The sequence below is a fragment of the Leucoraja erinacea genome, chromosome 10 (assembly GCF_028641065.1).
Source record: "Leucoraja erinacea ecotype New England chromosome 10, Leri_hhj_1, whole genome shotgun sequence".
Taxonomy (NCBI): domain Eukaryota; kingdom Metazoa; phylum Chordata; class Chondrichthyes; order Rajiformes; family Rajidae; genus Leucoraja; species Leucoraja erinaceus.
This window is the reverse complement of record NC_073386.1, coordinates 1071368-1183800: the sequence shown is the minus strand read 5'-3', so window position 1 is coordinate 1183800 and position 112433 is coordinate 1071368. Positions and strand designations below refer to the sequence as shown.

The 112433-nt window shown below is 48.0% G+C and overlaps 4 protein-coding genes across 5 annotated transcripts in view; 3 read left to right on the top strand and 1 right to left on the bottom strand.

The window, feature by feature from the left end:
* Positions 1–25270, top strand: part of LOC129700700 (sterile alpha motif domain-containing protein 1-like) — a 77152-nt gene extending 51882 nt beyond the window's left edge. The window contains exons 3-7 of the mRNA XM_055641289.1: positions 6702–6796; positions 9363–9444; positions 12622–12715; positions 15045–15153; positions 23844–25270. Of these exons, the coding sequence (XP_055497264.1) occupies positions 6702–6796; positions 9363–9444; positions 12622–12715; positions 15045–15153; positions 23844–23993 (530 nt within the window). The 3' untranslated portion in view covers positions 23994–25270. The remainder of the gene's footprint in view (positions 1–6701; positions 6797–9362; positions 9445–12621; positions 12716–15044; positions 15154–23843) is intronic.
* Positions 25271–28709: 3439 nt separating this feature from the next.
* Positions 28710–54505, bottom strand: uox (urate oxidase). 2 transcript variants are annotated; one of them, XM_055641286.1, is made up of 9 exons: positions 54368–54466; positions 48169–48290; positions 42505–42720; positions 39812–39928; positions 36183–36261; positions 35619–35805; positions 34001–34124; positions 31403–31486; positions 28710–28834 (listed from the first exon to the last, which is right to left on the bottom strand). In XM_055641286.1, exons 2-9 carry the CDS (start codon positions 48199–48201, stop codon positions 28760–28762), a joined length of 915 nt encoding a protein of 304 aa, XP_055497261.1. In that variant the 5' UTR covers positions 48202–48290; positions 54368–54466; the 3' UTR covers positions 28710–28759. The 2 variants fall into 2 exon arrangements, with proteins under 2 accessions (XP_055497261.1, XP_055497260.1); XM_055641285.1 differs by lacking the exon at positions 48169–48290 and having other exon boundaries at positions 54368–54505.
* A 4565-nt stretch (positions 54506–59070) lies between these two features.
* dnase2b (deoxyribonuclease II beta) lies at positions 59071–75910 on the top strand. The gene is made up of 6 exons (XM_055641284.1): positions 59071–59284; positions 61781–61958; positions 63707–63785; positions 71403–71564; positions 73195–73392; positions 74817–75910. The coding sequence occupies exons 1-6, from the start codon at positions 59178–59180 to the stop codon at positions 75152–75154; spliced, it is 1062 nt and encodes a 353-aa protein (XP_055497259.1). The 5' UTR covers positions 59071–59177; the 3' UTR covers positions 75155–75910.
* Positions 75911–78881: 2971 nt separating this feature from the next.
* On the top strand, positions 78882–106020 carry rpf1 (ribosome production factor 1 homolog). Its single transcript, XM_055641282.1, has 9 exons — positions 78882–79106; positions 86357–86413; positions 90024–90104; positions 91809–91904; positions 94643–94796; positions 98841–98923; positions 101966–102147; positions 103252–103378; positions 105368–106020. Exons 1-9 carry the CDS (start codon positions 78897–78899, stop codon positions 105407–105409), a joined length of 1032 nt encoding a protein of 343 aa, XP_055497257.1. The 5' UTR covers positions 78882–78896; the 3' UTR covers positions 105410–106020.
* Positions 106021–112433: the final 6413 nt, after the last annotated feature.

The window sequence follows — 112433 nt, the reverse complement described above, 5'->3', positions numbered from 1 at the left end:
TCGCTTTGACAGTTAAATTCTTTTGTTACTGCCAAGCCCCTAAAATACAAAAAGCAGTCTGTAAGAAGGTTCCTCGCCGCCTAACTCACCCCATGCTTCTCTCCGAGATGCTAGCCTGTCCCGCTGAGTTACTCCAGCTTTTTGTGTCTACTAAAATACTAAAAGGCTAGTTTGTGTCTTGTTTTTAGAACCTTAGGTGCGGAGTAGCCTTGTTCGGTCCTTCGAGTCCTGCACCGCCATCAATATTATCATGGCTGATCATCCACTCATATCCCTACTGCCTTCTCTCCATACCTCTGACACCCCTTGAGGCCACAGGCCAATCTAACTCCCTCTTAAATATAGCCAATGAACTGTCCTCAACTACCTTCTGTGGCTTAGAGTTCCAGATATTTACCACTCTCTGTGTGAAAAATGTTTTTCTCATCTCGGTCCTAAAGGATTTCCCCTTTAACTTTAAACTGTGACCCCTTGTCCTGGACTTCCCGAACATCGGGAACAATCTTCCTGCATCTAGCCTGTCCAACCCCTTAAGAATTTTGTAAGTTTCTATAAGATCCCCTCTCAATCTCCTAAATTCTAGAGAGTATAAACCAAGTCTATCAATGCAGCAGCTTGTCAATGTCAATGGCATGCCTCAGTGTAACTAGCAGCTTGTGTTCTTAAAAACACGATGATGTGTGATTACTATGGGCATTCCCTGTCCGCTATCACTGAAACCCACTATAAAGAGGTTCGTAATGTGCTTCCCCAAATCAGGACGGGGTGCAGTGTGAAGAGGAACCTGTGGGTGGTGGTGTTCTTATACACCTGCTGATCTTGAGGTAGAAGCATAATTGAACTCGAAATGATGGAAATGAAGGTGTGGTTCTGTGTGGTTTAATTCCAGCAGAGGTTTCATCACCTTTTTTTTAAACAACAAAAATAAAAAAAAAGCTTTTCATGTAAGTCTTCAGGGTTTTTTTTTAAATAAAGGCAGATGAAAAGACAGGGGGAATAGAATTCTAAAAAAGGGTCTCAACCCGAAACGCCACCCATTCTTTCTTTCAAGAGATGCTGCCTGTCCCGCGGAGTTACTCCAGCATTTTATGTCTATCTTGGGTTTAAACCAGCATTGGCAGTTCCTTTCTACACATGGAAGTTGTGAGGTTATGTTATATTTAGATGTGATGTTGGTGAGGCTGTATTGTGTTTAGCTGTGGGGCACCGTGTTATAGGAAAGATGTTGTCAAGCTGGAAAGGGTCCAGAGAAGATCCACGAGGATGTTGCCAGGACTAGAGGGTGTGAGCTACAGGGAGAGGTTGAGTAGACTGGGACTGTATTCTTTGGAGCGCAGGAGGATGAGGGGGTATCTTGTAGAGGTGTATAAAATCATGAGAAGAATAGATCGGGTAGACGCACAGTCTCTTGCCCAGAGGGGAATCAGAGACATAGGTTTAAAGTGAAGGGGCAAAGATTTATGGGAATCTGAGGGGGTCACTTTATCACACAAAGATTGTGAGGGATAGAGAGAGTACAGAGGAGATTTACTAGAATGTTGCCTGGGTTTCAACAACTAAGTTACAGAGATAGGTTGAATAAGTTAGGTCTTTATTCTCTGGAGCGCAGAAGGTTAAGGGGGGACCTGATAGAGGTCTTAAAATGATGAGAGGGATAGACAGAGTTGATGTGGACAAGCTTTTCCCTTGAGAATAGGGAAGATTCAAAACAAGAGGACATGACTTCAGAATAAGGGACAGAAGTTTAGGGGTAACATGAGGGGGAACTTCTTTACTCAGAGAGTGGTGGCGGAATGAGCTCCCAGTGGAAGTGGTGGAGGCAGGTTCATTGGTATCATTTAAAAATAAATTGGATAGGCATATGGATGAGAAGGGGAATGGAGGGTTATGGTATGAGTGCAGGCAGGTGGGACTAAGGGAAAAAAAAAAAATTTGTTCGGCATGTACTTGTAGGGCCGAGATGGCCTGTTCCGTGCTGTAATTGTTATATGGTTATATGGACCAAAGGCAGGCAGGTGGGACGAGTGTATTGGGTCATGTTGGCCAGTGTGGGCAAGTTGAGTTAAAGGGCTTGTTTTCACGCTATGACAATGACTATAACTGCAGGTGCTGGAATCTTGCATAGACCACAGAGTGCGGGAATAACTCAGGGGTCAGGCAGCATCTCTGGAGAATATCACAGATGACATTTCACAGAGTGCTGGAGTAACTCAGCGGGTCAGGCAGCATCTCTGGAGAACATGGATGGCGTTTCGGGTTCGGACAGGTCCTGAGCTAAAACGTTGTCTATCCATGTTCTCCAGAAATGCTCCATTTAGTTCAGTTTATTGTCACGTGTACCGAGGTACAGTGAAAAGCTTTTGTTGCGTGCTAACCATCTCGCCAGACCTGCTGAGTTACTCCAGCACTTTGTGCCTGTCTTTGATATAAACCAGCATCTGCAGTTCTTTGTTCTGACAAGATTGAAAAGACTAGGCTTGTATTCACTGGAGTTTAGAAGGATGAGGGGATATTTTATAGAAACTTATAAAAGGACTGGACAAGCTAGATGCAGGAAAAATGTTCCCAATGTTGGGCGAGTCTAGAACCAGGGGCCACAGTCTTAGAATAAAGGGGAGGTCATTTAAGACTGAGGTGAGAAAAAACTTTTTCACCCAGAGAATTGTGGATTTGTGGAATTCCCTGCAACAGGGGGCAGTGGAGGACAAATCACTGGATGAATTTAAGAGAGAGTTAGATAGAACTAGTTAGGGGCTAGTGGAGTCGAGGGATATGGGGAGAAGGCAGGCACGGGTTATTGATGGGGGACGATCAGCCATGATGCCAATGAATGGCGGTGCTGGCTTGAAGGGCTGAATGGCCTCCTCCTGCACCTATCTTCCATGACATCTAATTTTTTTAGATTTAGGTTTATTAGTGTCACGTGTGCTGAGGTGCAGCGATGAGCTTTGTATCGCATGCTCCCTTAACAGATCAGATATACCATACATAAACACAATGGAGACAAACTCAAGTACAGCAGGTAGAGCAAAGGGGGAAGATACATAGTGCAGAAAACATTCTCAGCATTGTAGTGCATCAGTTCCAGAGACAAAGTCCAATGTCTGCAATGGGGTTGAGGTGAATCGGACAGTTCTCTAGCTTATGGAAGGATCGTTCAGAAGCCCGATAATAGAGGGGACGTAGCTGTTCCTGAGTCTGGTGGTGCGCAGTTTCAAGCTTCTGTACCTTCTGCCGGACGGGAGAGGGGTGAGACTTTGATGAGGTTGACGTTTTTTACACAGTGGGTGGTGGGTGCCTGGAACACACTGCCGGAGGGTGGTGGTGGAGGCAGAGATGATAGTAGGGTTTTGGATAGGAACGTGGATGTGCAGGGGATGGAGGAATGTGGATTATGTGGAAGCAGATAAGAGCTGGTCGAGGTATCGTGACGGGCACAGGCATTGTGGGCTGAAGGGCCTGTTCCTGTACTGTACTGCTCTAGGTTTTATGCAAATATTTCCTCAACCCCCCCCCCCCCCCCCCCCCCACACCCTCACACTTCTTTCCACCTGTCGGCTTGAGAGTGGGTGCCTCTTAGTTACCGACGTCTCTGCTAGAGGAAACTGTTCCTTCCTGTTCACCCAGTCCAGGCCTCTCACAATGCCGAGCGCCTCAGCGAACTCTCTCAGTGGCTCAATGCTGCTTTACTGACATGTGTGCCCTGCACGGTGAAATGCTTCTTGCATCGCACGCACACGCACAAACACGCACACGCACAAACACGCACACGCACAAACACGCACACGCACACACACAAATGCGCACACACACACACACACACACACACAAACACACACACACACAAACACGCACACACACAAACACGCACACACACAAACACGCACACACACACAAACACAAACACGCACACACACACAAACACGCACACACACACAAACACGCACACACATAAACACGCACACACATAAACACGCACACACAAACACGCACACACACACACACACACACACAATCACACACACACACGCCGCCATATTTTGGCGCCACTTACAAGAAGTCCAAAGTCGTGGGTCCTCGCGCTCGATGTATATAGCGCCTCTTGCCATAGAGGGAGTACAGAGACGGTTCACCAGACTGATTCCTGGGATGTCAGGACTTTCATATGAAGAAAGACTGGATAGACTCGGCTTGTACTCGCTAGAATTTAGAAGATTGAGGGGGGATCTTATAGAAACTTACAAAATTCTTAAGGGGTTGGACAGGCTAGATGCAGGAAGATTGTTCCCGATGTTGGGGAAGTCCAGAACAAGGGGTCACAGTTTAAGGATAAGGGGGAAGAGATGAGGTCCGAGATGAGAAAAACATTTTTCACACAGAGTGGTGAATCTGTGGAATTCTCTGCCACAGAAGGTAGTTGAGGCCACAGTTCATTGGCTATATTTAAGAGGGAGTTAGATGTGGCTAAGGGGATCAGGGGGGTATGGAGAGAAGGCAGGTACAGGATACTGAGTTGGATGATCAGCCATGATCATATTGAATGGCGGTGCAGGCTCGAAGGGCCGAATGGCCTACTCCTGCACCTAATTTCTATGTTTCTATGTTAAAGGATTGATAAAGGTTCATTAAGGTTCATTCTGTTTCTATGTTTCTGTGTTCTGGAGCGGCTCCCGATCCAGGCGAGCCCCAGGCTGCTGCAGGGCCTCCACCGTCACCCTCGACCAGCTCGGCCCACCAGCCCACGTACCTCTCCTTGCCCGCCCGAACCCCTCTGTGTCCCGGGGGGTAAGGCCTCCTGCAGCCGGCCTTGAAGGCTCTGGAGGCAACACCCCAATCCCCCTCTTCCTTGCTCTCCATCTCCTTTGCTCCGAAGAGTCTTCTCTCCTTCACCTGAACTTGACCTCAGTCCGACAGATTAATAATCTTGTCTCTGTAACAATGAGAAATGGCTTTGAAGCCCTTGGCCTTGAACCTCTGTGTTTAAAACAGTCAGTGAATTAACTTATCCTTGAGAAAATAGGAGCAAGTAGTGTGGATGTCACACAAACTAACCTCCCTTCCATTGACTCCATCTACACCTCACGCTGCCTCGGCAAGGCCTGCAGCACAATCAAGGACCAGTCGCACCCCGACCACTCCCTCTCCTCCCCTCTCCAATCGGGGGGAAAAAAGGTACAGAAGTGTGAAAACACACACCTCCAGATTCAGGGACAGTTTCTTCCCGGCTGTTATCAGGCAACTGAACCATCCCACCACAACCAGAGAGCGGTCCTGAACTACTATCTACCTCATTGGTGACCCTCGGACTATCCTTGATTGGACTTTGCTGACTTTACCTTGCACTAAACACCATTCCCTGATGCGTACACTGTGAATGGCTCGGTTACAATCATGCATTGTCTTTCTACTGAACCTCCCCTTTCCGAAGCCTCCACATCCTTCCCCTCGTGGTTATTCCCGACATGTGTTTGTGATCTCATGGAGTCATGCAGCACGGAAACAGGCCCTTCGGCCCAACCTGCCATGCTGACCAAGATGCCCCATCCACAGCAGCCCCACCTGGCCACCTTTGGCCCATCTCCCACTTGTGTACCTGTCTGAATGTCCATAAATTATAGGAGCAGAGTTAGGCCATTTGGCCCATCAAGTCTACTCTGCCATTCAATCATGGCTGATCTATCTTTCCCTCTCAACCCCATTCACCTGCCTTCTCTGCATAATCCCTGATAACCGTACTATTAAAGAATATATCCATCTCTGCCTTAAAATGATCCATTTCATTTTGCCTCAGCAGCCATCTCCGGCAATTAATTCCACAGATTCACCACCCTCTGACTAAAAAAATTCCTCCTCATCTCCTCTCTAAAGGTACGTCTTTTTTTATTCTGAGGTTGTGCCCTCTGGCCCTAGGGAGAGCCCAGGACCTCTCCACACCCACTCTATCCAGGCCTTTCATTGTTTGGTATGTTTCAATGAGACTCCCCCCTCAATCTTCTAAACTCCAGCAAGTACAGGCCCAGTGCCGACAAACGCTCATCATATATTAACCCACTCATTCCTGGGATCATTCTCGTAGAATGTCTTCTAAACGTCGTTGTATCACATGCCCCAAGTACCTCCTCTGGCAGCTCATTCCATTCGTTAGCGGCGAACTGCGGAGGTGTCAAAGGCCCCGGCCACCACAGGTGAACAAAGGAGGAAGATGCCTGAACTTTATTGCCTTCCATCACAGTGAGGAATGGGGATTCCACTGTGGTGGATGTTTATGTTAAATTTATTGTATGTGTGAATTGTGTTCTATTCACTTAGTGTGGCTGTCTGGTAAAGGGCCAGTCCCACTTTCACGACCTAATTCACCACCTTTTTTACTTGTGGGCATTTTTCATCATGCAAGGAAAAAACGCCCCAACCTACTTGATGCCACGAGTACCTACGACTAGCATCACGACCTGCTACGACCTCACCTCCTACACACTCGTGACGACCATGCTGCGAGTATGAGTCGAGGGCAAACTCGGCAGAGGTCGTGAAAGTGGGACAGGCCGTTGCCTCAAATTTCACTGTACCCTAGTTGGCTAAGTGACCATAAATGCAAGCTTGAACTTGGACAGTGGAGACGTGGACAGCCCGGCTCGGGGTTAAATGTGGAAGTTGTTATTAAATCTCCAAATGTTTAATATCTCTTTCCCCCCCCCCCCCAGATGTGGATCAAGATGCCTCGGAGGTGGAATCGGTGGGCCATTCTTCCATGGACAACATTCCCAAGGTTCCAGACTCCACCCACCCTTCAGAATCGGTAAGGGTGTTACTGAGAGGGTGAATGCTGAAGAAATCAGGTCAATGTTGACCGAATCCCAGGCGGTAGAGTAGTTGCTGCCTTACAGCGCCAGAGACCCGGGTTCGATCCCGACCACGGCCGCTGTCTGCGCGGAGTTTGCAAGCTCCCCCTGTTACCGTATGGGTTTCCTCCCACATTCCAAGGCCGTGCAGATTTGTGGGTTAATTGGCTTCAGTAAAACTGTAAATTGTCCCTGGCGTGGGATAGTGATAGTGAGCGAGGATCATTGGTCGGCACGGACTCGGTGGGGCCGAAGGGCCGTTTCCACCCTGTATTTGAAACTCAGTGCTGTATCTCAAAACTGATTTAACCATATAACCATATAACAATTACAGCACGGAAACAGGCCATCTCGGCCCTACAAGTCCGTGCCAAACAACTTTTTTTTCCCTTAGTCCCTCCTGCCTGCACTCATACCATAACCCTCCATTCCCTTCTCATCCATATGCCTATCCAATTTATTTTTAAATGATACCAACGAACCTGCCTCCACCACTTCCACTGGAAGCTCATTCCACACCGCCACCACTCTCTGAGTAAAGAAGTTCCCCCTCATGTTACCCCTAATCTTCTGTCCCTTAATTCTCAAGTCATGTCCCCTTTATTTGCATCTTCCCTCCTCTCATTGGGAAAAAAGCTTATCCACGTCAACTCTGTCTATCCCTCTCATCATTTTAAAGACCTCTATCAAGTCCCCCCCCTTAACCTTCTGCGCTCCAGAGATTAAAGCCCTAACTTATTCAACCTTTCTCTGTAACTTAGTTGTTGAAACCCAGGCAACATTCTAGTAAATCTCCTCTGTACTCTCTATTTTGTTGACATCCTATAATTGGGCGACCAAAATTGTACACCATACTCCAGATTTGGTCTCACCAATGCCTTGTACAATTTTAACATTACATCCCAGCTCCTGCACTCAATGCTCTGATTTATAAAGGCTAGCATACCAAAAGCTTTCTTTACCACCCTATCTATATGAGATTCCACCTTCAAGGAACTATGCACAGTTATTCCCAGATCCCTCTGTTCAACTGTATTCTTCAATGCCCTACCATTTACCATGTACGTCCTATTTTGATTTGTCCTGCCAAGATGTAGCACCTCACATTTATCAGCATTAAACTCCATCTGCCATCTTTCAGCCCATTTTTCCAGTCCCATAAACAGTGCTGGACTACTGCCCGGGGGTAGTGGTGTGAGGTAGACACCACAGTGGCGTTCAAGAGCCTTTTGGATCGGCACATGGATTATACATAGAGTGAAGTGGGTCACTTGCAGGCAGATAGATATTGGTTGGCATAAAGTGGTGTTGAATAAAATGTTTAAGATTTACGAGGATGTTGCCAGGACTAGAGGGGCTGAGCTACAGGGAGAGGTTGAGTAGGCTGGATCTCTATTCCTTGGAGCGCAGGAGGATGAGGGGTGATCTTATAGAGGTGTACAAATACATGAGAGGAATAGATCGAGCAGATGCACAGAGTCTCTTGTCCAGAGTAGGTGAATCGAGGACCAGAGGTCATGGGTTTAAGGTGAGAGGAGAAAGATTAAATGGGAATCTGGGGGGTAACTTTTCACACAAAATTGTATGGGTGGGTGTATGGATCAATCTGCCAGAGGAGGTAGTTGAGGCTGGGACTATCCCAACGTGTAAGAAACAGACAGGTCCATGGGTAGGACAGGTTTGGAGGGATATGGACCAAACGCAGGCAGGTGGGACTAGTGTAGGTGGGACATGTTGGCCGGTGTGGGCAAGTTGGGCCGAAGGGCCTGTTTCCACACTTTGACAATTGAACCATTTACAGTGTACAGATACATATATAATATTTAGTGCAAGGTAAAGCCAGCAATGTCCGTTCAGAGATAGTCTGGGGGATGATAGTTAAAGCAAGGAATGTTGCTGTTGCAGTAAAAAGATGCTGCTTTGGTATAACCGTCCCGTACAGAGTGGTTCAGCTGCCAGGCACGTTATGTAGAATCTTTCTCTTGTTTGCCAGATCAAACTCTTTGGAGATAGCAAATCATTCCTTAATAGTTTGGTTTCGAAACCAGTGCCCCCATTCTCCGTGGATTGTCACCTTGTCGTGGTGGAGAAGCTTGTGTGTGGACCTGAGATCCTGAGAGCGATGCCGTCTGGAGCTACGCTCCCGGTAGGGCCACCCATGGCGGTAAGGTCGAGGGGGGAGGTCTCTGACAAAGAGCCAATCCAACCAAGACCTCAACGGTGGAACAGGCGGAGGACGATGGCTGACCTTAGTGGAGCTAACGTCACAACGGCTGGGAAGGCGGATGGATGAAGGCTGCGGCAGAAAAGGGTCTCCGGTCGTCTTGGACTCCATGCCACTGGATCCTGAGCCAGATCTGTCAAGGACCGTGGGGTGGCCGTCTGTGCACCAGTCTCCCCACGTTAAACAAAGCCACTCACAGGCGTCCACCACATAGGCAATAGCTCCCATGGTCAGCCATGATCGAAGTGGGCCTAGGTAAAGCCCTCATGCCATTGTTCCCCTTGTCTTCTGTGTTTCAGATGGAGCTCTTGAACTGTGACGCGTACAAGAAGTCTCGTGCCTTGAACGGTCTCGGCCAGGATGTGTCAGCGAGTTCCGCAGGTAGGCCGGGGAGCAGCCTTTGAACGGCGGCGCAGCGGGTGGCGCGGCTGCCTCGCAGTGGCGAAGGCCCGGGTTCGACCCTGACCTCTGGCCCTGTCTGTGTGTGTGTGTGGACTCTGCTCAGTTCTCCCCGTGACCACATGGGATTTCTCCGTCCAGGTGCTCTGGTAACCTGCAAACCTGCGCCTCTTTGGGATGTGGGAGGAAACAAGAGCGCCCGGAGAAAACCCACGCAGGTCACGGCGAGAACGTGTACAAACTGTACAGACAGCACCCGAGGTCAGGATCGAACCCGCGTCTCTGGAGCTGTGAGGCAGCGGCTCTCTCTGAGATACATGTACAATAATTGGACACCATAACAAGTCACTTGGTGCAAGCTGTAATTTTTTAAAAACTATTAATATTAAATATAATTAGGTTTTTTATAATCAGCAAATTATTGTCCCAAGGCTGAATGTTGGCACAGGAGAGATTTATCATCAATTTTTCTTTGTTCTAAGGAGCGGACTTTTCAGTACAGTAGTATGCAGAAATCTCCAGGTTATTTTGGATCTACTCCTCTCACGGTTATATACACCCCTATAAAGTTCACCCCTCATCCTCCAGCATTTCATAAAATAAAGCCCTAGCCTAGTCTAGCTAACCCACAAAACAACCCTCCACAAATTGCTGGAGTAACTCAGCGGGTCAGGCAGCATTCCACGAGAGGAATACATTTGTGGGTGTGTGACACTCATTAGTTCATAAGGGCCATTCGGCCCATCAAGTCTACTCTGCCATTCAATCATGGCTGGTCATTCTGTCCCTCTCAAACCCAATTCTCCTGCCTTCTCCCCGTAACCCCCGGCAACCCCACTGGGGATATGGCACGACGTGACTGGGCTTCACGTTGGGGGAGAGAAAGCGGGGTGCGGTAAGAAGCTGCGATCTCTGCACTTGCCCCGTCTCTCTCCTCTCTCTCTCTCTCTCCCATCCGCCTCTCCCTCTTTCCCTCCTCACCCGCTCGCCCGCCTTGCAGTTTAGTGTAGAGATACAGCGTGGAAACGGGTCCTTTGGCCCACTGAGTCCGCACCGACCAGCGATCCCTGCACGCTAAAACTATCCTTAACACTCTATCCGGGACGGTTTACAATTTTACCGAAGCTGATCGACCCGCAAACCCGCACGTCTTTGGAGAGTGGGAGGGAACCGGAGATCCTGTAGAAAACCCACGCTGGTCACGGGGAGAACGGAAAAACTCCGTACAGACAGCACCCGAATCCGGATCGAACCCGGGTCTCTGGCGCTGCGAGGCAGTGACTATACCGCTGCCGCTTACGCAGTTATCATTATCATTATCATCCTCTTATTGTCATCTTGCAAAGCAACAGTTGTACAGTGCAAAATGAGTAGACGTTTCCCAGGGAACACCGGAGCATCGCACATAAACACTTAAACATTCCACGAATAAATAAAAAACGATTAAAAAAAAAACCAATCCAGTTCCTGATGCATCTTGACACATGTTTTGTGTTTTAATTATCCTGCACTGATGTATTTAACATGTGAGCAGAGTTGTTAGAATGTTTTATTATGTAATTGGATAATATAATTTACAGGCTTAATTCTGAATGCTTTAAATTAATATTTCTTTAATATTTACAGGCGTCTGTACGGTTGGTAATTAAAGGATTCTTTGAGGGAATGAGAGGAGCAAACGGGCTTAAAATATTTCTAAAATCACCAGTGGCAATTCACGATTTTATTTCTAAAATCACGAGTGCACCTATTTTCTATGTTCTAAAATTAGAGGGCAGGTTGGCGCAGCTGTAGAGTTAGAAACATAGAAATTAGGTGCAGGAGTAGGCCATTCGGCCCTTCGAGCCTGCACCGCCATTCAATATGATCATGGCTGATCATCCAACTCAGTATCCCGTACCTGCCTTCTCTCCATACCCCCTGATCCCCTTAGCCACAAGGGCCACATCTAGCTCCCTCTTAAATATAGCCAATGAACTGGCCTCAACTACCCTCTGTGGCAGAGAGTTCCAGAGATTCACCACTCTCTGTGTGAAAAAAGTTCTTCTCATCTCGGTTTTAAAGGATTTCCTCCTTATCCTTAAGCTGTGACCCCTTGTCCTGGACTTCCCTAACATCGGGAACAATCTTCCTGCATCTAGCCTGTCCAACCCCTTAAGAATTTTGTAAGTTTCTATAAGATCCCCTCTCAATCTCCTAAATTCTAGAGAGTATAAACCAAGTCTATCCAGTCTTTCTTCATAAGACAGTCCTGACATCCCAGGAATCAGTCTGGTGAACCGTCTCTGCACTCCCTCTATGGCAATAATGTCCTTCCTCAGATTTGGAGACCAAAACTGTACGCAGTACTCCAGGTGTGGTCTCACCAAGACCCTGTACAACTGCAGTAGAACCTCCCTACTCCTATACTCCTATTACAGGGTCTTGGTGAGACCACACCTGGAGTATTGTGTACAGTTTTGGTCTCCAAATCTGAGGAAGGACGTTATTGCCATAGAGGGAGTGCAGAGAAGGTTCACCAGACTGATTCCTGGGATGTCAGGACTGTCTTATGAAGAAAGACTGGATAGACTTGGTTTATACTCTCTAGAATTTAGGAGATTGAGAGGGGATCTTATAGAAACTTACAAAATTCTTAAGGGGTTGGACAGGCTAGATGCAGGAAGATTGCTCCCGATGTTAGGGAAGTCCAGGACAAGGGGTCACAGCTTAAGGATAAGGGGGAAATCCTTTAAAACCGAGATGAGAAGAACTTTTTTCACACAGAGAGTGGTGAATCTCTGGAACTCTCTGCCGCAGAGGGTAGTCGAGGCCAGTTCATTGGCTATATTTAAGAGGGAGTTAGATGTGGCCCTTGTGGCTAGGGGGATCAGAGGGTATGGAGAGAAGGCAGGTACGGGATACTGAGTTGGATGATCAGCCATGATCATATTGAATGGTGGTGCAGGCTCGAAGGGCCGAATGGCCTACTCCTGCTGCACCTAATTTCTATGTTTCTATGTTTCCTCGTGAATTACTTCAGCATTTTGTGCCTGCCTTCGGTTTAGACCAGCATCTGCAGTTCCTTCCTGCACATCATGTACAGTCTTTCGCTGCACCTCGGTACACGTGACAATAATATGTTGAACTAACCGCTGCAAATTCTTCCCTTCCCCCAAGGTGCGGAGATGCGAGGTGCGTCCTGCCTGCCTACTCCCTCCCCATCACCCGTGGAGATGAAGACTTTTGAGACCGGCACCCTGGGAATGGAGAGGTAGGTGTCCGCTCTCCCCCCTTGTAAGCGCAGGACTCGCAACAGTACAGCACAAGAAAGGGTTACAGATACAGGTGTATCGTCAAGAACCCTTCCATGCATCGAACAGTTTAGCACAGGAACAGGCCCTTCAGCCCACAATGTCTGTGCCGAACATGATGCCAAGACCAACTCTTATCTGCCTGCATGTGATCTGTATCCCTCCATTCCCTGCATATCCACCGATCTAAACGTCTCTGAAACACCACTATCGTATCTGCCTCCACCACCACCCCGGCAGCATGTTCCAGGCACCCACCACCCTCTGTTTAGAAAAGTTGCCCCGCACATCTCCTTTAAAGCTACCCTCTCTGCCCTTAAACCAATGTGCAATAAGGTCAAATGGTCATAAATGATAGGAGTAGAATTAGGCCATTCGGCCCATCAAGTCTACTCCGCCATTCAATCATGGCTGATCTATCTTTCCCTCTTAACCCCATTCTCCTGCCTTCTCCCCACAACCAACCTCTGATGCCCATACTAATCAAGAATCTATCTATCTCTGCCTTAAAAAAAATATCCACTGACTTGGCCTCTGCAGCCTTCTGTGGTAAAGAATTCCACAGATTCACCCCGACTAAAGAATCTTTGACATTTCCATCCTGGGAAAAGGTTCTGACTGTCTACCCTATCTACGTCTCTCAATTTTATAAACTTCTATCAGGTCTTCCCTCAACCACCAATGCACCACAGAAAACAATCTGAGTTTATCCGACCCTTCCTAGTTGCTGTTCCTCTCCCATCCAGGCATCAGTCTGGCAAACCTGTACTGCACCCTCTCCAAATCCCCACATCCTTCATGTAATATGAAGACCACCACTCCACATTATGTGCCTGGTGCAGCCAAACCAATGTGTAAGGCCAGGAACCGTCCCGAGCGCTCTCCACCATAGAAGGCAGGTAGACATGCCCGTTACCCTGGATGGACACCTTCCAGCCAGAGTTTACCTGTGACTTGCCTCTTCCTCTTGTTCACCTGCATTGGTGCAGTGTTGGTCCGCCAAGGCCTGCTGGTTCTCCCACTGTCCAAACACTTCAACTCCCCCTCCCTATTTCCCACTCTGACCGTTCTGTCCTGGGCCTCCACCACTGTCAGAGTGAGGCCACTCGCAAACTGGAGGGACAGCACCTCCGTTTGTGCAGCTTACACCCCAAAGCTGCCTCTCCAATTTTGGGTAACTTCTATAGACACTCCCCACCCTCCCCACGCCCCTTACTCCACTAAAAATCCGTGAAGCAGTTCCTCACTGTCCCGGGACAACAATCAGCTTATCAGCGAACCTCCCTACCTGAGGTCACCTGGACCTGATCTTCTCACCCCCAGTACCTCCACACACACACACACACACACACACACACACACACACACACACACACACACACACACACACACGCACTCACATACACACACGCGCACACACACACACGCGCACACACACGCACTCACATACACACACACGCATACACACATACACACACACGCACTCACATACTCACACACACACACACTCACACACACACACTCACATACTCACACACGCACGCACACACACACACACGCGCACACACGCACTCACATACACACACACGCACTCACATACACACACACGCACTCACATACTCACACACACACACACTCACACACACACACACTCACATACTCACACACGCACACACTCACACACGCGCACACTCACACACACACACACACACACACACACACACACACACACACACACATACTCACACACACACACACACACACACACACACACACTCACATACACACACACACACACACACATACACACACACACACACACACACTCACACACACACACACACACACACACACACACAATCTGAAGAAGGGTCCCGACCAGAGACATCACCTATCCACGTTCTCCAGCGATGCTGCCTGGCCCGCTGAGTTACTCCAGCACTTTGCGTCTATCTTTGGTTCAGTTTAGTTTAGAAATACAGCACGGAAACAGGCCCTTCGTCCGACCGAGTCCGCACCGCCCAGCGATCCCCGCGCACTAACGCTGTCCAACTCACACTGGGGACAAATTACAGTTTTACCGAAGCCAATTAACCTACAAACCTGTACGTCTTTGGAGCACCTGGAGAAAACCCACACGCAGGTCACGGGGAGAAGGTACAAACTCCGTACAGGCAGCACCAGTAGTCGGGGACGGGCGCGGGTCTCTGGCGCTGTGCGGTTTGGTTGGCGGTCAGGCACGTCCCCGGGCTGATTGTTTGGGGGCGATCTCTCTCTCTATGTCGGCAGCTCGGTGGAGAGAGTGCGGCTCGATCCTGTGGAGTGGACAATCCTGGACGTCTTCAATTACTTCAAGAAGGCAGGCTTCGAAGACCAGGCTGCGGCCTTTCAGGAGCAGGTGGGTGCGTGAGGGACACAGGAACAAGTCCGCAGTCGGGCGCGCTCTGCTTGCCGACCCAGAGATCGACAGATTCTTGATTAGTACACCTGTCAGGGAGTATTACTAACTGGAGGACCAGCACCTCGTATTGTGCTTGGGAACCTTACAACAGATTCCTGATTAGTGCGGGTGTCAAGGGTTACGGGGAGAAGGCAGGGGAAGGGGGTTTGGAGGGAGATAGATCAGAATGGCGGAGTAGACTTGATGGGCCGAATGGCCTAATTCTGCTCCTATAACTAATGAACATGAATCTTGGGTCGTAGAGTCATCGAGTGATACAGCATGAAAACAGACCCTTCGGCCCAACTTGCCTACCCCGACCAAGATGCCCCATCTACACTAGTCCCTCCTTCCTGCGTTTGGCCCATATACCACTAAACCAGTCCTAACCATGTACCTGCCCGCATGTCTTTTAATTGCTGTTATAGTACCTGCCTCAACTACCTCCCCTGGCCATTCGTTCCATATGGCACCACACTCTGAGTGAGAAAGTTACCCCTCGGGTTCCTATTAAATCTTTCCCCCCTCATCTTAAACCTATGCCTTCTGGTTCTGGATTCCTCCCCGTCTGGGTAAAAGTTCTTGGTCGAGAAACTCAGCGGGTGAGGCAGCATCTATGGAGCGAAGGAATAGGCGACGTTTCTGGTCGAGACCCTAATTCTTGAGTTGCCCTCCCTCCTTGTCTGAGCATGAAGCAGTAAGGTGGAGATTGACAGATTCCTGATCAGTACGGGTGTCGGGGGGGTTATGGGGAGAAGGCAGGAGAATGGGGCTGAGATGGAAGGATTGAATGGCGGAGTGGTCCTGATGGACCGAATGGCTTAATTCTGCTCGCATGGGTTTATGACGTTCCTTATTAAGGTGGCGCAGCTGGTGGAGGTTCGATCCTGACCTTGGGTGCTGCCCGAATGGAGATTTATAATGGGATCTGAACAACAACATTTCAAACAGGCTGATGGATAGTTTCACTTCTGTTTAGTTTATTGTCACGTGTACCGAGGTACAGAGCTTTTGTTGCATGCTAACCAGTCAGCGGAAAGACAATACATGATTACAATCGATCCATCCCCAGTGTACAGATACATGATAAGGGAATAACGTTTAGTGCAAGGTAAAGCCCGATCAAAGATAGTCCGAGGGTCACCAATGAGGTAGATAGTAGTTCAGCACCGCTCTCTGGTTGTGGTGGGATGGTTCAGTTGCCTGATAACAGCTGGGACGAAACTGTCCCTGAATCTGGAGGTGTGCGTTTGTTTTCACACTTCTGCACTTTTTGCCTGATGGGAGAGGGGAGAAGAGGGAGTGGCCGGGGTGCGACTGGTCCTTGATTGTGCTGCTGGCCTTGCCGAGGCAGCGTGAGGTGTAGATGGAGTCAATGGAAGGGAGGTTGGTTTGTGTGATGGTCTGGGCTGCGTCCACAATTCGCTGCAATTTCTTGCAGTCTTGGACGAAGCCGTTCCCAAACCGAGCTGCGATGTATCCCGATAAAATGCTGCCTACGGCGCATAGTGATGTGGCTTTGGGGATTCCAGTCCTCTTGTGGAATGGATCTCTGGTCATTTTTGTCGTACGGAGATCACAAGGATCACCAGATGTTGCGCTCCGTTTTCTCTTTAAACTCACTGGCATCCCGAGATTCAAAGTTTCATTCACCTAATGTTGCCTGGGGCAGTTCCTTTTTAGACCTGTTTAGTTTAGAGACAGTGGCAAGTTGTCCCGCCAAGTCCCCGTCGACCAGCGAGCTCCCGTTCGCACTAGTTCCATGTTGTTCCACTTTCTCATCCACTCCCAACACACTAGGGGCTATTTACTGAAGCCATCTTCTTCTTGCGTATGGCATGCACAGCCTAAAGTTGAAGGGCAACTTGTTCTATTTGATTGTGCACGCCAGGTTGATTGCATTAGTCGAAACAGGGTCGGCCACGTGAAGGTTGCCATCTCCCCACGCCTTACTGAAGCCAATTAACCTACAAACCCACATGTCTTTGGTATGTGGGAGGAAACCGGAGCACCCGGAGGAAACCCACACGCTCACAGGGACAACGTGCAAACTCCGTACAGACAGCACCATAGTCAGGATTGAACCTCTTACCAGCTGTGCCACTTCGTAAGGAACATTATAAGTCGCATCTACACCATTTGATCATGGCTGATCTATCTTTCCCACTCAACTCCACCCTCCTGCCTTCTCCCCATCAATCCTGACGCCCGTATTAATCAAGAACCTGTCAATCTTTTCCTTAATAATACCCAAAAGTAGACAAAAAAAACTCAGCGGATCAGGCAGCATCTCTGGAGCGAAGGAATGGATGATGTTTTGGGTTGAGATCCTTCTTGTCTTAGCCTCCACATCTATATATCTATCTGTCTCTGCTTTAACAGTATCCACTGAGTTGGCATCCACAGCTGCCTGTGGCAATGAATTCCACAGATTCATCACACTCTGACAAAAGAAATTCCTCCTCATCTCCTTCCAAAATGTATGTCATGTTTATTGCTGGCAAGTTTGGTTTGGTAGCTCTGTTCATGAGCCACCAGGTGGCGGTATGGTTGAAAAGATTCACAAGGGCGTCATAGAACGAACAGTACAGCACAGAAACAGGCCCTTCGGCCCACCACATCTGTGTTGGACACGATGCCAAGACCGATTCCAGTCGCCAGGACTGGAGGACTTCAGTTTCAAGGAGAGTTTGGAAAGGCTAGGGGCGTTTATCCCTGGAGGAAGCGGCATAGATAGGGAAGACAGTCACAGTCTTTTGTGGAATCCAAGATTAGAGGGCACAGGTTTAAGGTGAGAGGGGAAAGATTTAAAGGGGAACTGAGGGACAACATTTTTAAGCAGAGGGTACTGGATACCACACCTGGAGTATTGGTGAGACCACACCTGGAGTATTGTGTACAGTTTTGGTCTCCAAATCTGAGGAAGGACATTATTGCCATAGAGGGAACACAGAGACGGTTCACCAGACTGATTCCTGGGATGTCAGGACTGTCTTATGAAGAAAGAGTGGATAGACTTGGTTTATACTCTATAGAATTTAGGAGATTGAGAGGGGATCTTATAGAAACTTACAAAATTCTTAAGGGGTTGGACAGGCTAGATGCAGGAAGATTGCTCCCGATGTTAGGGAAGTCCAGGACAAGGGGTCACAGCTTAAGGCTAAGGGCGAAATCCTTTAAAACCGAGATGAGAAGAACTTTTTTCACACAGAGAGTGGTGAATCTCTGGAACTCTCTGCCACAGAGGGTAGTTGAGGCCACAGTTCATTGGCTATATTTAAGAGGGAGTTAGATGTGGCCCTTGTGGCTAAGGGGATCAGAGGGTACGGAGAGAAGGCAGGTACGGGATACTGAGTTGGATGATCAGCCATGATCATATTGAATGGCGGTGCAAGCACGAAGGGCCGAATGGCCTACTCCTGCACCTAATTTCTATGTTTCTATACCTGGAACAGCTGCTGGACAGGTGGTACAGGCCGATACAGTTACAAGACTGCCACCTACCTATGTTTACGCAGCAGTATCACTTTACAGAGTTTGCATGTTCTCTCCGTGACCTGGGTGGGTTTTCTCCGGGTGCTCTGGTTTCCTCCCACATACCAAATACCTGGTCGGCGCGGACTCGATGTGCCAAAGACACTGTTTCCATGCAGTGTCTCTACACTAAACTAAACAGAAGTCTTAAAGGAACTGCCCCAGGCAACATTAGGTGAATGAAACTTTGAATCTCGGGATGCCAGTGAGTTTAAAGAGAATACGGAGCGCAACATCTGGTGATCCTCGCGATCTCTGTACGACAAAAGTGACCGGAGATCCATTCCACAAGAGGACTGGAATCCCCAAAGCCACGTAACTATGCGCCGTGGGCAGCCTTTTATCGGGATGCAGCACAGCTCGGTTTGGGAACAGCTCCGTCCAAGACTGCAAGCAATTGCAGCAAATTGTGGACCTAGCCCAGACCATCGCACAAACCAACCTCCCTTCCATTGACTCCATCTACACCTCACGCTGCCTCGGCAAGGCCAGCAGCATCATCAAGGACCAGTCGCACCCCGGCCACTCCCTCTTCTCCCCTCTCCCATCGGGCAAGAGGTATAGAAGTGTGAAAACGCACACCTCCAGATTCAGGGACAGTTTCTTCCCAGCTGTTATCAGGCAACTGAACCATCCTACCACAACCAGAGAGCAGCCCTGAACTACTATCTGCCTCATTGGTGACCCTCGGACTATCTTTGATCGGACAATTGTAAATTGCCCCTAGTGCGTGTAGGATGGAGTTAGTATACTGGGTGATCGCTGGTTGGCATGGACTCGGTGGGCCGAAAGGCCTGTTTCTTTACTGTCTCTCTAAACTAAACACTTAAACTTGTAGACAGGTATATGGGGAGGAAAGGATTAGACAGATAAACCTGTGTTCAGTTTTGGTCACCATGCGATAGGAAGGACGGTGTTAAGCTGGAGTGAGGGCAATTTACAATTAAACCAGGCATATTAACCTACAAACCTGTATGTCTTTGGCGTGTGGGAGGAAACCGGAGATCTCGGAGAAAACCCACGCAGGTCACGGAGAAAACCCACGCAGAGAACGTGCAAACTCCGTACAGACAGCACTCATAGTCAGAATTGAACCCGAGTCTCTGGCACTGTGATACAGCAACTCTACCGCTGCACCACCGTGCCCCGTGTCGGCCTATTCCTTCCATGATGTTGTACATCTCCAGTACATCTCCAGAGAGACAATGATGTTGTACATCTCCAGAAGCAGTTTCACTCTGGTTGACTATGCCTGTATCGGTGGCTTCTGACCGTGTGTGACCTTTGTCTGTCTTCAGGAGGTTAACGCATGACGAGCGTTTGACGGCACTGGGCCTGTGCACTCGCTGGAGTTTAGAAGGATGAGTGGGGACCTCATTGAAACTTACCGAATAGTGAAAGGCCTGGATAGAGTGGATGTGGAGAGGATGTTTCCACTGGTGGGAGAGTCTAGGACCAGAGGTCACAGCCTCAGAATCAATGGACGTTCCTTTTGGAAGGAGATGAGGTGGAATTTCTTTAGTCAAAGGGTTGTGAATCTGTGGAATTCTTTGCCACATAAGGCTGTGGAGGCCAAGTCTGTGGATATTTTTAAGCCAGAGATAGATACAGTGCCTTCCATAATGTTTGGGACAAAGACCCATCATTTATTTATTTGCCTCTGTACTCCACAATTTGAGATTTGTAATAGAAAAAAATCACATGTGGCTAAAGTGCACATTGCCAGATTTTAATAAAGGCCACTTTTATACATTTTGGCTTCACCATGTAGAAATTACAGCTGTGTTTATACATGGACCCCCATTCCAGGGCTCCATAATGTTTGGGACACATGGCTTCACAGGCGTCCGTAATTGCTCAGGTGTGTTTAATTGCTTCCTTAATGCAGGTATAAGAGCTCTCAGCACCTAGTCTTTCCTCCAGTCTTTCCATCGCCTTTGGAAACTTTTATTGCTGTTTATCAACAAAGTTGTGCGAATGAAAGTCAAAGAAGCCATTATGAGACTGAGAAACAAGAATAAAACTGTTAGAGACATCAGCCAAACCTTAGGCTGACCAAAATCAACTGTTTGGAACATCATTAAGAAAGAGAGCACTGGTGAGCTTACTAATCGCAAAGGGACTGGCAGGCCAAGGAAGACCTCCACAGCTGATGACAGAAGAATTCTCTCTATAATAAAGAAAAATCCCCAAATACCTGTCCGACAGACCAGAAACACTCTTCAGGAGTCAGGTGTGGATTTGTCAATGACCAATGTCCGCAGAAGACTTCATGAACGGAAATACAGAGGCTACACACTGCAAGATACAAACCACTGGTTAGCCACAAAAATAGATGTCCAGGTTACAGTGTGCCAAGAAGTACTTAAAAGAGCAACCACAGTTCTGGAACATGGTCTTATGGACAGATGAGACAAAGATTAACTTATATCGGAGTGATGGCAAGAGCATAGTATGGAGGAGAGAAGGAACTGCCCGAGATCCAAAGCATACCACCTCATCTGTGAAACACGGTGGTGGGGGTGTTGTGGTCTGGGTATGTCTGGCTGCTGAAGGTACTGGCTCACTTATCTTCATTGATGATACAACTGCTGCTGGTAGTAGCATAATGAATTCTGAAGTGTATAAACACATCCTATCTGCTCAAGTTCAAGCAAATGCCTCAAAACTCATTGGCCGGTGGTTCATTCTACAGAAAGACAATGATCCCAAACATACTGCTAAAGCAACAAAGGAGTTTTTCAAAGCTTAAAAAATTGTCTATTTTTTTTTCTTTTTTTTTCTTCTTTTTTTTTATATTAGAAGCAATTGTACACGGATAAATCGCTCGGCATCTACAATTAGCAATGTTACAAAATTTTGAGATTTAAAAAATCAAGTCTGCAATTTATCCCATCAGATAAAGCATAACAATAAGTTTAATTTGACACCTAATTCACTTTCATATCTCAAGTAATAAAAAAGTTATGGCCATTTTCATACTCGGAAATTAGCATCTTGTTCCCTATTGATTTTCTATGGACATAACAAAAAAGCTGTGATCATGGACAGTCAAAAGCCCATAACCTTCTTAAAAATTAAGAGAACTGAATGAAATTTTCAGTTATCATAGATTGAACCATTCTGAAACAAATATAAAATAATCTTACTTGGATGACCTGAAATTAAAGCATATAATTAGTTAGTTACCCAATTGTAGCTAATTTCAAACTTCAATTACTAGATCTAAACATCTATCCATTTCTTAATAAATGATTAACATTTTAAATAGCCTAAGTGTCCAAATAATATTCACAAATAATTCACAATAAAACATGATTTTTAAATCTCATTTACATCAATTTATAGGCCAAATGGAAGGAATTTAGTGTCCAATTGCTGTAAATTAAAGTCAATTTTAAGTCGGCTTTCTAGTGGGTTCCTGTGAACGCGCTGGTTTAGAACGTTCACATTGCAGTGGATTTGTGCCCTCAAATGCCCAGAAAAATACTGCGGGATATAAAGAGCCCAAAATGAGCTACTCGCTATAGAAAACTTTATATACAGGGTTCTTAAGAAGCCCCTTTTAATGTAAAAATAAGGTACATACCTTTAATTGTTTGCTTTATAAAACCCTGGGGCTGCGAGAGGTTGTGGGTTGAGAGAGTGATTTTTAAACTACTACTTTTGCGACGGGGTCTTTCCGCGATTTTCCGTTAATGATTTACTAGGCTGAACATTTTCGATTGCAACAGCCTAGTAAAAATCGCGTTTTAAACCCGCCCCCTCTAAACAGCGCCAAAATCACACACACGGCCTGGGGCAGATTCTCAATGACGATTCAGGTAGGTTTTGTAACATACCTACTACAATTATACAATTATTGTACAGCTTCATTTTTTTCAAATTTTATCATAACAAACACACAGTAGACAGAGAACAAAAAACAACAATGAAAGAAACAAAAAAAAATCAAATAAGAACAAAAACAAATAAACCCAAAAACATATCAACAAACAATAAAAACAAACAAACAAACAAACAAAACAAAAAAAAAAGTGGAGGGCAGCCAGAATATCAGTCAGAGTGCAAGATCAAAGTTCGCTCAGTTTAAAGACATAGCACAGCAGCAAAGTAAACACATCAGACAGTTATGCCTCATCAAGCAATATCAAAAATGGTTTCCACACCGTCAAAAAATAATTTTGTGAATTCCCTTTGTTAAAACGAATCTGTTCCATCTTAGCAATAGAAAGCATTTCGTTGAGCCACCTCTTGAAACATGGGGAGAGTGGAGACTTCCAATTCAGTAGTATTATTTTTTTAGCTGCAACCATACCTGCTCTAAGAATCTGCTTCTGGTGGGAAGGAAGGGCCCTTGTATTGTCAGAGTAACCAAAAATAGCCAGATTACAATCGGGCGGAATATTTATTCGACATTGTTTGGAAAGACAGTTAAATATGTCACTCCAGAAATTGTTTAATACTGGACAGTGCCAGAATAAATGTGCTAGTGATCCTTCTGCAGTACCACATCTGCCACACATGGAGGAACCCGATTCATAAATCTTGTTAAGTTTGGTTTTAGAATAATGTAGTCTATGCAAGACTTTAAATTGAATTAATCTGTAGGAAGACACCCAGCAACTGGTGATGTCCATGAATCGCAGACTTCAAGCAGTCATTGCGTGCAAAGGATATGCAACAAAATACTAAACATGACTACTTTCATTTACATGACATTGCTGTGTCCCAAACATTATGGGTGCCCTGAAATGGGGGGGGGACTATGTATAAACACTGCTGTAATTTCTACATGGTGAAACCAAAATGTATAAAAATGGCCTTTATTAAAATCTGACAATGTGCACTTTAACCACATGTGATTTTTTTTTTCCTATTACAAATCTCAAATTGTGTACAGAGGCAAATAAATAAATGATGTGTCTTTGTCCCAAACATTATGGAGGGCACTGTAGGTTCTTGTATGGGGGTCGGGGGTTATGGGGAGAAGGCAGGAGAATGGGGTAAGGAGGGAGAGATAGATCAGCCATGATTGAATGGCGGAGTAGACGTGATGGGCCGAGTGGCCCTAATTCTGCTCCTATCACTTATGACCTTCGATGCATCCGCAGGAAATCGACGGCAAGTCTCTGCTCCTCATGAAACGCAGTGATGTTCTGACGGGACTGTCAATCAAGCTGGGGCCCGCACTCAAGATCTACGAATTCCACGTGAAAACCTTGCAGATGAGTCACTTAAAGGGCAGCTCGCCTGAGTGTTAAACTCCCGCCCAGGAGATGGTGTCTTGGTGTCAAATCCACCCACTGTGTTTCTTCCCCTCCCCTTCCCTGTCCTCCCCTTCCCTGTCCTCCCCTTCCCTGTCCTCGCCATCCCTATCCTCCCCTTCCCTCCCCCTGGTTGCATGTAGGTTGTTGGCGGTCCAGTATTAGGATGCGTGTGGTCGGGGCGTTGTCAGGCTGATGTCCGATATCGAGGGATGCCCTTTCCTTACTGTGACCTGGAACCACTTATTGTGAGCAGTGGTGTATTTTGCCGCCCCTGGTTCACCAAATGTATTTATGTTGTGACCTGAGCTGTAAGAACACAGCAGACCGGTGACCAAGGTGAAGCTACACCAGCCGTAACGTGTTGCCTAAGTATGGGGAGCGTTATTTAAAAAAAGACACTGCTGTGTGTTTGTAAGATAGACACAAAATGCTGGAGTAACTCAGCGGGACAGGCAGCGTCTCTGGAGAGAAGGAATGGGTGACGTTTCGGGTCGAGACCCTTCTCCAGACCGAGAGTCGGGGGGAGAGGGAAACAAGTTATAGACGGTGATGTGGAGAGATATAGAACAAATGAATGAAAGTTGTGCTTAAAAGTAACGGTCAATATGGAAAGGGGCCGTCGTTAGCTGTGGGCTAGGTGGAAATGAGACTCAACACGACGACTTTGAAACCGGTCCATGTACCTGTCCTCGTGTCCTTGAACATGGTGGGAGCATGTAATCGTCTCGGCTAAAGGGAACAGGATGGACTGTTTGAAATCCATGTTCAATGGTTCATAACTTCATGTGGTAGGAGCAGAATTTGGCCATTTGGTCCATGGAGTCAACTCCGCCATTCAGTCATGGTTGATCAATCCCTCGAGACCCCATTCTCTTGCCTTCGCCCCATAACCCCTGACACCCGTACTAATCGAGAACCTATCAACCCCCACCGTAAATATATCTACAGCCTTCTGTGGCAATGAATTCCACAGATTCACCACCCTCCGACTAAAGAAATCCCTTCCTAAAGGAACGTCCTTTAATTCTGAGGCTGTGACCTCTGGTCCTAGACTCTCCCACTAGTGCAAACATCCTCTCCACACATCCACTCTCTCCAGGCCTTTCACTATTTGGTAAGTATCAATGAGGTTCCCCCTCCTCATTCTTCTAATCTCTGCTGAAGGAATATTGTAAACCCCCCTCTCTCCCTCTCTCCCTCTCTCCCTCTCTCCCTCTCTCCCTCTCTCTCCCTCTCTCTCCCTCTCTCCCTCTCTCCCTCTCTCCCTCTCTCCCTCTCCTCCCCCCCTCCCTCTCTCTCCCTCCCTCCCCCTCTCCCCCCCTCTCCCCCTCTCCCCTCTCTCTCTCTCTCCCCTCTCCCTCCCCTCTCCCTCTCTCTCTCTCCCCCTCTCCCTCCTCTCTCCCCCTCTCTCCCTCTCCCTCCCCCTCTCTTTCTCTCGCTCTCTCTCCCCCTCCCTCCCTCTCTCCCCCTCTCCCCCCTCCCTCCCTCCCCCTCCCCCATCCCTCCATCCCCGTCATGCTTGTTCTCTGTATTTATAATTGCACAGCCTGACCATACGTGTTTGTTGCACTTATACGCATATTATTTGAGCTGGGAACGAATGGTCATCGAATTCTTTCCCCCTCTCCCCACCCCACCCCAGTTCCCGTCCCGTTGCTGTCATGTTGTGGGACAGTTGGTTGCAACAGCAAGAGAGACGTGCAGACAGAAAAGCAGTGAAACGCTAACCACTGTGTCTCCCTGTGTGTGTGTGTGTGTGTGTGTGTGTGTGCGCGCATGTTTGTGAGTATGCGCGTGTGTGTTTGTGCGCGCATGTTTGTGAGTGTGCGCGTGTGTGTACATGTGTGTGCGTACGTGTGTACATGTGTGTGCGTGCGTGTGTACATGTGTAAGTGTGCGTGTATGAGAGGAGTGTTAAGTTATGATTATGTTTTTTTTGTGTGTGTGTATATTGCAGACTTTATCAACATATTGTAACCAACCATCTCAAAATTACAGATGTACATTGAAAGTATTTATACTTGTTGCTTAAGAGATGAAATGTTATATTAAGTTTTTTTTTAAATAACAAGTTGCTGGTGAAACATTTTTTGTGTTGCCTGTTCTTTTGCGGAAACAGAGTCGTACAGCACGGACACATGCCCTTCGGCCCAACTCATGAGTTCAAGGATCAGGATTAGGCCATTCGGCCCATAGAAACAGCGACAATAGGTGCAGGAGTAGGCCATTTGGCCCTTCGAGCCAGCACTGCCATTCATTGTGATCATGGCTGATCATCCACAATCAGTACCCCGTTCCTGCCTTCTCTCCACATCCCTTGACTCTGCTAGCCCTAAGCTTTATCTAACTCTCTTTTGAATGCAACCATTGGATTGACCTCCACTGTCTTCTGAAGCAGAGGATTCAACAAATTCATAACTCCCTCCCATCAAGTCAACTCCGCCATTCAATCATGGCTGATCTATTTTTCCCACTCAACCCCATTCTCCTGCCTTCTCCCCGTAACCCCTGACATCCGTACTTATCAAACTTGCCCACTCCGACCAACATGCCCCATCTACGCTAGTCCCACCTGCCTGCGTTTGGCCCATATCCCTCTGAAGCTGTCCTATCCAAGTACCTGCCCAAATGTTGTGATAGTCCCTGCCTCAACGACCTCCTCCGGCAGCTCGTTCCATACACACACCACCCTCTGAATGAATGTCGCTGAGTGAGTGAGCACCCGGCTCCTGACCTCGGGACGCTGTCTGTGTGGAGTTTGCACGTTCCTCCTGTGTCCGGTTTCTTCCCACATCCGAGAGCCCTGCGGGCACGTGGATTAATTGACCCTCTTGTGTAGGGAGTGGATGGGAAAGTGGGATAACATCGAACTGGTGTGAACGGGTGATCGATGGTCAGCACGGACTGTGTCTCTAAACTAAACTCGGGATCTTGAGTGTTCAAACCCCATCCACGTACTCTTCACCATCCCAGTAAAGTCATAGAAGAATACGTCATATGCTGAGAGAATGGAGCAGCTGGGTTTGTACACTCTGGAGTTTAGAAGGATGAGAGGGCATCTTATTGAAACATATAAGATTATTAAGGGTTTGGACACGCTACAGGCAGGAAATATGTTCCCGATGTTGGGGGAGTCCAGAACCAGGGGCCACAGTTTAAGAATAAGGAGTAAGCCATTTAGATCGGGCACAAGGAAACACATTTTCTCACAGAGAGTTGTGAGTCTGTGGAATTCTCTGCCTCAGAGGGCGGTGGAGGCCAGTTCTCTGGATACTTTCAAGAGAGAGCTAGATAGGGCTCTTAAAGATAGCGGAGTCAGGGGATATGGGGTGAAGGCAGGAACGGGGTACTGATTGGGGATGATCAGCCATGATCACATTGAATGGCGGTGCTGGCTCGAACAGCCGAACGGCCTACTCCTGCACCTATTGTTTAAACTGGCCTTTCGGCCCATTTTGCTATGCTGTGCATGTTGGCATTCTGGACGAGTCCCATTTGGCCCACATCCTTCTAAACCCTTCCTGTCCATAAATCTGGCAATGTATTTTAAAATCTGTAATGATATTCACTTCTGCAGCTCATTCCAGATACTGACCACCCTCTTGGGGGGGATAAGACTTTGAGCCTTTGCTTTGTCTGCTCCCTCTTGGACACCACCTTAGTGCCTCACCTGACCCTGGACCTAACGTCAGCCTGATATATTTTACCAAGGACCAAATATTTACGCAAGAATCGAGAGGCAGAGATGCAGACGCCGGTAATCAGAAATACAATTAAGAACTGGGTGGCACATAGAAACATAGAAAATAGGTGCAGGTGGAGGCCATTCGGCCCTTCGAGCCAGCACCGCCATTCATTGTGATCATAGCTGATCGTCCCCAATCAATAACCCGTGCCTGCCTTCTCCCCATTTCCCTTGACTCCACTAGCCCCTGGAGCTCTATCTAACTCTCTCTTAAATCCATCCAGTGATTTGGCCTCCACTGCCCTTTGTGGCAGGGAATTCCATAAATTCACATCTCTCTGGGTGAAAACGTTTTTTCTCACTTCAGTCTTAAATGACCTCCCCTTGATTCTAAGACTGCCCCTGGTTCTGGAACGGGCAAGTTGCACAGTGGTGCAACGGGCAGGTTCTTGTTCATAAGAGGTGGGAGCAGAATTAACCCATCAAGTCTACTCCACCATGGCTGATCTATCTCTCCTGCCTTCTCCCCATAACCCCTGACGCCTGTAACTAATCACAAATCCATCTAAGCCTTAAAAATATCCATTGACTTGGTCTCCACAGCCTTCTGTGGCAAGGAATTCCAATGAGGAGCCGCTGCCTCACAGCGCTTGTCACCGCGGTTCGATCCTGGCCGCGGGCGCTGTTTGTGTGTGGTGTTTGCACGTTTGCCCCGTGACCGCGTGGGTTTTCTCCGGGCGCTCCGGTTTCCTCCCGCTCTCCCAAAGACATACAGGTTTGTAGACTAATTGGCTTGGTATAAATTTGAATTGCCCCTAATATGTGTCGGATAGTGTTGGTGTGCAGGGATCACTGGACTGTGAAGTGGAAAAACCGACCCATTAAACCAGGTGAATTGATATACAACAAACGAGTGAAGCATGAGGGATAACGGTTTAAGGTGAGCACCGAGCCTTCAGTGATCAGACTCTACATCATGATTCATGGTTTCTTCTGTGGGATTCGATCACTTATTTTTGGACGACTTGAATCAGACGTGCTGCGTCAGTGTTTGCCGTCTTCCTGTGAGGAGCTACTACAGCTTGGATACAAGTCTCCTGCGCACCGTTCCTGCGATGTTTCCCGATGGATTGTCCACCGGCAGAAGAACCTAAAGAAGGTAAATGACACTCATTAGTGTTAGAGCCAGCGTTGGCCCGGTGGCGCTGCGGCAGAGAAGAGGGGCAGAGCTAAAGTGGACGGTCACATAGGGTGGTCAAAAAGGCTTTCGGTACATTGGCGGTACATCGGAGTATTGAGTCTAGAAGTTTGGAGGCCATGTTGCAGTGGTATAAGACGTTGGCGATGCATTATTTAGTGTTAATGCATTTCGTTGTCTCTGTACTGTACACTGACAATGACAATTAAAATTGAATCTGAATCTGAATCTGGTATCGTGTTCAGTTCTGGGCACTGTGTTATTGGAAAGATGTCAGGCTGGAGAAAGTACTGAGAAGATCAACAAGGATGTTGCCCGGACTAGCGGGTGTGAGCTTTAGGGAGAGGTTGAGAAGGCTGGGACTCTATTCCTTGGGGCGCAGAAGGATGAGGGGTGAACTTATAGAGGTGTGTAAAATCACTAGAGGAATAGATCGGGTAGACACACAGAGTCTCTTGGCCAGAGTAGGTGAATCGAGGACCAGGGGACAGGTTTAAGGTGAAGGGGAAAAGATTTTAAGAATCTGAGGGAAACGTTTTCACACAAAGGGTGGTGGGTGTATGGAACGAGCTGCCAGAGGAGGTAGTCGAGGCTGGGACTATCTCAATGCTTATAAAACATGTAGTCAAGTCAAGTCAAGTTTATTTGTCACATACACATATGAGACGTGCAGTGAAATGGAAGTGGCAATGCTCGCGGACTTTTGTGCAAAAGACAAACAACCAAACAAACTATAAACACAATCATAACACACATATTCTTTTACATAATAAATAATGGAAGGAAAAACGTTCAGTAGAGTTAGTCCCTGGTGAGATAGGCGTTTACAGACCGAATTGCCTCTGGGAAGAAACTCCTTCTCAACCTCTCCGTTCTCACCGCATGGCAACGGAGGCGTTTGCCTGACCGTAGCAGCTGGAACAGTCCGTTGCAGGGGTGGAAGGGGTCTCTCATGATATTGGGGTACATGGATAGGACAGGTTTGGAGGGATATGGGCCAAGCGCGGGCAGGTGAGACTTGTTTGCTGGCATGAGCAAGTTGGGCCACAGGGCCTATTTCTACACTGTATCACTCTACGACTCTATAACTAGTGGTGGCACGGTGGCACAGATGGTGGTTTTAAAACCCGAGGGTGTAGATTTGTGAGATGGGAAAGATGTGCAGGTGGCGCAGGGGTAGAGTTGCTGCCTCACGGCGCCAGAGACCCGGGTTTAATCCTGGCTACGGGTGCTGTCTGTACGGAGTTTGTATGTTCTCCCTGTGACCGCGTGGGTTTTCTCCTGGTGCTCTGGTTTCCTCCCACACTCCACAGACGTACAGGTTTGCAGGTTAATTGTCTCTAGTGTGGAGGACAGTGCTAGTTAGTGCACAGGGATCGCTAGCCAGCGCCCAGTGGGCTGAAGGGCCTGTTTCCGTGCTGTATCTCTAAAGTCTAAAGTCAAGTCTAAACTTGTCCATTGATTTCAATGAGCAAAACACACAGTGCTGGAGGAACTCAGCGGGTCAGGCAGCATCTGCGGAGAGCATGGGCAGGCGATGTTTCTGGTTGGAAGCCTCTTCAGCCCGACCACAAACATGTTCATAAGCCACCCGTTCCTTCTCTCCAGAGTTGCTGCCTGACCCGCTGAGTTACTCCAGCATTTTGTGTCTATCTTTGGTGTAAACCCACACCTGCAGTTCCTTCCTGCACCAATTCTTGTCTGCTTGCATGTAATCCATATCCTCCATTCCCTGCATTACCCATGTGCCAATCTAAAGGCCTATCCAGCACTTTGTTCTTTTTGTTTGTAAACCAGCATCTGCAGTTCCTTACATCTACAATGTACAAGCCTCCTTGTATCCAGCCTGTTTCTGAACTTTGGCCCTATGTGGAATGAGCTTCCAGTGAAGGTGGTGGAGGCAGGTTTGTTTTTATCATTTAAAAATAAATTGGATAGTTATATGGACGGGAAAGGTATGGAGGGTTATGGTCTGAACACAGGTAGATGGGACTAGGGGAGAATACGTGTTCGGCACGGACTAGAAGGGTCCAGATGGCCTGTTTCCCGTGCTGTAATTGTTTATATGGTTATATGTAAATTCATAAAGAATTAGGTCATTAGGCCTATCAAGTCTACTCCGCCATTCAATCATGGCTGATCTATCTCTCCCTTCTAACCCCCTTCTCCCCATAACCCCTGACACCTGTACTCATCAAGGATCTATCTATCTCTGCCTTAAAAATATCCACTGACTTGGTCTCCACAGCCTTCTGTGGCAATGAATTCCACAGATTCACCACCCTCTGACTAAAATTCCACCTCATCTCCTTCCTAAAAGAACATATTTTAATTGTAAGTTGTCCCTGGTGCATGTAGGATGGTGTTAATGTGCGAAGGGCCATCAAAGGCCTTCTCCTGCACCTATTGTCTATTGTCCATTGTCCTCCCCTGTGTACATCTGACGAGTCATGTGAAATGGTTGTGATTTCTCCGCGACCTCTGTCCTCCGACCTTTCCCACAGGTCATCGAGAACTTACCTCGTTATTCTTTGGGATTCCAAACTTTGACATATCGATGGTGAAGTAGTGCTTATTAGGCATAACAATTTCAATCTCTTCAATCTAAAAATACAAGGTACACGAGAGTCAGTATTACAGCTGGCAACTTATCTTCCTAGATTAAACACACCGCACAGTGGCGCAGCGGTAGAGTCGCTGCCTCACAGCGCCAGAGACCCGGGTTCCATCCCGACTACGGGTGCTGTCTGTACGGAGTTTGCACGTTCTCCCCGTGACCCGCGTGGGTTTTCTCCGGGTGCTCTGGTTTTCGTCCCAGACTCCAGAAAATTGCAGGTTTGTAAGTTAATTGGCTTCGGTAAAGATTGTAAATTGACCCTAGTGTGTGCGTAGGATAGTGCTAGTATACGGGGATTGCTGGTCGGCGTGGGCCGAAGGGCCTGTTTCCATGCTGTATCTCCAAACTAAATTACTATGGTGTTTAAAAAAATTTCCGATACCTAGACTTTGTAAAACTCCCATGGAAAACAGAAGACCTAGAGCTGGAACAAGTCTACGGGACAGGCAGCATAGAAACATAGAAAGATAGAAAATAGGTGCAAGAGGAGGCCATTCAGCCCTTCGAGCCAGCACCGCCCTATCAATAACCCGTGCCTGCCTTCTCCCCATATCCTTTGACTCCACTAGCCCCTAGAGCTCTATCTAACTCTCTCTCTTAAATCCATCCAGTGATTTGGCCTCCACTGCCCTCTGTGGCAGGGAATTCCACAAATTCACACCTCTCTGGGTGAAAACGTTTTTTTCTCACCTCAGTCTTAAATGACCTCCCCTTTATTCTGAGACTGTGGCCCCTGGTTCTGGACTCGCCCAACATTGGGAACATTTTTTCCTGCATCTAGCTTGTCCAGTCCTTTTATAATTTTATATGTTTCTATAAGATGCCCCCTCATCCTTCTAAACTCCAGTGAATACAAGCCTAGTCTTTTCAATCTTTCCTCATATGACAGTCCCACCATATGACAGTCCCAGGGATCAATCTCGTGAACCTACGCTGCAGTGCCTCAATCACAAGGATGTCCTTCCTCAAATTAGGAGACCAAAACTGTACACAATACTCCAGATGTGGTCTCACCAAAGCCCTATACAACTGCAGAAGAACTTCTTTACTCCTATACTGAAATCCTCTTGTTATGAAGGCCAACATTCCATTAGATTTCTTCACTGCCTGCTGTACCTGCACGCCAACTTTCAGTGGCCAGTGTACAAGGACACCCAGGTCTCGCAGCATCTCTGAAGAACGTGGATATACAAGGGTGACATGTTGGGTTAGAACCCTTCTTCAGACTTTCCTGACCAAAACGTCACCTCTCCATGTTTTCCAGAGATGCTGCCTGACCCGCTGAGTTATTCCAGCACGTTGTATCTTTTTTTGTAAGCCAGCATCTGCAGTTCCTTGCATCTCCATTTTTAAAGGTGTTTGTTTTTTCATAATAGCTACATCATGAAGGGTTTCTTTTCCTGGAATGTTTTGGTCTGAAGCAGGGTCTTGCCCAAAGCACCACCTACTCCTTCTCTCCAGAGATGCTGCCTGTCCCACTGAGTTACTCCAGCATGTTGTGTCTTATCTTCGGTGTAAATCAGCATCTACTGTTCCTTCCAACACCTGCTTTTTAAATTATTTTTCTGAATTCTTTTCAAACTTTATTCCAGTTTGGGATTAAATGTAGCCTTAGTCTCACAATCATCGAGACACATTCCATGCTGACCGAGGTGATCCATCTAAATTAGTCCCATTTATAGACAATAGGTGCAGGAGTAGGCCATTCGGCCCTTTGAGCCAGCACCGCCATTCAATGTGATCATGGCTGATCATCCACAATCCTGCCTTCTCCCCATGTCCCCTGACACTGCTGTTTTTAAGAGCCCTATCTAGCTCTCTCTTGAAAGCATCCAGAGAACCTGCCTCCACCGCCCTCTGTGGCAGAGAATTCCACAGACTCACAACTCTGTGTGAAAAAGTGTTTCCTCGTCTCCGTTCTTAATGGTTTACTCCTTATTCTTAAACTGTGGCCCCTTGTTCTGGACTCACCCCAACATCGGGAACATTTTGCCTGCATCTATCCTGTCCAACCCCTTAAGAATTTTATGTTTCTTTATGATTAAATGCATTTCGTTGTCTTAATGCATTTCGTTGTCTCTGTACTGTACACTGACAATGACAATTAAAATTGAATCTGAATCTGAATCTGAATGATCCCCTCCTATCCTAAATTCCAGTGAATACAATCCCAGTCGATCCATTCTTTCCGTAGGATAGTATTGCCACAGAAGGCTGTGGAGGCCGTCGATGGATATTGTTAAGGTGGAGATTGACAGATTCTTGATTGGTACAGTTGTCAGGGGTTATGGGGAGAAGGCAGGAGAATGGGGTTAGCAGGGAGAGATAGATTGGCCATGATTGAACGGTAGGATAGACTCGATGGGCTGAACGGCCTAATTCTACTCCTAGAACCTTTGAAAGTTGAGTGACGGAACGATTGTCGTTGATGGATTGGCCAAGATGGAATTGGCGAACGGTCGACGAGACGTGATTTGTGAGCGCGCGGATGAAGCTCTAACCTCCGGAACGCGGCTCAAACTCAGGCACTCCGCCTCGTACAGGGAGTTCTGCACCGAAGGGGAATAGCTTCCTGAATCGTAGGGACCGGCGAATGTCTCCAGGATAGAATCCTTCACAGCATTCCTAGGAGAAAGGATGAACTCAGTTAAACCTCCGCCACTCGGGCGGTGCAGTGGGTAGATCACAGCGCCAGAGACACGGGTTTGATCCCGACTACGGGTGCTGTCTGTACGAAGTTTGTACGTTCTCCCCGTGACCTGCGTGGGTTTTCCCCGGGTGCTACTGGGAAAACTACAACGTACAGGCTTGTTGGTGAATTGGCTTTGGTAAAATTGTCCTGTGTGCAAGTAGGGGGTCGCTGGTCGGTGCGGAGTTGGTGGGCTGAAGGTCGTAAGGTCATCAGTGATACGAGTCGAATGAGGCCATTTGGCCCATCAAGACTGCTCCAACAGAGGGGCCTTTTTACGTTAGCAGTCCTTCCAGGTGAGACAGAGATTCACATGCACCTCCTCTGACCTAATCTACTGCATCCTGTACATCGGCGAGACCAAGCGCAGACTTGGCGGCCATTTCACCGAGCGCATCCGCTCGATCCGCTGGGCCTCCCGGATGCTGAACCATTTTAACTCCCATTCCCATTCCCACACATCCGACAAACAACCCCTTATTTGAGTTATTCCGTCCATAGAGTCATACAGTGTGGAAACAACCTGCCCACGGCCACCAACATGCCCCATCTACACCAGTCCCACCTGCCTGTGTTTGGTCCATATCCCTCCAAACCTGACCATCCATGTACCTGTCTAAATGTTTCTTAAACATCGTGGTAGTCCGAGCCTCAACTACCTCCTCTGGCGGCTCGTTCCATACACCCACCACCCTCCGTGTGAAAAAGTCACCCCTCAGATTCCCATTATATCATTCCCCCTTCTCCTTAAACCTATGTCCTCTGGTCCTCGATTCCCCTACTCTGGGCAAGAGACTCAGTGCATCTACCCGATCTAGTCCTCTCATGATTTTATACACCTCGATAAGACCACCCCTCATCCTCCTGCGCTCCAAGGAATAGAGTTTTAGCCTGCTCAACCTCTCCCTGTAGCTCACACCCTCTACTCCTAGCAACATCCTTGTGTCATCTCTGCACTCCCTTGCAGATTAACAACAGTGTGGCACGGTGGCGCAGCGGTAGAGTTGCTGCCTTACAGCGCCAGAGACCTGGGTTCGATCCTGACTACGGGTGCTGTCTGTACGGAGATTGTATTTTCTCTCCGGGTGCCCTGGTTTCCTCCCACACTCCAAAGACATACAGGTTTGTAGGTTAATTGGCTTGTGTAAATTGACAGTGTGTGTGTGTAGGGTAGAACTAGTGTACGGGGTGATCGCTGGTCCGTGTGGACTCGGTGAGCTGAAGGGTCTGTTTCCGTGCTGTATCTCTAAAACTAAAACTAAACTATGAATTGTTCCAGCATTGTCCAGATGGACCAAATGGCCTCCTCCTGCCCTGCAAATCTCTATGATGGGCCTGTTTTTCGACGGGGTGGTTGGGGCGGACTGGGTGGGCCGAAGGGCCTGTTTCCGTGCTGTGTCTGTGAAGTGTAGAGTGGAGCAGTGACGTACCAGGCCGCGTCATAGTTGGCCCGCCGTGACGTGGCGTAGCGCCACTTGGCGTAGACCACGGTGGAGAACACCCTGTCCCGCATCTCGGGCAGCGTGGTGAAGCGGTCCCTGCGGAAGCCCTCGAAGCCCGACTGTGTGGTCTTCAGCACTCGCATGTCCCTGATCCCAGAGTGGACGACGGGCGGCTCTGTAAACGGACAGCCGGTTATCGCGGTGGCGCAGCGGTAGAGTTGCTGCCCTTACTGCGCACGCAGCACCGGAGACACGAGTTCGATCATGACTACGGGCGGAGTTTGTACCTTCTCCCCGTGACCTGCGTGGGTTTTCTCCGGGTGCTCCGGTTTCATCCCACGTTCCAAAGACGTGCAGGTTTGTAGGTTAATTGGCTTGGTGTAATTGTAAATTGTCCATAGAGTGTGTGTGTGTGTGTGTGTGTGCGTGTGTGCGTGTGTGGGACAGCGTTGATGTGTGGGGATCGCTGGCCGGCGCGGACACGGTGGGCCGAAGGGCCTGCGCCCTGTATCTCTAAACTAAACTAAAGCCGATGAGTGCGGTTGGCCTTACCATTCTGGATCACCTCCACCTCACAGAAGCGTGTAGCCTCTCCGCTGTGAATGAAGGCATGCACATGCTCCACCCCACCCTACAGGAGATAAGAAGCCCACGTTAATGCGAGGTAAATCAACGGTGTCTTTGTTCCAACCTGTATCGAGGTACAGTGAAAAGCTTTTGCTGCGTGCTAACCAGTCAGCGGAAAGACAATACACGATTGCAATAAAATCCTAACCTGCCCAACCTCTCTCTCTATCTCAGGCCCTCGAGTCTTGGCAACATCTTTGTAAATTCTAATTCTCGGGATGGCAGGACTGTCACACGCTGAGAGATTGGAGCAGCTGGGCTTGTACACTCTGGAGTTTAGAAGGATGAGAGGGAATCTCATTGAAACGTATAAGATTATTAAGGGTTTGGACACGCTGGAGGCAGGAAACATGTTCCCAATGTTGGGGGAGTCCAGAACCAGGGCCCACAGTTTAAGAAAAAGGAGTAAGCCATTTAGAACGGAGACGAGGAAACACTTTTTCACACAGAGTTTTGAGTCTGTGGAATTCTCTGCCTCAGAGGGTGGTGGAGGCAGGTTCTCTGGATGCTTTCAAGAGAGAGCTAGATAGGACTCTTAAAAATAGCGGAGTCAGGGGATATGGGGAGAAGGCAGGAACGGGGTACTGATTGGGGATGATCAGCCATGATCACAGTGAATGGCGGTGCTGGCTCGAAGGGCCGAATGGCCTCCTCCTGCACCTCTACTCTATTGTCTAAATCTTTTCTACACCGTTTCCAGCTTAATAACATGGTTCCTACAACAGGATGACCAAAACTGAACACGATGATATATATGATATGCCATTTATTGTCACTATACATGTACAATGAAATTAAAAGCTGCTCGTACTCAGTGCATACATATAATTTAGTACAAAAAACAAAAAAACAGAAAAACAAAAACAGAAGGGAGACCGGGGGGGGGGGGATAGGTGCACAATTCTGCGGCGCTATATACATATATACAGATGGAAGTCCGGGTGTTGGGCTGTGAAGTCAGTGCATGTGTGAATTTGAATTAAGAGTAGTTATAATGTGATACTTAATAAGAGATACTTTCAATGTGGTCTCACCAATGTTCTTGCAAACTTTCTCAAGTAGGCTCAGAGGGCAGTTTCAGTTTAGTTTATTGTCACGTGTACCAAGGTACAGAGGTTGAGAAGGAGTTTCTTCCCATAGGCAATTCGGACTGTAAACGCCTATCTCACCAGGGACTAACTCTACAGAACGTTTTTCCTTCCATTATTTATTATGTAAAAGAATATGTGTGTTATGATTGTGTTTATAATTTATTTGGTTGTTTTGTTGTTTGTCTTTTGCACAAAAGTCCGCGAGCATTGCCACTTTCATTTCACTGCACATCTCGTATGTGTATGTGACAAATAAACTTGACTTGACTTGACTTGACCTGAAACACTTTTTTTTTTGTTGTGTGCTAACCAGTCAGCGGAAAGACGATACGTGATTACAATCGATCCATTTACAGTGTACAGATACACGATAAGGGATTAACATTTAGTGCAAGGTAAAGCCAGCAAAGTCCAGAGAAATGTTGCTGTAGGAGTAGAGATTTAAGAGCGTGGAGCGATTGCAATATGTGTTTGTAGATTTGCTTCTGTGGTTGGTACGCAAATATTCCCCTGGATTGGGCGCCATCTTGGAAGTAGCCCGGGCAGTTCAGAATGTACAGAACAGCCCACTGATTCCACGTGCAAGAGGCACCATTATGCGCTGGAGTCATGGAGCGATACAGCGTGGAAACGGGCGCTTTGGCCCAACTTGCCCACACCGGCCACCATGTCCCAGCTACGCTAGTCCCACCCGGCCTGGCCTGGCCACATCCTTATAAATGTTCTTTGCACTCTTTCCAGCTTGATTACCGTACAAGCTTCCTACAGCAAGGTGACCAGAAGTGAACACAATACTCCAAATGCGGCCTCAACGCGCCTTGTACAACTGTGAAACTAGGTCGGGGGTACAAATGGGACATGGTTGTGCCCACCTGTGGCAGAATATATTGTGGTGGTGGAGAGGCAGGGCGATAGAGGTGCCACTTCCTAAAAACCTCTGTAACGCCACTATCGTATCAGCCTCTGCCAACACTCATGGTGGTGCGTTCCAGGAACTCACCACTCTCCCCCCCCTTATCTCCTTTACACTTTGCCCCTCTCACCGTAAAGCTATGTCCTCTAGCCTTTGACATTTCCACCCTGGGGGGGGTAATAATTCTGCCTGTCCTCTCCATGCCTCTCGTATTCCTTTTGAATGAAAGGAGTCCGGTGAAATATTTTTTTGTTTAAAAAGTCTACTTCAATGTTTTAAAGTGTTTTTGTCACGTCAAGTCAAGTTTATTTGTCACATACACATACGAGATGTGCAGTGAAATGAAAGTGGCAATGCTCGCGGACTTTTGTGCAAAAGACAAACAACAAAACAACCAAACAAATTATAAACACAATCATAACACACTTATTCTTTTACATAATAAATAATGGAAGGAAAAACGTTCAGTAGAGTTAGTCCCTGGTGAGATAGGCGTTTGCAGTCCGAATTGCCTCTGGGAAGAAACTCCTTCTCAACCTCTCCGTTCTCATCGTTCTTTTGTGTGGGAACGAGTGAGGTGCTGGTTGGTCAAAGGGGTAAACTTGAAGAAGGATGAAGTTAGCGAGGGGAACAGAGTGAGATCGGAGGTAGACTGGTGAAAATAAGGAGAATTGATAGAGGGGGTGGACTTGGGCGGGATAGATGTGAGATGTCAACTCTTCCTGCAAAGTTGTCCCTCGTGTGTAGGATAGTGTTAGTGTGCGGAGAGATCGCTGGTCGGCCCGGACTCTGTTCCGTTTACTTCACTTTAGTGTCACGTGTACTGAGGAGCAGCGAAAAGCTTTTGTTGTGTGCAAACCAGTCAGCGGAAAGACAATACATGATTACAATCGAGCCGTCCACAGTGTACAGATACATGATAAGGGAATAACGTTTAGTGCAAGGTAAAGCCAGCAAAGTCCGATCAAGGATAGTCCGAGGGTCACCAATAAGGTAGACAGTAGTTCAGCACCGCTCTCTGGTGGTGGTAGGATGGTTCAGTTGCCTGATAAGTAAGTAAGCATGTAAGTTTATTGGCCAAGTATTCACATACAAGGAATTTGCCTTGGTGCTCTGCCCACAAGTAACAACATGACATACAGTGACAGTTACGAAGGACTCAGAAAACGCTAAACATTAATAATAATAAAACATTAATGATAAAACACCATTGATCAAGCATGTGAACCAACAAAATACCAGATCAAAGGGAGGTAGGCTACAGATTTTTGGCTGCTGAGTAGGGAAACTACTCGTGGATAAAAGCTGATTTTATGTCTGGCTGTGGCAGCTTTGACAGTCCGGAGTCGCCTTCCAGAGGGAAGTGATTCAAAGAGTTTGCGGCCGGGGTGAGAGGGGTCAGAGATGATCTTGCCCGCTCGCTTCCTGGCCCTTAACAGCTGGGAAGAAACTGGGTCGAAGGGCCTGTTTCCGCGCTGTATCTCTAAGCTAAACCATACTAAAAGTCCGCTCATCATCGGAGCATTGGCACTGTTGCCCCAAGCCCTTACCTTCTGCAGACGTCTCCAGGGGACTTCCTGCACGTAGACCTTGGCCCGCGAGACGTGATTGAAGGACGTCAGGAAATGGTCACAGATATCCAGCGCAAACTCTTCAATGGTACGAACCTGGCAACACAGCACACATCAGTGTACACACGCAGGGGAGGCCCCCCCCCCCCCCCCTTTGTTTCCTAGCGGAGATCAGCGCGGGCTCCGACCTTATTTCTCGAGGCACAGGAGGATGAGCGGGGATGTTATAGAGGTGAATACAATCATGAAGGCAATAGTTTTCAAGGGAGAGTTAGATTTGGCTCTTTGGGCTACCGGAATCAAGGGATGTGGGGGAAAAGCAGGAATGGGGCACGGATTTTAGAGGATCATCCATGATCATATTGAACGAGATCATGACGAGATTGATCCCTGGGATGGCGGGACTGTCATATGAGGAAAGATTGAAAAGACTAGGCTTGTATTCACTGGAGTTTAGAAGGATGAGGGGGGGATCTTATAGAAACATATAAAATTATAAAACGACTGGACAAGCTAGATGCAGGAAAAATGTTCCCAATGTTGGGCGAGTCCAGATCCAGGGGCCACAGTCTTAGAATAAAGGGGAGGTCATTTAAGACTGAGTTGAGAAAAAACTTTTTCACCCAGAGAGTTGTGAATTTTTGGAATTCCCTGCCACAGAGGGCAGTGGAGGCCAAGTCACTGAATGGATTTAAGAGAGAGAGTTGGATAGAGCTCTAGGGTATAGTGGAGTCAAAGGATATGGGGAGAAGGCAGGCACGGGTTATTGATAGGGCGGTGCTGGCTCGAAGGGCTGAATGGCCTCCTCCTGCACCTATTTTCTATCTTTCTATGTTTCTATGCTGCCTGTCCCGTAGACTTGTTCCAGCTCTATGTCTTCTGTTTTCCATGGGAGTTTTACAAAGTCTAGGTATCGGAAATGTTTTAAACACCATAGTAATTTAGTTTGGAGATACGAAGGCAGGCACGGGTTATTGATAGGGGACGATCAGCCATGATCACAATGGATGCCGATGCTGGCTCGAAGGGCAGAATGGCCTCCTGCACCTATTTTCTATGTTTCTATGAATGCTAGCTCGGGGCCGAATGGCCTGCTCCTGCACCTATTTTCTATGTTTCTATGTTTCTATGAATGCTAGCTCGAAGGGCCGAATGGCCTGCTCCTGCACCTATTTTCTATGTTTCTAGATGGGGTAGACGTACAGGGATTAAAGTCCAAAAGTCAAAAGCGTTGTTTTATGGTGGGAGGGGGAAGATTTAATGGAGATGTGTGGGACAATGTTTTTTTTTTTTAACAATGGTCTCTGGGGAATAGCAGGGGTAAATGCACAGCCTTTGACCCCAAGCAGAGGAACCAAGAAGCAAAGGTTTACGGTGATGGGGGAAAGATTTGATAGGAACCTCGGGGTCCTTTTTAAAGAGGATGTTGCCAGGACTCGAGGGTGTGAGATACAGGGAGTGGTTGGGCAGGCTGGGACTCTATTCCTTGGAGCGCAGGAGGATGAGGGGGGGATCTTAAAGAAGTGTTTAAAATGATGAGAGGGATAGATGGGGTAGATGCGCAGAGGCAGAGGAATCACCAACCAGGGGACACAGGTTTAAGGTGAGAGGGGAAAAGATTTAATAGGAACCCGAGGAACAACTTTTTCACACAGTGGGTGGTGGGTGTATGTAACGAGCTGCCAGAGGAGGTAGTTGAAGCAGGTACTATAACAACATTTACAGTAAAAGACATTTTGACAGGTACATGGATAGGACAGGTTTAGAGGGATATGGGCCAAACGCAGGCAGGTGGGACTTGTGTGGGCTGTGTGGGCAAGTTGGGCCAAAGGACCTGTTTCCACACTGTATCACTCTATGACTCTTCCCTGAGGAAAAGATCATGACCATCTAACTATAGAGTCTTGCAGCGTGGAAACAGGCCCTTCAGCCCAACTAGCCAACATGTCCCATCTACACCTGATACACTTGACTGCGTTTGGCCCTAATCCCTAAACCTGTCCTATTCATGTACCTGTCTAACTGTTCCTTGAACGTTGTGATAGTCCCAGCCTCAACCACCTCCTCCGGCAGCTCGTTCCACACACCCACCACCCTTTGTGTGAAAAGGTTACCTCTCAGGTTCTTGTGTGAAAAGGTTACCCCTATTGTCTATTGAATCGCCCCCCCCCCCCCTCACCTTAAACCTATGTCCGCTGGTTTTCGATTGCCCGACTCTGGACAAAAGGTTCCGCATAAACTAGACACAAAATGCTGGAGTAAGTCAGCATGACAGGCAGCATCTCTGGAGAGAAGGTATGGGTGGCGTTTCGGGTCGAGGCCAAGGGCCTCAGAAGGCAGTGAAGGCCAATTCTCTGGATGCTTTCATGAGAGAGTTAGATAGAGTTTTTAAAGATAGTGGAGTCATGGGATATGAGGGAAGGCAGGAACGGGTTACTGAATGTAGATGATCAGCCATGGCGGTGCTGGCTCGAAGGGCCGAATGGCCTTCTCCTGCACCTATTGTCTATTGTCTCGCCACGAAATGTCACCCATTCCTTCTCTCCAGAGAAGCTGCCTGTCCTGCTGAGTTACTCCAGCTTTTTGTGTCTATCTTTGGTTTAAACCAGCCTTTGCAGTTCCTTCCTACACAAGAGACCACAGATGGAGAAGATGTCCTGGGCCATACTCACCCCTCGGAGTTTGGCCAAGGCGTGGACGGTGTTCTTCATGGTGTCGGTGGGGATGATGTCGGAGTTGTCGCCGTGCATGTAGTCCTTCAGTGACTTCAGCGTCAGCTGCACATTGGCCACGATCTCCTTGACGTAATGGCGCTTCCCCTCCCGCCTGATGACCAGCACCTTCACCTCCTCCTTCCCGTATCCCGTGTGGACAAACTCCACATCTCCCTGCACGGGGCGAGAAAACGATGGGTCGGCAAGGTAGCGCAGCGGCAGAGTTGACGCCTCACGGCGCCAGGGACCGCGGGTGCTGCCTGCACGGAGTTTGCACGTTCTCCCCAGAGACCCACGCAGGTCACGGGGAGAACGTGCAAACTCCGTACAGGCAGCACCCGTGGTCTCTTGCGCTGTGAGGCACTAACTCTGCCACGTTTGTGCATCCGCTTTAGTGCATTCACCTTCGTGCTTCCAGTGACCTGCGCCTGTTACTGTACGTTCTCCCCGTGAGTTTTGTCCGGGTGCTCTCGTTTCCACCCACGTGTGGGTTTGTAGGCTAATTGGCTTACAATCAGTAACATTGTAACTTGTCCTCTAATGTGTGTGTGTGTGATAGTGTTAATGTACGGGGATCACTGGTCTTGATGGGCCGAAGGGCCTGTTTCTGCACTGTAGGAACTGAGCTAAACTGTGGGAGAGAAAACCGGAGCATCCGGAGAAATCTCACGGGGAGATGCGTTGACATCTACTGAGGGTTCACTGGCTGGGATCTCACTATCCCCTGTAGACTATTCATCAAGGTTGAAGACAAGGCTCCAGGATGGCATCCCAAAGATCTTTTAGCGATTCAGCGCGGGATCAGGCCCTTTGGCCCACCAAGTCCACGCCGATCAGCGATCTCGAAGCGCTAGTTCTATCCCACACAATTTACAGAAGCCAATTCGCCTACAAAAGCTGCAAGTCTTTGGAATGTGGGAGGAAACCGTGGCACCTGGAGAAAACCCTCGTGGTCACAAGGAGAACGTACAAACACCGTACAGACGGCACCCGTGGTCAGGACCGAACCCGGGTGTCTGGCGTGGTAAGGCAACAATTCTACTGCTTTCTATTTCTCCCTCTCAATCCCATTCTCCTGCCTTCTCTCCATAACCTTGACCAGTTTTATTAATCAAGAATCTGTCCTTCTCTGCTTTAGCAATACCCAACAACTTGGCCTCCACAGCCGTCTGTGGCAATGAATTCCACAGATTCACCACCCTCTGACTAAAGAAATTCCTCCTTATCTCCATTCTGAAGGTACGTCCTTTTTAATTCTGAGGCTGTGACCTCTAGCCCCAGACTCTCCCACTAGTGGAAACATCCTCTCCACATCCACTCTATCTGGGCCTTTCACTGTTGGGTAAGTTTTCAATGAGGTCCCCCCACTCATCAATGGGTAGTTTGTCTCCTGAGATAGAGACGGTGAGATCCAGAAAAGGCATCAGATGGAGCCAAAGGTAATGCGATAGTAGGATGCAAGTTGGTTGCACAGGTGATGGGAGTGGCGAGTTCTGCACGGGTGCAGGAAGCTGCAGCGATGCAGTTGTCAATATAATGAAGGAACCTCTAGGAAAGATATTGTCAAGCTTGCAAAGGGTGCATTAAGAAGATTAATGACGATGTTGCCAGGACTAGAAGGTGTGAGCTATAGGGAGAGGTTGAGCAGGCTTGGACTTTATTCGTTGGAGTACAGGAGGATGAGGGGTGATCCTATAGAGGTGTATAAAATAATGAGTCTTAGTGCCTGGTACAAGAACCAGTAATGTCCAATCAAGGATAGTCCGAGGGTCTCAGGGATTTCTTTGAGGTCCAAAATCCACAAATCTTTCTTCAGGAACAGTGGGGAGTTGCCTGCAAGGCGGGGAAACGGTCAGTAACTCTAGAACTGACCAGTGGCAATGGCAGCTCAGATTGTAGCGGGTAGAACAGGCCCTTCGGCCCACAATGTCCGTGCTGTACATGATGCTCAGTTAAACCAATCTCCTTTGCCTCCATGTCCTCATTGGAGACCCTCGGACTATCCTTGATCGCACTTTGCTGGCTTTACCTTGCACTAAACGTTATTCCCTTATCATGTATCTGTACACTGTGAACGGCTCGATTGTAATCGTGTATTGCCTTTCTGCTGACTGGTTAGCACGCAACAACAGCTTTTCACTGTACCTCGGTACACGTGACAATAAACTAAACTGAACTAAAAAATATCCATGTCCCACCATTCCCCACACATCCTTATGCCTCTCAAAAAGCTTCTGAAACGATACTTTTGGACACGATCAATAGACAATAGACAATAGGTGCAGGAGGAGGCCATTTGGCCCTTCGGGCCAGCACCGCCATTCAATGTGATCATGGCTGATCATCCCCAATCAGTACCACGTTCTTGCCTTCTTCCCATATCCCCTGACTCCGCTATTTTTAAGAGCCCTATCTAGCTCTCTCTTGAAAGCATCCAGAGAACCTGCCTCCACCGCCCTCTGAGGCAGAGAATTCCGCAGACTCACCACTCTCTGTGAGAAAAAGTATTTCCTTGTCTCCGTTCTAACTGGCTTACCCCTTATTCTTAAACTGTGGCCCCTGGTTCTGGACTCCCCCAACATCGGGAACATGTTTCCTGCCTCTAGCGTGTCCAAGCACTTAACAATCCTATATGTTTCAATGAGATGCCCTCTCATCCTTCTAAACTCCAGAGTGTACAAGCCCAGCTGCTCCATTCTCTCAGCATATGACAGTCCCACCATCCCGGGAATTAACCTTGTAAACCTACGCTACACTCCCTCAATAGCAAGAATGTCCTTCCTCAAATTAGGGGACCAAAACTGCACACAATACTCCAGGTGTGGTCTCACTAGGGCCCTGTACAACTGCAGAAGGACCTCTTTGCTCCTATATTCGATTCCTCTTGTTCTGAAGGCCAACATGCCATTCGCTTTCTTCACTGCCTGCTGTACCTGCATGCTTACTTTCATAGACTGATGTACAAGGCCCCCCAGATCCCGTTGTACTTCCCCTTTTCCCAACTTGACGCCATTTAGAGAGTAATCTGCCTTCCTGTTTTTGCTACCAAAGTGGATAACCTCACATTTATCCGCATTAAACGTCATCTGCCAGGCATCTGCCCACTCCCCTAACCTGTCCAAGTCACGCTGCATCCTCATAGCACCCTCCTCACAGTTCACACTGCCACCCAGATCAAACGCTATTCATCCGCGGAGGGAAATAGTTCTGCCGCCAGTCACAACTCACAACAAGGTACACAAACACTTGAAAATAAAAGTGAACACAAAGAAAAAAGGACAAGTGACTGTTGGCGGGCTGCTGTGTGCACAGCGCCTTCACTGGAACCAACAAACACACAAACAAACGTAGATTTATCCCACTGGGCGGGGGATTCTAAACTAGAATCCCCCCCCCCCCACACACGCTCCCCCACACACCACAATCTTATCTGCCTCCACCACCACCCCTGGCAGTGAGTTCCAGGCACCCATAGAGTGATACAGCGTGGAAACAGGCCCTTTTGGCTCTAACTTGCCCACGCCGACCAACATGCCTCATCTACACTAGTCCCACCTGCCCGCGTGTGGCCCATATCCCTCCAAACCTGTCCTATCCGTGCACCTGTCTAATTGTTTCTTAAACGTTGGGATAGTCCCAGCCTCAACTACCTCCTCTGGCAGCTCGTTCCATACACCCACCATCCTTTGCGGTTCCTATTAAATCTTCCCCCCCCCCCCCCCCCCCCCCCCCCGCCTAAAACCAGTGTCCTCTGGTTCTTGATTCCCCTACTGTGGGCAGGAGCTACTCTGTGCGACTACCTGATCTATTCCTCTCATGATTTTGTACAGAATCAGACAGCACCAAAACAGGCCCTTCGGCCCAACTCATCCATACTAACCAATATGGCTCATCCAAGCTAGCCCATTGGTTCATGCTTGGCCCATATCCCTCTAAACCTTTCCTATCCATGTACCTTACTAAGTGTTTTTGAAGTGTTGTTATAGTCCTCGCCTAAACGACATCCTCTGGCAGCTCGGTCCATGTGAAAATGTTCCCCCTCAGGTTCCTGTTATATCTTTCCCCAGATCATGGAAACATGGAAACATGGAAATTAGGTGCAGGAGTAGGCCATTCGGCCCTTCGAGCCTGCACTGCCATTCAATATGATCATGGCTGATCATCCAACTCAGTATCCGTACCTGCCTTCTCTCCATACCCCCTGATCCCCTTAGCCACAAGGGCCACATCTAACTCCCTCTTAAATATAGCTAATGAACTGGCCTCAACTACCCTCTGTGGCAGAGAGTTCCAGAGATTCACCACTCTCTGTGTGAAAAAAGTTCTTCTCATCTCGGTTTTAAAGGATTTAAAGGTTTCAAATTCCCCCTTATCCTTAAGCTGTGACCCCTTGTCCTGGACTTCCCCAACATCGGGAACAATCTTCCTGCATCTAGCCCAATGGTTCCCAACGTGGGGTGTACGCCCCACAGGGGGGCAATTTGATTTTTAAGGGGGGCAATTGAGTGCGACTGAGGAGGTCTGGGTCCAAATTTTCGATTTTTATTTTTTTGGGATTTTCCATCAGGTAAACATATGTAGTTTATGTTTCAGATGTTATTTTGAGTAAATAATTTTTTTGGGGTAAAAAAGGTCTTTATTGTGTAGTTATTACAAAATCACCGCGCCATCGCTCTTCATGCACGTCGCATGAAGCGTGCGAGGTCATGGGAGAACCTTATCACTTTTTAAATGATTAGAATTATATATCACCACATGGGGGGGGCATCAGGGTTTTAGCGGTGATTAGGTGGGGCATGGCCAAAAAAAGGTTGGGAACCACTGATCTAGCCTGTCCAACCCCTTAAGAATATTGTAAGTTTCTATAAGATCCCCTCTCTTAATAGATCTTAAACCTATGTCCTCTGGTTCTTGATTCCCCTACTCTGGGGAAAAAAGGCTCTCCCTATATATTCCCCTCATGATTTTAGACACGTCCGTAAGATCTCATCCTCCTGCGCTCCATGGAACAAAGTCCCAGGCTGCCCAGCCTCGCCCTGTAGCTCAGGCCCTCGCGTCCTGGCAACATATTCGTTAATCTTCTCTGCACATTGTCCAGCTACAACGACATCCTTCCCATAGCAGGGTGACCAAAACTGAGCACAATACTCCGATGAAGGGATCTCGCTCTGAAACGTCACCTATTAATGTTCTCCAGAGTTGCTGCCTGACCCTCTGAGTCACTCCAGCACTTTGTGTCTATCTTCACACTATTCCAAATGTGACTTCACTGACATTTGGTCTTACAGACACTTGGCAAATTTATCTCTTGTCCAGAACGTCTTTTAGTTTCATTTAGAGATACAGCGCGGAACAGACCTTTCGGCCCACCGAGTCCGCGCCGACCAGCGATCACCCCGTACACCAACACTGCCCCACACACACTAGGGACTATTTACAATTATACCAAGCCAGTTAAGCTACAAACATGTGCGTCTTTTAAGAAAATACCAAATTTAATTAAACATGGATAACATTTTACTGCAGTGAATCAAAGATAAATATAGAAAAACTCCGTGCCTGACTATACGCATGCAATGTTTTTTTCAATAATGTTACTCAAACACAATTTTGTTAACAAACCTTTTGATAGGCAGGATGGTATTTGCTGGCCATTTTGCTTGGAGATTGACAATGCCTGTGCCCAGGGGATGTGGTCGCTACTGATCAAGTTCACCTCACTGTGGTCCAGAGTCCCCGTCCCCCTGTGGTTAATAATTACATCTCCAGCTAACACTCATTTTAATTCTGAGGGAGGAGAGGGGGACTTTAGTTGGATTTGATCTTATCTCTGGTCAACATGCTTCATTGGGAAGGGCACTGACTGCAAACGTTGGGACATACAGGTCTTGGAAGAGGTCCAAGTTGGAGTACATAGACGATATCTGGGTAGGGAAGGAACTGCAGATGCTGGTTTACACCAAAGATAGACACAAAATGCTGGAGTAACTCAGCGGGACGGGCAGCTTCTCTGGAGAGAAGGAATGGGTGACATTTCGGGTCGAGAACTTTCTTCAGACTAGACAAATCACTGAAGAAGGCAGGAGAAGGGTTGAGAGGGAAAGATAGATCAGCCACGATAGAATAGCGGATAGACTTGATGGACCGAATCCCCATTCTTCTCCTAGAACCTATGAAGTATGTGCTTGTTTGTCCAGCATTTTCTGTTGCTGTAGCCAATGTGTCTCACTACTACAGCTGGAGACTAGACCTGGGCAAACGCAGAGACAGAGAGCTTGCACCTGTCTCACTGTGCAGCCCGTCTGAGTGGTATGTGAGGAAGGAAACTGAATTAAAAATCCCCAAGCCAAAATTCCCCATGGACACAAATGCACAATATTTGCCTGAAACCTTTCACTTCTTCAAGTTCAAGTTCAAGTGAGTTTATTGTCATGTGTCCCTGTATAGGACAATGAAATTCTTGCTTTGCTTAAGCACACAGAAAATAGTAGGCATTTACTACAAAACAGATAAATGTGTCCGTATACCATGATATAAATATATACTTACATGAATAAATAAACTGGTAAAGTGCAAATAACAGAAAGTGGTTATTGATAATCAGAGTTTTGTCCGAGCCAGGTTTAATAGCCTGATGGCTGTGGGGAAGTAGCTATTCCTGAACCTGGTTGTTGCAGTCTTCAGGCTCCTGTACCTTCTACCTGAAGGTAGCAGGGAGATGAGTGTGTGGCCAGGATGGTGTGGGTCTTTGATGATACTGCCAGCCTTTTTGAGGCAGCGACTGCGATAAATCCCCTTGATGGAAGGAAGGTCAGAGCCGATGATGGACTGGGCAGTGTTTACTACTTTTTATAGTCTTTTCCTCTCCAGGGCGCTCAAATTGCCGAACCAAGCCACGATGCAACCGGTCAGCATGCTCTCTACTGTGCACCTGTAGAAGTTAGAGAGAGTCTTCCTTGACAAACCGACTCTCCGTAATCTTCTCAGGAAGTAGAGGCGCTGATGAGCTTTTTTGATAATTGCGTTAGTGTTCTCAGACCAGGAAAGATCTTCAGAGATGTGCACGCCCAGGAATTTGAAGTTCTTGACCCTTTCAACCATCGACCCGTTGATATAAATGGGGCTGTGGGTCCCCCTCCTACTCCTTCCAAAGTCCACAATCAGTTCCTTGGTTTTGCTGGTGTTGAGGGCCAGGTTATTGCGCTGGCACCATATGGACAGTTGCTCGATCTCTCTTCTGTATTCTGACTCATCCCCATCAGTGATACGCCCCACAATAGTGGTGGCATCAGCGAACTTGATGATGGAGTTCGCACTGTGGTTCGCTACGCAGTCATGGGTATAGAGTGAGTACAGCATGGGGCTGAGCACGCAGCCTTGAGGTGCTCCCGTGCTGATTGTTATCGAGGCTGACACATTTCCACCAATACGAACAGATTGTGGTCTGTGGATGAGGAAGTCGAGGATCCAGTTGCAGAGGGATGCGCAGAGACCCAGTTCTGCGAGTTTGGTAACCAGTTTGGAGGGGATGATTGTGTTAAATGCCGAGCTGTAATCAATGAATAACAGCCTGACATATGAGTTTTTGTTGTCCGAGTGGTCCAGTGAGCTAAGGTGCACAAAGGGTTATGGTTCAGATCTTCTCGCCATTTTTCATCTTCCAAGATTTTAGATATGGTAAGGTCGCTGAAATTATGGGATTTGTAAGAAGAGGCCAGACCTGCTGAGATGTCCAGAGACAGGTACATAAAACAGTCCAGCACAGGAACAGTCTGAAGAAGGGTTCCAACCTGAAACATCACTTGTTTCTTCATCTGCTGAGTCCCAGGATCTATAAGGCCATTCGGGCCATCAAGTCTACTCCATCATTCAATCATGGCTGATCTATCTCTCCCTCCCAACCCCGTTCTCCTGCCTTCTGCCCACAAACCACGACACCCGCACTGCTCAAGAAGACTCCAGTAACTCAAGAGGAGTTACTCCAGCACGTTGTGTCTATCTTCAGTGTAAAAAGAGCCCTAGTGAGACCACACCTGGAGTACTGTGTGCAGTTTTGGTCCCCTAATTTGAGGAAGGACATTCTTGCTATTGAGGGAGTGCAGCGTAGGTTTACAAGGTTAATTCCCGGGATGGCGGGACTGTCATATGCTGAGAGAATTGAGCAGCTGGGCTTGTACACCCTGGAGTTTAGAAATGAGAGGGCATCTTATTGAAACATATAAGATTGCTAAGGGCTTGGACACACTAGAGGCAGGAAACATGTTCCCGATGTTGGGGGAGTCCAGAACCAGGGGCCACAGTTTAAGAATAAGGGGTAAGCCATTTAGAACGGAGACGAGGAAACACTTTTTCTCACAGAGAGTGGTGAGTCTGTGGGATTCTATGCCTCAGGGGGCAGTGGAGGCAGGTTCTCTGGATGCGTTCAAGAGATAGCTAGATAGGGCTTTAAAAATAGCAGAGTCAGGGGATATGGGGAGAAGGCAGGAACGGGGTACTGATTGGGGATGATCAGCCATGATCACATTGAATGGCAGTGCTGGTTCAAAGGGCCAAATGGCCTACTCCTGCACCTATTGTCTATTGTGTATTGTCTAAACCAGCATCTACAGTTCCTTGCTACACATTTTGTCTGCTCCACTGTGAAAGTATGTCTACAAACTGACGAGGGTTCTGCGACACCCTCTCCCGCTGCCCCCCCTCTGATTCCTCCCGCTCTCCGACTCCACCACTACATTTTAAAACAAGTCTGAAGAGGGTGTTCGGACTCCAAATGTCACCTATTCCTTTTCTCCAGCGATGCTGCCTGACCCGCTGAGTTACTCCAGCACTTTGTGTCTACCTTCAGCACAGGAAGCCTGGGTACATGAGCAGACATTAGGTGCAGCGGCAGAGCTGCTGTATTGCAGCTCTTGCAGCGCCAGAGAGTCGGGTTCGATCCCGACTACGGGTGCTGTTTGTGCAGAGTTTTACCTTCTCCCAGTTCATTAATCATATGTTATCTCATATGATCTTTGGTCCCCTCCCACACTCCAAAGACGTACAGGTTTGTAGGTACATTGGTGTGGTAAAAGTGTGAATTGTCCCAAGTGTGTGTAGGATAGTGCTTGTGAGCGGGATCGCTGGTCAGTGTGGACTTGGTGGGCCAAAGGTCCTGTTTCCGTAGTGTATTATTTCAAAACCCTCTAAACTCGGAGCCTCAAGCCTAACTACACTAGAATGAAGTAGTTTCATTTATTTTCACTATCACAAGTACCGAGTTACAGTGAAAAGCTTTTTTATTGCAAAGTCTCCAGTCAACAGAAAGATTATTCATGATTACAATTCAGCCGTGAATAGATGCAGGATAAAGGGAATAACATTTAGCACAAGGTAAAGTCTAATCTGTGCAATTTTGGTCTCCAAATTTGAGGAAGGACATTCTTGCTATTGAGGGAGTGCAGCGTAGGTTCACAAGGTTAATTCCCCGGATGGCGGGACTGTCATATATTGATAGATGGAGTGGCTGGGGCTTTTATACTCTGGAATTTAGACGGATGAGAGGGGATCTTATTGAAACATATGATTATTAAGGGATTGGACACGCTAGAGGCAGGAAATACGTTCCCGATGTTGGGGGGAGTCCAGAACCAGGGGCCACAGTTTAAGAATAAGGAGTAGGCTATTTAGAACGGAGATGAGGAAAAACTCTTTCACCCAGAGAGTTGTGAATCTGTGGCTTTCTCTGCCTCAGAAGGCAGTGGAGGCCGGTTCTCTGGATGCTTTCAAGAGATAATTAGATAGAACTCTGAAAGATAGCGGAGTCAGGGAATATGGGGATATGTGGAGAAGGCAGGAACGGGGTACTGATTGTGGATGATCACAGTGAATGGCGGTGCTGGCTCGAAAGGCCGAATGGCCTACTCCTGCACCTATTGTCTGTTGTCTATTAAAGATAGTTTAAAGGTCTCCAATGAAGTGGATGGCAGTTCAGGAATGCTATCTTGCTGGTGTTAGGATGATTCAGTTGCCAGATAACAGCATGGAAGAAACTGTAGACAAACACAAAATGCTGGAGTAACTCAGCAGGATAGGCAGCTTCTCTGGGGAAACGCAATGTGTGACGTTTCGGGCCGAGACCCTTTTTCAGACATTTCATCAGGAAGAAAATATTCCTGATTCTGAAAGTGTGTGTTTACACTCTTCTGTAACTCTCGTGTGAAGGGAGAGGGGAGACCTAATCTGACCTGAATCCAGGGAAAATTTAATACAATTTTATGCACATTTGAAACAAGGTGAATAAATAGTGTTTTGAGGTATTATATGAAATGCAGGGCAGGTGAATGGGGTTAGGAGGGAGAGATAGATCAGTCATGATTGAATGGTGGAGTAGACTCGATGGGCCGAATGGTCTGAGTCTACTCCTATCACATGAAATAACATATATTAATTGGAACAATCTCCCGTTTGGTACCGTTAACACATGCAGGATAATTGGAGATTTACTGCAGATTGTGTGTTTATACCTTTAGAAACATAGAAATTAGGTGCAGGAATTGGCCATTCGGCCCTTCGAGCCTGCAACGCCATTCAATATGATCATGGCTGATCATCCAACTCAGTATCCCGTACCTGCCTTCTCTCCATACCCCCTGATCCCCTTAGCCACAAGGGCCACATCTAACTCCCTCTTAAATATAGCCAATGAACTGGCCTCAACTACCTTCTGTGGCAGAGAATTCCAGAGATTCACCACTCTCTGTGTGAAAAAAGTTCTTCTCATCTCGGTTTTAAAGGATTTTTCCCCCTTATCCTTAAGCTGTGACCCCTTGTCCTGGACTTCCCCAACATTGGGAACAATCTTCCTGCATCTAGCCTGTCCAACCCCTTAAGAATTTTGTAAGTTTCTATAAGATCCCCTCTCAATCTCCTAAATTCTAGAGAGTATAAACCAAGTCTATCCAGTCTTTCTTCATAAGACAGTCCTGACATCCAAGGAATCAGACTGGTGAACCTTCTCTGCACTCCCTCTATGGCAATAATGTCCTTCCTCAGATTTGGAGACCAAAACTGTACGCAATACTCCAGGTGTGGTCTCACCAAGACCCTGTACAACTGCAGTAGAACCTCCCTGCTCAAATCCTTTTGCTATGAAAGCCAACATACCATTCGCTTTCTTTACTGCCTGCTGCACCTGCATGCCTACCTTCAATAACTTGTGTACCATGACACCCAGGTCTTATGAAGAAAGACTGGATAGACTTGGTTTATACTCTCTAGAATTTAGGAGATTGAGAGGGGATCTTATAGAAACCTACAAAATTCTTAAGGGGTTGGACAGGCTAGATGCAGGAAGATTGTTCCCGATGTTGGGGAAGTCCAGGACAAGGGGTCACAGTTTAAGGATGACTGGTTACCACTGTGGGGGAAGGCACAATGTCCAGTCCCCATCCCCAGTTCTCCCGAGGAGGCTGCAGTAGAAAAGGGTCTCCGGTCGTCTTGGACTCCATGCCACTGGATCCTGACCCAGATCTGTCAAGGGGGGTGGCTGTCTGTGCACCAGTCTCCCCACGTTAAACAAAGTCACGCACAGGCGTCCTCCATATAGGGAATAGCACCCTGGAGACACCCGTGGTCAGCCATGATCGAAGGAAGCCTAAGATAAGATCACTCCTCATCCTCCTGCGCTCCAAGGAATGGAGTCCCAGCCTGCTCAACGTCTCCCTGTAGCTCAGGCCCTCTGTTCCTGTCAACATCCTCGTAAATCTTCTCTGCACCCTTTCCAGCTTGACAACTCCTTTCCTATAACACGGTGACCAAAAGTGAAGGCAGTTAGCGTACTTACTAAAGACAGGCACAAAGTGCCGGAGTAACTCAGCGGGTCAGGCAGCATCTCTGGAGAAAAAGGATGGGTGATATTTCAGGTAGGGACTGTCCTTCAGTGAAACTAGAGGGTGGGGACGAGAAGAGATGGAGGCGGAAAAACACCAGAACCAATCAGGGTTAGGAACAAATGACTTCCGGCAGTTCAGTGGTGCCTGGAATGTCCGCTGTTGTCTGCAGGTATGATCTCAAAAACAGGTGGAGGTGTGCGGAACTGGTAAAACCACTCTGGAAGAGTAACGTGGCAAGGAGGGAGGGGAGCGGTGGAGAGCAAAGATCCTATAGCGGAGCAAGATAGATCACTCCTTCTAAATGCAATGGGCTGACGTGTAGTATGCAACGGAACGGAACGGAACGGAATGCGGGGCTTTTTTTCTTCCATTTCCGTAACCCGACCCGACTCGCAATGTAATCAACGTTGCGGGCGAACGGTTTGTGTTAATAAATTAAAATCCTGAAAATGAGAAGATTTTACCAAATAACTTTTATTTATAAAGATTTAAGAGAGAGATAGAGCTCTAGTGGCTAGTGGAGTCACTGGGATATGGGGAGAAGGCAGGCACGGGTTATTGATAGGGGATGATCAGCCATGATCACAATGAATGGCGGTGCTGGCTCGAAGGGCTGAATGGCCTTCTCCTGCACCTATTTTCTATGTTTTGGGAGGATGTTTCCGTAACCGGCTTCCGTCTCTGCACTACGGGATCTTTGGTGCGGAGACGGAAGCCGGTTACGGAAATGGGGCCGAAAATGACCCATGAATCTGCCCATGACCATAGTACGTCTTTTTTGTTGAGTGATCTATCTTGCTCGCTCGCTTTGGTGGAGAGTGTGAGATGACGTTAATTAAAATGAGAGAATTCAATGTTGGGGTGTAAGCTGCCCAAGCGAAATATGAGGTGCTGTTCCTCCAATTTGCGCTGGGCCTCACTCTAACAATGGAGGAGGCCCAGGACAGAAAGGTCAGTGCGGGAATGGGAGGGGGGGTGAGGATTAAAATGATTTGGCAACGTGGAGATCCAGCAGCCCTTGGTGGACCGAGAGCAAGTGTTCAGCGAAACGGTTGCCGAGTCTATGCTTGGTCTCGCTGATGTACAGGAGATCACACCGGGAACACCAGATACAGTAGGTGAGTTTGGAGGAGGTGCTTGTGAACCTCTGCCTCACCGGGGAAGGACTTTTTATAAGATCAAAATAAAATGTATTTAGGGTTTAAAAAATGATGTACTAAACGAGAACTGTGCAAAATTCCCCCGACATTCTCCACGGCCACGCATACATTTGTTGGTGTTATATTTGGCAGTGTTCTCAAAACATAGAAATTAGGTGCAGGAGTAGGCCATTCGGCCCTTCGAGCCTGCACCGCCATTCAATATGATCATGGCTGATCATCCAACTCAGTATCCCGTACCTGCCTTCTCTCCATACCTTCTGATCCCCTTAGCCACAAGGGCCACATCTAACTCCCTCTTAAATATAGCCAATGAACTGGCCTCGACTACCCTCTGTGGCAGAGAGTTCCAGAGATTCACCACACTCTGTGTGAAAAAAGTTCTTCTCATCTCGGTTTTAAAGGATTTCCCCCTTATCCTTAAGCTGTGACCCCTTGTCCTGGACTTCCCCAACATCGGGAACAATCTTCCTGCATCTAGCCTGTCCAACCCCTTAAGAATTTTGTAAGTTTCTATAAGATCCCCTCTCAATCTCCTAAATTCTAGAGAGTATAAACCAAGTCTATCCAGTCTTTCTTCATAAGACAGTCCTGACATCCCAGGAACCATCATTATATTCTGTCTGAAGAACGGTTTCGGCCTGAAACGTTGCCTATTTCCTTCATTCCATAGGTGCTGCCTCACCCGCTGAGTTTCTCCAGCATTTCTGTCACCCTACATTATATCTGCCACCCTTGCCACTCATGTGTCCCCCTGGGGTGATATCCCTTCCCTTGTTTGAGGGGTGTCTCCACCACACCCTTCCCCGCCAAAGTCCAGCAGCGGAAGGACCCTAGACTGTGGCCCACCCCGACAGAGCCTTGGCGTTGGCTGCACCGAGCTTCAGCGCGTCCCTCAGCACGTACTCCTGCAGTCTGGAGCGGGCCAGTCGGCAATATTCCCCGACGGACATCTCGCGCTGCCGGGAGGCCAACACGATCCGGAACGACCAAAGAACGTCTTCCACCGTAAGGATTGTCAAGGTCCCTGGATGCACATAAAGATACATACATATTTTAGTTTAGTTTATTGTCACATGTACTGAGGTACAGTGAAAAGCTTTTCAGTTGCATGCTAACCAGCCAGCGAAACAATACCACACATATAATGGACATTATTTTCTTTTAAAATACGAGTTCATAAGTGATTGGAGCAGAGTTAGGCCAATCGGCCCATCAAGTCTACTCCGCTGTTCAATTATGGCTGATCTACCTCTTCCTCCTAACCCCATTCTCCTGCCTTTTCCTCATAACCCCTGACACCCGCACTAGTCAAGAATCTATTTATCCATTGACTTGGCCTCCACATGGATTTACTATCCTGGCTGACTTACCATTCACAAAACCCTCCCAAGTCACTAAGGCCCCAGTTCACTGCACATCTCCCCCACTGTCTGAGCCCCGGTTTCTTCCCACTCACCAGCGCCTGCCTGCCTCATCCACTGCCTGTAAGCTGCCGTGACTTGAGGGAAATAGTATTGTTATTTTATGCGCATTCAAAGCAAAATGAATAAATTGTATTTTGAGGTATCAGTTGAAAAAACATCCAATAGTCCCATGTGGCACGGTGTCGCAGCGGTAGAGTTGCTGCCTCGCAGCACCAGGGACACGGGTCCGATCCTGACCACGGGTGCTGTCTGTACGGAGTTTGTACGTTCTCCCCGTGACCTGCGTGGGTTTTCTCCAAGATCTCCGCTTTCCTCCCACACTCCAAAGCCGTGCGGGTTTGCAGGTAATTGGCAGCTTGGTGTAATTGTAAATTGTCCCCAGTGTGAGTAGGATAGGATAGGGTTGGTGTTAGGGGATTGCTGGTCGGCACGGACTTGGTCTTTGAAGAAGTTCTCCTCCTCTCTCGGATGTGCGTTCTGCAACACCCTCTCTCGCTGCTCCCCCGCTGTGATTCCTCCCGCTCTCCAGATCTACGACCACGTCTCTATATCACCGTCTGTATCTCTCGTTTCCCTCGCACCTGGAGAAGGCTCTCAACCCGAAACATCGGCCATTCCTTTTCTCCAGAGATGCCGCCTGACCTGCTGAGTTATTCCTGTTTTTTGTGTCTATCTTTGATCTAAGATCACTGAAACATACTGGAGGATGGGAGTTTTACTGTACCTTTAAGACCAAAGAGCACCATGTTGTCTAACTTTGGATGCACTGCTGTTGTTGTCTGGGCAAGGAATACCGTACATGCCTGAATACATGAACTAGTTCACTTGAGGACAGAGTGCTGGAGTAACTCAGCAGGTAAGGCAGCATTTTTGGAGAACATGGATAGGTGACGTTTCGGGTCAAGACCTTACGAATCTGTCAGAAGATTATGACTTTATCTGATCTATCAATATGAATCCATCTGATGAATCTATCCATGTTCTCCAGAGATGCTGCCTGACTCGCTGAGTTACACCAGCATTTTGTGTCCTTTTGAACTGAACTGAAGAGAAAGACTAAACTGAAATTTTGTGTAAACAAGCATCTGTCGTTCCTTGCCTCTACATCTGGTCACCTCATTGCCTTTGTGTATAAAATCAGGAAGAGCTCTGGAAACTTTCAAGAGAGAGCTAGATAGGGCTCTTGAAGATAGCAGTCAGGTCCCCGGTTCGGTCACCCGCTCCTGGCCCCTGCTCTTCCTGCAGTGGGGGAGATGGCGACTGTTGCGGGTTCCGGGCGTACCGGCGTTTAAGCAGCCTGCTCCGATATGGGGAGAAGGCAGGAACGGGGTACTGATTGTGGATAATCAGCCATGATCACATTGAATGGCGGTGCTGGTTTGCTTGGCCTACTCCTACACCTATTGTCTATTGTCTATTGACTAGTGTAGATGGGGCATGTTAGCCGTGGGCAAGTTGGGCCGAAGGGGCTGTTTCCATGCCGTACGACTATAATTCTATGTATGTATTTTTCACACTTTTGTACCACTTGCCCGTTGGGCAAGGGGAGAAGAGGGAGTGACTGGGGTGAGACTGGTCCTTGTCTGGGCATGGGTCACCTACACTGAAGAATGAGTGGCTGAAAGCACTATCTGGGTATCACCTTGTGTGAGAAAGAACTGCAGATGCTGGATAAAATCGAAGGTAGACACAAAATGCTGGAGTAACTCAGCGGGTGAGTCAGCACCTATGGAGAGAAGGGATGGGTGATGTTTTGTGTCGAGACCCTGAATCACACCCATTCCTTCTCTCCATAGATGCTGCCTGTCCCGCTGAGTTACTCCAGCATTATGTGTCTACCCTAGGTATCTCCTTGCTGTACTCAAGAACAAACAGCGGAAGTGGCCAGAAACTCCCCCACAGTCACCATCACAGGCTCAGGTCAGCCGCATCTTAACTATCTGAGTCTTTAGCTGAACCGTGTTATCTGGACAAGATGATCAAGTGTCAAAGGCAGCGGGGGACAATGTGTGGAGGGACCAGTAGCTTCTCACGTGCGATTTGCCACATGTGTCACTTCTGCTTTCTGGAAGTTGATTCAGCAAGATGAACCTGGCTCGTGACACAACCTCCCCCACTGAAGCTGACAGGAGACTGCCAGCAACTCAGCTCTTCACAGCTCAGCAGCTCTTGAAATGAAGACAGGACCACCGTGCAGTCTTCTCCTTCTGATCGTTGCTCTCCTCCACCCCGGCTTGGCTGCCATCTCCTGCAGAAATGAGCTGGGCCAACAGGTGGATTGGTGAGTACGAGAAGTATGGCATTGAAACTTTCCGAATTGTGAAAGGCCTGGAGAGAGTGGATGTGGAGAGGATGTTTCCACCAGTGGGAGAGTCCAGGACCAGAGGGCACAGCCTTGGAATTAAAGGACATACTGATTCTGTTCTATTCTGTTCTGTAGTTTTTTGCACAATCCGCAGGCATTGCCACTTTCATTTCACTGCACATCTTATATGTGTATGTGACAAATAAATTTGACTAGACTTGACGACTTGAGATGAGGAGGAATTTCTTTCGTCAGAGGGTGGTGAATCTGTGGAATTCTTTGCCACAGAAGGCTGTGGAGACCAAGTCAATGGATATTTTTAAGGCAGGGATAGACAGATTCTTGATTAGTACGGGTGTCAGGGGTTGTGGGGAGAAGGCAGGAGAATGGGTTCAGGAGGGATAGATAGATCAGCCATGATTGAATGGTGGAGTAGACTTGATGAGCCGAATGGCCTAATTGTACTCCTATCACTTACGACCTTATGACTACATGGAGTGGTTAACGTTCGGCCCAACTAGTCTATGCTAGCACGGTGGCGCAGCGGTAGAGTTGCTGCCTCACCGCGCCAGAGACCCGGGTGTGATTCTGTCCACTGGTGCTGTCTGTACAGACATTATACCTTCTCCCTGTGACTGCGTGGGTTTTATCCGGGTGCTCCGGTTTCCTCCCACACTCCAAAAAACGTGCAGATTTGTAGGTTAATTGGCCTTGTAAATAGTCCCTAGTGTGTGCAGGGTAGTGTTAGTGTACGGGAACTGGATTGAATTTGGTGGGCAGAAGGACCTGTTTTAGTCGAAAACTAAATCTAAAACAGGCCTTCAAACACAGTACAGGGTACTCATAAATAACATAATAATAAACTAACCATTCAACAATTTATAAAAACTAAAATATTACTGCAAAAAAGCCCAAAGTCCTTAGTGCCACCAAGTTAGTTCATCGGTTTAGTTTTTTAGTATTAGTTTAGAGATACAGCATTCGGCCCATCGAGTCTGCACTGGCCAGCGATCCCCGCACATTAACACTATCCTACACACACTAGGGATAATCTTTTACATTCACACCAAGCCAATTAACTAACAAACCTGCATGTCTTTGGAGTGAGGGGGGAAACTGGAGATCCTGGAGAAAACCCACGCAGGTCACGGGGAGAACGTACAAACTCCGTACAGACAGCACCCGTAGTCGGGATCGAACCCGGGTCTCTGGCGCCGTGAGGCAGCAGCTCTACCGCTGCGCCACCGCGCCGCATTAATAGCTCAAGGGCAAACGCTAACAAAAATGACCACAAACTAATTGACCATAAGCCAACGGGCCTGTTTCCTTCCTGAACGACTCTAAACATGTGGCATTCTCAGGGACTGGCTGGAATTCCTGGCTTGTCTCTGCTCAAGATGGGGAGGGGGTATTCTGGGATACGTCGAGAGCCTGCCTGCTGCCTCCCTATACGGTCTCTTCCCCTCTCTCCGCTGTCAGCAAGCGAGGGGCCCCTCTGCTCTGTGGGAGTCCGTCCATGAGCAAGGCTCCCCCCCCCCCCCCCCTCCTCACAAGGATCAGAAGCCTTTGGCCTAGTGAGTCCACACCATACATTAGTTCTATTCTACACACTAGGAACAAGTTACAATTTTACAGAAGCCAATTAGCCTACAAACTAATGTTAAATTTTAATGTTAAAATTGTACAAGGCATTGGTGAGGCCAATTCTGGAGTATGGTGTACAATTTTGGTCGCATAATTATAGGAAGGACGTCAACAAAATAGAGAGAGTACAGACGAGATTTACTAGAATGTTGCCTGGGTTTCAGCAACTAAGTTACAGAGAAAGGTTGAACAAGTTAGGGCTTTATTCTTTGGAGCGCAAAAGGTTAAGGGGGGACTTGATAGAGGTTTTTAAAATGATGAGAGGGATAGACAGAGTTGACGTGGATAAGCTTTTCCCACTGAGAGTAGGGAAGATTCAAACAAGGGGACATGACTTGAGAATTAAGGGACTGAGGTTTAGGGGTAACATGAGGGGGAACTTCTTTACTCAGAGAGTGGTGGCTGTGTGGAATGAGCTTCCAGTGAAGGTGGTGGAGGCAGGTTCATTTTTATCATTTAAAAATAAATTGGATAATTATATGGACGGGAAGGGAATGGAGGGTTATGGTCTGAGCGCAGGTATATGGGACTAGGGGAGATTACGTGTTCGGCACGGACTAGAAGGGTCGAGATGGCCTGTTTCCGTGCTGTAATTGTTATATGGTTATATGGTTACAAACCTGGACGTCTTTGGAGTGTGGGAGGAAACCAAAGATCCCGGACAAAACCCACGCTGGTCACGGGGAGAACGTACAAACTCCGTACAGACAGCGCCCGTAGTCAGGATGGAACCAGGGTCCCTGGCGCTGTGTGGCGGCAACTCTACCGCTGCACCACCGCGCCGCCCCTGTTTTATGTTCATCTTATCCCCTGTGCTTGTCCTCATAGGTTTGCCGTGTACAAGTTGCCCAGGCACGTGGAACATCGCGCTGGCGGTCTGGGGCTGACGTACATCTACCTGGACCCATCGATGAAGGACTGGCAGAAAGGCAAATACCTGGTCAACGTGACGGAGAGCGCGGTGGGAAGAACCTTACAGCAGCTTTATTCAGCCTACACGTCAAAGGCAAGTGTCTAATGGACTCTGTGGTCAACCTGCATCTATATAATGCCAACATGGCCCTTGCAGTGTTCCATGGTACTGGTTACATGGTAGTGGTTAGTTTAGTTTGCTTAGTTTAGTTTAGCTTATAAATTCATGTTCATATGTTCTAGGAGCAGATTTAGGCCATTCTGCCCATCAAGTCTACTCCACCATCCAATCATGGCTGATTGAAACATATAAGATTATTAAAAAAACCATGTCAAAAAAACCATGTCTGCCTTCCGCAAAGACCGCTCCCTCCGCAACTCCCTTGTCAATTCTTCCCTTCCCTCCCGTACCACCCCCTCCCCGGGCACTTTCCGTTGCAACCGCAAGAAATGCAACACCTGTCCCTTCACCTCCCCCCTCGACTCCATTCAAGGACCCAAGCAATCGTTCCAGGGGTCACAGATTCAGCACTTCAACGCGCCAGAGTGAGCCACAGCGGTCCCCCCGAACAGCACCTCATATTCCGCCTCAGTGCCCGCAACCCGGATGGCATTAAGAATAAGGGGTAGCCCATTTGAGACCAGCGAAAACACTTTTTCGCCACACCTCCGCTCAGAGAGTTCAGCACTTGAGTCCCATTGTGGAATTCTCTTGTCTCCTCCAGAGTGGCAACAGTGGAGGGCTCGGGGGACCTTCGTCTGGACATTACTTTCAATTTTGCTAGCCCTTGCTGTCTCCTCCCCTTCCTTAACCCTCCAGCTGAGCTCCTCCTCCTCCCCTTTTCCTTCCTTCTCCCCCCCCCCACCCCCCATCAGTCTGAAGAAGGGTTTTGGCCCGAAACGGCCTATTTCCTTCGCTCCTGCTTAAAGAGCACCCGCTGAGTTTCTCCAGCATTTGGGGATTATTAAGGGTTTGGACGCTGAAGGCAGGAACGTTCCCGATGTTGGGGGAGTGACCAGGGCCAGATTGAATAAGGGGTCCTATTGAATGGAGTTGTGTCTGTGGAATTCTATGCTTCAGAGGGCGGTGGAGGCCGGTTCTCTGGATACTTTCAAGAGAGAGCTAGATAGGGCTCTTAAAGATAGCGGTCAGGGGATATGGTGAGAAGGCAGGAACGTTGTGGATGATCAGCCATGATCATATAGAATGGCAGTGCTGGCTTGAAGGGCCGAATGGCCTACTCCTGCACCTATTGTCTATTGTCTATTGTCTATCTATCTTTCCCTCTCAACCCCATTTTCCTGCCTTCTCGACATAACCCCTGACACCCGTACTAATCTTTAGTTTGGTTTGGTTTAGTTTAGTAACGTTTAGTTTAGTTTAATTTAGAGATACAGCATGGAAACAGGCCCTTCGGCCCACCGAGTCCACGCTGACCAGCGATCACTTCATACACTAGCACTATCCTACACACTGGGGATAATTTTCAGAAGCCAATTAACCTGCAAACCTGGATGCCTTTGGAGTGTGGGTGGAAATGGGAGCACCCGGGGAAAACGCATAGGGTCACGGGGAGAACGTGCAAACTCCGTACAGACAGCACCCGTGGTCAGGATCGAACCCGGACTCTGGTGCTGTGTGGCAGCATGGCCTATCGCTGTGTCACCGTTCTTGATTCGTACTGATGTCATGGATTATGGGGAGAAAGCAGGAGAATGGGGTTAGGAGGGAGAGATAGATCAGCCATGATCGAATGGCAGAGTAGACTTGATGGGCCGAATGGCCTAAATTCTGCTCCTATCACCTATGACCTTATGACCTTATTGTTCCTTTGTAAACAGGTGAACGACAGTGCGTATTTCATCTACAATGACGCTGCACCCTGGATGCCTTATGACCCAGACCATGGACATACTAAAGGTGGGTCTTCCATACTGTTGCAGCAAGGGTCAGTTCAACAGGACTGGACCTGAATCTGAGGAAGGACATTATTGCCATAGAGGGAGTGCAGAGATGGTTCATCAGACTGATTCCTGGGATGTCAGGACTGTCTTATGAAGAAAGACTGGATAGACTTGGTTTATACTCTCTAGAATTTAGGAGATTGAGAGGGGATCTTATAGAAACTTACAAAATTCTTAAGGGGTTGGACAGGCTAGATGCAGGAAGATTGTTCCCGATGTTGGGGATGTCCAGGACAAGGGGTTACAGCTTAAGGATCAGGTGGAAATCCTTTAAAACCGAGATGAGAAGAACTTTTTTCACACAGAGAGTGGTGAATCTCTGGAACTCTCTGCCACAGAGGGTAGTCGAGGCCAGTTCATTGGCTATATTTAAGCGGGAGTTAGATGTGGCCCTTGTGGCTAAGGGGATCAGAGGGTATGGAGAGAAGGCAGGTACGGGATACTGAGTTGGATGATCAGCCATGATCATATTGAATGGCGGTGCAGGCTCGAAGGGCCGAATGGCCTACTCCTGCACCTAATTTCTATGTTTCTATGTTTCTATGAACGGGAACAAAACACAATCAGCTGCAGTAACTTGGTTGGTCCGGTCGCATCATGATTAGTACGGGTGTCAGGGGTTATGAGGAGAAGTCAGGTGAATGGGGTTAGAAGGGAGAGATAGATCAGCCATGACTGATGGGCCGAATGGCCTAATTCTACTCCTATCACTTATGGCCTAATGACCATCAGAAGGTCAGGCATTAGGCCGACCATCCACCACCCGTTCCCACTAGTTCTATGTTATCCCGCTTTCTCATCCGCTCCCTACACACTAGAGGCAAATTTACCCGGAGCACCCAGAGGAAACCCACGCAGTAACAGTGAGAACGTGCAGACTCCACATAGTCAGCGCATTATGGACTCTAGTGAGGTTGGTGAGGCCACACTTGGAGTTTTGTGTTCAGTTTTGCTCACCCTGCTATAGAAATTCTGCTATTAAGCAGGAAAAAGCGCAGAGATATTTCCAGGACTCATGGGCCTGACCTACCTGGAGAAGTTTGGCAGGCTAGGACTTTATTCCATGGAGAGCAGGAGGATGAGGGGTGATCTTATAGAGGTGTATAAAATCATGAGAGGAATAGAAACATAGAAACATAGAAAATAGGTGCAGGAGTAGGCCATTCGGCCCTTCGAGCCTGCACCGCCATTTAATATGATCACGGCTGATCATTCAACTCAGTATCCTGTACCTGCGTTCTCTCCATACCCCCGATCCCTTTAGCCACAAGGGCCACATCTAACTCCCTCTTAAATATAGCCAATGAACTGGTCTCAACTACTTTCTGTGGCAGAGAGTTCCACAGATTCACCACTCTCTGTGTGAATTTTTTTTTTCTCATCTCGGTCCTAAAAGACTTCCCCCTTATCCTTAAACTGTGACCCCTTGTTCTGGACTTCCCCAACATCGGGAACAATCTTCTTGCATCTAGCCTGTCCAACCCCTCAAGAATTTTGTAAGTTTCTATAAGATCCCATCCTCAATCTTCTAAATTCTAGCGAGTACAAGCCGAGTCTATCCAGTCTTTCTTCATATGAAAGTCCTGCCATCCCAGGAATAGATAGGATGTATGCACAGTCTTTTACCCAGGGTGGGGTGATCAAGAACCAGAGGACATGGGTTTAAGGTGATGGGGGAAAGAAATAATAGGAATCTGAGGTGCAACTTTTTCACAAAGTGGATGGTGTGTAGTTGGAACGGACTGCCAGAGGCGGTAGTTGAGGTGTGTACAATAACAACATTTAAAAGATGTTTGGACAGGTACGTGGATAGGAAAGATTTAGTGAAGATTGGGCCAAACGTGGGCAGGTCGGATTTGTAAGCAGAATTGTATACAGTGGACTGGGAAAATGGGCTGGACTAGTGTAGTAGTTGGTCGACTTGGGCAAGTTGGGCTGAAGGGCCTGTTTCCGTGCTGTATGCATCTATGGAAGGATTAAGGCGGAGGAGATTGGTGCAGGATTTCCGCTCCCTTCTCCGGACAGCATACCTTGGAGTCATGTTTGAATAACCTAATTAATATACAACAGATGAATATTGTTGACCATTGTGAAATGGAATGGTCCACAAGGGTCACGTACATTGTTTGTTCAATAAGCCAAATCCTTCATGGCTTGGCACAACACTGCGTTTACTCAACACACACACGGTTTCTGATCAAATATCATCTTGTGTTTTCTGTCCCAAACGTTTAAACTTTGCTCTTATCCCGTTCTCTCCAAGTTTAGTTTAGTTTAGAGATACAGCCACGCTAACAGGCCCTTCGGCCCACTGGGTCCGCGCCGACCAGCGATCCCCGCACGTTAACGCTATCCCACACCCACAAGGGACAATGTTTACATTTACCAAGCCGATTAACCTACAAACCTTTGGATTGTGGGAGGAAACTGAAGGTCTAGGAGGAAACCCACGCAGAGAACGTACAAACTCCGTACAGACCGCACCCTTAGTCGGGATCGAACCCGGGACTCCGGCGCTACATTTGCTGTAAGGCAGCAACTCTACCGCTGCGCCACCGTGACCGCCCGCGATCGCTGTGTGAACTCGGCTTCCCTCGAACATTATTCAGGGCGGCACCAGTGGCGCAGCAGGTGGAGCTGCTGCCTCGTAGTGCCAGAGACCCGGGTTCCATCCTGACCCCGGTGTGTAGTTTGCACATTCTGCCTTTCACACAGAGGGTTGTGAATCTGTGGAATTCTCTGCCTCAGGGGGCGGTGGAGTCCAATTCTCTGGATGCTTTCAAGGGAGAGCTAGATAGACCTCTTGAAGATAGTGGAGTCAGGGGATATGGGGAGAAACATAGAAACATAGAAACATAGATATTAGGTGCAGGAGTAGGCCATTCAGCCCTTCGAGCCTGCACCGCCATTCAATATGATCATCGCTGATCATCCAACTCAGTATCCCGTACCTGCCTTCTCTCCATACCCCCTGATCCCCTTAGCCACAAGGGCCACATCTAACTCCCTCTTAAATATAGCCAATGAACTGGCCTCAACTACCCTCTGTGGCAGAGAGTTCCAGAGATTCACCACTCTCTGTGTGAAAAAAAGTTATTCTCATCTCTGTTTTAAAGGATTTCCCCCTTATCCTTAAGCTGTGACCCCTTGTCCTGGACTTCCCTAACATCGGGAGCAATCTTCCTGCATCTAGCCTGTCCAACCCCTTAAGAATTTTGTAAGTTTCTATAAGATCCCCTCTCAATCTCCTAAATTCTAGAGAGTATAAACCAAGTCTATCCAGTCTTTCTTCATAAGACAGTCCTGACATCCCAGGAATCAGTCTGGTGAACCTTCTCTGCACTCCCTCTATGGCAATAATATCCTTCCTCAGATTTGGAGACCAGAACTGTACGCAATACTCCAGGTGTGGTCTCACCAAGACCCTGTACAACTGCAGTAGAACCTCCCTGCTCCTATACTCAAATCCTTTTGCTATGAAAGGCAGGAACGGGGGGCACTGATTGTAGAAGATCAGCCATGATCACAATGAATGGCGGTGCTGGCTTGAAGGGCCGAATGGCCTACTCCTGCATCTATTGTCTATTGTCTATTGACCGCATGGATTTATTCCAAGAAAAAAGACGTGCGGTTTTTGTAGGTTAACTCTCTAAGTTGTAAATTGTCTCTAGTGTGTAGGGAGTGGATGAGAAAGTGGGATAACTACTTAAAAGAAACATGGACAGGTACGTGGATAGGACAGGCTTGGAGGTATATGAGCCAAACACAGGCAGGTGGGACTAGTGTAGATGGGGCATCTTGGTCGGTGTGGGCAAGTTGGGTTGGTCTGAAGAAGGGTCTGGACCTGAAACGTCACCCATTCCTTCTCTCCAGAGATGCTGCCTGTCCCGCTGTGTTACTCCCAGCATTTAGTGCCTATCTTGGGCTGGTACGACTGTGACTCTGTGACTCTATAACTAGTGTGAACGGGTGATCAATGGTCGGCGTGGACTCGGTGGGCCGCAGGGCTCCTGAATTTCCTGCTGGATCTCTAAACTAAACGTCAGGTACACAAGGTTTGTGAGCCAAGGTCATGGCTGCCTGCGGGGATTGTGTGGGTTATCTGAGCCAGAACGCTACTGTATCGCTCTTGTTGCTCTGTCACTCGATAATGTAACTACCCGTCATCTGCAACGCAAACCTGCGTCCAATGACCCTCTTACAAAATCAACCCGTTCCCCTTTAACCCAAAGCCGTAATTTTCCATTCATTATCCTTGTCGCTACATCACTGGAGTTACTGAATTGCTGCCAACAGTCTGAGGGTCATAAGGTCATAAGTGATAGGAGCAGAATTAGGCCATTCGGCCCATCAAGTCCACTCCGCCATTCAATAATGGCTGATCTATCTCTCCCTCTCAACCCCATTCTCCTGCCTTCTCCCCATAACCACTGACACCCGTACTAATCAAGAATCTATCTATCTCTGCCTTTAAAATATCCACTTACTTGGCCTCCACAGCCTTCTCTGGCGAAGAATTCCACAGATTCACCACCCTCTGATTAAAGAGATTCCACCTCATCTCCTTCCTAAAGGAACGTCCTTTAATTCTGAGGCTGTGACCTCTGGTCCTAGATTCTGCCACTGGTGGAAACATCCTTTTCACATCCACTCTATCCAGGCCTTTCACTATTCGAGAAGTGGTTTAGTATAATGTAAAAATAAATGATTGAATTTAGGAAGACTTTTGTTAAGGTCCCGCACGGTAAACTGATCTGCAAGGTGGGATCAAGAACAGAGGTAAGAGTGTTTAATAGTAAGATTAAACGAGAACTTACCAGTTTGAAGTTTGATCTTTATTTTATGAGGAGTTACGATGAGGGATTACGTGAAGACGCCGCCAGCACGCATGCGCGGCATACTTCAAAGCAGTGGCGAGCTTGCCCCATCTCCCGGAGCAAGTCTCGCTGGAGCATTTGCTCCATGAGCCTTTCCATTCGGCTCAAACGGCCACCTTTGCCGCTCTCGGCGGTGAGTCTTCCGCATCGGACTCGTCTGAGTATACCGGCCGGTCCGACTTCCGTTTTGCCTTACCTCCAGCCCGCTGCTGTTGTTCAGGCTGCGCTAGTGGCGCTGGGCTCGGCTCGGAAATGCTGTCGGTGACTGTGGACCGCAGCGTGTGCGGTCCAGGTGCTGCTGGTCGCCCCCCACTGATGGAACCCTCCTGTTCCGTTGCAGTCGAACGGGGTGCGACCTTCCTTGCTTGTTTTCCCTTGTTCATGATCCTGTGTGAATAAACCAGGACAAGGGTTCGAAAAGACACAACCTCGGTGTAAGTTTACTCTGCAAGCACTGTAAGGCAGCAACTCTACCGCTGTAAGGCAGCAACTCTACCGCTGCTCCACCGTGCCGTTCGTAGATCTCAGAAGATCATAAATTTCTTAAAGATTAAAATATCCTTTTCACACAGAGGGTGGTGGGTATGTGGAACGAGGAGGTATTGAGGCTGGTTCTATAACACCATTTACAGGGCGGCACGATGGCGCAGCAGTAGAGTTGCTGCCTCACAGCGCCAGAGACCCAGGTTCCTTCCTACGAGGGTTGATTGGATGGAGATTGTACGCTCTCCCCGTGACCGCTAGGGTTTCTCCCACACACCCGGTGTGGGCAAGTTAGGCCAAAGGCCTGTTTCCACACTGTATCACTCTATGATTCCATGACCAAAGACGTACAGGTTTGCAGGTTACATTTGGCTTTGGTAAAATTGTAAACATTGCCCCCCTAGTGTGTGGGATACTGCTAGTGTACGGGGTGGCCGCTAACCTAAAACTAAATTAAGATGGATGGTATTAAGCGAGTGATGGTGCAGACGAGATTCACAAATGTTGTTGCAGGAACTGGAGGGCATATGGGCTATACGAGAGTGGAGTCTTTGGAGAATCGGAGGCTGAGGTGTGGGCTTATAGTGTTCTGTAGAAGCATGAGGGACATGGATAAGGTGGATGTTCACAGTCTTTTAGTTTTAGTTTAGTTGAGAGATACTGCGCGGAAACAGGCCCTTCGGCCCACCGAGTCCGCACTGACCAGCGATCCCCGCGCACTAACACTATCCTACACACACGAGGGACAATTTACATTTATACCAAAACCAATGAACCTACAAACCTGCACGTCTTTGGAGCGTGGGAGGGAAGTGAAGATCTCGGAGAAAACTCACGCAGTTCACGGGTAGAACGTCCAAACGTGGGAAAAAGAAAGGAAGAGGCGGAGAGAGTAGGCTGGGAAGGAGGGAGAAAGCAGGACTACCTGAAATTGGAGAAGTCAATGTTCATACCGCTGGGGTGTAAACTGCCCAAGCGAAATATGAGCCGCTGCTCCTCCAATTTGTGGTGGGACTCACTCTGGCCATGGAGGAGGCCCAGGACAGAAAGGTCAGATTCGGAATGGGAGGGGGAGTTGAAGTGCTGGGCCACCGGGAGATCATGTTGGTTATTGTGAACTGAGCGGAGGTGTTGGGCGAAAAAGGTCATTAATCCGAGGTGGAAGCCCGTGATGTGATCCTATTAGCAACTCCCTCTAGTGGTTGAGTGGCTCAAAATATAAAATCTGCTTCTCACACAGACCTAAACGCTGTGTTCTCTCTGGCTTCACACATTGAACATTGCTATTGTTTATAGAAAGACACAAAGTGCTGGAGTAACTCAGCAGGTCAGGCAGCATCTCTGCAGAACATGGATGGGGTGACATTTCGGGTTAGAAACATAGAAACATCTTTTAACGCTGTGCCATTCGGCCCTTCGAGCCTGGCTTCACATCATGAACAGTTCCCGTATTGTCTTATGGCCAAAGACTTAAATATACAAAACTGGCCTGACTACCCTCTGCGGCAGAGAGTTCAAGAGATTCAGCACTCTCTGTGTGAAAAAAGTTCTTCTCATCTCGGTTTTAAAGGATTTCCCCCTTATCCTTAAGCTGTGACCCCTTGTCCTGGACTTCCCCAACATGGGGAACAATCTTCCTGCATCTAGCCTGTCCCACCCCTTAAGAATTCTGTAGGTTTCTATAAGATCACCTCTCAATCTCCTAAATTCTAGAGAGTATAAACTAAGTTGGGATCCTTCTTCAGACTATACTGAGTATAGAAGTTTAGTTTAGTTTGGTTTAGTTTAGAGGTACAGCATGGAAACAGGCCATTCCGTTCACCGCGTCTGCATGGATCAGCGATCCCCGCACATTAACATGATCCTACATACCAAGCCAATTAACCTACCAACTTGCACGTCTTTTGGAGTGTGGGAGGAAACCAGAGTACTCGGAGAAAACCCACGCAGGTCATGGGGAGAGCGTGCAAACTCCGTACAGACAGCACCCGTAGTCAGGATCACAGCCGGGTCTCTGGCACTGTGAGGCAGCAACTCTAGCGCTGCGCCACCGTGCCACCCTAGTGTATGGGGAACGCCGGTCGGCACAGAATCGGTGGGCCGAAGGGCCTGTTTCTGCTTGGTATCTTTAAACTAAACTAAAGTAGACTCCGGTCTCGAGCTCGGACTGCATCTTTCATCCTAAGCCTCATTGTTGCACTGTCTAATTTCAGGGGTGCTGATGTTTGACAGAGTCCAGGGGTTCTGGCTGATGCACAGTGTTCCTAATTTCCCTCCCGGCGTGGAGCAGGGGTATTCCTGGCCAAACTCCGGACGGAGAAATGGACAGAGCTTCCTGTGTGTTACAATCCCGTACCACCAGGTGGCAGAGATCGGTAAGGAACAATTGTTTCGTTTAATCTGATCAGCGATCCCCGCATATTAGTTCTACACCATCCTACACACACTGGGGACAATTTACATTCATAGCAAGCCAATCAACCTCCAAACCTGTACGTCTTTGGAGTGTGGGAGGAAACCGAAGATCTCGGAGAAAACCCACGCAGGTCACGGGGAGAACGTGCAAACTCCGTACAGGCAGCGCCCGTAGTCAGGATCGAACCCGGGTCTCTGAAACCACTGTAAGGCAGCAACTCTACCACTGTGCCACCATGCTGCCCACGTGTAGGAATACTGGCTTTGACTTGCACAAAACATTATTAGCTTATCCTGTATCTGTACACTGTAAATGACTCGATCAAAATTTCCCCAAGGAATAAAGTCCGAGCCTGCACAACCTTTCCCTATAGCTCAGGCCTTCGAGTCCTGGCAATATCCTCTTCTACACTCGTTCCAGCAAAACAACATCTTTCCTCTAAATGCGGCCTCACCAATGTCTTGTACAACTGTAACAGGATAGACACAAACAGCTGGAGTAACTCAGCGGGACAGGCAGCATCTCTGGAGAGAAGGAATGGGTGACGTTTTGGGTTGCGACCCTTCTTTGGACAGCTGGGAAACTGTCTGAAGAAGGGATTTGACCCATTTCTTCTCTCCAGAGATGCTGCCTGTCCTGTTGAGTTACTCCAGCTTTTTGTGTCTATCTTTGATGTACCTGCAGTATATTGCATCTCTATTTAACTAAGGTTATGTTTAATTCTTGTCTTGCCTTTTATCTGTGAACAACGCTCCCTCTCCATGACCAGCCTAATAGACGTCACCATCTATCCTTGTGGGCACTCGTCAATAAGCACCAAGACCTGGCATGGCTGGCGGTGAGGGGAGCCCTCCCAGTCAGATCCTTCCTGCACCGTCGGAACCTCACTACCAGCGCACGTTGCCCTTGGGACGGCTGCTATGGAGAGGAGGGTGTGGGCAAAGAGAGTCTGGAGAAGTTTGCAAGGGTCCTCATCAGGGAAGCTTTCAGATACGGACATCGAATGCTGCTGGGAGGTCATCAACTCATTAAAAGGCATTCTTTGGTCGGTCCGAGCTTTGTGGACCTCCCAGCAGAGCGAGATGTTGTTGACTGGCCCGCTGCAGACTACAGGAGTACGTGCTGAGGGAGGCTCTGTGGGGGAGGACCACAGTCTAGGGTGCTTCTGCTGCTGGACATTGTGGGGCTATGTCCCTGTTTGAGGGGTGTCTCCACAATGCCCCTCAAACAAGGGAAGGGAGATCGCCCCAGGGGGCCACATGAGTGGCAAGGGTAACATTGTGTAAATACTGCATAGTGATGCATTGAATGTATGCATAGTCTCTGAGAATGTCGGAAGAGTATCTTGCACAGTACCTGTTTTATATCGGAATGAACTGTAAATGCTGGTTTAAACCGGTTAGACACAAAATGCTGGAGGAATGGTCTGAAGAAGGGTCTCGACCCGAAACGTCACCCATTCCTTCTCTCCAGAGATGCTGCCTGTCCTGATGGGTTACTCCAGCATTTTGTGTCTATCACCTGTCCTGTATATATTTTTTTTACTCTGAATAAAGTTTATTTAGATATTTATAAATCTATCCTTGTAGGCGACCAGTTGTCGTACTCCAACCCACAGGTCTACAATTGGACTCTTCCTCACCTCTTCCTGCCCGAGCTCTCTCACCTGCAGATTGTGGCTAAAGGTGGTAGCCTTGCTCGGATACCGTGGATACGGCGAGCCAAACTAATGACCACGGGGGGAGTCTCGTTCCAGAGTTTTGCAAAGTACAAGCTCCTCGGAGACGGTAAGTTCAATGGCTCGATGCTGCTTTACTAACACGTGTGCCCTGCACGGTGAAATGCTTCTTGCATCACTCACACACACACACGCACGAGTCGCCATATATTGCCGCCATTTACACAAAGTCCAAAGTCCAGCACTCGATGTACTGGAGCAGCTCCAGATCCAGGCGAGCCCCAGGCTGCTGCGGGGCCTCTTCCGTCACCCTCGACCGGCTCGACCCACCGACCCACGTCCCTCTCCTCGCCCGCCCGCCCGACCCTCTCTGTGAGTGGAGGCATTGAAAAGAGTGCAGAGGAAGTCGCGCTGCCTCGGCAAGGCCAGCAGCATAATGGACCTGTTGCACCCCGGTCACTCCCTCCTCTCCCCTCTCCCATCATGCAAAAGGTACAGAAGTGTGAAAACGCACAGCTCCAGATTCAGGGACAGTTTCTTCCCAGCTGTTATCAGGCAACTGAATCATCCTAACACTAACTAAAGATATGTGCCGACCTACCATCTATCTCATTGGTGACCTTCGGACTATCTTTAACCCGACATTACCTTGCACTGAACGTTATTTCCTTTATCCCGTATCAGTACATTGTGGACGGCTCGATTATAATCATGTATTGTCTTTCCGCGGGCTGGTTAGCACACAACAAAAGCTTTTCACCTCGGTGACAATAATTTCCGAGGTTTCCGTGCGGTTCCCGGAGGTTGCAGGTGGTTGCCGGAGGTTGCAGGTAGTGGAAGCAGGTAGGGAGACTGACAAAAACCTCCGGGAACCGCACGGAAACCTTGGGTAGGGCGCAAAGTCTCCAGAGGTTTCCGTTCAGGTTTCCTAAGTGGGACAGGGGCAATAGGTAAAACTAAAGAGTATGGCTGTTCGCATTCCACAGGATGACATAGTGGAAACCCGACATAGATTATGGAACGGGTCAGCTATAGCAAAACTAGACATGGATCAAATCAGTAATCCTTGGAAGACGTGGAAAAGCTTTTCCCACTGAGAGTAGGGAAGATTCAAACAAGGGGACATGACATGAGAATTAAGGGACTGAAGTTTAGGGGTAACATGAGGGGGAACTTCTTTACTCAGAGAGTGGTAGCAGTGTGGAATGAGCTTCCAGTGAAGGTGGTGGAGGCAGGTTCGTTTATATCATTTAAAAATAAATTGGATAGTTATATGGATGGGAAGGGAATGGAGGGTTATGGTCTGAGCGCAGGTATATGGGACTAGGGGAGATTATGTGTTCGGCACGGACTAGAAGGGTCGAGATGGCCTGTTTCCGTGCTGTAATTGTTATATGGTTATTATATGGTAATAGTGATTGATCTACACAAAGTGCCTGTTTTCACACTGTGTCTCTAAACTAAACTATTATTGTTAATAATTGAATACATTTATTTTTGAAAATAAATAAACAATGCTGGTTTTTCCTTCAGACATCTATGCGGCCTGGGTTGCCCAGAGCCTGGGTACGGATTTGCTGGTGCAGTCCTGGAGGAGAGGGAAGCATGTGCTGCCGTCTAACTGCTCCCTGCCCAAACACGTTTACAATGTGGATATGCTCGAGCTGCCGGGACCTGCCCTCTTCAACACCAGGCAGGACCACTCCAAGTGGTGCGTGTCCCCGCGGCCTGCCCGTGGCTGGTTCTGCATCGCCGATCTCAACCGCACACCCTGGCAGATGTGGAGGAGTGGCGGCCTGCTCTGCACCCAGAACCCCTCGCTCTACAGAGCTTTCCGCAAGCTGGTGTCCCACTACAAGAATTGTTCCTAAGTCACAGAGTGAAAAACCCCGAGTTATAGAATCGTAGAGTCTAAACGTTATCTCTTGTCTGGACCCGAAACGTTCCTTCTCTCCAGAGATGCTGCCTGTCCCCGCTGAGTTACTCCAGCATTTTGTTTCTATCTTCGGTTTAAACCAGCATCTGCAGTTCCTTCCTACACATTCCCCTATCATGCATCTGTTCTCTGTAAATGGCTCGAATGTGATCATGTGTAGTCTTGCCGCTGAATGGTTAGCACACAACAAAAGCTTTTTGCTGTACCTCGGTACACGTGGCAATAAACTAAACTGAAACATAGAGTCATGCAGCATGGAAACAGGCACTTCAGCAAAATCGGAACAGCTTATTCCCCTATCAAAGACTTGTCCCGCACCGGTCATTCCTTCTTCTCCCCGCTCCCGTCCGGCAGAAGGTACAAAAGCTTGAAAGCGCGCACCGCCAGACTCAGGAATAGCTTCATCCCCTCTGTTATCTGACTTATGAACGGTCCTTCCATAAACCAGGGTACTGTCCGATTCACCTCCACCCCATTGCAGACATTGGACTTTGTCTCTGGAACTGATGTGCTACAATGCTGAGAACTATATCCTGCACTCTGTATCTTCCTCTTTGCTCTACCTGTTGTACTTGAGTTTGACTTCATTTTTGTATCTATGCATGGTATTGTCTGAACTGATGGGATAGCATGCAAACCAAGGCTTTTCACTGCACACATGAAATAATAAATGGAAACTTAGCAATACAAATTGTAATTTATGTCTAACTTGGTTGTATTTAACATTGTTGTATTTGATCTGCAGCTGCCATGTGGCCAAGGATTGTGTTCCCTTTCTGATCTTCTATGTACTCAAGCGGTACGGTGGCGCAGCGGTAGAGCTACTGCCTTCTGGCGCCAGAGACCCGAGTTCGATCCTGACTACAGGTGCCAGTCTGTATGGAGTTTGTACCTTCTCCCCGTGACCTGCGTGGGTTTTCCCTGAGATCTTCGGTTTCCTCCCACACTCCAAAGACGTGCAGATTTGTGGGTTAATTGGCTTGGTATGAATGTAAAATCGTCCCTAGGATATGGATAGTTAAAGCGTGTGGGATAGTGTAAATGTGCGTGGATCGCTGGTCGGTGCGGATTCGGTGAGCCGAAGGGCCCGTTTCCAAGCTGTATCCCTAAACTGAGCTCAACTACTCCATCTGGAAGATGGAATCATGGGATGTGGGGAAAAAGCACGAACGGGGTACTGATTCTGGATGATCAGCCGTTGAATGGCGGTGCTGGCTCGAAGGGCCGAATGGCCTCCTCTTACACCTATTTTCTCTGTTTCTATGTAAGTTCTGTAAGGTTCTACACTATTTAGTCATAGTCGTACAGAATGGAAACAGACCCTGCAGCCCAACTTTCCATGCCGACCACAATGCCCCATCTAGGCTAGTTCCATTTCATAGAGGCCAAAGGTCAAACAGCACGGAAACAGGACCTTCAGCCCAACTCATCCATCCCAACCAAGACGCCCCATCAAGATGCCCCATCTGCCCACATTTGGCCCATATTCATGTCCATTTATTTCATTGCATTTAAGTAGAAACCGCTGACTTGGTCTTCAAAATAAATAAAAGTGATGTATTCTGAGAATTGTTTTGGATTTCTAAGAGGATATTGGACCAGAATTTGCAAACAGCAGTGAGACATCCATTCACTCATGAATTTGCCGTGACCAGAATAAAGGGAAGTCAAATGGAACTGTCGATGCTGGAATCTGGAGCAAAACACAAAGTGCTGGAGGAACAGAGGGTCAGGCAGCATCTGTGGAGGGAATGGTCTCCCCTCTTCGATACACATCCATTTCTCCCACTATCCCTCCTCATCCCCTTCAAGACGTTGGTGAGGCCACACTTGGAGTCTTGTCTTCTAACCCTGCTGTGGGAAGGGTGTTATTAAGCTGGAAAGAGTGCAGAGAGATTCACAAGGGCCTCAGAAATGGGGAGAGGTTGAGCAGGCTAGGACTTTATTCCTTTGAGAGCAAGAGGTTGGGTGATCTTATAAACTCATGAGATGAATAGTCCCTCACTCCTGTCAGACCCAGAAAGCGAGACGATCACGGCTCTCTGAGCTGCGAATAATACTGAACGCATGTCTCCTCATCTTCAGAAATGAATATCCTTCACTTCTGAGGCTATGACCTCTGGTCCTAGACTATCCCACTAATGGAAACATCCTTTCCACATCTAGAAGGAAATGGCAAAATGTCTTTCTCCTGCGTTAATGCGAGGGTCAACATCTCTACCCCTGCAGAAGCAAGAGCCAGCAAACCTAACCCTGGAAAACACTTTCTCTGATGTACCAAAATCGAAGAGAACCAAATAGTGAAAGGTCTGGATAGAATGGACGTGGAGAGGATGTTTCCACTAGTGGGAGAGTCTGAGACCAGAGGTCACAGCCTCGGACTAAATGGACGTTCCTTTAAGAAGGAGATGAGTAATTTCTTCAGTCAGAGGGTGGTGAATCTGTGGAATTCATTGCCACAGAAGGTTGTGAAGGTCAAGTCAATGGATATTTTAAAGGCAGAGATAGATAGATTGTTGATTAGTACGGGTGTCAGGGATTTAGTTTAGTTTAGAGATACAGCGTGGAAACAGGCCATTCAGCCCACAGGGTCCATGCTGACCAGCGATCCTTTCACACTAACACTACCCTGCACACACTCGGGACAATTTACATTTACACCACGCCAATTAACCTACAAACCTGTATGTCTTTGGAATGTGGGAGGTGTTTTTTTTAATACTGGTTTTAAATGTGGATATGTGGGGGGCGGGGGGGGGGGGGGGGAAACTGTTTAAAATCTCTTCCCTGTCCGGGAGACCCGACCTTTTCCCTGTCGGGTCTCCGTTGTCGTTGGGGCCTAGCACCGCGGAGCGGCCTCCAACCTGGACGACCCGGGGGCTCGGGAGACTGCGGAGCTGCGGACTACTCACCATCGTGGGGCTGGCCGGCCTCGGAGCGTGGGGAGCGGTGGTGACTCGCTGCTGCGACTCGACTCCTGGGGCTCGGAGGCTCCAGCAACGCAGCCGCAGGTCCGGTGGACTGGGACATCGGGAGCTCGCGGGTCCGGGTTGAGGAGACTGCTTCCCGGAGCTCCCGCAACTCGACTTCTCCAGCCCGTGTCGCGGGGTTGGAACGACCCGGAGCGGGGCCGTACATCGCCCGGCGCGGCTTCATGGCCGTGGGACAATACAGCGCCCGCCGGGGGCTCCAACATTGTGACTTTTAGACCGGGACCGGGGCCGTAAATCGCCCGGCACGGCCTAAAAATGGCCTTGGAACTTATCATCGCCCGCCTGGGGCTTGGAGATCGGGAGAGAAATGGAGAACAGGGGAGAGAAAAGACTTTGCCTTCCATCACAGTGGGTCCACTGTGATGGATGTTTGTGTGAATTTAATTGTGTGTATGTCTGTAGGAAATTGTCTTTGTTTGTATGGCTGTGGAAACGGAATTTCGTTTGGGCCTCACTGGGGCTCAAATGACAATAAATATTGTATTGTTGCATTGGAAACTAGTGAAGCTTGTGGAGCTGCCGGTCACTCAGACGCCGCCAGGTGGCAGTGCGGAGCGGTGACGTCAGCGCCCGCCCGCCCAGGATGGTGATGGTGGTGGGGGGGAGGAGGGGCTTCTCCCGGAAGCGGAAGTTGGGGCGGCTGGGGGCGGCCATTAGCGGAAGCGGCTGTTGGCGGCGGGCGGCATGGAGGCGATGATCACGATGAACAAGGCCAAGGCCAAGGGGAAGAGGCGGCGGGAGGCGGACGCCGAGCCCGAGGCCCCGCAGCCTGAGCCTGAGCCGCAGCCGGCGGCCCCGGAGCCCCAGTTCCCGCCCAACTTCAACGTGTCCGAGATCAAGAACAAGCAGCGGCGACAACTGATGTATCAGAGGTGGAGGCGGCTCCAGCGCAAGGTCAGGGGGCACTGGGGTCACGGGGCACTGGGGTCAGGGGTCACGGGGCACTGGGGTCAGGGGGCACTGGGGTCAGGGGGGCACTGGGGTCACGGGGGCACTGGGGTCAGGGGGCACTGGGGTCTGGGGTCACGGGGCACTGGGGTCAGGGGGTACTGGGGTCAGGGGGCACTGGGGTCAGGGGGCACTGGGGTCAGGGGGCACTGGGATCAGGGGTACTGGCATCAGAGGGCACTGGGATCTGGCACTGGGGTTAGGGGTCAATTATCAATAGGATCTGGGGTCAGAGGGATCAGGGTTCAAAGGGCTCTGGGGTCAATGGGATCAGTCAAAGCTCAAAGGGCTCTGGGGTCAGTGGGATCAGCGTCAAAGGGCTCGGGTCAATGGGATCAGAGGTCAGTGGGTTCAGGAATCAAAGGGTTTTGCAGTCATCACATCAGGAGTCAAGAGTTCAATGTATTAGGGGACTGGCTGAGGGAGGAGTCTGTGGTCAATGGGATCAGGGGTCAGAGTTTACTGCGTTGGGTCAGGATGGGGGGGGGGGGAGTTCAGGGACCACTAGGGTCCGGGATCAGAATGAACGGAGTGTTGTGGATCAATACGATCAATGGTTAGGACAAGGGAGGTGGGATCTGGAGTGGGGAGCATTGAGATTAGTGTAGGAAGGAACTGCAGATGCTAGTTTACACTGAAGATCGACACAAAATGGCATGAAGAAGGGTCTTGACCTGAAACGTCACCCACTCCTTTTCTCCAGAGATGTTTCCAGTTCCCTCTGAGTTACTCCAGCATTTTTGCGAATATCAACATTGAGATTAGAGTCAGTTTCTGATCTTGTGGAGAGAAATTGCGGAGACACAAGACACTGCCAATGCTAGAATCTTGAGCAACGAAACAGACTGCTGGAGGAGTCATAGTTTGTGGAGAGATATTTACATAGTTTGAGTCTGGAACATTCCTCAGACTGAAACTGGAGGTCCGTGCAGAGGTAATAGATGATAGACAATAGGTGCAGGAGGAGGCCATTTGGTCCTTCGAGCCAGCACCGCCATTCAATGTGATCATGGCTGATCATCCCCAATCAGTACCCCGTTCCTGCCTTCTCCCCATATCCCCTGACTCCACTATCTTTAAGAGCCCTGTCCAGCTCTCTCTTGAAAGCATCCAGAGAACCGGCCTCCACCGCCCTCTGAGGCAGAGAATTCCACAGACTCACCACTCTCTGTGAGAAAAAGTGTCCGTTCTAAATGGCTTACTCCTTGTTCTTAAACTGTGGCCCCTGGTTCTGGACTCCCCCAACATCGGGAATATGTTTCCTGCCTCTAGCGTGTCCAAGCCCTTAACAATCTTATATGTTTCAATGAGATATCCTCTCATCCTAAATTCTAGAGTGTACAAGCCCAGCTGCTCCATTCTCTCAGCATATGACAGTCCCGCCATCCCGGGAATTAACCTTGTAAACCTACGCTGCACTCCCTCAATAGCAAGAATGTCCTTCCTCAAATTAGGGGACCAAAACTGCACACAATACTCCAGGTGTGGTCTCACTAGGGCTCTGTCAACTCTAATTAGCTGTGTGATGTTCAGGAAGGCTGGAGGGTAGCTGGTGTTGTGCCATTTTTTAAGGAAAAGCAGGAAGTACAAGGTCGGGAACTACAGGCTGGTGAGTCTGAAATCAGCAGTGGGAAAGCTACTGAAGGGGGGGGGGGGGGGGTCTGAGAGACGGGATCTAGCAGCAGATGGTTGACAAGAACTAGTTAGAGATAGTCAGCACAGCTTTGTGTGGGATATCACGTCTCCCAAATCTTTTGGAGTAACCAAAGTCTGAAGAAGGGCCTCGACCCGAAACGTCACCCATCCATGTTCTCCAGAGATGCTACAGGACCCGCGGAGTTACTCCAGCACTTTGGGCTCTTTTGTCGAGTAACCAAGGGATTGATAGGAGAGAGTGTGCACCTGGTAGCAGAAGGGAAAGGGGGTTAAAGGGGGGGGGGGGGGGGGGGGGGGGAACATTGGTTCATTTCTCCAGGGAACAAATGGAGTGAAATCTAATTTGTGGCACATTAGATTTAGTTTGGAATCGCAATGGTTGTCTTTGGGATGGGGGGGGGGGGGAGAAGTTGGGCTCAGATCCCAGTTGGCAGGTGGGATGGGTGACGCTCTGGGCTCCGAGGAGGGTTCCCTGGTGGTGCAGGGAAAGTGAGGAGAGTGGTGGAGGATGGCGAGCTGCTGGAGGGAGAAGGGAGGGCGGGGAAAGGCCAGCAGTGTTGGAGCGGGAAGCACAGGAGGGGAAATGTGGAGAGGAGGGGTGCAGTACATGTAGGGGGAGAGCAGTGCATATAGAAGATGGGGGTTGGGGCAAGGGCAGTGTCTGTAGAGGGAGGAAAGGAGTGTCGTGGGAAGGAGAGGGAAGAGGAGTGGATGTAGAGGAGGGGAGTGACTATAGAGTGAATGGAGACGAGGGGAGTATGTAGAGGGATGGGAGGCAAGGGAAGGGGTGTGCAGAGGGGGAGATGAGGGGAGTGTGTAGTGGAAGGGGAGGCGAGGAAAGTGACATCAGAGGAAGAGATGCCAGAAGAGGGAGGCGATGGGGGTATGTGGAGGGAGGGGGAGGCAAGGGGAGTGTTTGGAGGGTGAGGCGAGGGGAGAATGTAGAGGGAGGGGTAAGGGGAGTGACTATAGAGTGAGTGGAGGCAAGGTGGGTATGTAGAGTGAAGGGAGGCGAGGGGCGTGTTGCAGAGGGAGGTGACACCAAGAGCCTGCCTGTGGGTGAGGGCGTAAGGTGGGAAGCATCAGCCGCAAGGGGTGACGGGGAGACTGGGTGCGTGTGTGTTCATGTGGGAGTGAGGGTGCTGCCAGCGAGTGAGAGGCGAGGGGGGACAGATTGCAGGGAGCATGAGTGGGGAGTGGTTGCTGCAGGAGTGGGGGCAGTAACGAGCAGACCACAGGTAAGGGCCCTGGTGCAGAGTCCCTCTCCGGGCTGATGTGTTGATGGCTTTGAATAGTTCAGCTCGTGATTCCCTGCACTCCCGCCAATTTTATTGACGTGCTGAGTCCTCCCATCTGCTTGTCATTTGCCAGCCTGGATTTTAGTGTCAGTTATAATCTATAATTTTACATTAGCAAGGCAGCTGTTTGGATAAAGTCACAATTAAGCAGCTACATCTGACTTTGATTCCTCTGTTTTTATCTGATAGTGGCAGCTGTTGCTATTGACATGAATTGTGAAATCCAAGACCAGCCGAGATCTGCCGTTAGCTCACGTGCTGTGGTGCAGTGTGTGTTATCACTTGCTTCGGCGGTGTAATAGCCCTGTCCCACGGTACGAGTTCATTCCAAGAGCTCTCCCGAGTTTGCCCTGATTCAAACTCGGAGAATTACAGTAATGGCCGCTCGTCGGTACTCGGGGCTCTCGTGGACATTTTTCAACGTTGACAAATCTTCACGAGTCTTCCCGAGCTTACCTGCCGTTAGCGAGTCTTCCCGAGTACCTGTCGTTAGCGTTACGACCCACTAAGAGACGTCCCCGAGCTCCGACGTACCCGCTGCGTTCATTCTCCATGCTTACCATGAGTTTGATTTTTTTTAAACTAAGGAGAGCTCTTGGAATTAACTTGTTCCATGGGACAGGACCATAAGGCAGCTCAGGATTTATCATCCAACTAGCGTGCTATTGCACGTAACCTGAGTTAACCTGAGTTGGTCTAGAACTACTATCACATCCAGAACGATGGTGTCGATGCTGTGGAACAGAGGGGCGACATGGTGGCGCAGCGGGTAGAGCGGCTGCCTCACAGCGCTAGTGACCTGGGTTTTCACCAGGTGCTCCGGTTTCCTCTTGCACTCCAAAGGCGTACAGGTTTGTAGGTTAATTGGTTTCAGTAAAGATTGTAAATTGTCCCTAGTGAGTAGGACAGTTCTAGTGTCTGACGATCGCTGGTCGGCACAGACTTGGTGGGCCGAAGGGCCTGTTTCAATGCTGTATCTCTACACTTAACTAAAAATATCAATTTCCTGTTTTTATCAGTCTCTGTAAACAAAGTTCTCCTGGTTTCCTCACAATGTGTGTTTGAAACCAGCCTGTTATTTAAGGCCATTGGAGTTGGACTCTCACCACATGATTTCCAAAGGTCTCGCAGGGTGACTCTGCAGCCTTCTGGGTCGTAAAGAGGCCTTGCCATTCTTGAAAAGTCAGCGTACTTGCTTCTGTGAATGTTTCTTCCAACGGCATCAGTGTGTTTGCATACTATTTATATAATCTGACAGTGTAATTATACTCCGGGGCAAAGTTCAGGAGAACCGGTTTTAGCGCAGTGCTTGTGAGGCTCTGGAATGCATTTCTGCAACTCACGACTGTGCTTAATAAGTTGTGTTGAGCCTTCCAGACTGGGTTGAATAGGTATTAAAGAAGGGTAAACGGTTTTGGAAATGGATCTGTATGCATGTAAATAGATTTAATTATTGAAATCATATTCTATGTCGCTCTTCCAGGGAGATGCTAACTGCATTTCGTTGTCTCTGTACTGTACACTGACAATGACAATTAAAGTTGAATCTGAATCTGCAGAAGAAATTAAGATTAATGCCCAAACAAAATTAGGCGGCACTGTGGCTCAGCGGTAGAGCTCTTGACTACGGGTGCTGTCTGCGGAATTTGTACGTTCCCTCCGTGACCTGGGATTTCTCTGAGATCTTCGGTTTCCTCCCACACTCCAAAGATGTACAGGGGTGGGAGATTGCAACCTTCACGTGGGTCCGCCCTGTTTCAACGACTGCAATCAACCTGGCGTGCACGATCGAATAAGATCAAATAGAACAAGTTGTCCTACAACGTTAGGCTGTGCACGCCGTACGCAAGAAGAAGAAGATGTACATGTTTGTAGGTTAATTGGCTTGGTGTAAATGTACAATTGTCCCTAGTGTGTGTAGGATAGTGTTGGTGTGCGGGGATCACTGGTCGGTGTGGACACAGTGGGCTGTAGGGTCTGTTTCCGCGCTGTATCTCTAAACTAAACTAAATTAAACAAAAGATAGGTGAACTGTTACAGTGAACAAGAGGCGCAAGGAACTGCAGATGCTAGTTTACAAATAAAAAATTACAACGTGCTGGAGTAACTCAGTGGGTCAGGGAGCATCTCTGGAGAACTCGGAGCCAATTTCCTTGCCGTGAACCCTGCATTTTGGAGTGTGGAAGGATTGCTGTCATTTTAAGCATTTAGTGTTGTTACTTTTACGGGGTGGTTCTGGTTATTTTCAACATGCTATGTTAGTAAAACAGCCTGTGTCGTGTCTTTTGGAACAGATATAAGATTACTTCGAAAGCAATTAAGGTTTTCTGTGTGTCAGGATAGTGGGAAGTACAATGTGACATTCCTGTCAATGCAAAGTATTGATTTCTCTAACTTCAAATAACCCTTGTATCTCCTCTCTCTACGCCCCCCTCCCCTCTCGACATCGTACTCGTTTCACCGAAGATGGACACAAAATGCTGAAGTAACTATGCGGTTCAGGCAGCATCTTTGGATAGAAGGAATGGGTGACGTTTCAGGTCGAGCCGCTTCTTCAGACTGAGCACAGTCTGCTCAGAATTGCTGCCTCACAGCGCCAGAGACCCAGGTTCGATCTTGACCACGGGTGCTGTCTGTATGGAGTTTATACATTCTCCCTGTGACCTGTGTGGGTTCTCTCCAGCTCTGGTTTCCTCCCACACTCCAAGGACGAACAGATTTGTAGGCTAATTGGCTTGATAAAATTGTACAGTAAATTGTCCTTAGTGTGTGTGTGTGTGTGAGCGAGAGTTAGTGAGCGGGGATCGCCGGTCCGCATGGACTCGGTGGGCCGAAGGGTCTGTTTCCGTGCTGTATCTCTAAACTAAAAAAAGCAGGTAGATGTGCTGGCCACTATTTATCCTTCAACCATTGTCGGTGTATTATCTCATCATTATTCCACGGCCATTTGTGGAATCAAACAAGCTGGCTGCTGCAATTCCTGTTCTGTGACCATGGCATTTAGCCTCTTCGCATAAGCTTCAAAGTGGAGCGGTGCTGGAGGACACCAACAACTTTGCTTGACTAGGCCGACCCTGCAATGGCCTTCATGGCCAGCTCAAGAACTACATTTATAACAATTTTCAAACTTGAATCTTGAAAACATCGTGTGTACTGTCTCGGTGTACACTTGGGGCGGCACGATAGAGTTGCTGCCTTACAGCGCTTGCTGCACCGGTGACCCGGGTTCAATCCCGACAGGTGCTATTTGTACGGTCTCCCCATGACCTCGTGGGTTTTCTCCGACTCTCCAAAGATGTACAGGTTTGTAGGTTAATTGGCTTGGTAAATGTTTAAAAAAATAGTCCCTAGTGTGCGTAAGATAATGTTAATATGCTGGGATCACTGGTCGGCGTGGACCCGGTGGGCCGAAGGGCCTGTTTCCGTGCTGTAACTCTGAACATAAACATAAACTTGTACTTAACTAAGATTGTGCTTCTGTGATTGTACTTACTTTTATTGAACTGTTTGCAAATAAAGACTTTCACTCTACCTCGATACATGTACCATAAAGTACCATTGAGTTGAACGTACCGTTGAAAGATGCTTCATTGCTTCTCATGCCTTTTGGGACATAGGCCAGTTCATTGGCCATATTTAAGAGGGAGTTAGATGTGGCCCTTGTGGCTAAGGGGATCAGAGGGTATGGAGAGAAGGCAGGTACGGGATACAGAGTTGGATGATCAGCCATGATCATATTGAATGGCGGTGCAGGCTCGAAGGGCCGAATGGCCTACTCCTGCACCTAATTTCTATGTTTCTATGTTAAAGGATTGATAAAGGTTCATTAAGGTTTAACGTTAATGCAACTCTTTTGGGTTAAAGACATGCTTGCTGACTTGTGCAACCCCATAGATAGACGCAAGATGCTGGAGTAACTCAGCGGGTCAGACAGCATCTCTGGAGAAAAGGAATAGGTGACATTTCGGGTCGATCCCCATAGTTAACCCAAGCTTACATTCAGCATTGTTCCTACTCAACCATTGTAGTACTGGCTTTGCGGTTGATGTTCTCCATGGGCCAGCAAGAGTGCTGACTCTAACTACAGTCCTATCAAGCTGCCTCCAACAATGCCTGTGAGAGATAACTGACTGATGGGGCTCTAGTCGGGCTGGTGACTGGGTGTTGTGGCTCACAGGCGGGTTTTGGCTGGGGAGTGGATGTTGTGCGTCTTCTAACATTGCTTTTGTTTTATCTTTTCAGGAACAACTGGCGTCCAAAAAGAAGCGGCAGAAGGAGAGAGTGGCGCTTGGAGACAAGGTGACTGTCCCAATGGGTGTTTGGAATGCGCGGTGATGCTGGGAGTTTGGGTGCATGAACGGGCCAGGGAGCCTGGAGATTCACGTCCCAGTTAAGCGGGCAGTTGATTAATACGGGTGCACTAATTCATTGCCACAGAAGGCTGTGGAGGGATATTCTTAAGGCAGAGATATATAGATTGTTGATTAGTACGGGTGTCAGGGGTTATGGGGAGAAAGCGGGAGAATGGGGTTAGGAGGGAGAGATAGATCCGCCATGTTTAAGAAAGAACTGCAGATGCTGGAGAAATCGAAGGTAGGCGAAAATGCTGGAGGAACTCAGCGGGTGAGACAGCATCTATGGAGAGAAGGAATAGGCGACGTATCGGGTCTGAAGAAGGGGCTCGACCCGGAACATCGCCTATTCCTTCTCTCCATAGATGCTGCCTCACCCGCTGAGTTTCTCCAGCATTTTTGTCCACGATAGATCCGCCATGATTGAATGGCGGAAGAGACTTGATGGCCCGAATGGCCTAATTCTGCTCCTAGCACACGAATTTATAAATTAATTGTGATGTTCAAATCCACAAAAGTTTTTGATGGATTGTCCCAAGCCTGTCCAGCCTCTCCCTGTAGCTAATGGCCGTTATTCCAGTGCAATATCATCTTCATCAGAGCACAAATCATTACGTGATTCAGGCATGCTGCGTTGTTTTTTTTTAAAAGGTGCAGGATTGAATTAGAAGCATCAAAGTAGAAGTGTAACAACAATTGGTACATTGACAAGACTATTCATTGCCTAAATGATAACAGAATGCCTAAAATGCTGATTGAAGAACTTAATTACTAATTAAATAAAGTGCAATAAGATGGGCATGTTACGGCAGGTAAACATAGAATCTCGGTGCAGGCGTAGCCCATTCGGCCCTTTGAGCCAGCACCGCCATTCAATACGATCATGGCTGATCATCCATAATCAGTATCCTGTTTCTGCTTTCCCCCAAAATTACCCTTGATTCCGTTTGCCCTAAGAGCTAAATTCCACATCTAATTCTCTCTTGAATACATCCCGTGAATTGGCCTCCGCTGCCTTCTGCGGCAGAGAATTCCACAGATTCACAACTCTCTCTGGGTGAAAAAAATTGTCCTCGTCGCAGTCCTAAATGGCCTACCCCTTATTCTTGAAGTGTGACTCCTGGTTCTGGACTCCCACAACATGGGGAACATTTCTCCTGCATCTGGCCTGTCCAGTCCTGTAAGAATTTTACATGTAGCGTTGCTGCTGTTACGTGTGGTCTTGGTGCTCCATGGCTGGTACAAGTGCAGTGTTTGTAGCTTAAGGAGCTCAGAGTTGATGAAGCAGAGGCTGATATATTGTCAGTACTTGGACACCTACCCAGGACGCAGTCACGCCCCTTTGGTTCTGCACAACTGGGCAGTCCTGCACCCTAGGAGGGTGTGACATCGTGTGAGGCAGGTACAGTGGTTCTGGAAGGTAGCATTCAGGCCTCGCTCTTGTCCAGCAGATCCTTTGTGGACAAGAGACTGCAAACTGACATGTAGGCGGCACAGTTATGCAGCGGGTAGAGAACCGCTGCCTCACAGCACCAGAGACTTGGATCCGATACTGACCCCGGATGCCGTCTGTGTGGAGTTTGCACGTTCTTCCTGTGATCACGTGGGTTTCCTCCGGATGCTCCGGTTTCCTCCCACATCCCAATGACGTGCGGGTTTGTAGATGAATTGGCTTTTGTAAATTGCCCCTCGGGTATAGCGGGACAACCCGTGTGAGCGGGCGATTAATGGATGGCGTGGACAGACGCGGTGGGCCGAAAGGCCTGTTTCCATGCTATATCTCTAAACCAAACTGCCTGCAGTGAGCAAGCTTGGGCCAGGGTATAACATTTCAGATGAGTAGGCAGGAAGGAAAAGGTTGGGTTGCTTGCAGAATAGGATGAGATCAGTACAGCAATGGTAAGTTATCTTGGTTTGGGCGGAGGTGCGAAATAGCAAAGGAAAGCAGCACATGTGGGAGTGGTGTGTGTGTGGCCCCTGACAGCAGCTCCAAGAGAGGGTAAGGCAAGAAATAATAGATGTTGGGGCACTCATGACAACATTACAGAATTTGACATTTATTTTAGTTTGCGTAAGAAACATGAGTCCACAATTTGAATTTAGACGATAGACAATAGGTGCAGGAGTAGGCCATTCGGCTCTTCAAGCCAAAACCGCCATTCAGATTCAGATTCAATTCAATTCAATATGATCATGGCTGATCATCCACAATCAGTACCCCGTTCCTGCCTTCTCACCTATCCCCTGACTCCGCTATCTTTAAGAACGCCATCTAACTCTCTTGAAAGCTTCCAGAGAATTGGCCTCCACTGTCTTCTGAGGCAGAGAATGCCACACTCACCACTCTCTGTGTGAAAACGTTTTTCCTCATCTCTGTTCTAAATAGCCTCACCCTTATTCTTAAACGGTGGCCATGTTGGGGTTCAGGGCTCCCCCAACATCGGGAAACACGAGAAAGAACAATTATGAAGGTCTGAAAGTAGAATTGTACACAGTGGTCTGGAAAAACGGACTAGACTGGCATAGATGGGGCATCTTGATCAGCATGGGCAGGTTGGGTCGAAGGGTCTGTTTCCGTGCTGTATCACTTTGTGCTTCTAAAATCTACGAAAGGTCAAGGCAGTATTTGAAAAGTGGACAATATTTCAAGAAAGTATTTTGCAATTCTTGACAAGGTTATGCTTCATTGAGAAATAAAGACTCCAGGAGGCTGAGAAGTAAATGGTGTCAGGTTTGAAGAAAAGACCAACAGCGTTCATGGTGAGCCAGGTGGCTGTGAACATTTTCGAGAGGTGGACAAAAGTTAAAGGATAAAATAGGTTAAGAGTTAATTTGCAAGAAATGTAAAAACAGATAGCAAAAGTTATGGACTCAGAAACAGGCCCTTCGGCCCACCAAATCCATGTTGACCATCAGTTACCTATAATTCACTCATCCCCTTTGCCCAGTTTAGAATAGAATAGAATAGTTTTGTTTATTGTCACGTGTACCGAGGTACAGTGTTGCGTGCTTTTGTTGCGTGCTATCCAGTCAGCGGAAAGACAATACATGATTACCATCGATCCATTCACAGTGTATAGATACATGATAAGGGAATCTGTACGAGTAGAGGATTTAAATTGTGGAGCGATTGTAATAGATGATTGTAGTAGATCTGCTTCTGTGGCGCCTGGGTTTAGAGGACCAAATGAGGGCAGATGGGACTAGTGTAGATGGGGCATCTTGGTCATAACTCATAAAGAATAGGAGTAGAATTAGGCCATTCGGCCCATCAATGCTACTCCATCATTCAATCGTGGCTGATCTATCTCTCCCTCCTAACCCCATTCTCCTGCCTTGTCCTCATAACCTCTGACCCAATCAAGAATCTATCTCTCTCTGCCTTAAAAATATCCACTGACTTGGTCTCCATAACTGTCAGTGGCAAAAAATCCAACACATTCACCACCCTCTGACTAAAGAAATTCCTCCTCATCTCCTTCCTTGTTAATGCTCGTGATAAAATTGTCACTCACATGCATGCAAGTGTCTAACGTGATTGTGAATTTTGGTTTAAGGCTCCGCCAAAAGCAGTCCCGAAGACGATCGAGAACCAGCGGGTTTACGATGAAACAGTGGTGGATCCAAACGACGAGGAGGTAATTATCCGAGCGTGGACAATGTTGTGTAAACGTATAAACGGCTGCCTCTGGCTGCTGGCCCCGGCTGCAATTTTACCATTATTGTTGAACGAAGGAACGAATGAATGAATGTGTCAATGAATGAAACAATGAACTAATGAATTATACTCTATTGTCACATGTGACAAGTCACAGTGAGATTCTTTGTTTTTCATACCCAAGGTATGCAAAGAGTCGCCATATAAAGGGCGCTGACAGTTACAAAGTATCCCGCGCCGGGTCATCCTTTGTTCTCCCCCCCCCTCTTCTTCAGTTCAGTTTAGTTTATTGTCACGTGTACCGAGGTACAGTGAAAAGCTTTTGTTGCGTGCTAACCGGTCAGCGGAATGATTACAATCGAGTAATTCACAGTGTACAGATACACGATAAGCGAATAACGATTAGTGCAAGGTAAAGCCAGTCAAGTCCGATCTAGGTTAGTCCGCAGGTCACCATACAGGTAGATAGATAGTAGTTCAGCACTGCTCTCTAGTCATCGCAGGATGATTCAGTTGCCTGATAACAGCTGGGAAGAAACTGTCCCTGAATCTGGAGGTGTGCGTTTTCACACTTCTGTACCTTTTGCATGATGGGAGAGGGGAGAAGAGGGATGGCCAGGGTGCGACTGGTCCTTGGTTGTGCTGCTGGCCTTGCCGAGGCAGCGTGAGGTGTAGATGGAGTTGATTGAAGGGAGGCTGGTTTGTGTGACGGTCTGGGCTGCGTCCACAATTTGCTGTAATTTTCAGTGCAGCACCCACGGCCTTTTCCTCTCGACTCACATTGAAAGGTTTGTAGTTATGCGCGGCAGAGAGTGGAGACCATCACCTTCCTTTGTCCGGGCTGGCAGCCACAGCCTCAGAATAAAAGGACGTTCCTTTAGAAAGATGAGGAGGAATTTCTTTAGTCAGTGGGTGGCGAATCTGTGGAATTCATGGAGACCAAATCAGTGGATATTTTTAAGGCAGGGATTGGCAGATTCTTGATTAGTGCGGGTGTCAGGGGTTATGGGGAGAAGGCAGGAGAATGGGGTTCGAAGGGAGAGATAGATCAACCATGATTGAATGGCGGAGTAGACTTGATGGGGCAAATTGTCTAATTCTGCTCCTAGAATTGATGAACTATGTTTTTGAAGGCATCAGTGCCTTAGCAAGGAAACCGGCTTTATCAAGAACCAGTACTGATTAAATGGCGGAGTTGATGGGCTGAATGGTCTGATTCTGCTCCGAGAACTTATGAAGAGATGAGGGCCCGCTAACTTCTCCTGTCAGCCACTTTTCTAATATAAAGGCATTTTAGATTCAAACCTGGTATTTTGAAGTGTGATGAATATGTTCTTCACCTTTGGGTGGGGGGGGGTTCTGGTTCAAAGTGTTCTGGTCAGGGACATGCTGTTATCAGGCAACTGAATCATCCCACCACAACCAGAGAGCAGTCCTGAACTACTATCTACCTCATTAGTGACTATCTAAGTCCGACCTCGGACTATCCTTGGTCGGACTTAGCTGGCTTTCCCTTGCACTAAACGTGACTGCTTTATCGTGTATCTATACACTGTAAATGGCACGATTCTAATCATGTATTGTCTTTCTGCTGACTGGTTAGCACGCAACAAAAGCTTTTCACTGCACTGGACTGAGGTAATAAGCAGAATGTGAATTGAAAATAAAATCAAATCCTCCGCAGGTGGCTTTCGATGAAGCGACTGATGAGTTTTCGTCCTACTTCAGTCGAGAGACGACCCCTATGATTCTCATCACCACGTCTGATAGACCTCGAGGGGTAAGTGAAAGAAACGAGCGCGTAACCGAACGGGCTTGGAATTGTAAAGGAAAAATATTGACCATCCTACATGATAATGTAATGTGATATGTCACAATATAGAGGTGTATAAAATCATGAGAGGAACAGATCAGGTAGACTCGTGCCCAGACTCGGTGAATCGATGACCAGAAGACGTACGTTTAAGGTGAAGGGGCAATGATTTAATAGGAATCTGAGGGGTAACTTTAACGCACAGAGTGTGGTGGGTGTAACGCACGAGCTGCCAGAGAAGGTAGTTGTGGCAGGTACTATCCCAATGTTTAAGAAACGGTTAGACAGGTACATGGATAGGACCGGTTTAGAGGGATATGGGTCAAACGCAGGCAGGTGGGACTAGTGTAGCTGGGACATGTTGGCCGGCGTGGGCACGTTGGGCCAAAGGGTCTAAGTGCTAACTCTCATCAGGCGTATGGCATCTTGGGTGACTGGGCTAAGTTCTTATAATAATTAGATATAATTAGATTAGATATAGATATAATTTATTGCCACACAATCAGGGTCGGTGGAAATTTGGGTTGTCAGCAGCAGTACAATTATAGAGAACACACAACCACAATAAAACTGTAACACAAACATCCACCACAGCATTCATCACTGTGGTGGAAGGCACAAAATTTGGCCAGTCTTCCTCAATTCCCCCCCCCCCCCCCCCCCCCCCTGTGACAGGACCAGAGTCCAGAGTTATCTTCCCTGTATGAGACTTTATTAAGATTATTCACGCATTTCTCATATTTTCTTATATATTAATATATCTCTCTATTTTCATATAATCGTGGCTTCACGCAAGAATACATCCAAAATAATTTTCTCTTTCCACCTCCCTCCACCCTTGTATCCTTCCCAAGAACTTGCCCTTTCAAAATAGTTTTCAATCCCGCTTTTAAGTTCCCACTTCTGTGACGTGGTGTCCTTTCCAATTGAGACTGAAGAAGGAACAGTGCCGTTGCCTCACCACTCTGCACACGCGTTCTATCCCCAGAGTAGTTAACAAAAAAACACATATACAGTGCTGGAGTAATTCAGCAGGTCAGGCAGCATCTCTGGAGAACATGGATAGGTGATGTTTTGGTTTGGGGCACTTTAGAGATATGTTAAACTGATTGGAGTAGGGGGGGTGAGAAAATTGGAAAAGAGTTGGGGGAGGTGGGAGGAAGCGTGGCATGTGATAGATTGATACAGGGCAGGGGGGGGGGGGGGGGGGGGGGTTGACTGATAGGTGAACAAAGCCTAGAGGTGAAAAGGAACAAAGGTGTAAAATTAGGAACCATTTTGTTCCAATTCATCCCTATCACCCATCTACCAATAAAAGCCCTCACCTGTATCCACCTATCACTTGCCAGACTTCGTCCAACCCTCATCTTTATATCTAGGTTTCTCTCCCCTACTACAATCAATTTGAAGAAGGACCCCGACCCGACCCATGTTCTCCAGAGATGCTGCCAGACCTGCCGAGTTACTCCACCACTTTGCTCTTTTGTAAACCGGCAGTTCCTTGTGTCCCCAGTATAGTTAAGGAGCAAAAGAATCAAAGGGTGGTAGAGAAGAAATAAATTGCAGAGTTAAATGGGAGTAACGGTGAAACGGGACTAACGCACTGTCAGGGTCTAGACACAAAATGCTGGAGTAACTCAGCGGGACAGGCAGCATCTCAGGAGAGAAAGAATGGGTGGCATTTCAGGGACGAAACCCTTCTGCGCTGCAGGGCTGGTGGTTGAGGCAGATACGATAGTGGCATTTAAGAGGTTTTTGCACACGCACACGGATATCGAGCGATGCAAATTATGTGGAGGTTGATCAAAGTCGGTCTTGGCATCATTTTCGGAACAGACATTGTGGGCCAAAGGGCCTGCTCCTGCACTGTACTGTTCTAAGGGTTTATTGGGTGATAACATTAGAACTAGCAGGAGTGAAGATGGCGGTTAATTTGCTTGCTAATCAAGCTTGGTGCCCATTCTATCGGGAGTGGGTGACAAAGTGGGATATTATTGAACTCGGGTGATCAATGGTTAATTAAATGAACCACCATCTCCACTCCTGGCTGTAATGTCATCGTCCCTATCCTATCCCCCGCTGTGCCTTGAGCAATGTTGAGATTGGGACAGAGCAGTGGCGCAGCGGTAGAATTACTGCCTTGCAGCGCCAGAGACCCGGGTTCGATCCTGACTACGGGTGCCTGTCTGTACAGAGCTTGTACGTTCTCCCTGTGGTCGTGTGGGTTTTCTCCAGAATCTCCGGATTCCTCCCGCACCCCAAAGACGTAGATTTATTGGCTTGGCACAATTGCAAATTACCGTAGTGTGTGCAAAAAGCATTAATGTGCGGGGATCGCTGGTCGGCGCGGACTCGGTCGGCCGAAGGGCCTGTTAAAGCGATGTATATCTAAACTAAACTAAATTGGGAAAAAAAAGTGTCCGGTGCTTCTTAAATATCTGTAAGAAGGAACTGCAGATGCTGGTTTAAAAATAAGATAGACACAAAAAGCTGGAGTAACTCAGCGGGACAGGCAACATCTCTGGAGAGAAGGAATGGGTGATGTTTCGGATCGAGACACTTCTTCAGACCCTTCTTCCGTCTGAAAAAGGATCTCGACCCTAAGCGTCACCCATTCCTTCTCTCCAGAGATGTTGCCTGTCCCGCTGAGTTACTCCAGCTTTTTGTGCCTATCTTCTTAAATATCTGGTGTGTTTGATTTTCAGAAAACAGTGAGGCTGTGTGAGCAGATGTCAAAGGTGATCCCAAATTCACACGTGTACTACCGCAGAGGCCTGGCTCTGAAGAAGATCATTCCACAGTGCATGGCCAGAGGTTTCACCGACCTGCTTGTCATCAATGAAAATCGGAAAGTACCAAGTATCCTTCACACGTCCGAATTTGCTGCAAGTTGCATTTAGTTTCCTCCGGGATTTCTCACGTTTTACATGTTACCATGCTGTACAACTCCATGACTTCCTTAAACTGACTATGATGTGCTTGGACCACGTCATTGCAGGAGAAAACTGTTGTCCTCGGCTGTAAAGTAGATGCAAAGAGGCAGAGGTTCTGCAGAGAAATCTATAAGACCCATAAAAACATAGAAAAGTAGGTGTACAATCAAATAAGATTAAATAGAATAAGTGGTCCTACAACTTTAGGCTGTGCACGCCATACGCAAGAAGGATTAGACGCAATAATTTTCAACACTAAGACTGTGTGCAACCATTTATGCTGGAAATCCTGTGAGTAGTTTAGTGATACAGCCTAGAAACAGGCTCTTCGGCCCACTGAGTCCGAGTCGACCAGTGATCTCCACACACAATACTATCCTACACACACTGGGACAATTTAAATTCAGATTCAGATTCAGATTCAATTTTAATTGTCATTGTCAGTGTACAGTACAGAGACAACGAAATGCATTTAGCATCTCCCTTGAAGAGCGACATAGCAAACGATTTGAATAAAAAAAATAATAAGTGTCCGGGGGGGGGGGGTGGTGATTGGCAGTCACCGAGGTACGTTGTTTAGTAGAGTGACAGCCGCCGGAAAGAAGCTGTTCCTCGACCTGCTGGTTCGGCAACGGAGAGACCTGTAGCGCCTCCCGGATGGTAGGAGGGTAAACAGTCCATGGTTGGGGTGAGAGCAGTCCTTGGCGACGCTGAGCGCCCTCCGCAGACAGCGCTTGCTTTGGACAGACTCAATGGAGGGGAGCGTGGAACCGGTGATGCGTTGGGCAATTTTCACCACTCTCTGCAATGCCTTCCGGTCGGAAACAGAGCAGTTGCCATACCATACTGTGATGCAGTTGGTAAGGATGCTCTCGATGGTGCAGCGGTAGAAGTTCACCAGGATCTGAGGAGACAGATGGACCTTCTTCAGTCTCCCCAGGAAGAAGAGACGCTGATGAGCCTTCTTGATCAGAGTAGAGGTATTGTGGGTCCAAGAGAGGTCATCGGAGATGTTGACTCCCAGGAACCTGAAGCTAGAAACACGTTCCACCTCCGTCCCATTAATGTGGATGGGGGGTGTGCGTGCCGCCTCTGGACTTCCTGAAGTCTACAATGAGCTCCTTGGTCTTCTTGGAGTTAAGGGTCAGGTTGTTGTCAGCGCACCATGCTGCTAAGTGCTGGACCTCCTCCCTGTAGGCCAGCTCATCGTTGTTGCTGATGAGGCCAATCACCGTTGTATCATCTGCATACTTGATGATGGTGTTAGTACCATGTACAGGTGTGCAGTCATAGGTGAAGAGGGAGTAGAGGAGGGGGCTCAGCACACAGCCCTGAGGAACGCCGGTGTTCAGGGTGAGGGTTGAAGAGGTGTGCTTGTCTAACCTCACAGACTGGGGTCTGTTGGTTAGAAAGTCCAGTATCCAGTTGCAGAGGGAGGGGTCGATGCCCAGGTTACCGAGTTTGGTGATCAGTTTTGATGGAATAATGGTGTTGAATGCTGAGCTGTAATCGATGAACAGCATTCTTACATAAGTGTCTCTGTTGTCAAGGTGGGAGAGGGCGGAGTGAAGTGCCGTTGAGATGGCATCCTCCGTACTCCTGTTCTTGCGGTAGGCAAACTGATAGGGATCCAGTGTGGGGGGTAGGCAGCTTTTGAGGTGTGCCAGGACCAGCCTCTCGAAGCACTTGGTGATGATGGGGGTAAGTGCAACTGGGCGGAAGTCGTTGAGGCTTGCCGCAGTGGAGTGTTTTGGCACTGGCACGATGGAGGTGGCTTTAAGGCAAGTGGGGACAACTGCTTGGGCAAGTGACAGGTTGAAGATGTCAGTCCAGACGTCTGTCAGCTGCGCAGCACAGGCCCTGAGCACGCGCCCGGGGATGCCGTCAGGGCCAGCAGCCTTACGTGCATTAGTCCTACTCAGTGCCACGTACACGTCGTAGGGGGTGAGTGTGAGGGGTTGGTGATCGGCAGGTAGCACAGCCTTGATGGCTGTCTCTAGATTGTCCCTGTCGAAGCGGCCATAGAAGTGATTCAGCTCCTCAAGGAAGGAGGCGTCGCTGGATGTGGGGGGGTGATGTTGGAGGGTCTGTAGTCCGTGATGGCCTGGATGCCTTGCCACATGCGTCGGGGGTCGGAGTTGTTGTTGAAGTGCTCCTCAATCCTGAGCTTATGGCAGTGCTTGGCCTTCCTGATGCCCCTCTTCAGGTTAGCCCTGGATGAACTGTAGGCTCGAGCATCGCCTGACCTGAAAGCGGTGTCCCGTGCTTTCAGCAGTAGCCTGACCTCGCTGTTCATCCATGGCTTCTGATTCGGGTATATGGTCACCTGTTTGAGGGAGGTGACACTATTGATGGTGGAGTTCATAAAGTCCAGAACAGAGGATGTATAGGAATCAATGTCCGTGTGAGAGTCAAGGGTGGCCTGGGCTGCAAACGCCTTCCAGTCAGTGTTTCCAAAACACTGCTGAAGTGTGAAGTCCGCTTCCTCTGACCAGACTTTAACTGTCCTTACAGTTGGTTTAACCCGTCTGATGAGTGGGGAGTACTTAGGGAGCAGGAACAATGAGACGTGATCAGACTGACCAAGGTGGGGGAGGGGGATGACTTTGTAAGCTTCAGCCATGTTGGTGTAGACTTTGTCCAGTGTCTTGTCTACTCTAGTGGGGAAGGATACATGTTGGTGGAATTTGGGGAGTACAGTCTTCAGGTTGGTGTGATTGAAGTCACCCGGAACAATGAAGGCTGCCTCGGGGTTGTGCGTCTGTTGTTTGCTAATGGCAGTATGCAGCTCTTTCATTGCAAGCTTGGCATTAGCATCAGGAGGGATATAGGCTGCAGTCACAACAGTGGAGGTGAACTCTCTGGGCAGATAGAACGGTCTGCATCTAACCAAGAGGAATTCAAGGTTAGCTGAGCAGTGACTCTCGATGATGGTGGAGTCCGTGCACCATGCTTTGTTTACATAAATACACAGACCCCCCCCTCTGGTCTTACCAGAGTCTGATGTCCTGTCTTTACCAAAGCCAATTAACCTACAAAACCTGGAGGCCTTTGGAGTGTGGGAGGAAGCCGGAGCACCCGGAGAAAACCAATGCTGTCACGGGGAGAGCGTACAAACTCCATAGAGACAGCACCCATAGTTAGGATCTGGCACTGTGAGGCAGCAACTCTACCGCTGCGCCACCGTGAGTAGTTCCAGTGCACAGAGCCCCCTCATAGAGTACAGCAGGCAGTGAAGAAAGCTAATGGAATGTTGGCCTTCAATACAAGAGGATTTCAGTATAGGAGGAAAGAGGTTCTTCTGCAGTTGTATAGGGCTCTGGTGAGACCACATCTGGAGTATTGGGTACAGTTTTGGTCTCCTAATTTGAGGAAGGACATCCTTGTGATTGAGGCAGTGAAGCGCAGGTTCACAAGATTGATCCCTGGGATGGCGGGACTGTCATATGAGGAAAGATTGAAAAGACTAGGCTTGTATTCACTAGAGTTTAGAAGGATGAGGGGGATCAATCAGACTGGACAAGCTAGATGCGGAAAAAATGTTCCCAATGTTGGGCGAGTCCAGAACCAGGGGCCACAGTCTTAGAATAAAGGGGAGGCCATTTAAGACTGAGGTGAGAAAAAACTTTTTCACCCAGAGTTGTGAATTTATGGAATTCCCTGTCACAGTGGAGGCCAAGTCACTGGATGGATTTACGAGAGAGTTAGATAGAGCTCTAGGGGCTGGTGGAATCAAGGGATATGGGGAGAAGGCAGGCACGGGTTATTGATAGGGGACGATCAGCCATGATCACAATGAATGGCGGTGCTGGCTCGAAGGGCCGAATGGCCTCCTCCTGCACCTATTTTCTATGCTTCTAAGTACCTGAGTTTTCAGAACTGCACCTTCATCTGCTTGAAAATGCTCAGCCTTCCCAACTAAGGAGGTTACACATGAATATAATTATTTTTCTCAACCGTATACCATCAGATGGATTAATAGTTAGCCATCTTCCCAATGGACCTACAGCGCATTTCAAGATGTCTAATGCCCGCCTGGCCAAAGAACTTAAGGTGAGAGACGGAATGAGATGAGATAATGAGCACTGTTAAACATCAGTGGAGCTGATTTTTACGTTGCAATATTTGCTAGGTATATTAGTGCCAAGAATTCTTAGTGAATTACATCATGTTTGCATTTATTTTTATTATGCATTATTATATTATGCCATCTCAACCAATATCGCACAGATCTTCTGTGGGAACTCACCAGGTCAGGCAGCATCTGTGGAGGGAAATGTCTGAAGAAGGGTCTCGACCCGAAACGTCACCCATTCCTTCTCTCCAGAGACGCTGCCTGTCCCGCTGAGTTACTCCAGCTTTTTGTGTCTAATCTTCGGGTTAAACTAGCATCTGCAGTTCCTTCGTACACGTTTTCATAAGTGATAGGAGCAGAATTAGCCCATTCGGCCCGTCAAGTTTACTCCGCCATTCGATCATGGCTGATCTATCTCTCCCTCCGAACCCCATTCTCCTGCCTTCTCCCCATAACCCCTGACACCCGTACTAATCACCCTTACTATCTCTGCTTTAAAAATATCCACTGATTTGCCCTCCGCGGCCTAGTGGCAATGCATCAGGACCCTTGAAGAAGGCTCTGTCCATCCCCTCCACAATGCTGCCTGTCCTGCTGAGTCCCTTCAGTGCTGACCTACCATCTACCTCAGTGGACACCCGCGGACTATCTTTAATCAGACTGCACTTTGCTTGCATTAAGCATTATTCCCATTATCCTGTATCTGCACTGTGGACGACATGATTGTAATCATGTACAGTTTTCCCGTTGAATGGATTGCGTGCCACAAAAAGCTTTTGACTACCTCGGTACACATGATAAACTAAACTAAAGTTTGCTCCAGTTTCCCGCACCTGCAGTCTTGTGTCTCCATCGTACAAAGGAGACCGTCCCTGTGGGGCATTGTACTGGTGTGGGAACTCACTGGGTCAGGCAGCATCAGTGGAGGGAAATGTCTGAAGAAAGGTCTTGACCCTTGTCTGGTGTGCTCTCACAGTAAACAAGATGACCCACGATCCCACAAGGTGGAGGCATGGCTGTGGATTATAGAATCGTACAGCACAGAAACGGGCCCTTCGGCCCAACACGTCCATGCTGACCAAGATGCCCCATTTGCCCACGTTTGGCCCATACGCCTCTAAACCTTTCCAATCCGCCTTACCTCTCTGAGCTGCTCCACCCATACGCTCCTGCCCGGTCCCTCAGGTCAGCTGGTCAGCTGCTCCTGGAGGTACTGAGGTCTAGTCGGAGGCTCAGAGGGGATAGAGCCTTCTCTGTTGCTGCTCCGGCACTCTGGAACACCCTGCCGTTGCACATCAGACAGGCCCCCTCTCTGTCCATCTTCAAATCCAGTGTTAAAACACATTTGTACTCCCTGGCTTTTGACCATGCCTGAGGCTTTGCTTCTGTTTGTGGTGTTTTTGATGTTTCTCTATTTTACATGTCTTTTCCTACTATTTCTTTTGATTGTTATTTTTGGTGTGTATTAACTTTTTTGTCAATGATTAGTGATGTACAGCACTTTGTTGCAGCTATGTTTGTTTTTAAAGTGCTCTATAAATAAAATTATTATTATATTATTATTATTATGTACCTGTTCAAATAAATGTCCTCTAAATGTTGTCAACGTACATGCCTCAACTGGCAGCTGGTTTCATATATTCACCACACACTGTGTGGAAATGTTGCCCTTTCAGGTTCCTATTAAAGCTTTCCCCTCTCACCTTACACCTATGTCCTCTGATTCTTAATTGCCCTTCTCTGGGGTAAAAAACTTCCCTCGTGTTTTTATACACCTCTATATGAAACATCCCTCATCCTCCTGTGCTGCAAGTAATAACATCGTAAGTTGTCCAACCTCTCATAGAAACATAGAAACATAGAAATTAGGTGCAGGAGTAGGCCATTCGGCCCTTCGAGCCTGCACCGCCATTCAATATGATCATGGCTGATCATCCAACTCAGTATCCTGTACCTGCCTTCTCTCCATACCCTCTGATCCCCTTGGCCACAAGGGCCACATCTAACTCCCTCTTAAATATAGCCAATGAACTGGCCTCAACTACCCTCTGTGGCAGAGAGTTCCAGAGATTCACCACTCTCTGTGTGAAAAAGTTCTCCTCATCTCGGTTTTAAAGGATTTCCCCCTTATCCTTAAGCTGTGACCCCTTGTCCTGGACTTCCCCAACATCGGGAACAATCTTCCTGCATCTAGCCTGTCCAACCCCTTAAGAATTTTGTAAGTTTCTATAAGATCCCCTCTCAATCTCCTAAATTCTAGAGAGCATAAACCAAGTCTATCCAGTCTTTCTTCATAAGACAGTCCTGACATCCCAGGAATCAGTCTGGTGAACCGTCTCTGCACTCCCTCTATGGCAATAATGTCCTTCCTCAGATTTGGAGACCAAAACTGTACGCAATACTCCAGGTGTGGTCTCACCAAGACCCCGTACAACTGCAGTAGAACCTCCCTGCTCCTATACTCAAATCCTTTTGCTATGAAAGCCAACATACCATTCGCTTTCTTTACTGCCTGCTGCACCTGCATGCCTACCTTCAATGACTGGTGTACCATGACACCCAGGTCTCGCTGCATCTCCCCCTTTCCCAATCGGCCACCCTCCCTATACCTCAGGCCGTCGAGTTCTGGCAACATCTTTGTAAATCCTCTATGCACTCTTTCCAGCTTATGTAGACACATTTCCCTTCAAGTTGCCATTGAATCTTTCCCCTGTTACTCCCTACTGGTTCTTCCTTACCCCTCTCACCTTAAACCTACACCCTGTGGTTCTTCATTCCACAACCCAGGGATTTTCCCTTTGTTATCAGGATCAAATATTTTAATTTAGGGATATTTATGGTATCAAGGTTCAGAAGAGCCGATTGCCTACGCTGTGATGGGAAGGGGTTGAGTATTTCCGGAGTGGATCATTTTTCTTGCCTTTAGTGAGAGATCATGGCTGAATGATTTTTTTTTATAGGGCTGCAGCTGTTACACATTTACAGCTATAATTAGATAACTCTCATGGTCTTTGTCACAGAGGAGAGGGAAGGAGCCGACAAAACATTCTCCGGAGGTGATCCTTAATAACTTCTCCACTCGGCTGGGCCACAGCATTGGCAGAATGTTTGCCTCACTGTTCCCCTACAATCCCCACTTCCTGGGGCGGCAGGTGGCGACTTTCCACAACCAGCGGGACTACATCTTCTTCCGATTCCACAGGTAGGCTTCACCACCACATGTAGAACTGCACGGTGAACCTCACCACCACGTGTTAAACTGCACGGTGAACCTCACCACCACGTGTTAAACTTCTTCCAGTTCGCGTTGGAGTTTTTACACAGTCAGTCTACGGGCACGGTGGCACAGGGGTAGAGCTGCTGCCTTACAGTGCCACAGACCCGGGTTCGATCCTGACAACGGGTCTAACTTACGGAGTTTGTACCTTCTCCCCGTGACCTGCATGGATTTTCTCCGAGATCTTCGGTTTCCTCCCACACTCCAAAGACGTGCAGGTTTAGAATATAGAATAGAATAGCCTTTTATTTGTCATTCAGACCGAAGTCTGAACGAAATTTAAGCAGTCATACATACAATAAAAAACAATGTAGGTTAATTGGCTTCTGTAAATTGTGCCTAGTGTGTAGGATAGTGCTAATGTGCGGGGGTCGCTGGTCGGCGTGGACACGGCGGGCCAGAGGGCCTGTTTCCGCTCTGTATCTCAAAAGTCTCGACCCAAACCATCATCAGTTCATATTCTCCATAGATGCTACCTGACCTCATGAGTTACTCCAGCACTTTGTGTCTTGGTAAAACCAGCATCTGCAGTTCCATGTTTCCACATGTTTCTACATTACACACATGTATGTCCACCTTTATATTTGTATCAGAATGGATATGCGGGGCTTTTAAGTATGTTAATGTGTTTAATCATGCATGAAATAAACATTGATAAACTAATATCTCAAACCTTGTTTACAGTCGTTTAGTTTAGAGATGGAGGGCAGAAACAAGCCCTCAGCCCACCGAGTGGGCACCGACCAGCGTTCCTGGTACACAAACACTATTCTACACACACTAGGGCCAATTTATAATTGTACCTAGCAAATTAGCCCACAAACCCGTACGTCTTTGGAGTGTGGGAGGAAACCGAAGCACCTGGAGAAAACCCACGCAGGTCACGGGGAGAACGTACAAACTCCGTACATTCAGCGCCCGTAGTCAGGACCGATCCCGGTTCTCTGGCGCAGTGAGGCGGTAACTCTACCGCTGCGCCACCGTGCTGCCCTGATCAGCAGGAGACTGATGGTGATTTTGTTTTTACAGGTATATATTTCGGAATGAAAAGAAAGTTGGTCTTCAGGAGCTTGGGCCTCGTTTCACTCTGAAACTTCGATCTTTGCAGAAAGGGACATTTGATTCAAAGTACGGAGAATATGAATGGGTCCACAAGGTCAGTATGCAGACACATCTGTTGCCTTGGCCTGCGTTTTTTTGAGGCATATTAAATATTAAGATTGTTTTATATTTATTGCAGCTTTCCATGTCATCCTTCCATTATTCTGTTCAGCCAAAATGTCAGTCAGGCGAGAGTTGTAGGGTCATGCAGCGCGGAAACTAGCCCTTCGGCCCAACTTGCCCACGCCGACCAAGATGTCCTATCTACACTAGATCCACCTGCACGCATTTGAGTTTAGTTCATTCAGCTTTGTTTAAGGTCACGTGTACCGGGGGCACAGTGAAAATACTTTTGTTGCGTGCTCACCAGTCAGCGGAAAGACAATACATGATTACAATCGAGCCATTTACAGTGTAGGATGATTCAGTTGCCCCATAACAGCAGGGAAAGAAACTGCCCCTGAATCTGGAGGTGTGCGTTTTCACACAAATCATGTGCATTTGGTCCATATATTCCTCAAAACCTTTGCTATCCATGTACCTGTCCAAATGTATTTTAAATGTTATAGTACCTGTATCAACGACCTCCTCTGGCAGCTCGTTCCATACACCCATCACCCTCTGTGTGAACAGGATATTTTAAAGTTTAGGAAATTAATGGTCAGGTTAATATTTAAAGTGGATTTATGAATTTACCCGTTATATTTTACTGAGAGGATATATAGGTTGACTTTTTGCCAGTTTAGTTTTCTACAACTGCATTGCAGTGTAGCTCATGCCAAACATGATTTGGCCATTCATATAACTGTTGGGATTCTTGATTTGCGTGCATCAACAGGTTCAGGAACAGCTACTTCCCCGCTGTTATCAGACTACTTCCATAATCTTCATACACTTAGTCAGCAGAGGTGTTGAGGGTTAAAGCTCCACCACATGGCTGTACCTCGTGCGGCACTGTGGCACAGCGATAGAGTCGCTGTGCTTGCAGTGCCAGGGACCTGGGTTCGATCCCGTCTACAGGTCCTGCCTGTACGAAGTTTGTACGTTCTCCCCATGACCGCGTGGGAACTTCGCTTTTCTCAACACTCCAAAGACGTACAGGTTTATAGGTTGCTTGGCTTGGTATAAATGTAATGGGTGTCATGGTACACCAGTCATTGAAAGTAGGCATGCAGGTGCAGCAGGCAGTGAAAAAAGCGAATGGTATGTTAGCTTTCATAGCAAAAGGATTTGAGTATAGGAGCAGGGAGGTTCTACTGCAGTTGTACAGGGTCTTGGTGAGACCACACCTGGAGTATTGCGTACAGTTTTGGTCTCCAAATCTGAGGAAGGACATTATTGCCATAGAGGGAGTGCAGAGAAGGTTCACCAGACTGATTCCTGGGATGTCAGGACTGTCTTATGAAGAAAGAGACTGGATAGACTTGGTTTATACTCTCTAGAATTTGGGAGATTGAGAGGGGATCTTATAGAAACTTACAAAATTCTTAAGGGGTTGGACAGGCTAGATGCAGGAAGATTACTCCCGATGTTGGGGAAGTCCAGGACAAGGGGTCACACCTTAAGGATCAGGGGGAAATCCTTTAAAACCGAGATGAGAAGAAACTTTTTTCACACAGAGAGTGGTGAATCTCTGGAACTCTCTGCCACAGAGAGTAGTCGTGGCCAGTTCGTTGGCTATATTTAAGAGGGAGTTAGATGTGGCCCTTGTGGCTAAGGGGATCAGGGGGTATGGAGAGAAGGCAGGTACGGGATACTGAGTTGGATGACCAGCCATGATCATATTGAATGGCGGTGCAGGCTCGAAGGGCCGAATGGCCTACTCCTGCACCTAATTTCTATGTTTCTATGTAAATTGTCCCTATAGTGGGCAGCATAGTGTTAATGTGCGGGGATCGCTGGTCGGTGCAGACTCGGTGGGCCGATGAGCCTGTTTCCTGCTCTGTATCTCTAAGCTAAACTAAATTAAACAATGGCTGATCACAAAATATGCTGCGATCTTTAGATGTGTGGCTGTTGCTGATTTGTGTTTTCTATTTCTCAGCGTCACGAGATGGACTCAAGCCGTAGGAAGTTCCATCTGTAGGGTGGAACACATTGGGACGGGACACTGCCGTGAGACAGCAACCGTTGTCACATCTTTGTGTATTGTTGCACAGCCTGAAGACCAACAAAACAGTCCTCACCGTCTCCGTACAGAGCCGGGGCTGAAAGAATGTGTCACGAATGTTAGATTGCTGAAATTATCTTCTCAAAACTGGATGTTTCTTTCTGGAGTGTACTCGCTGTCCGAAGGTAAAGGGTACTTGAGCAAGAAACAAAGTTCTGGAGGAACTCAGCATGTCAGGCAGCATCTGCGGAGGGAAATCTGTGGACGGGTGACGTTTTGGTCGGGACCCTTCTTCAGGCTGGCAAAGGGTCCCAATCTGAAGCGTCATCTGTCCAGCTCAGGTTAGTTTATTGTCACGTGTACCAAGTTACAGTGAGAAGCTTTTTGTTGCGTGCTAACCAGCCAGCAGAAAGACCATTCCCTCAATAGATGCTGCCTGACTCGCTGAGTTCCTCCAGCACTTTGTTTTTTACTCAAGATTCCAGCATCTGCAGTCTCTTGTGTCTCCCCATAAAGGATACCTTATAAATACTGTTTGTAAAAGGATTATAGTTTTGTCAATTAAATCATTCATTTAAATGTGCCCATTTAAGATTGTTTTTACTAAGTTCAAAGTTCAAATTTATTTGTCACATGTACCATAAGGAGCAGTGAAATGTAATTTCCCATGCGGCATCACAATACACAACATCATTCAACACAGACATCCACCACAGCAATCTTCACTGTGGTGGAAGGCAATGCGGTTCAGACAGTCCTCCTCCTAAAATGGATTTAAGAGAGAGTTACTGTGGATAGAGGGGCTGGTGGAATCAAGGGATATGGGGAGAAGGCAGGCAGAGTTATTGATTGGGGACGATCAGCCATGGTCACAATGAATGGTGGTGCTGGCTCGAAGGGCCGAATGGCCTCCTCCTGCACCTATTTTCTATGTTTCGTCCTCCTCCTCCTCCCTTGTTCTCCCGTGGTCAGGGCCCTGACCCTCCATAGTGGCCGCTACAGACGGCCCGATGTTCAAGCCCTCTGGTCGGGATGGTCGGAATGCCGATGTCGGTACAGGTCGAGCACACCCGGAGCCGGTACTGGATAAATATAAATCTGCTTAGAATGGCAGGGTTGTTGAAATTCTGTAACGGTAGAGATGCGGCATTATTGAAACTCTACCCAGTTCCAAGTGTGAAATCCAAGGAAGAATATTTCACAGGTAGATGACTTTGGGATTGTAAAAGAGGCAATCTGAAGAAGGGTCTCAACCTGAAACGTCACCCATTCCTTCTCTCCACAGTGGCTGCTTGTCCCGCTGAGTTACTCCAGCATTTTGTGTCTTTATCTTCAGCTGATTTCAGTGTTGGATTGTTCATTGGGGCAAATTAAGGGGCAAATTAAGATGTGACGTAAAGCTTGAATGTGGGCAATAGGTAGACATGGCAGTCAGCATGGATGAGGCGAGCTGTATGGGACAGTTTCCGTGGTGTACCACGCTATGAAGGAGGGTCTCGACCTGAAACGCCACCTGTTCCTTCTCTCCAGATATGCTGCCTGTTCCGCTGAGTTACTCCAGCATTGTGTAACTATCTTCGGTGTAAACCGGCATCTGCAGTTCCTTCCTGCACTGATTCTATGGTTATTTTCTCGCTCCAATGTTTGATCAGGAAACGAAAATGGTGTTCACTTTCTAAATGGAGCTGTATGTGAACGAGCTGCATGAGGATTGTGTCACAGATGCTAGTTCTTTGTTTCCAGATTCCAAGGCAACAATAATCTGTGGGCAGCACTGATTTCACAATCTATGTATGTGATTTCATGCACTGGAGGAAGGGGAGGGATTCCACTTGGTGTGTTTGTCTTCTCAGTCCAATTACCGACACTTTCCAGTGAAAGAGATCTTGACGTCCACTCCATAATGCCCTTCACATCCTTTACATTTTTTTTAGAGAGATACAGCGCGGAAACAGTGTCCACATCGACCAGCGATCCCCGCACATTAACATAAGCCTACACACACCAGGGACAATTTTATACTTAAACCAAGTATACAAACCCAAGCCATTTAACCTGCAAACCTGCACGTCTTTGGTGCGTGGGAGGAAAAAACCCCTCGGAGAAAACCCACGGGGAGAACGTACAAACTCCGTACAGACGGCACCCGTAGTCAGGATCGAACCCGGGTCTCCGGCGCTGCCTGCGCTGTAAGGCAGCAACTCTACCGCTGCGCCACTGCGCTGCCCGGTGCCACAAACGGCCACGTAACCACTGAAGTGTAAGACTGAACACCTTTGCAACAAGGACAGCACAGTGCAGCAGGAGAACTGCTGCCTCACAGCGCCCGAGACCCTGGATCTGAATGGTGTCAGGTTAGGAAAAGAGGTGCAACGAGACCTGGGTGTGCTTATATATCAGTCACTGAAAGTACGCATGCAGGTGCAGCAGGCAGTGAAGAAAGCTGATGACATGTTGGCCTTCACTGCGAGAGGATTTGAGTTTAGGAGCAAGGACTCCACGCAGACAGCACCCAAGGTGAGGATGGAACGCGGGTCCCTGACGATGTGAGGTGGTAGATAGCTCTAACCGCTGCCCCACCTGCATTATGGAAAAATACCATAAATTACATCATTCTGTAGCAAGACTCGAGTCCTCAACTTAACAGGGGAGGGAATTGAAGAATACAGTTGAACAGAGGGATCTGGGTATAACCGTGCATAGTTCCTTGAAGGTGGAATCTCATATAGATAGGGTGGTAAAGAAAGCTTTTGGTATGCTAGCCTTTATAAATCAGAGCATTGAGTATAGAAGCTGGGATGTAATGTTAAAATTGTACAAGGCATTGGTGAGACCAAATCTGGAGTATGGTGTACAATTTTGGTCGCCCAATTATAGGAAGGATGTCAACAAAATAGAGAGAGTACAGAGGAGATTTACCAGAATGTTGCCTGGGCTTCAACAACTAAGTTACAGAGATAGGTTGAATAAGTTAGGTCTTTATTCTCTGGAGCGCAGAAGGTTAAGGGGGGACTTGATAGAGGTATTTAAAATGATGAGAGGGATAGACAGAGTTGATGTGGACAAGCTTTTCCCTTTGAGAATAGGGAAGATTCAAACAAGGGGACATGACTTCCGAATTAAGGGACAGAAGTTCAGGGGTAACATGAGGGGGAACTTCTTTACTCAGAGAGTGGTAGCGGTGTGGAATGAGCTTCCAGTGGAAGTGGTGGAGGCAGGTTCATTGGTATCATTTAAAAATAAATTGGATAGGCATATGGATGAGAAGGGAATGGAGGGTTATGGTATGAGTGCAGGCAGGTGGGACTAAGGGGAAAAAAAGTTGTTTGGCACGGACTTGTAGGGCCGAGATGGCCTGTTTCCGTGCTGTAGTTGTTATATGGTTATTAACATTTCTTGAGGAAATTTAGATGCAAGGAACTGCAGATGCTTATTTACAAAGAGAGACACAAAGTGCTGGAGTAACTCAGCGGGTCAGGCAGCATTGTGGGAGAACATGGATAGGCAATGTTTTGGGTCAGGACAATTTAGTCTGCAACTTTGTTTAGTGTATTTTAGTTTAGTGGTATAGCATGGAAACAGGCCCTTCGGCCCACCGAGTCCACATTGACCAATGGTCATCTGTACACTAGTTCTATCCTACACACACGGGGACATTTTTTTTTTTACAAAAGCCAATTAACCTACAAACCTGCACGTCTATGCTATACAGGAGCACCCGGAGAAAACCCACACGGTCACGACCAGAACATACGATCTCCGTACTGACAGCACCCGTCGTCAGGATCGAACTTGGGTCTCTGGTGCTGTGAGGCAGCAACTCTACCGCTGCACCACCGTTCCAAAAACATTTGCGCTCAAATCTCTGGAGAAGGGTCTCGACCCGAAACATCACCCATTCCTTCTACCCAGAGATGCTGCCTGTCCCACAGAGTTTCTCCAGCATTTTGTGTCCATCCCTGGAGAGGCCGGGTCTTGAACTGAGAACCTTCTGACCTAGAGGCAGGACTGTAATCTGCAGGCCCTAGAAACAATGAGTAGAAGCTTCTTCACCGTGCCTTGTGAATGCTGTTCTGAAATGTGAAAACCAGCAAACTCCAGGCAACACGTCCCTAGTTAATAATCTTCCCGGGGGCTAACTTTTGCCAATTACTTTACTGCCGAGCCAGTAAGAACAGTTGTCATCGTTAATAATATAACATTGGCCCTGGCGTCACCAGCTGATTTCAATCACTATTCCATTCATTAGCTCATATTTCATGGCCACTCCTTGTTTGACCTGACCCGATGCTTCAGAGTCAAGGACGTCTGTAAGTTTCGATGTTACCTGTTGTGGTTCCTTACTTCTGATCAGATGACATAATTACAGAGTTTGGGGCACCTCCTCAATGTTGAAATAAAGCAAATAGTTGCACATCGAGTCATACAGCACGGAACAGGCCCTTTGGCCCAAATACACCATGCCGACCAAGATGGCCCTTCTACACTAATCTTATCTACCTGCGTTTGGTCCATATCTCTCTAAACCCTTTCCTAGCCATACACCGGTCCAAATGTCTTTTAAATGGTAAGGGGGGAGGGGAAAGATTTAATCGGAACCTGAGGGATAACATTTTCACACAAAGTGTGGTGGGTATATAGAATGAGCTGCTGCAGGAGGTAGTTGAGGCAGGTGCAGTAAATATCGCAACGTTTAGAGGGATATGGGCCAAATGCAGCTGGGACTAGTGTAGATTGGCGATGTTGGCAGTGTGGGCAAGTTGGGCCGAAGGGCTGTAAGATTCTATGGCTCAAAGTACCTTTAAAGGAAGTTATTGTACCATTCAATGATACATATAGACCATTGAATAATACATGTAGGTGTACATTACAACCTTTTCATCCACCCCAGAGTCACTGCAATGGAGTGGTAGCAAGTGGTCATTTAAGTTTGTTAATTCTGGCCAAATTGGAGATGCCAGGACACTAAAATTGAATAAAGGCTTTTGGGCTGCTCGGCCATTTGGTCAATTTAAATGCGCCTTCTGCAGAAATGGGACAAGCTGTAGAATGATGCCAGCTTGCCTGGAGCCCAGATAAGAGTTGCAGGGAAAGAATGGGACATCTGCAGATTCTTACAATTAGGTGCAAATTGCATGAAACGGATTGGGTGAATGCAAACCAGACATACACATTGTAAACATTGTGGCAAAGCTTTACTTTGCTAGATGTTGATTGGGTTAAGTATTGAGCCTTGTCTGGGTGCCTTGAATATCCAGGCACATGTTGCATAATTCATCTCTGTTAACTTGCATCTAGAAACTTTGTCATACATTGTATTAGTCACTGTATTATTGGGTTAGGGAAATGTCTTTCATGTACTGTGTTAGTATCCAGAACAAGGGGTCACAGTTTAAGGATAAGGGGAAAATCTTTTAGGACCGAGATGAGGAAAACATTTTTCACACAGAGAGTGGTGAATCTCTGGAATTCTCTGCCACAGAAGGTAGTTGAGGCCAGTTCATTGGCTATATTTAAGAGGGAGTTAGATGTGGCCCTCGTGGCTAAAGGGATCAGGGGGTAAGGAGAGAAGGCAGGTACAGGATACCGAGTTGGATGATCAGCCATGATCATATTGAATGGCGGTGCTGGCTCGAAGGGCTGAATGGCCTAATCCTGCACCTATTTTCTATGTTTCTATGTTAATCGATATCTGTTATTGGACTGTATCGAGACCACCCCCATATGGTTCGGCCCCTCAAGGATCGGGGACCTATAAAAGGTAGCTCCCATGAGGTCCGATGTCGATCTTCTGGAAGAACGCTTGGGACTGCGTGACCTTTTGGAGTGTCTCTGCTTGCACGTGGCTAGGAGGGCTTGGACAAGCAGATACAGGGATCGAACCTGCGATGGTTAGGTATAGAAGTGGGGAACTGTTATTGTGTTTTCCAAAATAAAGTTTAGTTGCGCAAGTGCTTGACTCAGTATTTTATTGACTGAAACTAGACTGGGGGAAGCTTAGAACGAGCTATTTACAAGGAGAGAGGTGCAATGTTATCAAGTAAGTTTTCTTTATGGGTACCTGGAACATGTTGCCAGGGGTGGTGGAGGCAGGAAATATGATAGTGGCATTTAAAAGACTTCTGGATAGGCACATGGATATACAGAGATATAGAGAGAGTATAGTACAGAGAGAGAGTATAGTATAGAGAGAGTACAGAGGAGATTTACTAGAATGTTGCCTGGGTTTCAGCAACTAAGTTACAGAGAAAGGTTGAACAAGTTAGGGCTTTATTCTTTGGAGCGCAGAAGGTTAAGGGGGGACTTGATAGAGGTTTTTAAAATGATGAGAGGGATAGACAGAGTTGACGTGGAAAAGCTTTTCCCACTGAGAGTAGGGAAGATTCAAACAAGGGGACATGACTTGAGAATTAAGGGACTGAAGTTTAGAGGTAACATGAGGGGGGACCTCTTTACTCAGAGAGTGGTAGCTGTGTGGAATGAGCTTCCAGTGAAGGTGGTGGAGGCAGGTTAGTTTTTATCATTTAAAAATAAATTGGATAGTTATATGGATGGGAAGGGAATGGAGGGTTATGGTCTGAGCGCAGGTAGATGGGACTAGGGGAGATTATGTGTTCGTCACGGAGTAGAAGGGTCGAGATGGCCTGTTTCCGTGCTGTAATTGTTATATGGTTATATGGATCACTTGCAGGTGGAGGAGATGAATTTAACTTACATAGAAAATAGGTGCAGGAAGAGGCCATTCGGCCCTTCGAGCCAGAACTTGACTTCAAGAAGGATCTGAAGAAAGGTCCTCGATCCAAAACGTCAGCATCCAATGACCTCCAACAATGCTGCCTGACCCACCAAGTTACTCTGGCAGTTTTGTTCAATGACAGATTCTAGCATCTGCAGTTCCTTGTGTCTCTCTGACTTGGCATCATGTACGGCATGGACATTGTGGGCCAAAGGGCCTTATTTCTTTGCCGCGCTGTTCTGTTTTATGTTCACTGTGTTAGGC

What these genes read in the sequence shown, in the direction of transcription:
- uox (XM_055641285.1), bottom strand. Translation starts at nt 54,415, where the DNA reads ATGCTGCCTGACCCGCTGAGTTACTCCGGCACTTTGTGCCTGTCTTTA. An exon ending in GCACTTTGTGCCTGTCTTTA is followed by an intron (nt 42,721 to 54,367) that starts GTAAGTACGCTA and finishes CGCCCCGTGCAG; the next exon opens with GGAGATGTGGAGTTTGTCCA. An exon ending in GGTGGAGGTGATCCAGAATG is followed by an intron (nt 35,806 to 36,182) that starts GTAAGGCCAACC and finishes GTCCGTTTACAG; the next exon opens with AGCCGCCCGTCGTCCACTCT.
- dnase2b (XM_055641284.1), top strand. Translation starts at nt 59,178, where the DNA reads ATGAAGACAGGACCACCGTGCAGTCTTCTCCTTCTGATCGTTGCTCTC. An exon ending in CTGGGCCAACAGGTGGATTG is followed by an intron (nt 59,285 to 61,780) that starts GTGAGTACGAGA and finishes TTGTCCTCATAG; the next exon opens with GTTTGCCGTGTACAAGTTGC. An exon ending in CCACCAGGTGGCAGAGATCG is followed by an intron (nt 71,565 to 73,194) that starts GTAAGGAACAAT and finishes CTATCCTTGTAG; the next exon opens with GCGACCAGTTGTCGTACTCC.
- rpf1 (XM_055641282.1), top strand. Translation starts at nt 78,897, where the DNA reads ATGGAGGCGATGATCACGATGAACAAGGCCAAGGCCAAGGGGAAGAGG. An exon ending in GAGTGGCGCTTGGAGACAAG is followed by an intron (nt 86,414 to 90,023) that starts GTGACTGTCCCA and finishes TTTTGGTTTAAG; the next exon opens with GCTCCGCCAAAAGCAGTCCC. An exon ending in GCCTGGCCAAAGAACTTAAG is followed by an intron (nt 98,924 to 101,965) that starts GTGAGAGACGGA and finishes TCTTTGTCACAG; the next exon opens with AGGAGAGGGAAGGAGCCGAC.